The sequence below is a fragment of the Pinus tabuliformis genome, chromosome 5_2 (assembly GCF_031772625.1).
Source record: "Pinus tabuliformis cultivar Carrire ecotype Pingquan chromosome 5_2, CPIR1, whole genome shotgun sequence".
Classification (NCBI taxonomy): Eukaryota; Viridiplantae; Streptophyta; class Pinopsida; order Pinales; family Pinaceae; genus Pinus; species Pinus tabuliformis.
In genome coordinates this window covers 557,622,404-557,766,582 of record NC_142306.1, presented here as the reverse complement: position 1 = coordinate 557,766,582, position 144,179 = coordinate 557,622,404, and the positions used below count along the sequence as shown (strand labels likewise).

Sequence of the window (144,179 nt, the reverse complement as noted above, 5' to 3'; positions counted from 1 at the left end):
AAAGTCTATGGTAGAAGAAATGTATAGGGACTTTAGAAAGAAGAAGGATGAAGATTCATCAGGTTATAAACAAGATAAAGAAGAAGATGAGTCTCATTCCCATGACCACTCGAAAGGAATAGGGAAAGAGGAAAGCTTTCTCACACCTCCTAATAGCCCTGTGCATAATAAGAAAGCATCTTTGATTAAACTAGATGTTAAATTTGATTTGCCTATATATGATGGAGAGCTAAATCCTGAAAATTTGGACAATTGGATTAGAAAAATTGATGTGTATTGCAGGGTACAGAACATAGACTCAGACAAGAATAAGATTCAGCTGGTAAGCCTACGCCTAGGAGGCACTGCCTTGGTTTGGTGGGAAGGCAAAACCCAGGCTGACATGAAAAGACATCGTAAAACCATCTCTGTCTGGAGTGACTTTGTTTCTGCAATTAAGAAGCAGTTCTATCCATTGGCCTACATGAAACAAGCCATGATGAGTTGGAAAACTCTTCGGTAGTTGAAAGGGAAAAGTGTGCAAGGGTACACTCAAGAGTTCAAAAAGAGAGCATTGATGTTGGGTATCTCATTAGACTCACCAGAAACTCTTTTGAAGTACATTGGTGGTCTACACAGCTACATGAGGCATACCATCTTCATGTTTAATCCCGCTAGTATAGATGAGGTATCTGTGCAAGCTACTCATCTAGAAGCTAGAGGAAAGAATGGAAATCCAGAAGTTGGGGTACCATCCCAACCCACTGCAAGCAAGAGTAAGGAGAAAAGAAAGAAGAAGTGGAAAGCAAGGAAGGCTAACACTGCACAAAAAGGCAAAGCTTCATGCACTCACTGTAAAAAGGTGGGGCATGATGATGAGCACTGTTGGATTCTGCATCCAGAGCTGAGACCTAAGAAGTCCAAGGGCAAGAAGAAGAAGACTACTGTAGCTATTCAGAAATTTTTGGGGTCAGACTCGGGAGATGAAACAATCATTGCAGCCACAGGTATAAAAGGTAAGAATTATGAAGCATCTACTAGTAATTCTGTTCAATCTATTATTGATGAAGAACATGAGAGAAAAAGACATGAGCTTTTCCATATTCGAGTTGTTTCCAAATATCAAAAGATTTATAATTTGTTTGATAGTGGCTCGCAAGTAAATTTGATTTCTGAAGCAATTGTAAAGAAATTGGGATTAGAAACTACACCTCACAAGAAACCATACCCATTAGGATGTTTGAATGATAAAGCACAACTACAAGTGACTAGACAGTGCAAACTCAAGTTTTCTTTTAGGTCAGCATTTGTAGATGAGGTTGAGTTAGATATAATTCCTTTGGATATATGTGGAATTTTTTTAGGAAGCCCTTACTTGTATGATAGAAAGGCTATTTTCTATAGAGCTGAGAACAAGTATCTACTTGTTAAAGATGGAATCGAATACTTTGTAAGAGCTCATAAGCTCAAGAATAATTATACTCTCATAAACTCAGGATAGATGAAAAGAATGATAAATTCATGCAATAGTTCTTATTGATGGTTGTAAAGGAAAATAGATATGATAAAACCAATGTATTTGAGGGTTGTAATGCTGATCAACAAGCTGATATAGAAAATATTATTTCAGAGTATGATGTCTTGTTTCAAGAACCTAAAGGTCTGCCATCCAAAAAGGGAATAGTACATGATATTATTTTGCAGCAAGATGTTCCATTGCCTAACATTGGGATGTACAGGTTATCTACTTTAGAGAATGCTGAAATCAAGAAGCAGGTGCAGGAGTTGCTCGAGAAAGAGTTCATCAGGCTTAGAACATCGCCATGTGGGTCACCAATCATTTTGGTGAGAAAGAAAGATGGCTCATGGAGAATGTGCATTGACTACCGAGCATTGAATAAGGTAACAATAAAAAATCGTTATCCCCTTCCTCGCATAGATGATCTTTTAAATCAATTAAAAGAAGTTGTTTATTTCACCCAACTGGATTTGCATAGTGGATACCATCAGGTCAGAGTTGCAGAGCAAGATGCATGGAAGACTGCTTTCAAAACAAAGTAGGGATTGTATGAATGGCTGGTTATGCCTTTTGGCTTAACCAATGCTCTTGCTACTTTCATGAGATTAATGAATGATTATTGTGTATCTGGATGACATTATGATTTTTAGTAAAACTTGGGAAGAACATTTAAAGTATGTTAAGTAGACATTAGATGTTTTGAAAAGAGAAAAATTTTATGTTAAACTATCCAAATGTGAATTTGGAAAAACATCTCTAAACTACTTGGGTCATATAGTAGGGGGAGGTGAATTGAAAATAGATCCCTCTAAAGTGGCAGTCATTGTAAACTGGCCTAAACCCAAGTTTGCTACAGGAGTGAGAAGCTTCTTAGTGGCAGCACAATATTGGAGGAAGTTCATTTCTATTTTTTCCTCAATTGCAGCTCCCTTACATGCTTTAACAGGAATGAACAAGGTGTTTCAGTGGGGAGGCAAACATCAGAAATCCTTCGACACCTTAAAAGAGAAGATTAGTACAACACCTGTACTAGCACTGCCAAATCTGCAAAGACCATTTGAGATCAAAACTGATGCCAGTGATTATGCCATGGGAGCAGTGTTGACACAACATGGTAAACCCATATGTTATCATTCTGAGACTTTTAATCCTGCAGTAGTTAACTATCCTACATATGATAAAGAATTGTATGCATTAGTTCAGAGTGTGAAAAAGTGGAAACATTACTTAATGGGCAAAGAAACAATAATACATACTGATCATTAGCCACTTCAATACCTACACTCCCAAACTAAGTTGCAGCAATCAAAACATTACATATGGATGGGTTTTCTACAACAGTTTCATTTAGTCATTAGATATAAAAAGGGCATACATAACAAGGTTGCAGACATGTTATCTAGACCCATTATAAATGCATCTACCTTACTTAAGCATAATTATGTGCTACATGAAAGCTACATAGAACAATATGCTCAGGATATGGAATTTAAAGATGTATATGCAACTTTGAGTCAAGGCAAAAGAGTAGAAGAATTGGACTATCATGTGAAGGACCGAATCTTATACCATTGTGGGAAACTATGAATTCCACAAACTGAGAGGGTAAAGATAATTAGGGAAGCACACACTTCTCTGATATCAGGTCACTTTGGAGTAGGTAAAACAGTTGCATAGCTGCAAAGTTCTGCTATTGGGAAAAAAATGAATGAGAAAGTTTCTAGATATGTAAGAGGGTGTGCCATGTGTGCCAAAAGCAAGCCCAACAATAGAAAACTAGGCTTGTAAACTCCATTGCCAGTTCCTTCTCACCCTTGGGAAAGCATTTCCATGGATTTTGTTGGAGGAATGCCTAAATCTAGGAAAGGTCATGATTATCTATATGTTGTTATGGATAGGTTCAGCAAAATGTGTATTTTGATACCTTGTAGTAAACAGATTATAGCTAAACAAACTACAAAATTATTATTTGAACATGTATGGCTTCATTTTGGATTACCCACTTCTATTGTATCTGATCGAGACACCTGATTTGTGGGGAAGTTTTGGTCAGGTCTGTAGGAACTGATGGACACCAAATTGAAGAAAAGCACAGCTTTTCATCCACAAACCGATGGCCAGACAGAAGTAGTTAATAGGACAATGATCCAGTTACTGAGAGGATATTGCAGCGAACTCCCTAAGCTTTGGGATGAACACTTGTGTCATGTGCAGCATGCTTACAACAGAGCCAAACACTCTTCTACACAAAGATCTCCTTTTGAGACTTGTTTCGGTTTAACACCAAGGTATCCTTTAGATTTTGTCTTTGGTAAAGATACCATGGTTGATGGACACAATGATGTGGAAAAGGCAACTAGGTTCATTGAACAGATCTAAGAGATCCACCAGGCAATACATGAACAGCTAGAAAAGAGCCAAGCCAAGTACAAGGCTAGGCATGATAAGCATCGGATGGAGCATAGTTTTCAAGTTGGAGACCAATTCTGGCTGTATATCAGCAAGGATAGAAGGCGAGGTGAAGGTAAAAAGCTAAAACCTATCAGGTATGGACCTTTCAGGATACTTGAGAAGATTAGTGAAAATGATTTTTGCCTTGACCTACCAGCTTACATGCACATCTACTTAGTCGTAAATGCAGATTTCTTGAGGTTATTTGAACCTTCAATGATTGAGGACCCTAAAGAGCAGAGTCAATTACCTTCTATTGATGACCTGCTACCTGAATATATAAATGAATTGCAGGAAGACACAATGTTGGATAGGAAGGTAAGGATGACGCGCAGTGGAGAAGTGGAATACCTCGGATTGGGCTCAGAGGCTCAAAGCCAAGTAGTGTGAAGTGGATTGAGATTGGACAAGTGAGAAAGCGATACCCTCACTTGGTCGATGCTTGAAAACCAACTTTTGGTGGTCCAAAAGCTTTTTCAGTGGGAAGGTCGTGATCCGAATTGGATCCATAAAAGACTGTTAAAGAACCATGGCTGTATTAGGTTGGGACAAATCTCTAAAGAATTCCAAAACAACGATCAAAAATACCTTGAACCAGTGGCAGTGGCAGTCAGCGTGGAACGATGAGGACTCTTATCCGCCACTGTCTTCCTGGACTTGCTTTGTGTTTGTTTCTTTGAGGGAGCCGGTGGATCGGTCTTCCTTATCAGTAGTCTGACCTTTTCTTGCATCTCCCTCAGTGTGGGGGGAGCCCCTTTTCTTCTAAGACTGTAATGGTTAGTTTTCTTCCGGGGCTGCTTCTCGGTGTTCGTCTTTTCTATTTTTTGCAAGCACTAATATGTGTTCACCACATGCTGAGAGCTTGATGGCTCATCGGGTGGAACATCTTCATCATTGCACGTGTCTTTTGGTTGCTACTACATATTTCTTCCCCCCCTTGAGTGTACGACTGTAAAAAGTATTTGTTACTCGCTTCTAGCCCGAACAAGAGTTCTCAGGGTGATGTTCTTCATGGAAAGAACAAAATTTCAGGTTTGCACATCGTTCGAGATGGAACACAGGCTTCTGCACAGTTTTTGGAATGAACTGGCTGTTGCTTGCCTGTCTCTGCCTAGGCGGGTGACAACTTGCAAATGTGTCCAATCTACATTGTTTGAGATCAGACATTTTAGTGGACAAGCTCTTGACAAGACGAGTGAGGGTCTCAATGTTGGTTGCTTCCTTGTCTCTACCCTTGCTCATCATTGCTTGGGACTACTTGCTTGCATCCTTGGAGTCCTTCATCGATTGATCATCCTTGATGACTCCAACTACACGCAGGTCTTTCTCAACACTGATAGCCTCTTCATAGTTTTCCAATAGTGTTGGTCTCACAGCTCGCTTGACGAATTGCGCAATGCTGGTTAGCAGTGCGGACGTGTAGTAATCAGTGGTGATGGAGTCATGAGGCTTAGTGTCTACTAGGAACCTATTTAGTATACGCGTAAACCTCTGATTGAAATATTTCACTTTTTCTTTTCCCTCCATCTTGAGGCTTCCCAACTCTTTGAGTAGCATGGCTGGGGCCTTGTCATCAGCGAACTTCATAATGAAAGAAACCCAGTTCTGTATGGAGTTAGGTGGAAGGCTGTGATACCAAGAAGCTACCCAACCATCCAAGGTACATGGAAACAATCTACATGCTACATCGTCATAATGTACCTCAAGGGTCTGAAACTGCAGGTAGAAGTTGTCTAAGTGGTCTTCTGCCTTCACTGTGTTGTCACGGTTGAACTTGATGTTCATTCTCTCTACTCACTTCGGCATATTGTGCAGAACATCTAGGAGAGCCAATGGTCCCTGAGTTACCCATTCAAGATTTGGGTCAGCCATCTCTTTGTCCTCTTCATCCCCTTCCTTTCCTTCAGAGTCTGATGTTTCCGACTCTGAGTTTGTTGGTCCGTCTCCGCCTCTGTTGCCTTCCCCTCTGTCTCCTATATGCAAGCCTGATCCCGAGATCACAAGGGTGCCTTGTTCACTTTGCCAGAGGATAGGATATTTATTTCCTTCTTCGATAGCTTCTCCTAGACCTTCAAGTGTGGCAAGGGTTTCTTCCTCCACTGACGATAGAACAACACTCATGGGAGTGGCCTTTGGCTTACTTGTTGCGCGTGGAAGATGTTGTCTATCTGGGATTAGCTCGACTGCTTTCGCGAACTGGCGAGTGACGGTATGAACGAAGTGAAGGAATTGATCTGAAGTCTCGTGCTCAACACTAGGAGGTGAGGAGTAACCAACCGCTGAGTCGCGTGTAGGTGAGAGAGAGTGTGATTTACTACCTTGACCAGATGTTTGTGAAATGAGTGTGAGGGGAATTTCAACCATGTACAACTGGTTGAACCAGAAATGTTGATGGTGCTGGACCCACCAACATTCAAGGGATCACCCCAGTATGAAGTCCCAACTAGACCTCACATCGTTTGGTGTGGGAGTCCCATCCGGTATGATGGCCTGTTTTCCATTTTCTGAAGGATTTGCCTCAAATCTTGCTTGTCAGCACAGAAGAGTGGTTTGCTATGTCTTTGAGAAGTGAGGTTCGCGTGCCTGGTGAGTGTAAGTGTATTTGTGTCAATGATTATTTCACTATGAGGGGGGAAAGGTGAAGGTGAGTTCCAGGTTGAAAGGGATCAATCCCAACTCATCTCGGAACACATAACACAAAGGACATACACAACTTCCAGTGGAGTAGTCCACTCAGATGCGACAGTCACAAAATACAAGGTAAGATAACACGTACAACACTCATGGATCAGTCTGAGACGAGTGAAATGGTTTTTACATCAAGGTTCATGTGAAAGGCATGTCTGATGTCCGGAAGAGTAGTCAACACGGACAGGACAACATAATAGCATATACAACACATTTCCATTAATATATTATGCATTACAACAAATGAATCATTTCAGATGTAGAAGACATGGTTAAAGAAACATGCATTACAAGTGTTAAAGATTAGTCTTATAACAAATACAATACATGTGTGAAAACCTGCTGGCTTGTTAACAGGCTTTTGAATTAAGTGAAAGTTCCAAGACACATCGTTACACCATACATCACTAACCCCATTAGTGGGGCGTTGGAGCCACTACTTACTCCTCAAGAAAAGGATTACAAACTCTCTTGGCTATGTTGGAGGAGCTGAGGTGAAACTTCCTTTCATGTACAAATGAGGGGGGTATTTATAGCTAAGGATGAAACTGACCCTTGTGGTTGTTCAACTACTCTCATGACCATTCAACTTCCATGAATTTCTGACTTACATGACTCTATGTTCAACAAGTGGGTCTCTTGGACTTCCACGTTACATCACATTGATTGACAACAAGCCCATAGAGTAGATGTGGGCAACATGACTCATGACTTGACTAGAAATGACATGACATGATAATGCTGGTACATTTGTGTTGCTGCTAGAGTGCATGTTGAGCTATAGTGCTGCTGAGTGATGGATGTCTTCATGGTGTATCATAGCTTCACCTCTACATGGTGAAGTGCGCAGAGTCTTCGATGGTCCTTGGTTCACTTGATGAAGCTCTAGCATGTTGTTCCTTGCTTTCATGTTGGAAGGCTTGACAGGCTCACTTGTTCACGAAGGTTCATGTTCATTGCGTTCGTTCACTTCGCATGCTTCGTTCGTTTGTCCGTTGGTGAACCTGTCCATATGCATGTGCTCCCTTCCTTCATATCACTCGTCATCTTTACATGTTTTTTGGTGTATCTGTACCTGCAGTCATGCGTGACGAGACGACATCAAATCCAAAACCTCCTAGTTTACCATGACACATGATTATTCGAATGCAGGTGACCGGGAGAGGCAGTAGGGCTATGATGTGGGATGATGGCTCTAGGAAACTGCTGATGAAAACTACGTAAGAGTCATTGAGGGATGGAGATAGATAATCTGAGTCGATAGTGACTGTCTACAAGGTTTGGATTGGCTGCGAGGAAAAATTGCGCAAATTTTGGGAGGAATAGTCTGGGCTGCTGGAAGGAGAGGTAGGCATGCTTTGTGCATTTTTTAGAATGAACGAGCAGCTAGGGCTGGACAGCAAAATTTGCGCAATTTTCCAGAGGAACGAGTCGGGCTGCATGAAGGGTCAGCAGGCAGGGATTGCACAGTTTTTCTAGGTAACTGCTGGGGTCACTGGTAGGCAGAATTGTGCAATTCCCAGAGAGAACTTCGAGTTGGCTGGTGGGGTCACTGGCAGGCAAACTTGCGCAATTTCCAGAGGGAACTTCCAGTTGGTTGGTGGGGTCACTGGCAGCAGAAACTGTGCAATTCCTGGAGGGAATAGGCAGTCTATTTTTGGGAGCTACTGGCTGGGAAATGCACTAAGGCGGGAAGGCCGACCTGCTGATCATCTCTACGCAATTTCTGAGTTGAGTTAACTTATGGGTAGCAGGAGGCCTGCTCATGAGCACTGCATAATTTCTGAGATGAACAACTAGTTGACTGTCCAGGTGACCATCATGAGTGCTGCTTGAGTTTCTTGCAGGCAACACTGCTTGAAGGAACTAGCTTGGTGCTTTTGTGCTGTTCTAGTTGACAGTTGATCAAGTCGAAAGCAGGATGATGGTCCAGCTGCCAGTGAGGAGTCTGGTCGTCAGAACATTAGAAAAAATGACTAAGTGTGTGAACAATAGAATGATGCATAGGTGATCATATGAACACACACTCGCATGACTTGATGATGATGTAGGTTTTAACCTTGTATAGAAATTACCTTTATATGAATTCTAAAACACAGAAAATAAACAATGCGAGATCATAACACATAAAACACATATACACAGAGATTTTCCCTTGGATCCCAAAATCAGGACTTCTAGATTGATTTTTCATTATGATCCTTTTAATGTTACAATACATATTTATACATGTCGAAGCATCCAATACAATGGACCGAAAACCATCGCGTCCAAAACCATGGACTGAAAACCATCACGTCCAAAACCATGTTCGAAATCATGCAAAAAACCATAGGTAGGTCTGCCCAACCTAATATGGGGTCCAAAAATAAAATTTTCTGAGGAGATGCCCCAGACCCCATAGAGTGGGGTTACCTGCACCCCTCAAACCCCCTATGATCCCCCCCACTACGCAATTGGCGCAACGAAGGGGGGGCTTCGCCCCCATTCTAACCCCTCGATTAACTACATGGGCTAGTCATGGAAAGAATATAACACAACCCAACATTCTCCCACTTGTTGTTTTCTTTCCAGAGGGGGCCACAAGAGAGCTTAGTCATTATCCAGCCCCGCAATGCCCATTGTTTCTCTACACCAAGAGAACTTCTCAGAGCTCACAAATTTTGTTAATGCATCTGCAATATTCTTCAAAGTGTCCACCTTTACCAGCAACACCTTTTTGTCTTCTATCGTATCCTCACAAAGTGATACTGAACATCAATGTGCTTTGTCTTTGAATGATATGCAGGGTTATTTGCCAAGAAAATTGCACTTTGGCTGTCATAGTCTATCCTTATAGCTCCCTATACTAACCCCATACTTTAACACAATCTCTACAACCAAACTGCTTCCTTGCTTGCATGAGTGGCTGCCATGTATTCTGCCTCTGTAGTTGATAGTGCCACTATATATTGTTTCTTACTCATCCAACTAACTGCACCTCCAAATAGGTTAAACACATACCCACTTGTAGATATTCTCTAATCCAGATCTCCAACCTAGTCTGCATCAACAAAGCCACAAATATCCAACACTCCGTCTAATCCTGGCCTTCCTTGGTAGCACAAACCATAACCACTAGTGACACGCAAATACCTGAAAACCCGCTTCATTGTTGTCTAGTGCTCCTTCCATGGTTTTGACATAAACCTGCTCAATACTCCCACTTCATGTGCAATGTTTGGTCTAGTACAGACCATCGCACACATCAGGCTACCGACTTCACTTGCATATGGAACACGAGACATGTCCTCTTCCTCTTCTTGTGTCTTGGGACACTGTTAAGCAAATAACTTTACACCTACAGGAATATGAACCTTCAACGGTTTACTATCCTGCATATTAAACCTTTGCAATATTGTCTCGACATACTTCCTCTGGTTTAACCAAAGGTTACTCTTTTTCTGATCTCTTTTAATTTCCATGCCCAAAATATAGTTTGCAGCACCAAGATCTTTCATGTCGAATTTGGAGGACAAATCGGTCTTCAAATCCTGGATAATTTCTTTGTCATTTCCAACCAGCAACATATCATCCACATACAAGACCAGATAAATAACATGGTCACCAATTAATTTAAAATACACACAGTGATATTCTTTGCTTCTGGTGAAGCCAAGTCCCCTTATAAACGTATCAAATTTCTGATACCACATCCTTGGTGATTGTTTTAACCCATACAGATACTTCTTTAACTTGCATACCAATTATTTCTTACCCTTCACCGCAAAACCTTCAGGTTGCTTCATGTAGATCTCCTCTTCTAGATCCCCGTGAAGAAATGTTGTCTTCACATCCATCCTTGTTACCTCAAAATCAAAAGCAGTAGCAACAGATAAAAGTAATCTAATATAAGTTACCTTGGCAATAGGAGAAAAAATATCACCAAAATCAATTCCCGGCACTTGAGAATAACCTTTTGCTACCAACCGAGCTTTGTATTTATCCACCTTTCCTTCTGCATTTGTCTTCTTCTTGAACACCCATTTGCTACCAATGGGTTTCCTTCCAGCCGGCAACTCCACCAGATCCCAAGCCTCATTTTTGTGCAAAGATGCCATTTCATCAACCATAGCCTCTCTCCAAAGTTTCCATCGTATGAATCTATTGCTTCCTTCACAGTTCTGGGATCATCATCAGTAATAGATAAAGAAAAATTTGAACAGAAAGTAGATGGACTATACCTTTCTGGCTTCCTTCTTTCTTGAACTGATCTTCTCACACCCGGAGTTTGTGACTCTTCATCTTCTGATTCCTCCTCTGCTGTAGAGTTTGATTCTTCCTCCTTTAGCTCCAACTCTATCTTCTCAGGTTCCTTTGGCTGGACTTCATGTTTAATAACATCTTTCACCTATCTGAACACCACATCTTGGCTGTACACAACCTTCCTTGTTACTGGGTTCCAAAGCTTATAACCCTTTAAACCATCCTTATACCCAATAAAGATGCACTTTTCAGATTTACTATCCAACTTGGTTCTTTTCTCCATTGGAACATGTACATATGCATCACATCCAAATACCCTCAGATGTGAAAGAGAAGGTTTCTTACCAATCCATACCTCTTATGGAGTCTTATCTTCCAATGTTGATGAAGGTGATATGTTGACCAGGTAACATGTAGTCTCCACCGCCTCTACCTAGAATTATTGTCCTAACCCGGCACCACTGAGCATGCTTCTTGCCATTTCCATCAACATCTTGTTCATTCTTTCTGCAACTCCATTTTGCTGAGGTGTATATGGAGTAGTATTCTATTGTGCTATACCACACTTCTTACATAATTCTTTAAATTCCTTATTGCAAAACTCTCCACCGTTATCTGTCCTTAGCACCTTTATCTTCTTCTCTGTCTAGTTTTCCACCAGAGCCTTAAATTCTTTAAACCTTTCAAAGACTTCAGATTTCTTCTTAAGGAAATATATCCACGTATTCCTTGAGAAGTCATCTATAAATGATACATAGTACATAGACTTACCTAGTGATGGAACCTTCACAGGTCCAAACACATCACTGTATGCAAGTTCGAATATCTGTTTTGCCCTCTTACCACCAGAGGGGAAACTCACCCGATTCTACTTCCCATATATACAATTTTCATAGAAATCAAAATCCAGAGAGCTATTAGTCATAACTTCTACCATACCTTTACCATGAAGTATTCGAAGGCCCTTCTGTCCAATATGTCCAAGCCTTTGATGCCACAACATGGTCTTCTCTCTAGATACCACTAGATTTTCTGCTCCACTTTCAGGAACCACAGAATTGTTGTGCCCATCAACAACAGCACTACCTTGTGGCTTGTATAGAGTTCCAATTCAAACTCCCCGCATCAATACCAGTGCCCCCCAAACCATCTTGCAGGTATCCTTCTTGAACACTGTTTTTACACCTGCATCATCCAACTTGCTTACAGAAATTAGATTTCTGGCCAATGCAGGAATATGTAGAACACCCGGAAGTGTTCTAACCCTTCCACCTTGCAACTTCAACTTACTTTTCCATGACCAACGATTCTAGCTTTCCTATCATCCCTCAAGAAGACATCACCACCATCATATTTCTCATACTCGCAGAACCACTCTCTATGGGGAGTGAAGTGAAAGGATGCACCTAAGTCAATCAACCATGCCTCATGATCTACATGTGTACTTGAAGAAGCCAAGTACACATCCCCACCTTCATCTGAGGTTGTTTTAGCCTCTACAAAAGGAGCATCATTAGATCCATTTCCTTTATCAGGAGCTTTAGATTTACAATCCCTTTTGTAGTGCCCTTCCTTTCCGCATTAGCACACCTCCTTTACAGGTTTTCCTGGAGATTTAGATCTCCCTCTAGATTTAAATCTCCCACTTGATGACTTATTTTTGTTTCTGTTCCTCGACCATCCTCATACAGACAAGGCATCACCATTCTAGCTCTCCATATGTTTCCATCTCATCTCCTCCGTTAGCAAGGATGAGACTATTTCATCAAACTGCAAGGCCGTTGCATTGCTACCTATTGCAATAACCAGACTATCCCACGAATCTGGTAGAGAACACAACAAACTGATGCACTTATCTTCATCTAAAATTTTAATATCAACAGATAATAACTGACTTACCACAATCTTAAATGCGTTAAGATGTTTTTTCACTGAGTCTCCATCTTTCATCCTCAGGTTATACAACTTTTTTCGTAGGAACAATTTATTCACCAGAGACTTAGATTGGTACAAAGTCCCTAACTTGTCCCACAAAGCCTTTGTCATAGTTTCCCCTGATACATTCAGCAATACTGAATATGAGACACACAATCGTATTGTTCTCTTTGCCTTCCGATCCAACTTCTTCCATTCTTCATCGAACACTCTCGTTGGTTTAATACTCGGATCTACCATGATCCACAAATCTTTATCCACCAACAGATCCTCCATCTTGAGTTTCCACAACTCAAAACTCTGACCATTAAATTTCTCAATCTCTATCTTTCCACTACTCGCCATCTTCTTTCACCACCAGAATCGATCCCGTAGATCTCCCACTGAACAGGGTCTACCACAGGCCTGAGCGAAACCCCTCAGCAACAAAGGTGTCCCCTTGAAGCCAAAATAGCTCTGATACCAAATGTAGGTTTTAACCTTGTACATAAATTACCTGCATACGAATTCTAAAACACAGAAAATAAACAATGCGAGAGCATAACACATAAAACACATATACACAGAGATTTTCCCCTGGATCCCAAAACGGGGACTACCAGATTGATTTTTCATTATGATCCTTTTAATGTTACAATACATATTTATACATGTCGAAGCATCAAATACCATGGACCGAAAACCATCGCATCCAAAACATGGACTGAAAACCATCGCGTCCAAAACCATGTGTGAAATCATGCACAAAACCATAGGTAGGTCCACCCAACCTAATATAGCGTCCAAAAACAAACTTTTCCGGGGTGCTACCCAAAACCCCATAGAGTGGGGTTACCTGCACCCCTCAAACCCCCTGTGATCCCCCCCATTACGTAATCGGCGCAATGAAGGGGGGGCTGCACCCGCATTCTGACCCCCTGGTTAACTACATGGGTTAGTCGTGGAAAGAATATAACATAACCCAATAGATGAAACGATTGAAACATCTAGACACACATGTTCAACATGACTGACTGACGGTTCAAACAAGAAGCGCGACACTCGTGATTGATCATTCATGATTGAGACCACACTTGCGCGACAGTGAATGTGACTACGTGTGTGAGTGCGACAAATACAACAAACACATACGAAGCAAAGACTTTGAGCATAACCAGAACACGGTCGCAAGTATGACTTAGACATCAACATGTAGAGACTTGAGTGCAATAAAAAAGCAAGGCGAATGTAAAGACTCACACAAGATCATCGAGGGAACCCGGGTGTGTGTAGTCATCAAGTGAAACTCTACAAGGAAGGCTCCGAAATTGATGCAGGCCAAAATATTGGAGGGTGGTTGTAGCCACTACAACAAGATCCTTTGTCAAATATCCAAAGCATGTCTCAAACGATGAGCTCTGAGTGGATGAATGTACTGGCCGGTTTTATGCATGTTGCACATAGGGAAGCTACTCTTCCCACAAATTGGGATGCTTGCCACAATAGATTCAAAGTAAATGTATCACTATGCAGTTTAAAACCTCTCTTTATCCATCAGTCTATGATGTAATGTCGTTCTCCTCTTCAGCTTGGTGTCCATCATTCTCGACAAACTCTTCCAAAACTCTCTAAGAAAGTGAGAGTCTCGATTAGACACAATGGATGTGGGCAACCTAAAGTGGGCCCATACAAATTGGAAGAAGAAGAGAATTATGCTCTATAGTGACCTACTTTTTATAAGGCATTAAGACACACATTTTTCTAAATCAATCCACAATGACATAAGAATAGTCATGACCTCTCCTAGACAAAGGAAAAACGCCTACAAAATCCATCGACACACTTTCCCATGGACGAATCGAAACAGGAAGTGGTGTGTAGAGCCCCAATTTTCTACCAGTGGGCTTGCTAACTAAACACAACACACATCCCTTTACATATCGAGTCACAATATTTTTCATATGAGACCAATAACACAACCTCGGCAAATGCCACAAATTTTTCCCTACACCAAAATGACCTGACACAAGAGAGGTATGTGCCTCTCTGATTACATGTATTCACTCATTAGTGGGGATAAAGTTTGCTAAGGTGGTACAACTTTTCCTTCAAATGGTAATTGTCCACCTGTGATCCATGAGTCAAATTTGCCTAAATTTCCTTAAAATAATCGCCATCAACATACTGTTCAACATAGATTCCAAAAGACAAGGAAGCATTTTGAAAAATTATAGATGCATTAATGTAGGGTAGTTCCCTTCTTGTATTTTATTACCAAGGGAAAATTGTTGGATGAATCCCATCCATCTGAAATGACGTGCTTGTTGAAGCTTGGTCTGCAACTAGAGGTACTGCAAGGGCTAGTGATCCGTGTGAATGATGGTCTCCTTGCCAATCAAATAGTGCTTCCACTTCTTCATGCTTTGAACCAAGGCATACAAATCCTTATCATAGGTGGGATAGTTCACAAAAACTTGGGAGAATGTCTCTGAATGGTAACATACAGGTTTCCTTTGCTGCATCAACACTGCTCCCATGGCGTATCCACTGGCATCTGTCTCAATCTCAAAAGTTTGTTGGAGGTCAGGTAAGGCAAAAACTGGTGAGATAGTGATCTTCTCTTTTAGTGTATCAAAGGCCTTATGTTTCTTTCCTCCCCATTGAAAGGTTTGCTTCACACTTTTCAATGCATGTAAGGGGGATGCAATGACAAAGAAGTTGGCAATGAACCTTCTCTAGTATTGTACTACACCCAAAAAGCTATGAACCTCTGTAACATTGGTGGGTTTAGGCCACTTTACAATCACATCAATTTTAGAAGGATCTATTTTTAATTTTCCACCTCCGACAATGTGACCCAAGTAAACCAAAGAGGTCTTACCAAATTCACACTTAGACATTTTGACATATAATTTTTCTTTTTGCAAAACATCAAGCACCTTTTTATCATGACTCGGATGATCCTCCCATTTCCTAATGAAAACAAGAATGTCATCAAGATACACGAGTACAAAACCATCAAGAAAATGTCTGAAAATATCATATATCACCCTCATGAATGTGGTCAGAGCATTGCATAGTCCGAATGGCATCACCAGCCATTCAAACAACCCCTGTTTTGTCTTGAATATAGTCTTCCATACGTCCTGTTCAACAATCCTAACCTGATAATAACCACTGCGCAAGTCTAGTTTTGTGAAATAGACAACATTTTTCAATTGATCTAATAAATCATCAATTTGAGGGAGGGGGTATTGATTCTTCACCGTTATTTTTTTGAGAGCCCTGTAGTCCACACACATCCTCCATGTGCCATCCTTCTTTGGCACCAACATAATGGGTGATCCATATGGAGAAGAACTTGGCCTTATGACCCCTTGGTTCAACAATTCCTGTACCCACTTCTTTATCTCCTCCATCTCAATGGCTGACAACCTATACATGCCAATTTTGAGTAAATGATCATCCTACTACAAGTGAATCTCATGTTGGATATCACGCTTTGGAGGTAACCCAATTGGTTCCTGAAAAATCCCATTATAGTTAGAAACAATTTCATACAATTCATTTTTATGAGTGGGATCACATCCTTGGAAAGCTCCAGATGTCTTTGCATCTTTTACTCTCACAACCATGAGCATGCACCCTTTGCTGGAATTGATAAATCTCTTCATCCGACCTACACTTACAAGACTGGCATTGATTTTGGCATGATGAGATCTAAAAATGTATTCCACCTCATATTTCATGAGATGATACTTGTTTTCATGGAGATATAAACTTGCTTTTCTATCATACAAATACAGACTCCCAAATACAATACCATAGATATCCAAGGGTACAACATCAAGATCAACCTCATCTACTAGTTTGGATTCAATCAAACATATAGCTCTACATTGCTTGGTTACATGTAATTTGGCTTTATCACACACCCAACCAAGAGGGTAGGATTTTAGGTGAGACTTGGTCTCTAACCCTAACTTTCTAACCAAGGATTCTGAAATAAAATTTTCTTGTGAGCCCAGATCAAGCAATGTTTCCACTTTAGTATGTTTCATTATGACTCTAATGTGGAACAATTCAGTCCTCTTTTGTTCATTAACAAGTGACTCATTTGAAGAACTTGTACTTGCATCCAATTTAGATTTTCATTAGCATGAAGAGAAAGAGTACCTTGTATTCCCATTGTTGTGATCTATGTCTCATCACTGGAATTAGATCCAATTTCTTGATGTACGATTGCCACTGTCTTTTGCTTGTTCTTCCCAACAAATCTCTTTTGTTTCAACTCTGGATGCAACTTCCAACAATGTTCATCATCATGGCCTTCCTTCTTGAAATGTGTGCAAGATGGATTTGCTCCTTCCTCCTCCTTGGTTGTAGCTGCCTTCTTGTCCTTTCCCTTGTCGTTTCCTTTTAAATTTCCATTATGAGGTTTGAAAGATGATTTATTTGGTTGCTCTTATTTATCATTCTTTCCCCTACTTTCAAGGTGAATGGCCTTCACACTAACCGCATCAATAGTAGTAGGCTCAAATAACAACAAAGAATGTCTGATGTAACTATGTAAAGCACCAATATACTTTGTTACAGTTTCTAGTCAATTAAGAGAAATTCCCAAGTTTAAATCTTGTTTTCTAAACTCTTCTGTGAATATTTGTACATTTTGACCCTTTCCTTGTCTGAAATATTGCCATTCCATTAAATCCTTTTGTCGATATCTCAAAGGATAAACTGATCTTTTAATGCAGAAAAAATAAAATAAAAATTGGACCAAGAATAAAGGAGATTACGCAAGTCTTTGTTCCCTTTCTGCAACTTTCTTTCCTACCAAACGAGAGCGTTTCCACTCACCTGAAGAGATGCTAATTGGATCTTAGTCTTATCTTCCTCGATATACTAAATTCGGCAATAAATTTAATCCAATTGTTTAGTTTATCTGCATTACATTTTCCATTATATATGGGCAAATAAAACTTTACATCTAGCTTAAAAAATGGCTTCTTAGATGTATTCCTATCATGCATGTTAGAGTGATGAGAAGAAGAAGAAGAAGAACTGTAACTAGAGGATGGAGAGGGTAGTTTAGGAGGCTCTCCTCTTCCACCTTCATGATCTACCAAGGCATGGTCATCTGGTTCTTTCTTCTCAGGTTTGATTGTCTTCTCACATTCTACAAACAACTTATCAACTTTATCTACCATGGTGAAGAAGTTATTGTGATAATTTCACTCTTCCTCAATTTGAACTTCCTCATCTCCCATGTTCTATCTTCATGGTGCACGCCCCACTTCAGTGATTCAAAGGATTTAAGCTTTCCTTCTCCTCTTTGGAGCTTGTTCCTGGTTAGCGTTCACTCATGCAACTCACATCAAGAAGACCTTCTCTAATAATAAACTCGATCTAGATCTTTCTACTTCATTGATGCATACAAAATTGCATATAAAATAACATGTAACCAAGTAACTTAAACACATGAAAAGGAAGCGGAAATCATAAAGCAACCATGAGATCCAAGGCACTCAAACGATTTGATTATGGAGTTCACCCAATGTGGGCTATGTCTCCAGGCCCTACTCAAAGTGAGGAGGCCTCTTTCATTAAATGGTAACAAAAATGAATTGCAATCAACCTTACATAAATGACCCTTATATCTCCAATTTTTATCATGGATGAAAAATGCAAATTTCAAATGTAGAAAAAAACATCACCATTGGATTCATGGCGCGAAATTGTGTCAAATGACTATAAAATTGACCATATTCTGAGCAAGTGACCTCTGGTGCTCCAAGGAATCTTTAAATTCCCTCAAGATTCCTTGCAAAAATATTCTCCGAAGGTTCCTTCATGATCTTTCTCAAATTTCATGCCCGCCTGGGCATAGTTCCAACCTAGTCACACTCCTAGTTCCACCTGCAAATCAAATCTGTCTCAAGGTCCGCCACTCCTCCCCTGCTGACCAATTGAGTGAGGTTTATATATATTTGTGTGGGCGGAGGTACCAACATGAGTCGTTGGCTCGTTGGTGGCAGAGGTGCATGTGTTGGGGACGAGTCGGGTTCAAAACTTGTCGTGCCCCATATATAGTGCAGAAATGTTTGAATACACAATTTTTTTTTTGGTTTTGGCACTTTAATAATCGATGATTACGCTGCCTATTGGTTGGTGTTGTTAAGTTTGGGGCTCCCTGTTGGTAGGTCGAGCCACATGGGTCGGGCAAGTTCGAACCCCGTTGGCCTCCCCCACATGGCGTTGTCATATGGTCGAATGGGCCCGAGTCTCTGGTGGTCCGACCCATAATTATATTATGTGATTTAATCAATGTCGTTGGACCGTTGGGGGGTGGTGGCTCACCGCCCCAATTTTTATATATATTTTTTGTTTATGATAATAACACACAAAAATTCGATGGCGGTTTTTAAGCGTCATTGGGAAAATTGAAGAGGCGACAAATTCTCCTTTTTCGATGGTCGGATTCTGCGTACCATCCCTTCGCCAAATTGTTGCCTCGTTAGTGACTGTCACTTGGCCTAGTTTGAGCAGAACTTTGACCGAATATATCTTGAGCATACAAAGTTGGATTTGAGTTTTGTTTGCATCGTTGAAATCATGGCGATGGGCACTATGATTTGGTTATGGTTTCACTTTAATATGACAATTTTGTTTTTTTTAGCTTTTTCAAGGCCACTTCTATTTCTGGAGCCACTTGGATCACACATGGTTGAGGAGATATGGGTAACGTGGTTGATGTTAATACATTTATGGTTTTTTGAGGATAATTTTATGTTCAATTTCAAGCATATATCCCGATTTGATCAAGTCAGCCTCATTCTCTAAGTCAAAAAAATATATTCTTTCTCTCACTCAAGTTCGGCTTCACATGGATTAAGGGCCCACGTTTTTGGTATAAATAGAGGTCGTGATTTTCCTCTAAAAGACATTTGTCTAAGCTAAGAAGCAATTAACCTTTCAAATGATCTTGGCCCTATGGAGCATAGAATCATCTTAAGGTGGCTCAAGTTTTCTCTTATTCTTTGCATTGTTTTGGTACAGAACTTTTGTTGGTGGCACAATAAATCAAATGACAATTTCTATACATTTTTTTTAGTTCTAGGGCTTTGATCTTGTGGTCTGTTATCACTGACAAAATTTCAAAGAAAAAAGGTAAGGGAAGAGTTAATTGATCATAAACCATTTGTTATAAAAGTGATCACCGCTAGTATTGTTCATTATCCTTCAGGCAGCATTAAAGAGGTTTTATCTTCACACGGATGCATGGACAAGGTCTACAGTACATGAAGAACATGGCACTTCAATACATTTTTGTGTAATCAAAGAAGATCCTTGTGGAGACCAAAATAAAAAAAGGAGTTTTGTTTCCCTGTTTTTACTAGTCAACTTCTAGAAGCGTTTCTGAGCATTTGAAAGCTTATCTCTAAAATTTGAAAGAGGTTTTCATTCCTAAGATACTAAAGTACAAAAACCTCTTTCACTTTCTTCAAATCCATTATGAGCTGGGAGAAACAGGTGACTAAAACTTGCGCTACGAAACTGCTGTAGGTGCAAGTTTTCCACAGGCATATTTCTCAAATACTGTTATGAAAAGAGCAGTCGACTTCCAAGGTGATTAACAAGCAGTTAAAAACTCATCTCTGAAAAGTGAAAGAGGTTTTCATTCCTAATATTCTGAAGTACAAAAACCTCTTCCACTTTCCTCAAATTCATTACGATCTGAGAGAAATTAATGACCAAAGTTGCGCTACGAAACTGTTGTAGGTGCAGTTTTTCATCTCCTGTTTTACACCTGTTTTTCAAAGACTCATTCTGGGCGGTAGAAAATATGTTTCAAAAAACAAAGAGAGGTTTTTGTTCAGCATGGATTGGTCCAAAAAAGCCTCCTTCAGTTTTTCGAAATACATTTTTTATGAGAAGTTATGAGCTCTGTCCCAAGACCTATTTTTCAGCCAGAACAGAGCAAGGGACAGTCTCCTAGTTTCTAGGAATACCAAAAGGATGAGTCATCAAGGGCCAGCTGGAAGGTTATGAACACCATCAAATTCGAATTCATGGAGTTTTAGGTGTCAAATAATGTTTTAAATTTTTAGATAAGGTTGTTGTAATCACAATAAGGAGTTACACTCCTAGTTGTATTAGGTCTCTAGGACTCCTAGTTAGCTATCCTTTGTATTAAATAGTTAGTTTTAAGTGTCAATAGGTGTCAAATTAGGAGGAATTCGAATTCCCCTCATGCTGGAGGAAGGAATCTACATGAACTCTATATATGGGAGAAGAAATAATGTATTAGGGGTTGGAAAATGTTAGAGAAAAAGACTACTTTTGTAAATGCTATGCAGGGATTGATATATACAGAAGCAGTTGGACTTTTCTGAAGCTGAGATTCTTAGTGTACTTCAGTGAGCTTCATCTTTTATCTTTGAAATGCTTTACTTCCATAGTCTTAATTATTATTACTCAGAATTCATGGAGGAACATGCTCCGACTTCCTTTAAGTGTTAAACTATGGTGAATTGAGTTCAGTAATACATGCTTGACTTTACTTCTCAGGATTCATGAAGGATTTTTTATGTTCAGAATATGTGATGTTTTCATTTCCTTAATTCTTACAGTGGTATGGATGTATAATCACTCAGAATTCACTGAATGTGCTCTGACTTCCTGTATACATTTATAAACTGTGTGGTCCCCTATGAGTTTATGTTCTGAATGTTTAAATGTTGAATGCCCTGACTTCCATGTAAGGTTGAGTTCATTGTTATATTGAATGTGTCACTCTTTCATTGAAGTATATACAAGCCTCAGTTTTATAAGAAGAGCTATTTGTTGTCCTTATCTCTGTCACTGACTCCATAGCCCAATGGTAGCAAGTCTCCATCTTCCAATCTACAAACATATAAAATCCAAACCATAGAGTTAGCCATCTATCCATATCTTTAATCAATATCATTAACCCTTTGAGAGAGCCCTCTCAGGCTAAGGAGGCTAAGCCTTAGCTAAAAGATTGGTTTGAAATAATTACACGGAGATAGTCTGATCAGCAGCCTATCAGGGTCCTATTTGGGTGATAACATGGTCTTTATTAAGTTGAAGGGGATTCTCTATCTCTCCATTCTTGTGCATACTTTTGTCTTGAGTTGGTACCACTTCAACCCTATTTTGGCCCTAACTCGCACATGGTTTCAACCTCTGTTTTGGCCCTAATTTGAACTTGGTTCTAGCCTATATTTTGGCCTAAATATTACATTGTTTCATCCCTCATTCCATCCTGTTTTAACCTCTATTCTGCCCCTTGATTTTGTTCCTCCTTCAACCTCTCTTTCTAGACTTAAAATCGTTTCATATCAGCCCCATCTTTTCTCATATCACTCTAATTTTTAGCCCTAATCTTGTTTGGTTCATTCCCTAAACCTCATCTTCATTCAACCCTCAATATCATGGTGATCTAGGCTATATATTATATCCTTTATCGTTGTACATTTGGCCCTCCATACTACCTATTTTCGGTCACATATACCCATTAACTTTGTACATCTATCCCTCCAAATCATGTGCATTCAGCCTTCATATCACTGTGATCTAGCATGTCCTAATATTTTTTACATTCATCCCTCCATAGTGGATTCTAGTCACGTTCTTTATTCTTTACCTCTGTGCTAAATAGGCCCAGATTCAAATACTAAATTCTATAATATTTTGGCCTATGTTGTTGAGCTCTTATTTTGTATCCTTATGCATTTCTTAGCCAGTGATTTGAGCACCAAGAGCTAACTTGAATCACTACAAGTTGAGCATGGAAAAGGTTTAATTCAATACGTGGCATACAATTGATTTGATTTTAAAAAAACCATTTACAATGATCCTTCTAGAGCATTATTCACCTCTGGCATCTTCATGAAGACATTCATGTACTGAAAAAGTTTCAAATAATGAAAAGTGTATTTGAACACAAGGACAAGGTAGCCTTGCATCAAATGTTTTAGTGGGACTACGGCAAAATCATTACACATGTGATATGTTATGAAACCAACTCACAAAAAGTAGAAAAGATAGATCAATGCCTTAGAAATAAGCCTCTTCAAGGGGGAACCTCCTTTATATGACACAAATGAACAATTCTTAGATGATTCAAATGACAAAACCTCCTTTCTATATATAGGAGTCTAATAGGTCACAATATAACCAAAGCTGACCTAACAATAATAATATAAAGGCACAAAAATAACAATAGTGGGATTCTATGGGGCACAATAATAACAATATGGGGACAATAGGGGCACAACAATAACAATAGGGGATACAACGACAATAGTAATGGGGGAATCACTAGTATTATAGGGACCTAACATGCCCCTCTCCTTGAAAAGAGTGTTTTCCTCAATGCTTGAGTAGTTCTGGATGCTTCTGTATAAAATTCTCATCCTCCCATGTGGAATATTCAACGGGTAAGTTCTTCCACTTGATGAGGTACTCTGAAATTGATTGATTTCGTAGCTGTCGAGTTATTTTTTCTTTGACTGCTTCAGGTTCCAATATGATTTTTCCTTCCTCATCAAGTTCTAGAAATATTGTTTGAACTAGAAGCTTGTCACCTATAACCTTCTTTAAGCATGAAACATGGAAAACTAGGTGCTCTTGGGAAGCTATAGGAAGCTCCAATTTGTATGCCATAGTACCTATATTTTGCAACACCTTGTATGGACCATAATAATTTGATGATAATTTATTATCCTTCTTAGATTGCTTGAGGGACATTTTTTATATGGTTGTAGGTGTAGGAATACCCAATCACCTACATCAAAACTTCTTTCACTGTGATGTTGATCTGCCTGCTGTTTCATTCTATTCTGCGCCAAGGTGGGGTTATCCTTTAAGATTTGGAGAACTTGTTGCTGATGCTCGATGTGATCTTCCACTGCTTGAGCCTTAGAATTTTCTCTTAAATATGATGTGATGGATGGTGGATGATATCCATAAAGTGCCATAAATGGGGTCATTTTTGTTGCAGTATGGAAGGAAGTGTTATACCACCATTTAGCCAGAGGAAACCATTTGACCCATTGTGTCTGTTTATCAGATACAAAGCAATGAAGATATCCTTCAAAACATTTGTTTACTATCTCAGTTTTCCCATCAGATTGAGGATGATAATATGAACTATGAGAAAACTGAGTACCAAGACAAGAAAATAATTTTGTCCAAAAATTTCCAGTTAAAATGGGATCTCTGTCGCTTACAATAATCTTTGGGTTTCCATGTAGCTTTTGAATTGTTTCCATAAATGCAATAGAAACTGTACTCACTTTAAATGGATGAGATAATGCACAAAAATGCATACTTGGTAAGTCTGTCAACTACCACCATGATAACACTCTTTTCTTCGGACTTGGGTAAACCTATGATAAAATCCATTGGAACCTCCTCCCAACGTTGGCTTAGAATGGATAAAGGTTGTAATAGTCCCGAGGTCTTAATTGTTTCAACTTTATTTTGTTGGCAAACCAAACATTCCACCACAAACTTTTGAATATCCAATTTAAGGCCATCCCAAAAAAATCCTTCTTAACCCTGTGGTGGGTTCTTAGAAATCCTAAGTGCCCTCCTAAGGGAGAGGTGTGCAATTCCCTAAGAATCTTTTGTTTGAGTTGGGAATTCTTACAAAGGTATAACCGATCCTTGTAGCATAACGAATCATTTTTCCAGCTAAAGGTATCAGATGTACTGGGATCTTTTTGTACCTTTTGAATGAGTTCCCAACTTCCTCGTCATTCTTCCATTCATCCCTTGCTTCGTTTATCCAATCTGGTTGGATAATAGAAATGGCACAAAGAAATGCTTCCACATCCTCATCCTTTCTTGAGAGTTCATCTACCACAACATTTTGCTTCCCTTTTTTGTAGATGATTTCAAAGTCATAACCCAACATACTTGTGACCCATTTTTGCTACTCTTCTGAAGACAATATTTGTTATAAAAATTATTTAAGACTATCATGATCTATTTTTACCTTGAAGTGTCTTCCCATTAGGTAGGGTCGCCATTTCTTAAGTGCATGTAGTATTGCCAACATTTCCTTCTCATAAATAGCTTTGTGTAGATACTTTCCTTTGATTGGACGACTTTCGAAAGCAATGGGTCTTTCTTCTTGCATTAAAAAATCAACAATTCCATTTCGTGAGTCATCACATTCCACAATAAAGGCTTTTGTGAAGTTTGGTGTAGCTAAGACTGGTGCTTGGCACGTTGCCTCTTTAAAATGTTCAAAGGCCTTCGTTGCTTATGGAGTCCATGAAAATGCATCTTTCTTCAATAATGTTGTTAGAGGTGCTGCTATTCTCCCATAATTCTTAACAAACTTGCGATAATACCCTGTCAACTCGAGAAATCCTTGTAGATGCTTTATGTATGTGGGGATTTTCCATTCCTTAATGGTTTTAATTTTACTAGGGTCTACCTTAACACCTTCATGAGATACAATATGACCCAGATATTCCACCTCTTGTACTCCAAAGAAACATTTCGATATTTTTTCATATGATTGTTTCTCCTCCAATAGTTTGAGCACCATGTCAACATGTTGGACATGATCCTTCCAAGACTTGCTGTAGATTAGTATATCATCAAAAAATACTAACACGAATTTTCCAAGGAAGGGTTTGAAAATGGAATTCATCAAACCTTGAAATGTAGAAGGTGCATTAGTAAGGTCAAAAGGCATGACAAAAAATTCATAATGACCCTCATGAGTTCTAAATGTTGTTTTTGGAATGTCTTTAGTCTTCATTCTGATTTGATGATATTCTGAATGAATATCCAACTTGGTGAAGTAAATTGATTCAGGTAATTCATCCAATAATTCATCAATGACAGGAATGAGAAATTTTATCTTTAATAGTGAGCTTGTTGAGCTCCCTATAATTTGGACACATGTGCCATGATCCATCCTTCTTGTGAACCAATACTACTAGAGTAGAGAAAGAACTTTGACTAGGTTGAATTATACCATCCTCTAACATTTCTACAACCATACGTTCAATTTCACTCTTTTGGACATAGGGATATCTATAAGGCCTGATGTTTGGAGGAACACTTCCTAGAAACAAATTAATAGCATGATCATGATCATGAATAGGTGGGAGGCCTTTGGGAGTCTCAAATACCTTGGAATGATTGTCCAAGACTTTTTGGAGATCCGGAGAAATGGATGATTTCGATTTGGGAACCTCTAGTGAACATAATTGTGCAATTATTCCTCATTGTTATTTCTTTAGAAGCTTTGTCATTCCGTTAGAGCTGATTATCTTTCCTGGTTTCCCTGTGATACCCCTTAATTTAACTTCCTTTCCTTCTGAAGCGAATTTCATGAAAAGTTATTGAAAATTAAAAGCTATTTTACCCAAGGATTGTAGCCATTGGACTCCTAGTACAACATCAACACCACCGATTGGAATGGAAAACATTGGGCTATTCAATACATATTCTCCCATGGATAGCTTGATATTATGCCACTTTCCTGAGAAATTTATGGTTCCTCCACTTGCAACCATCACTTGACACTCTGGTGCTGGATATAGGAAGCAATTCAATTCCTTGGCTTTCTTACAATGAATAAATTATGGGTACTTCCCAAATCAGTCAACACTATTACCTTTTTCTTCTTTCTATGCCCTTCTATCTTGATAGTTTGAGGAGTGTTAATTCCAGCCAATGCATTACAAGATATGGTCGGATTCATTTCTTCTTTTTCTATGGTTTTTTCCTGGTGTATATCCTCTTCTTTTGACGTTTCTTGTTCCTTTTCTTCCTCCTCTTCAAAATCTATGTAAAATATTTTTTTTCTCGGCACACTTATGACCTTTAATGTATTTGCTATCACAATTGTAACAAAGCCCTTTTTCTCCTTTTTCCTCCAATTATTGTGGTGTCAACATTGTAGGTTGTGGATGGTTAGAGGCAGCAACACTTCCATCTTTATGATTGTGAGTGGTAGGCTTCCTTGTTGCCATAATTTTGCTTTCCATTTTTCTTGCCAACTTGAATGCCTTCTCCAATGAATCTGGTTCCAAAAGACGAACCTCATGTTGGATGTTATCTTTTAAATTCCCTATGAACACATCAATCCTATGCTCATTTGGAATATATTTTACCCTTATATTCAATTTTTGAAGTCCTCAATGTGCTCAATCATTGAACCCTTTTGTTTGAGATTTATCAATTGGCTAAAAAAAGTGTTGCTTTTCATATCCTCATAATGTGTTATCATTTCATCCATAAAAATAGACCAAGTGACAATTTGTTTACAAGAGCAAAGCCATCAATACCATACAAACTGATTTGGTTCCAAATTTAAAGTTGCAATGCATACCTTTTGTGTGTTTTTCACATTATGGAGATCGAAATATTGCTTCACCTGTAGTATCCATGTTCTGGGATCCTTGCCATCAAACTTCCTCATATCAATCTTTGGAACATGGTGTTTCTTTGATCCAATGTTATAGTCTATGAAATAATGATTAACATTTATTTTGTTCTCATCATGAGTTTAATTTACTACCCTTTCACCATTAGTAAGCATTTCTTGTAGAAACTTTGTCAAATCTGTCTTCAAATTTGTCTTCAAATCTTCCATGCCTTTCTTTAAATCATCTATCTTAGCTTCCATGCCATCCATCTTAGCTTCCACACCGTCCATCTTAGCTTCCACGTCATTCATATTAGCTTCTACACCTTTCTTTAAACCATCAATATTAGCTTCCACGCCATACATCTTAGCTTCTACGCCTTTCTTTAAACCATCCATCTTAGCTTCTGTTACTTTTTGTGCCAGTGAAATTTGTTGCACTTGGTCTCGTAATTTTGATATATCATGTTGCATTTCTTCCTCTTCTTCATGATTCATGATAGAGATTTCAGGTTGCTTACTAGGTGTTTCCATTTTATTTCTTCGGGGCATCAATTACCGATAATAATGCTTCACTATGCCCTTTGAATTCCTTCAAAATAATTTTTCAAACCAAGCTTATGCAAAAATTAAAAAAAAACTACACACCTTTTTTCACTTTGTAGGAGCTTGATATTGAATCTGATGTATCTCTGTAATTTTGGATCTCCAAGGTCTGAAATTTCTTCCTGTGGTAACCCTCTGAGTAATCTTTCTAACCCTGCAAGTCTGATCAAGATTGGATTCTCCAATGAAGAGTTATGCCAAATCTCCCACGATGACCTGAGTATAGACTAGTTCAGTAGAGCGAACTTGTACGACGTTCTGCGGGTCACTGTTTCAACCTTAGGTTCTGAAAATGATACCCAAAAAATCATAGTTCGTCCTATTTCTGTAACTTCTTACAAAAATTCAATCTGATGCACAGAGCGAAAGTTATGATGATTTTCCCAAGGTCACCTGTTTGGAACGTAATTCGGGGGTCTACAAAAACCCTAACTTCTTCAGATTATATCTCTAAAAGTATAGCGATACAAGATCTGAAATTTGGTCCCGAGGTTCAGACCGATTCCATATCAAATGGTTTTTTTTAGATTCTGAAACTTTGTAGCGAAAAAGTGATAGCGAAAATGCCACGATGACCTATTTGGAGTAGCGAAACCCTAGAATCCAAAACTCTGATACCAAATGTTATGAAACCAACTCACAAAAAGATAGAAAAGATAGATCAACGCCTTAGAAATAATCCTCTTCGAGGGGGCAACCTCCTTTAGATTACACAAATGAACAATTCTTAGATGATTCAAATGAAAAAACCTCCTTTCTATATATAGGAGTCTAAGGGATCACAATATAACCGAAGTCGACCTAACAATAATAATATAAAGGCACAAAAATAACAATAGTGGGATTTTGTGGGGCACAATAATAACAATATGGGGACAATAGGGGCACAACAATAACAATAAGGGATACAACGACAATAGTAATGGGGGAATCATTAGTATTATAGGGACCTAACATGTTACATCATCCAACAAGACTTGCAACATATTTCAAATTAGTGTGTTAGCATAATGACCTAAAAGCAGCAGGAAAATATCAATGTGGCAGTATATCAAAGAAAACATCTTTAGGCATACAGTTGAAAAGAACATCTTCAAGAAGACTCTATGCTTGAACACATTAAAGTATGATTTGATTTCAGGAAGCAGCTCAGTGGTTGATTAGACACTTCAGAAATTGATTAAATCTTCAAGTTTGGGACATCATTTGAAGTATATATATCAGTAGAGGATCATTTGAGAAATATTTCATTTATTATATAATTGAATGAACATAGATATGTTGTTAGACTAGTTCGAGAAAATCTACTACTAGGGTTTCATATCATCTTAGAAGAGAGGGATATAAGCCTTATGTTGATAAGTCGTATTTGGTCACAGTGTAAAAGTTTAGGTTGAGTTTGTTGGCGCAAATGACTAAAAGCTCTAGGATTGATCCTTGAGCATAGGCTCATTTGGTCTAGCATCTTATGATCCTAAACTCATCAAGACAAAATTTGGGACAAATTATAATTGGGCATAGGTCATATTGGTGGCATATAGGATTGTGCTCATGGGAAGAAGTCAACAGTGAAAGTAGTGGCAGTTATACAAGATTGTGAGACTAGTGTAGAGACAATGTTGATTGTTGCGATTGTTATTTCGACCCACTACTACTAGGGATATAAACACATTCATTTATATGATGAGAATATTGGTCACATTTTTGAAGCTACAGAGTTGAAGTACACCATTGCCATTGACAACTAGGTTTTGATCATTGAAAACCATAATTTTTTGTATCTATTGATGAATTTGTTCCAGTACTACATAACGACAAAAGTCGACAGACTCATTTTATGTTATTTATTTTACTAAGCACAGGGGGATCCAGTTTGAAAATTGTGAAGTGTGGTCCATAGTGGTGAGTCGAAGGTTGGAGCATTAAAGGAAAGTGGCAACTTGTTGAGTAGGGTGGCAGGGTGGTACAAGGCGATAGATTGGAGTCTCCTTTAGGTTGGATATTGATGACACTTCATGTTGGTAGGGTGGTTCTAGGTCATCTTGAATCCTATGCAGGGTGTCGAAGCATAATTTCAATCAAAGTTGATAAATCCAGGGCATTGGAGCATCCTTCCAGTTGGAGCTAGTAAACTAGGGTGTTGGAGTGTCCTTTCAGTTGTAGCTGATAAATTAGGGGGTTGGAGCCTTATTCTAGTGTAGCTAGAGAATATTGGAAGTTGGATCTTCCCATTGACATAATCTTGAAAATACATATATTAAGAAGCATTTGGTGGTTTTTCTTCGAAAAGGGTTTCCACATAAAAGTATTGTGTCTACTATCTTTGATACCTTGCATTGTTGAATGCTGTTTATTTATGGTTTGATCTGACGCTAGTGATAATTAATTATTTGTAAAGTAAAAATTAATTAATTGAAGATAAATATTGATTCAACCCCCTCTCAATATTTCCAACACAAACCTTTTTTGTGGATCAACAAAATTATTAGTTAATGAATGACAAGAGGACAACTCTTTCAGAATAAATCTAAAGTGTTACAAAATATTGGGACAGTCTTATGACATTCCTTATAATTAGTTATTCAAATCATCCTTGTAATTTATTGTAACAAATGTACCCAACTTATTTCAATTGTCTCAACTATGTTGATATGATTTTCTAACCAATCATGATTGTATCCATTTAAAAAGTAGAATTTCCATTGAAATATTAATCTACAAGAATTTCTTAGGAAGGAAACAACATCACATAATGTTCATAATGACTAAATTGTCTCCAAGTACTAATTCTTCATTGGATATCTGTCTCGAAGTGCATTCATTTATATCTTCTTGTGTTCATTTATATTGAAGCCATGGATAAGGATCATCAATTACATGTTTTATGTTGGCCTTCATAACCATTTGACATCAATGCCAACGCTACTAACATTCTCCCCCTTTGGCATTGATGGAAACACTGATTTGGTCCTCCCCCTTTTGTCCTACGAATCAACTCTCCTTATTTCTCCTTGAGAATTATTTCTCATTACCTCCCCCTTTGACGTCAATGGAAAAGGGATCAGTTTGCAATGAAACTCAACAAAACTCAACACTTGGAAACCTTCTTGTCTTACGTGCACATTTGAATGACCTTCTTGGTTTATTGTTTGACATATATTACTCCATGGACTCTTCTTGCAATTTTCTTCAAATCCTAGAGTTTCTTCAAAATATTTACCACCATCAACAACCAACAATGGTGGTCATACACATGAGAAATAATTTTAACAAATTCTTTGACATGAAAGAGAGGAATTATGACCAACACTAAACATTCATTCATAGTTACTGACATTATTCCCTTTTGACATACCATTAAAAGAGTTTGTTTGAGTTTTGTCCCTATCACTTTTTTTCTTGGCTCCTATCTTATGTGCATATTGTGGATAACCTATGTGTGATAATAAGGATGTTGCATTTTCTCCTGCTATTACTTCACATAATTATTTTAATTTCTTGCTTTACATAATTCTCAATCTTTGCATGTTGAGGAAAAATCTACACACACCACAGAAAGGAAACTACCTTTTGTCGCAGATCACTATTAACAATATCATATATCTCAATTTTCATTGCCCAATCTAGGCCAATCAACATATCATTTGTGGCCTTCTCGACATGAGAGCTCGCTATATTTCTTCTACAATTTTCTTGCTATCAATTTTGCCTAAAACAAACCTTTGTGAAGATAAATTTGGATCTTTCTAAGTTGAAATCCATTGGCATAGAGGCCAAACCCCTAGAGATCTATTCCCTAGATGATCCGATTCACCTAATTGATATTTACTAATATCTCATGTCCACAGTCTATCATAGATCTATGGATTCTTTGTTTTGGAATTCTCTAACTTGGGACTTGTTCCTCTAGCATCCTCTAGCATCCTCTGACTACTCTAGTTTTACTGCTAACACATTCTTTAAGTCTGGCATCCTCAGGTCCTCTACTCTATCATTGAATTATATACGATCTCTGACTTGTAACATTCTCCACATGCTCCAGAATATTGTAATGTTTCATACAATTTGACATATTATTGTAAAATTCCATTGTAATGCCAAGATAACCTATAGTTGCCATAACCCCCTTAATGCATAATGCTCTTTTCCATTACATGTAACTCCTATCGTTATACCATAGGTCTGCTTCAAGTCTAGTGTTACAACAAGTTAAACCATTGATATTCATTTGAAACTTTTGTCATACCATATATTGCTATCTATGTTTGGCATACTACAAGTATGCACCTTGTAACTACTCTAAATTCCCAAACCTCAGTTGAAAGTGATCGATATCAATCAATTCCTCAAATTTCTCCCATCATCAATTCATTTCATATTTGTGTTCTTGGACATTGAGATCCCTCTAGGCTATCATTTTATCAGTAGTGTACTAATGGTTTGTTACTATAATTTTTCTTTATTAGTTCATCAAGAGCATATTCTCCATTTCACATAGGCCAATCACACCCAATCCATTTTTGTTTCATAGCGTTTGGATTTTTGTATCAACTAAATTGTTTCATGTACTGTAAAGATTTTTTAAACATATATAACACTTGAGATGAGGGATCATCAATTGTTTTCTTGAGTTTCTCAAGTCTTCTCTTGAGGATTAGTGTAACTTTGGAATGCATCAAACATTTAGCTTTCAAAAAATCATATTTCTTCTACTTGTTTGAAGTCATTGTCATGTATTATTGACAGATGTTGTGGTTGTCATCCTAGTGAAATAGGTTTAGACCCCCCAATGACTAATGTATTTCTTAGGTGATGCCATAGTCATTATATTCATTTATCTCTCTATATGAATATATAGATGGCATTGTTAATAGCCCTCTCTCTCTCTCTTTCTCTCTCGATATATATATATATATATATATATATATATATATATATATATATATATATATATATCGAGAGAGAGAGAGAGAGAGAGAGAGAGAGAGAGATAGTGGTTGTTGTTGCAATTCATGTGATTCTTCACGTTGAATTTATCAAGTGACCATACATGAATGATGGTTGAGTTTAATATTTTCCAAAGAACCATTGAACAACTAGTGGTTAGAAACTTTTTCTAGGTATATGCTTTTGAATAGCTTGGTCAAGGCATGAGGTTGTTGATTTTTTGGTGTGTGTCCAGAGCCAAGCCTGCTTCTTAAAAGAGTTATTAGTATATATGCCTTTGAAGACCGATGTCTATTGAGATTGGGTTGCCCTTCAAGGCACCATTGAAGTTCATATTAATCATATTTGTCTTTGGAAATTTCATGCTCTTAATGTGCTTCCAATGATCTCTTTGTATAAACATGTAGAAATTGTTGTTGTTGTTACTAATATTCCTCTATTTCTAGATATGTAGAAATTATTTTTATTGTTCCTACGGCTGTAGTTGCTCCCCCTAAGGTTATTCTTTCCTTTTCAATTATTCAATGGTGTTTAGATGCTTCTCTCTGAATTTAGATTAATGATAAGGATAAGGAACTATTCCCAATTTTTTCCTTAGATATTCAAAAGGCTCTCTTGCCAAATCCTTGGTGAATATATCAACTACTTATTCTTTTTTTGATATATACTCCATCTTTACAATTTTCTCAACAACTTTCTCTCTAAGGAATAATACTTGATGGAAATGTGTTTATTTTTAGAGTGAAGGATTGGATTTTGTATATGCTTATTGCACTTGTATTATCACATTTGATAGATATTGCTTCTTTGTACGTTACCTTCATGTTTTGAAAAGTTTGTTTCATCAGAAGTACTTGTGTGCAACAAGTTGGTGTTGTTATGTATTCAACTTCAGCAGTAGATAACGAGATTGTGGTTTTCTTCTTGCTCATCCAAGCAACCAATGGTTCTCCTAAGAAAAATCTACCCCCACATGTACTTTTTCTATCATATATGCACCTTTCCCAATTTGCATCTATGGAAGTTACCAATAAGAAGTATTTTATTTTTGGATGCCATAGTCCATAATCCATTGTGCCTTTTGAATATTTGAATATTTTTTTTTCTTCTAAGAGATGGATTTTCTTTGGAGCTTATTGATATCTTGCCACTAACTCAAGTGCTAGCATTTTGTTTGGTATTGAATTTTTTAGGTATTGTAAGTTTCCAATAATGGATCTATATAGATTTTGATCAATTTCTAGTGATTCATCATCATTTCTTAGCTTGCATCAAACAACCATGGGAGTGGTGACAGAGGAAGGATACTTCATTATAAACTTTTTCAAAATTTCTTTTAAGTATTTCCCTTGAGAGATTGATCCAAAATTAAAAAGTGAAGGTTTCATGAAATAATTTGCAAGCTAGTTCATGTCTTTTAGAAAATGGATTGCGATTGCAAAATCACACAAACTTAAGTAAGTTTTGTAGAATTTTAACTGTTAAAAATGGACAAACATGCAACATCAAACACAAGCAAATTGATAAAGTATTTCATCCATCTTGGGCTACATCTTCGGGTCTGGATTCTAGTGTGATGTATTTATTATATGCTCAAATCATCAACACATCAACATACAAGCTTCATTATGTAAAAATAACACTGTCATCGTGTCTAGAATGCTCAAAAACCCTTTTTTAGGCTCTTCTTGAGCTTAAAAAGGTTAAAAAATGAGCAAGATATTACCCTTTCTCCAATATGGTCTACAAATTGTTCTACAAATTGCCTTGACTTTTTTATCCATTCAAAAAAATTTCTGATGGTTTATTGGTGGTGCCAAAGATTGATTGGGCGGAGGTCATAGGTTCAACTCGCACCTCCTATTGTTATTTGTGTGGTTTTTTTAAATATATTAGAAAAAGTTACCCAGGCCTTCACCCCACCTAAAATTCTTGCCCCTAGTTCCATGCTTTACATAGGGCTTGGGGTCATTGGGACTTGGGCGCGGGCAAGGTGCCACGTGCCTCGCCCTCCGAATGTTAAACTGTCGGTCGTATTACATTACAAAAACCATGGGTTGGGCCAGCCAGGCGTGGCCACCGGCCCACTCTTCCCCCAACCTTAACTTCCACCCATAATAAATACAGAGGGCCCAACTTGTATTAACAAGTCACAATATAGCCCGATCAGTTGGGCAATCAGTTTATTGGTTGGAGGTCACAGGGTCAAACCTCGTAGAGGCTCATACAATGCATAACCAAATTTTATTCAACTTCCCAAGGCCACGTGGTGGCCTCCCATAGAGCCACGTGGCACCCTCTGATTGGCCCACATGGTGGCCTGTGATTGGCCCAAAAACAATCCCATCTGTCAATAGACATTTGGAAGTTGTCCTCACGGGATTTTCCCATCTGCCAATCTGTATAGCTGAGTCCACCTGCTAACATCAATACCATGTCAACGTATGTGCTGCCACGTGGCATCTGTATCTGCACAATCAACCCTTCACTTTGACTTTTTTTTTGTTATTTGCCAAAAACTTCAAAATGTTATAACTTCCTCATACGGTGTTGGACTGAGGCGATTCAAGCATTGTTGGATTTGAGCATATTTTTGATCCCCTGGATCACTCCTCCCCACTGGAAGCTTTTGGACCACCAAAAGTATGCTTTTACTCAGCAAGTGAGGGTACAACTCCCTCACTTTCCCGATCTCTATCCACCTTGCTTTGCTTGGATTGGTACCTTTGAGCCCCACACGAAGATACTCCACATTGCCTCTGCGTGAATTTATTATCCTCCTATCAAGAATAGAATCTTCTCGTAACTCATTTAAATATTCATAAACATAATCTTCTATAGATGGAATATGAAAAATTCTCTTCTTAATCAATGATCATAAGAGACTAATACAATCTCAAATTTTCAACATTCACAACAGAGTAAATTTGCATGTAAGGTGGAAAATCTAATCAGAAAGTGTTGTTACCAATCTTCTCCATGTAGAATTTCCCATTGTAGATCACTAGATAATGCAATATACTAAAGCAAAATACTTGATCTACTTCTGCAAACAAACTTGCAAAAGTATAATCAATTTTGAGCAAGATCAAATAGAACACATATAACAGAGAATGAGAAAGAAATCACACATGAAAACAAAAGAATACTTTGGGGAAAGCCTTAGCTAAAAACCCCGATCTTTGTATTATCATACAAGTGGAAATATGTCCAGATTACACAAAGCTTTAGCTCACAAGCTATCCAGCTCTTAGTACAATCCTACAATACAGCTCATAGACTGAATAGACGCAACATATGCCTTCCCTCAATCCTCCAAGCCTCCTATTTCCTTGCGCAGTTTCTCCTGGGGTCCAATGCTGCCACCTGTGTGAATTTTCCTCTTACACAATTCACCAAGCTCATAAGTAACTGCGCAATCTCCAAGGAATGAATTCCTTCTGCATGCAAGAGATATCCTCAATGGAATATTCCTGCAACTGATAGTACATTGTCCCATCATCTGATCTCAACTGGGTCTCTGACTGAACTGACATGCATGAGTTATTTATGAGAGAATGTTCAGTTATCTGAAGTGTAGCAGTTACATGCATGCATGCATTAACTAACTGAACCCACAATCAGTTCCACAAACTGTTGGAACTAATCTAACTGGACTTAACTTCGATAACTGAGCTAACTAATTACAACTCAAAGTACAACTCATCCTGATCTCCTTGATCAAGGGATAACATCCTCAATGAATGGATAAACTGTTGCATGTCTTCACATAGACTTCATGTTTGATTTCCTACAACTAATTAACTCAAGATGAATTAATTAATTATTTTACAAATACCTGCTAAGATCGAATTCGAATTTTAATTCTCAATTTTAGTTTAGGGACTAACTAAAATTGGAATGTATCCTTAAATTCTATTTATAGCAGTGATATTTTTAGCACTACTATTTTTAGCATTTCTTGTTGCTATTTTCAACACTCCCTCTCAACAAGAAAGGGATTATCAGTCACCCCAATCCTATCTCTTTGGAACTCGAACTTTCATTTTGAAAATGCCTTAGTTAAAATATCTGCATCATGTTCCTCGGTCGAAACATACAACAACAACATGATCCTCTTCACCACATACTCTCGAAGATGATGATACCAGATATCAATGTGCTTGGACCTGTCATGAAATACTGGATTCTCATACAGTTTGATACAACTCTGATTATCGCAGTAAATCACAGTTGGATCCATCCTCTGACCAAACAATCCAACTAGAATCTTTTGCATCCAAATGGCCTCACATGCTGCCTCACTGGAAACCATGTATTCAGCCTCTGCTAAGCTAAGTGCAACTGACCTCTGTTTCCTGCTATGCCAAGAAAACTGCAGTTGAACCAAGGTTGAAGATTCCTCCTGAAGTGCTCTTCCAGTCTGATGGACTCCCTGCCCAATTTGCATCTGTGAAGCCTTGAAGCTTCACTCCCTCTGTCCGTCTATACCACAATCCATACTGAGATGTGCCTCTGAGGTATCTCAACACATGCTTCGCTGCCTTCCAAAATAGCTTGGTAGGCTGAACCATAGCTTGACTCAACTGGTTCACCGCAAAGCATAAGTCTGGCCATGTGTTCACTAGATACATCAGTGAACCCACAAGCTGCTAATAAACAGTTGCAGTTACTACCTCACCTGAAGTAGCATCCTCCTTCCTCCAGTTACCAACTAGAGGAGTTTGCATGGGCTTGCACTTCTCCATGTGGAACTGCTTGAGTATCTCATTGGCATACTTGCCTTGAGACACAAACACTTCCCCATCTTTCTGCCACACTTCCATGCCTAGAAAGTAGTGCATAAGACCCATGTCTTTCATCTCGAATTCTCTTGCAAGGTCCTCCTTGCAAGACTTGATCAACTAATCATCACCTATCAAAATTAGATCATCAACATAAAGAACAATGATTAATGGCTTACCTTCTACCATGATGTGGTAAAGGTTCGCATCTTCTTCACTCTTGGTGAAGCCCAACCCGGTGAAATAGCTGTTGATCCTGGTGTACCAAGCACGAGGTGCTTGCTTCAGCCCATACAAAGCCCTCTTGAGTCGACACACATGTGACTCATGATCGAAGGTCTCAAAACCTTCCAGCTACTCAATGTACACCTCTTCCTCAATCTTCCCATTGAGGAACGCAATCTTCACATCCATCTGATGGATCTTCCAACCCATCTAAGCTGATAGTGCCAACATCGATCTGATAGATGAGTACCTTGCTATAGGAGCAAAAGTCTCATCGTAGTCAATCCCCTTGACCTGTGAGAAACCATGGGCCAAAAACCTTGCCTTATGTTTCTCAACATTGCCATCAGCTGCCTACTTTACCTTGTAAAGCCATCAAGAACTCACCACTGACTTGTCCTGAGGTCTTAGGACAACATCCCAAACATAATTCCGAATGATGGAGTTGTACTCCTGCACCATAGCATCAACCCAGACTGGTTGCTGCACTGCCTCCTCGAATGAAGAAGGTTCAGACTCTACACACTCCCCAACCAGGGCCATGTAATCAATGTACTACTCAGATGACCTCCTCTGTCTGCGCTGAGAAGATGGATGTCCCACATTCTCTCTCGCATCTAGCATCAACCTGTCAACTTCCCTTGAGCCTTTCCGCCCATCTCTGGGAGACTCATCATGAGTGGATGTCTCCACTCCTGGATCCTCTACATGCATGCGGCTGCTCCGCATCAATCTGAGGCTCCTCATCCTTAGGAACTGAAAGTTCCTCCTCTGCATGCAACTTGAGCTCGCTCTCAAGTGATAATCACATGGCTTTCTACTCATAGAACTTCAAATCTCTACGTACCACTATCCTCTGACTGGTAGGCAGGAACACCTGATAGTTGTGGGGTGTATCAGTGTACCCCACAAGTATCCCCAACTCAGCTGTTGGATCTAGCTTCTTCTGGGCATCTTTGGTCACATGGAAATAAACTGATGATCCAAAGATCCTAAAGTGACTCACATTTGGTCGCTTCCCAAAAAAAGGCCTCCATAGGTGTCTTCATTTCGAGTATACGGTGCAGGCTTCTATTTTGCAAGTATACTGCTGTATTGCATGCCTCAGCCCACAAATGAAGTGGTAGGATTTGGTCATGCAACATCGCTCAAGCTGCTCCCACAATCGATCTGTTCTTCCTTTTGGCCACCCCATTCTGTTGTGGGTTATGGGGTGCCGTTAACTCCCATTTAATTCCTTCTGTTGTGCAGAAGTCCTTAAACTGTTGGGAGACATACTCTCCACCATTGTCGCTACACAAGGCCCTTATTTTCTTTCCAGATTCTTTCTCTGCCAAGGCTTTAAACTCACAAAACCTTGAGAAGGTCTAATCCTTCTTCTGCATAAAGTAGATCCAACATCTACGAGAAAAATCATCAATAAAAATAACATAGTACCTTTGTTTAGCGTGGAGGCTATAGAGAATGGTCCACACACATCTGTGTGAACTCGCTCCAGGATTGCTCCAGCTCTACTGTCTTGATCCTAAAAGGAATATTTCGCATACTTACCCAAGGTACAACCTTTGCATGTATCCATCTGCTCCAGTTTTCCCTTGGGAAGTCTGGTAGAAATTTGTTGCATGATCTTCAAGGCTCCATGGTGCAAGTGGCCCAATCTTCTATGCCATAGCTTGCCAACATCTTGGCTCTGCACCAACTCTGCTTTGGAACTCAATGCAGCACAGTCATCTACCTCCAGCTTGTAGAGATTCTTTACTCGAATCCCAATCCTCTTGGTCTGTCCAGTGCCGATATGCCTCAGGAATACCTTTCCTTTACTAAAGACTACATCATAGCCTTTGTCTTCTAGCATAGCGATGGACACAAGATTATTCTTCAGACCTGATACATACTTTACATCAATCAGGGTGAGAGGAGATACATGCTCCCTTTGAAACACAACCATACCTTCACCTAAAACACAGTACTTTCCATCATCACCCATCTCGATCCACATCTGGAAATCCTTCTCCTCCAAGGTACTGAAAATATTCTTGTCGCCGATAATGTGGAATGAACCTCCACTGTCCAGGTACCAAACACATCCCACCATCGATGAAACCATGCATGCTATGAGGGAGAAATCCAATTCAAACTATAAGGCTATTGCCTCACCATCTGATCCCTTCGAGGATCCCTTCTTGGATTTCTTCTGTGGACAATTCATAGCATAATGGCCCACCTCATGACAATGAAAGCATCTCACTTTCGATTTGTCAATCTTCTTCATACCATGGGAAGAACTGGATTTGAAATGGGACACCTTCCCTTTCCCTTTCCTCGCCTTACTCGCTAAGGCTAGACTTTCTTCATCATCTTGTTTTGATGAAGATCCATCTTTGGTGCTTCTTCTTATCTCCTCCTGCATCGGATCCAACCAAAGTCGTTCCCAATCTGGCAGTTTCTCTCTTCCATTTACTGAGTCTTGGCAACTATGCCAGCTCTTAGGAAGACCAAGGAGAGTAAGACTTGCCATGTCATCATCAGCTGTCTTAATCCCTACACTTCCAAGCTCATCCCTACAGGTGGTGAGCTTGTTCAAATATGTAGAGATCATGTCGCCCTTTTCACACTTGATTTTCCGAAGCTTGTCTTTTAGTGCCAGCATCCTCTGATCGTTGTTGTTCTGATATAGATCTTTCAATGTTTTCCACATTGAAAACGATGTCTTATTCCCATGGAGACTCAAGACTATGTGGTCTCGAACTCACTCCAGAAGGATTCTCCTTGCTCTAGCCACACATTTGTTCCATTTCGCCAATTCTTGGGCATTAGCTGTTGCTGGCTTGGGGACTTCTTGATCAATGAATTCCTTCAAACCGTTGTCCTATAATACCACTTCCATGCAATCCTTCCAGGTTATATAATTTGAGTTGCCATCAAGGGCATACTTGAATCTCAAACCGTTGAACGCCATTGGTGAAATTTGAGATGTGATAAGAATTTGAATTCTATAATCAAGAACTTAAAACTTCAAACTTCGAACTTCGAACTTCTTTGTATACTGTTCTCCACTTTGATCACCTTTGCTCCGATGCCATGTAGAATTTCCCACTGTAGATCACCAAATAATGCAATATACTAAAGAAAAATACTTGATCTACTTCTACAAACAAACTTGGGGAAGCTTAATCAATTTTGAGAAAGATCAAATAGAACACATATAACAGAGAATGAGAAAGCAATCACACATGAACACAGAAGAAGACTCTGGGGAAAGCCTCAGCTAAAAACCCTGATCTCTATATTATCATACAAGTGAAAATATGTCAGGATTACACAAAGCTTTAGCTCACAAGCTATCCAGCTCTCACTACAATCCTACAATACAACTCATAGACTGAATAGACACAACATATGCCTTCCCTTAGTCCTCCAAGTCTCCTATTTCCTTGTGCAGTTTCTCCTGGGGTCCAATGCTACCACCTATGTCAATTTTCCTCTCACACAACTCACTAAGCTCAGAAGTAATTGTGCAATCTCCAAGGAATGAATTCCTTCTGCATGCAAGAGATATCCTCAATGGAATATTCCTGCAACTGATAGTACATTGTCCCATCATCTGATCTCAGCTAGGTCTCTGACTGAATTGACATGCATGAGTTATTTATGAGAGAATATTCAGTTATCTGAAGTGCAGCAGTTACATGCATGCATGCATTAACTAACTAAACTCACAATCAGTTCCACAAACTGTTGGAACTAATCTAACTGGACTTAACTCAGATAACTGAGCAAACTAATTACAACTCAAAGTACAACTCATCCTGATCTCCTTAATCAAGGGATAACTTCCTTAATCAAGGGATAACTTCCTCAATCAATGGAGAAACTATTGCATGCCTTCACATAGACTTCATGTTTGATTTCCTACAATTGATTAACTCAAGATGAATTAATTAATTATTTTACAAATAGCTGCTAAGATCAAATTCGAATTTTAATTCTCAATTTTAGTTCAGAGACTAACTAAAATTGGAATGTATGCCAAATGCTATTTATAGCAATGCTAGTTTTAGCACTTCTATTTTTAGCATTTCTTGTTGCTATTTTCAACACTCCAAGATTTTGAAAGGACAATACCTAATTGGCTTGAGCTTTTTACCTTCACCTTGTAATATTTCTTTGTTTATGTACAACCAAATTGGATCTCCCACTTGGAAATCATGATCAACCCGATGCTTATCATGTCTTTATTTGTACTTGGCTTGACTTTTCTCTAGTTTTTCTTGTACCCTTTGATGCAATAATTATATTTTTTCAATGAAATGCTTGACTTTGTCCACGTGACTATGTCCATCTACTGCAATATCTTTACCAAAGATAAAATCCAATGGAGGCTTTGAAAAATAACCAAAACAAGCTTCATATGGAGATACAAGTGTAGATGATGCTTCAAATGATTGTAGGCATGCTGGATGTAATGTAAATTCTCATCCAAAATTTTAGGATTCTTACCGCAATATCCTCGAAGGAGATGCATTATTGTTATGTTCACTACTTTTGTATGGTGGTCAGTTTCTGGATAGAATGTTGTGCTCTTCTTCACCTTTGTGTTCATGAGTTCCCATAAACTTGACCAAAACTTCCCGATATATTGAGAGTCTCGATCAGAAATAATCAAAGTAGGTAATCCAAAATGAACCCATACATTTTGGAAGAACATCTTTGCAGTTTGTTCAGCTATAACATGTTTCTTACAAGGCATCAACACACACATTTTGCTGAAACGATCCAATACAACATATAAATAATCATGACCTTTCCTAGACATTGGTAGTCCCCCAACAAAATCCATAGAAATACTTTCCCAAGGACGAGAAGGGATAGGAAGTGGAGTGTACAAACCCAATTTCCTATTGTTTGGTTTGCTAGTAGCATACATAGAACATCCTTTTACCTATCTTGATACAATTTCATCCATACGAGGCCAATAACAATACCTTTGTATATGAGAAACTATTTTTCCTACACCAAATTGACCAACTGTAAAAACCCTGGTGAAAATTCCATGTAATAAAAGTTAATAAAGGAAGAATAATAACCACAGATTATGGGATGCTTATTCCAAGCTAAATTTTGGGCAAAACGTCCTAGTGTGGGTGTCTATTTGGTTTATTATGGCTAAGGAAATTGGAAAAGGAAATGGCTAAGGAATTTATAAAGGAAAAGTGGCATTTTGGCACATTTATTTATGAAAATAATGGATATTAGGAGCAAAGGAAGGTGAAAGGTCACAGGTTGCATGTGAGGAGGAAAATGAAGAAAATATAGGTCTAATTAATAAAAAGGCTTATGAGGATCACTTGGTACCCTTTTGTTGGTTCAGTTTTGGAGTTCTCTCATTATTCGCTCTCTCTCACTCTTGGACACTTAGAGTTTTCTTGGAGCACTTTGGCATTGGATCAAGAAAGGAAAAGAAGGCAAGAGGATGGAAGGAGCAAGCAAGGAAGAGCAAGATCAAGAAGCTACAACAAGATTCTTTGTAGGTATCGATTTTCATTTGTGGTTTCCTTTATATATTTGGCATGCATGGTGTTACATGTGTGTTCTCAGTTCTCTTTATGTCATTGGCATGGGTTTTACTATGTGTGACAATTTTTTTCAACCTAGCCTTTCCATTTTCAGATAGCCATGGTGTGATGGGGTTCTCATGTTTTGGTTCAACTCGATTGTTGTATGGATTCGAAGCTGAGTGAGGTGGATCTCCAAATAAAAGAACACACAGCTTAGTAACCCTCAAACCGGGCTGGAAGTTGTATTAAAGCCAAATTTTTTGTTGCCTCATTGGGCCAAGGAATCCTCAACTGGTGAATGACGGGATATATGGTAAAGCCTAGAGGTGGGTGCTCTCCATCAGGCCTAGTAATCTTAGGATGGGATATACAATAAATCCTTGAAAGTGGAGTCTTGGTTAGGGCATAGTGATTTGGTGTGGATTGTGGTAAAGCCCAGAGACTCGTGTCTCAGTTATGGCCTAGTGATCCTTGGATTGGACTATGGATTGCGATAAAGCCTAGAGACTAGGAGACATGAAAATTCCTCACGGTGTAGGTGGAGAAATACGATGGCATCCATGCTTGTTTTGGCATAGTGATCTGGTGGAGATCATGGTAAAGCCTATTATTACAAGTTTATTGTTTTGGCCTAGTGATCCGGTGTGGATTTCAATAAAGCCTGGTTTATATTGATGACAGTGAGGTGGTTTACCCTTGGGATGCCCAGGTTGTTCTTTTGGTTTGAGTCCCACATTCATGCTTGGAATATTGCACAGGGGTGATTGGCTGAAGAGATATTTTTCTCAGCCAATCTATGGTCGGGTGGAACGTGGTAGTCCCATACTGGGTTGGCTTTTTCATTCATTAAGAAGAGGTTCTTTCATTGGTATCATATGTGTAAATGTACTTGTTTATATGTGGATTCTATGGTTGTTGTATCCTTAATATTTCTGTTGTTATTATGTTGGTTATAAGAATGTATTATGACAGTGATGATGTATGGCTCTCCTCATGTTTTGATTTGTAAATGAATGAACAATGTATTTATGACCTAATAGATGATACTGCAACTAATGATATAAAGGAACAATGCTCCTTAGAGATTCTCATATAAGTATGAGACCCCTATGCTCAGATATGTTTTTTAAACCTGTAGATTACATATTTGTGACATGCTTGACGAAATATTTGACATGGCTAGTATGGGTCCAATCAAGTCCGTGTTCAAGCAATTACATTTGTATCATTATTTTGTTGTTATATTTCAGTTCTGAAAGTGTCATGGAGTTCTAGGTAGTGACCTAGGCTCTGGGCCTGAAAAAGTGGCACAACAACAGAGTGGCAAGCACATGATTGAGGAGAAAATTCCATAGACACACCCATTCCTTATTGTGGGAGCGACTAGAGCCTCCCAGATGCACCCTTGTCCATATGAAGGGAGCTTCCAAGGGTTTAATGGTATAAAACGCAGTGGGACCCAGGGACTAGTCACGGGGATGACTGGGAAGGCTTATGGGAGTCTTGTAGCACGTATAAAAGTTATGTGTTTTGGGTTTCCGTCGATTCCACTTCCTTAAGGCCACCTAGGAGGTTGTATCCCATTATAGTGGCCTCTCATCACATATTTACCCTTGTTGGATGGTTACTTGGGTAGATGTGGGATGAGGGTGTTACATAGTCGTATTAGAGTAGGTTGCACTCTCTTTGGGTCATATATGATACTACAAAGTGGTATCAAAGCATGGTTCACCCCTTGGACTGTATGGGTGGTGTGTGATGGTCATGCATTCATGTCGATTGCACATGTGTTAATCAACCTTGCGGTCTATATGATTGTTGCATATGCATGGTGTCGGTCATGGTTGTAGTTATGTTGCCATGTGAAAGAGGATGTTTTTGTTGTGAAGTGTGTCATCATGAGTGTATGATTGGTTATGAGTTGATATGTGTGTTAGTGCTTACATGTTGTCAAATGTGCATTGGTATGGTTGTTGTTGTCATGCATGAGGTCATGTTGTGTGGTTAATATTGTTTTGCATTGATGACTCGACTCGAGCTAGAATGATGTTTATGTGTTGATACACATATTTGCTATATGTTTATATGTTGTTATGATTATTTTTGTGCATGTATTATGTTGATTTGGTTGATCTCACATATGAGATATCCTCCCCGAATTATGCTAAGGTACGTTGGTTTATTGTGATTTGGTTTAGCTGATATAGTATGCCTTGCACGAAAGAGATAAAAAATGACTAGAAATATGGTAGAGTACAAAGATTCTCCCTATGAATCTGATGAGAAATGTGGTGTTGGGAACTCTTCTAATTTAGTAGACACATTGAGAAGCTTGAAGCAAGAAATAAGGAGTTGTAAGGCGGACAATGAAAAAATCATGCAAACACAATAGAAACAAGCAGAGGTTAATGTAATACTCCTTCAAAGTTTGTCATAATTGCAACAACAGGGGCCAATTAGGATCAGTCGTGGGTAGGAGGACAGAACTAATGGGGCATATGGCAATAAGTCTCATGATAGTTAGAGGTCGGATAGAGATGACATCGTGAGAGATGGCAGGTTTTTGGATACTCTGGGAGAGGTGATGGACACAAGTTCTACTCTAATTCTGGTTCTGATAGGCATTATGATCATCATCGTTATCATCCTTATATGAGGAGTGACAGGGGATACTTTCTTGATGAATTTAATAAATCAAAGCCACCTACTTTTGATGGAGATTTGAAGAAGCTGGAAGATGCAGAGGTTTGGATACTTGGGATGAAGAAGTTCTTTGAGTTGCATAATTACACAGATAATATGAACGCTGGAGTACCTATCTTTAGCTTGAGATGTAAAGCAGATATCTAGTGGGAATATGTGAAGTGGTTCAGAGACATCAAGATAGAGGATTTGAGATGGCATGAGTTTAAGAGGCTTTTCACGAAGAAGTACTTGTCAAAAAGGTACTACGATGGTAAGGCCAAAGAATTGTATGAACTAAAGATGGGATCAATGAAAGATGAAGAGTACAAGACTAAGTTCCTGAAGCTATTGAGGTATGTATCATATCTTAAATATGAGAAGGCTAAAGTTTAGTGATTTTTCAGTGGTTTTCCTTTAGCATTTAGAGTCGATCAGATTGAGTATGATGAGCCTCCATCACTTGAGGAAGTTATTAGGAAATTTTAAGCATTTCTATGAGTAGTCGAAGCGTAAGAATGAAGCTTAGTAAGGATGGAAAGGGAAAGATAAAGGTAAAGGTAAATGGAAACTGAAAAGAGCAAGGCCTCAAAAATGTAGAAGAGAAAGAGAATATGGTACCTTACAAGAGTTTCAATGTAGCTAGACATGGACATGGATCACAATAGCAACATAGAAGTGATGGTATTGGATGGTTGGAGTGTTGGACATGCGGTAAGTAGCATATCAAGAGAGATTGTCTGTAGAATCAGGGTGATAGGCCTCATATATATAGTGCACAGGAGGCACAAACTATTGGGGATGTTGGTTAGAGCATTCCTCGTGTGTATGCAACACTATATAATAGCTAGGAAGACCATCGGGCATCTATCATTGAGATGGATGGTAAGATTTGTGATCAAGTTTTTTCTGTTTTGATTGACCCTGGATCTAATTATAGTTATGTTAGTCCTAACCTAGTGGATAAGAGTGGTTTGAATAAATAAGTCCATGCAGAGTCTTGGTTAGTGCAGTTGCTTACAGGTACCAAGAAGAGAGTTCATCACTGGCTAAGAGCTTGTACATTTGATTTGAATGGTATAATTTCCTGCCTCAGCACATTTGAATGTATTGCTGTTGGGATCGTACAATATGCTCTTGGGTATGGATTGGTTATATCTTCATAGGACCAAGATGGATTATTATGAAAAATATATTGAGTGCTTGGATGACAATGGGGAGTTAAGAATCTTATAGGGTAAGAGGAAAGCAACATCAGTTAGGATGGTGACAGCTATGCAGGAAAAGCACAGTCATAGAAAAGGGTGTGTGTTATTTGCAGTGCATATTTCTAGCGACAAAGGTAAGGAAGTTGAGGATGCAGATGTTTTGAGCAGGTACCCAGTTCTACAACAGTTTTAGGATGTGTTTCCCATAGAGATTTCAGAGTTTCCACCTCACAGGGAAGTCAAATTTTCTATTGAGTTGGTACCAGGGAAACATCAACATCAAAATCACCATACAGGATGAGCACTCTAGAGTTGGTAGAGTTGAAGTTGTAGTTAAAGGAAATGCTTGATAAGGGATACATTAGGCGAAGTGTATCACCTTGGGGCACACTGGTGTTGTTTGTGAAGAAGAAGGGTGGTACTCTTAGATTATGCATTGACTACAGGCAGTTGAACAAAGTGACCATCAAGAACAGGTATCTTTCACCGAGGATTGATGACTTATTTGATCAGCTGAAGGGAGTAGAAGTGTTCTCGAAGATTGATCTGAGATCTAGAGGAGGACATTTAAGATAAGTTTATGGACCAAGTATGGGCATTATGAGTTTGTTGTAGTTCCATTCAGTTTGACTAATGCTCCAGATGCCTTTATGTGTTTGATGAAGAGGAGGACATTTACAAGGCAACTTTCTGGACCAGGTATGGGCATTATGAGTTTTTTGTAGTTCCATTTGGTTTCACTAATTCTCCAGATTCATTTATGTGTTTGATGAATAATTTGTTTCATCCCTATTTGGAAAAGTTTGTTATTGTGTTCATTGATGACAGATTGGTATATTCTAAAAATGAGGAAGAGCATGTCGAGCATTTGGAAGTAGTGTTGAGGTTGTTGGGAGAGAATCATGTGTATGCTAATCTCAGCAGGTGCAGTTTCTTTTCAGAATGAGGTACATTATTTGGGACATGTTGTCTCCAAGGAGGGCATAATAATGGATATAGAAAAGGTAAGAGCTATCATGGAGTGGGAAACTCCTAGAAATGTAGATGAGGTGAGATCCTTCATGGGATTGGTAGGTTATTATAGGAGGTTCATCAAGAACTTCTCATAGATTTCTTATCCTATTACATCATTGTAGAGGAAAGGTAACAAGTTTGAATGGACAAAGGAATGTGCAACCAATTTTGAGTAGCTTAAGAAGTTGTTGAAACATGCAACAATGTTAAAGATTGCATATCCAGACAAAGAGTTTGTAGTATGTACATATGCTTGCAAGAGAGGACTTGGTGGAGTCCTTATGCAGGATGGACATGTGGTATGCTATGAGTCATGAAAACTAAATGAGCACAATAATAACTGCCCAACACATGATCTTGATTTGGCAGTGATCATACATGCATTAAAGATATGGAGGCACTATCTTCTTGGCGGTAGGTTTGTATTGATGAGCATTATAGTGGTTTGCAACGTCTAATTGACCAATCGAATCTGAATGGAAAGTAGGCTCGGTGGTTGGCCATGATTAGTGAGTTCGACTTTGAGATCATGTACATCAAAGGTAAAGAGAATAAGGTGGCTTAGCATGTAGATGCAGGTAAATCGCATAGCAGTTATGAGATCCTATGGGACATATTTATAAGATAGGATATTGTAGGAAGGTCAGCAGGATGACAGGTATATGGAGATTGTGCATAGGTTGCAGCAGAGTACAAGTACAGGTAAAGGTACATGTAGTGATATGGGTACAAGTACAGGTATAGATGTAGGTGCATGAGATGTGGGCTATTGTCTCACAACAGATGGATTGATTAGATTTATAGACATGATATATGTGCCAGACATCAGTGAGCTCAAGAAGGTGATCTTGCGGGAGTTTTATGCTAAACCATATTCAGGTCACCCAAGCTATCAGAAAGCATTGACTGCGGTGAAGAAGTTTATTTTATTGTTTGAATATGAAGAAGGATGTAGCAGAGTTTGTGGCTAGGTGTTTGGATTGTCAGCAGGTGAAGGAAGAGTGTAAGCATCCAGGTGGACTGACATAGCTGATTGCATTCCAAAGTGAAAATGGGAGGTAATTTCCATGGATTTCATCATAGGTTTTCCCAATACATCTAGATAGCATGATTCCATCATGGTTGTTGTGAATAGGTTGACAAAGGTTGCACACTTAATTCCAGTAAAGACTACGTACTCAGCTAGTGATGTGGAACAGGTTTTCATTAGAGATGTGGTCATATTGCATGATGTTCCAAAGAACATTGTGCCAAACAAGGATGCAAAGTTCACTTCCAAGTTTTGGAAGGATTTATTTGTAGGTTTGGGCACAAATTTTTCCTTTAGTACATCTTATCATCCACAAACAAATGGATAGACTGAGAAGGTCAAAAGGAAATTGGAGGATATGTTGAGGATGAACGTGATGCATCAGAAGCTAAAGTGGGAAGATTATCTTCCACTGGTAGAGTTAGCTTAAAGCAATGGTTATCATGAATCCTTGAGGATGAGTCTGTTTGAGGCATTGCATGGGTGACATTGTAGTACTCCCATCAGTTGGATTGATCCAATTAATTGGGTGTTGATTGGATCGGGAATGTTAGAAGACATGGAGCAAGAAATGAAGGTACTCAATAAGAATATGAAAGCAACATAAGATAGGCAAAAAATTTATGCAGATCGGAACATGTTGTTTAAGGAGTTTCAGGTTGGGGAACATGTGTACTTGCACTTCAAATCGAAGAAGAGCTCCTTGCAAATTGCATCATGTGCCAAGCTGGCACCTCGGTTTTGTGGACCTTTCAATATCCTTGAGAGGATTGGGCCAATAGCCTATTGACTTGCACTTCCTCTGACGGTAAAATTCCATGATGTTTTCCATGTGTCGTTGCTTAAGAAGTATGTTAAAGATGTTGATCATGTGATTGACTAGTTTGTATTGCAAGTGGAGCTAGATGGAGAATTAAAGTCAGAACCTCAGTGTATATTACAGAGAAAGATGCTCATGCTCCGGAACTGAGCAATCGAGCAGGTTAAAGTGCAGTGGAAGCACTTTGGGCCCGATGAAGCTACATGGGGGATGGTAGATCGGATATGGGCTACGTATCCTTCATTCTTTTCCGATTGAGGCAAAGAAGTTTTGCTATGATGTTTGGTATATTTTTTTGCATATGTTTGGGTGATGTTTTGATATATGTATATATGTATATGGATGTAGATACCGCCAAGAGCTATGTTATAAAGCTCTAATAAGCGGTATGGGTGTCAAGTCATTATAATTGTCATGTTGTTACGCTTTCATGTTGGTTTTCTTCTTATGAGGGTGATCATTGTAAATACTACATTGAGTTATGTTATAAAGCTCCATGGGTAGTATGTTTTCTTTTCACTGGTTTTGCAAAGGTATAGGTGTGGTTGAACACCGAGGATAGTGTCCCCTAAGGGGGAGGGTTTTGTAATAGCCCTGGTGAAAATTCCATGTAATAAAAGTTAATAAAGGAAAAATAATAACCACATATTATGGGACACTTATTCAAAGTTGAATGTTGGGAAAAACATCCTAGTGTGGGTGTTCATTTGGCTTATAATGGCTAAGAAAATTGGCAAAGGCAATGACTAAGGAATTTGGAATGGAAAAGTGAAACTTTGGCACATTTATTTATGAAAATAATGGAAATTAGGAGAAAAGGAAGGTGAAATGTCACAAGTTGCATGTGAGGAGGAAAACGAGCGAAAATAATGGAAAATGAAGAAAATAGAGGCCTCATTAATAAAAAGGCTTCTAAGGATCAGTTGGTACCCTTTTGTCAGTTAAGTTTTGGAGTTCTCTCTCACTCTTGGGCACTTAGAGTTTTGTTAGATCACTTTGGCATTGGATCAAGAAAGGCAAAGAAGGCAAGAGGAAGGAAGGAGCAAACAAGTAAGAGTAGGATCAAGCAACTAAAGCAGGATTCTTTGTAGGTATCAATTTGCATTTCTCATTTCCTTGCTAAATTTGGCATGCATGGTGTTGCATGTGTGTTCTTCATTTTATTTATGTCATTGGCATGGGTTTTTCCAGGTATGACAGTGTTTTTCAGCCTAGCCTTTCCATTTCTAGATAGCCAAGGTGTGATGGGGTTCTCATCTTTTTTTTTAGCTAGATTGTTGGATGGATTCAAAGTGGAGTGACGTGGATATCTGAATAAAAGAACACACGGCCTAGTAATCCCTGAACTGGATTGTGGGTTGCAGTCAAGCCATATTTTGTGTTGCCTCAGTGGGCCTCGGAATCCTCGACTGATGGATGGTGGGATATATGATAAAGCCTAATGGTGGGTGCTCTTCATCAGGCCTAGTAATCCTAAGACGGGATATATGGTAAAGCCTGGAGAGTGGAGTCATGGTTAGGGCCTAGTGATCCAGTGTGTATTGTGGTAAATCCCAGAGACTGGTGTCTCGAATATGGCCTAGTGATCCCTAGATCAAACTGTGGATTGTGGTAAAGCCTAGAGACTAGGAGACAGGAAAATTCCTCGCAGTGTAGGTGGAGAAATCCGATGGCATCCATGCTTGTTTTGGACTAGTGATTTGGTGTAGATCATAGTAAATCCTGTTATTACATGATTATTATTTTTTCCTAGTGTTCCAGTGTGGATTGTGGTAAATATTGGTTTCTATTGATGAGGGTGAGGTGGTTTAGCCTTGGGATGTCCTAGTTGGTTCTTTTGGTTTGAGTCCCACATTCATGCTTGGAATATGGCACGAGGGTGATTGGTTGAAGAGAGATTTGGCTCAGCCAATCTATGGTCAGGTGGAATGTGGTATTCACATACCAGGTTGGATTTTGCATTCATTAATAAGAGGTTCTTTTCTTTGGTATCTTATGTGTAAATGTAATGGTCTATATGTGGATTATATGGCTGATGTATCCTTGATATTTCTATTGTTATTATGTTGGTTATAAGCATGTATTATGACAGTGATGATGTATGGCTCTCCTCATGTTTTGATTTGTAAATGAATGAACAATGTATCTATGACCTAATAGATGATAATGCAACTAATGATATAAGGGAACAATGCTTCTTAGCGATTCTCAGATAAGTATGAGACCCCTATGCTCAGATCTGTTGTTTAAACCTGTAGATTACATATTTGTGACATGTTTGACGAAATTCCTGTCATGGCTAGTAGGGGTCTAGTCAAGTCCTTGTTCAAGTAATTTCATTTGTATCATTATTTTTTTGTTATCTTTCAGTTTTGAAAGTGTCATGGAGTTTTGGGCAATGACCTGGGCTCTAGGCCTGAAAAAGTGGCACAAATACCAGAGTCATAGGCATAGGATTGAGGATAAAAGTCCCCAAACACACCCATGCCTTGTTGTGGGAGCGACTGGAGCCTCCCAGATGCACCCTTGTCCATATCAAGGGAGTGTCCAGGGGTTTAATGGTCTAAAAATCAGTGGGACCCAAGGACTAGTCACAGGGATGACTAGGAAGGCTTATAGGAGTCCTGTAGTAGGTACATAAGTTCTATTTTGTGGGTTTCCATCAATTCCACTTTCTTAAGGTCACCTAGGAGGTGAATCCCATTATAGTGGCCTCTCACCACATATTTACCCTGGTCGGACGGTTACTTGGGTAGATGTGGGATGAGGGTGTTAGACCAAAAATAAGAGAAGTATGAGTATACAAAAACTTTTTAAGATGATACAACAACTTGTTATGAGCATGATAATCCAGCTCTTCAACATAATTTCCTTGACTCAAAGTTGCATGAACATCTTTAAAATCGTCATCTTGAGCATATTGTTCAATATAACTTTCATGCGTGATTGAGTTATGCTTAAGAATAGCAGATACATTAACAATAGGCGTTGATAACATATCTGCAACTTTGTTGTAAATACCTTTCTTTTTCCTGATCACCAAATGAAATTGTTGCAGAAATCCCATCCATCAAATGTCTAGCTTGTTGTAGCTTGGTTTGAAATTTTAAATATTGCAAAGGTTTATGGTTGGTACGAATAATCATTTCTTTACCCATCAAATAATGTTTCCATTTCTTCATGCTTTCTACCAAAGCATACAACTATTTATCATAATTTGGATAGTTAATTACTGCATTGGAAAAGGTTTCAGAATGATAGCATATTGGCTTACCATGCTACATCAAAATTTCTCCCATAGCATATTCACTTGCATTGGTTTCAATTTCAAATGGTTGCTTCAGGTGTAGAAGTGATAGAACTGGTGATGTACTGATTTTCTCTTTCAAAATGTCAAATTATTTATGTTGCTAGCCTCCCCACTGAACTACTTGCTTCACACATTTCAAAGCATGTAATGGTACTGCAATGAATGAGAAGTTAGCGATAATTTTTTCCAAGATTGGGTGTTCCCAAAAAGCTCCTAACTTCTGTTACATTGTTGGATTTAGGCCAATTCACAATAATATCAACTTTTGAGGGATCAATCTTCAATTCACCACCTCCCACAATATGACCTATGTAAACCAAAGATTTTTTCTCAAACTCACATTTAGACATCTTCAAATACAACTTTTCCTTTTTCAAGACATCTAGAACTTGGTTTACATGCTTGACATGTTCTTCATGAGTCTTACTGAAAATAAAAATATCATCTAAGTAGAATATGACAAAATCTTCAAGGAATGGTCACAATACATCATTCATAACTCTCATGAACGTGGCAGGTGCATTACAAATCCCAAATGGCATAACTAACCATTCAAACATACCTTGTTTTGTTTTGAAAGAAGTTTTCCAAATGTCAACTTCAACAATCATTATTTGATGATAATCACATCTCAAGTCTAACTTAGTAAAATAAACAACATCCTTTAACCGATCTAAAAAATCATCAATGCGAGGAATAGGATAGTGATTATTTATCATGATCTTGTTCAAAGCTTGAAAATCCACACACATATGCCATGTACCATCTTTCTTTGGAACCAAAACAATAGGAGACACACAAGGAGATGTACTAGGTATGATGACCCCTTTTTCAAGTAGCTCTTGGATTTGATTCTTAATCTTTTCATTCTCCAAAACTAACATTCTATACATGCCAATATTCAGAAGTGGTGCATCCTGTTGCAATTGTATCTCATGTTGGATTCCTCTTTTTGGAGGTAACCCTTCAGGTTCCTAAAACATCTTGTCATAAGTATTAACAACTTCAACCAATTCATGCTTGAGTTTAGAATCACATCCTGAGAAAGCTTCAGATTCAACAGTATCTTTAGCTTTAATCATCAACAACACAAAATTATTACTAGCATTCACAAGCCTTTTCATTTGACCTACACTAACAAGAGATAAGTTCATCTTCTTGCGATGTGCTCTAATAATATATTCGACTCCATATTTGAAAATATGATATTTGTTCTCATGATGCTAAAATATTTATTTTTGGTCATATAAATATGGACTCCCTAAGACAATCCCACAAATATCAAGTGGTACAACATCAAGCTCTACCTCATCTATAAAATTAGCAGTGATGGAAAATTTGAGTTTACATTTTCTTGTCACTTGCAATTTGGCATCATCACATACCCAACCCAAAGGGTAAGGTTTTGTATGAGGTGTATTTTCCAAGTTAAGTTTCTTGACAATTGCTTCAGATATTAGATTGACTTGAGATCCATTATCAAATAATGTATCAAACTTTGTATGTTTTGTAATGACCCTGATATGGAAAATCTCACTTATTTCTTTATCATTTTGAGATTCAATAAGCTTACTAGAAGAACTAGTACTTGTGTTAGAAGCTATACCTTTCATTCCCATGGTTGTGATTTTGGTTTCATCACCTGAATAAGATCCTAGATCTTGTTGAGTTGTAGTACTAGTCTTTTATTTCCCCTCGTTATTGAACTTCCTTGGCCTCAATTCTGAATGTATTTTCCAACAATGGTCTTCGTCGTGGCCATATTTTGAACAATGTTTATAAGTAAGTTTCTCTCCCTCTTTCTTGATGGTAGAATTCTTCTTACCTTTGCCTTTAAATTTTCTGTTTTCTTTGTTTCGAGATTTAAAAGGTTTCTTGCTGGAATCTTGAGGAACATTCTTTCCTATTGATTCTAAATTAGTTTTCTAAACACATACATAATCTAGATTGGTGGGATTAAACATAAGTATAGTATATCTCAAATAACTATGCAATCCACCTATATCTTGGTTTAAATCAACACCCAAGATTCATGCTCTTCTTCTAAATTCTTGTATGTAACTTTGGGCACTCTGACCTTTAGCTTCTCTAAATTTTTCCAATTCATTATTTCTTTTAGCATGTAAGCTAATGGATAAAATTTCCTTCTTAATGCAGCTATAAAATCATTCCAAGAAGAGATAATTTTACCACTTTTCTTCAAGTCTTCTTGAGTTTTGGCCTCCCACCAGATGAAAGTTTCACCTTCCAAGCGAAGAGAAGCAAGTTGGATCTTTGTAACATCATCATCAATCTTTTGAATCCTGCACTAAACTTCAATTTAACAAACCCAATTATCCAAATATTCAGCATTTACTTCTCCGTTATACATTGTTAATTGAAACTTGACATCAAACTTAAGCAAAGGATACTTAGCATGTCCTCTTGGAGATGCAGGAGGGGTAGATCTATATGAAGAAGGAGGTGAAGAAGGAGGTGAAGAATGATGTGATGATGGAGGTGGAGGAGGAGGAGGTGGAGGCTTTCTCCCATTACCACCATCACCTTTTGGTTGATTAGAACTTTCTCCTTGCAACTATGGTGTTTTCTCATTGTACAACACTTTCACCATCTCAATCATATCAAAGAAAGCTTTTCTAAAATCTCTCTCATCCTCAGACATCAATTATTGTCCTTGTCCTTCTTCATGTGCCATGCATTGTGGAGTTTGTGGCCACTTTGAGACAATTTGAGGGTTAGATTCTTCAAGTGCTACTTCTCCTCTTCTAAATTTAGAACTTGTAAGCATTCAAAAACCTTGCAAATTCAGTCAAACCTTCACAAAAACCATGTTCTGATACCAAACTAATCCAAAATTAAAAAGTGAAGGTTTCATGAAATAATTTGAAAGCTAGTTCATGTCTTTTAGGCAATGGATCATGAGTGCAAAAGTACATAAACTTAAGTAATTTATTTTATTTATTTATTTATTTTTATTTTTATTGATTTTTTAATTTTTATTTTATTTTATTTTATTTTATTACTTTTTTATTTTTTTATTTTTTTATTTTTTTCTTCAGAATTTTAATAGTTAAAAATGGAAAACATACAACATCAAACACAAGAAAATTGATAGCGAAGTTCACCCATCTTGAGCTACATCTCTGGGTCCAGCTTCCAGTGTGACCTCTTTATTATATACTCAAATTCTCAATACAAAAGCATACAAGCTTCAATATGAAAAAATAACATCGCCATTGTGTCTAGAATGCTCAAAAACCATTGTTTAGGCTCTTCTTAAGCTCAAAAAGGTTGAAAATGAGCAAGATATGACCCTTTCTCCAATCTAATCTGCAAACTGTTTTGCAAATTTCCTCGGCCCCACTATCTATTCAAAAAAATCTCCTATGGTCTATTGATGGAAGAAAAGAGTGAGTGGGAAGAGTTCACGGGTTCAACCCACACCTCCCATTATTGTTTGTGGGGTTTGTTTTAAAATATATTTAAAATAATCACACGGGCCTCCGCCCCACCCAAAATTCCCACCCTCAGTTCCATGCTTTACATAGTGCCTAGGGTTGTTGGGACTTGGGCAAGTGCATGCTGCCACATGCCTTTCCCTCCAAATTTTACACTGGTAGTCGTATTCCATTACGAAAACCATGGGTCGGGTCGATCGGGCGTACCCACCGGCCCACCCTTCCCCCAAGCCTTAAATTTCACCCATAATAAATAGAAAGGGCCCAAATTGTATTAACAAGTCACAATGTAGCCCGATCGGTTAAGCGGTCAGTTTGTTTGTTTGTGGTCATGGGGTTGAAACCTGTGGAGGTTCATCCGATGCATAACCAAATTTTATTCAACTTCCCATGGCCACATGGTGGCCTATGATTAGCCCAAAAACAATCTCATTTGCCACTTGTCCTCATGGGATTTCCCAACTTGCCAATCCATACAACCCAGTTGCCCTACTGACTTCAGCACCACATCAGTGTACTGACTGCCATGTGGCATTCGTACCTACACAGTCAACACTGTACTTTGACTCTTTTTTTGCCAAAAACTCGAGAACACAATAAATTCCTCATAGGGTGTTTGATTAAGGTAATTCAAGCGTCGGTGGATTCAGAATGGCGAGATATATGATTTGGCGTTGGTTTCGAGAGATTTTGAGCATATATTTTGTCCCCTGAATCAGAGATGAACATACCTTCTGAGTTTTGTATGATTAATAAAACAAGGAAAAAAGAGAGTTATCCAATCATTGGCATTTCAAACTCATACTTCATTTCATTAGAAAGTCATTGGACTAGGGATTTTTTGTTGCTTCCAAATATTATGTCGTCAATAAATACAACCACAATCAAGAGTTCTTCATCATCTGATTTTATGGATAAGTTGTTGTTAGTTTCCCCTCTCTTGAAACCTTAATTTTGATGATATTTTTCAAAATGAGAATATCATGCTCATGGTGGTTTTTTAAGACCATGGAGTGCCTTGTTTAATCTAAAAATATCATATGGATTATGTAGTAGTTGGAACCCTTCAAGATGTTCTATATGGACTTATTATTCAAGCTCTCCATTAGGAAAGCATACTTCACATCCATTTGATATAATTTTAAGTCTTTATGATAGAAAAGGTGCTTTCAAATGGGTTTATGCTTCCTCTACGTCTTCAACATGTTATTCCTCTTCTTCATTGATTGGTTGATAAAAGGGATTGATGAATCATATATGCTTGCTCTTGATAGGTAGTTCCTCATCAACTTTCACATCTATGCAGTCAACTATCCTATGCAACCTTTTATTGTAACATATATACCCTTTTCTTTTTGTAGAGTACCCTAAGAAGATTCCTCCTTCCCTAGCATTAAACTTTCCCAATTTCTCATCATTTTTTTTAATATAACATTTACCACTGAAAAGTTTGAAGTGTTTGTTTGATGTTGATTTTCCATGCCATAACTCATAGTGTGTATTTTCATAGTTAGGCCTGAGATGTGATTTGTTTAGTATGTAGATTGTTTTGTGAATAATTTATGCCCAATAGGTCTATGGTGTGTTTGATTCATGCATCATCGCTTTAGCCATTTCTTGTACTGATCTATTCTACCTTTCAGCAAATCCATTCTACAGGGGGGTGTTCGCAATGGCATATTGTCTCCTTATTCCATGTTCATCACATAAATCTTCAAATTAATTTGATGTAAACTCTCCTCCTTTATCTGATTGTATGCACTTTATCTTACAACTTTTTTATTTCTCTGTCAGCGCTTTGGAGACTTTAAATTTCTCAAATTCCTCTAATGTATCCCTTAGGAAGGCTACCCATTTTATTCTAGACAAATCATCAATCAATAACATGAAGTAACACTCACCTCTAGGTGAATCTATTCTAGAAGGTCCACAACGGTCCATGTGTACTAATTGAAGTGTCCTATTGGTTGAGAGTTGATTTTTAGTCTTGAAAGGATCATAAGCTTGTTTTCCCATTTGACATTACCTGTGAATAAGGTTTTTTGGCTTGGGAATTTTGGGCAGATCTCTTACAACTCCCTTTTTGTTGAGTCAAATGACTTGATCGAAGTTTAGATTCCCTAGCCTTCTATGCCATAGCCATCACTAATCTTGTTTTCCCAAATCGCATTCTTCATTGTCTTCCTCTAGAACATATACCTTGTTTTATATTCTAATTCCCTTGGCCAATATCTTTCATGTTGTGGTTGACCTTATTTCACTTTCATGAGCCCTAAAGATGACATCATAGCCTCTATCGCACATCTAGCTCACACTTAGTAAGTTATGTTTCAGTCCATCCACAAACAGTACATCATGTGCCTTGCCTCTACTATTATTCAATCTTATTGTACATTTTCCCATTATTTTTCCTGCTGAATCATTACCAAAGGTGACATTTCCATATTTATTTTCATTTAGAGACAAGAAATTTCTTTTCATATATCTGGAGCAACCATTATATGCATACCATTGATTGTTTTGGTTTTAAGCATATAGAACAAGACCACACTTACTGGGTTTCTTCTCTTCCTTTTTTTTCCGCATCATGGGTTCCTCTATCCTATGATTACTTTGATACTTTGGTCTGAAGTTTCTAAGTTGACATTCATAATATTTATGTTCAAATTTGTGGCAATAGTAGCATTCATTAACATCAAAAAGTGGGGAAAATTGATTATTGTTCTTGCTTATGTTTATTCTTGCATTCACAAATTTGTTGTTGACTTCATTGCTTATATAGCTTTTTATTTCATTCCTTCTAATATATTCTATGCACTTCACATCCTTGTGACCAAAATTTGTGCACAAATAACAATATCCATATAAGAATTTTTCATACATGGGGACAAATGGTGCTTGTGAATATGGTCTCCTTGGAATATAATAATTTTTTCTTTTGAAGAAATAGGGTTTCTGGTAACTTAATGCCTACTTATCAAGTCTTCTAGTCTGTTTCTATTGAGTAGGATTTTTCATTTGTTGCTCCTGAGTGGGATTTATCTTTTGCTACTGTTGAGATGCATTGTTACCTTGCTATTGCTAAGGTGTTCTATTGACATCCTTATTATTTAGCTGTTGATTGTTTTCATTATTTCTCGTGACAATTTTGATGAAGTTGACAATATTTTTATCCTTTGTCTTCTCCTTATTGGTTTCTCCTTCATAACCCAAACCAACCTTCATAAGAGAACATATTTGAGAATTCAGTATCTAAGCCAACTTTTCACACCCCTTAATGTGGTTGAGGTTCATATTTAACGCAACCTATGTTTTATCTAGCTTATTTCTCAGAGCAACTATTTTTTCTTCCAAGTTCTCACAATCTGTGTCTTTCTCTTTTAATTGTTGTAATAGGATGTCTTCAACTGATGTCACACGGTTCAGGTTTGAGTTCAAGTTCAATAACAATTAAGTTCGATTCGAATTTGAATTTACTGATGAGGTTCGTATGAGGTTCGACATTAAATTCAACTATATCTATATATATATATATATCTATATATATATATATATATATATATATATATATATATATATATATCCTCTGTGTGTGTGTGTGTGTGTGTGTCTATGACATAAAATAATGAAAAATAAAAATCAATCAATAAGCATATATAAGTAATAATTCTGATTAGTAAACATACATGAACAACTTAATCATAATACCATCTAATTATCAATGACATTAGTTAAATATAAACATACACCATAGTATTTTTCAAATGAAAAAAGAAATGACATAATTTTCAATCTTTAAAATTTAAAAGAATGTCTAGAATGTCAAATACTTGCAATCTCTGGAAAAATCATAAAATTAAAACATAATTAGAATTTAAACATACAAACTACAATACAACTATATTGCAAAACCATGGAGAGCATCTTCAAATTTCAAAAAGGATGTCAATAATGTCAAGTAATTATAATCCATAAGAGTGAACCACAATTTCTTCTATCAAATTCATCTTTAGTTTCAACTTGAGGTTTGAATTCAATCAGGTTCAACCTGAGGGTTCATATTTTAGGTTCGACGAACCTAAACAAATCTGAAATATTTTTTGGGAGTTCACCGAATTTCAAACCTCAAGGTTCAAATTTGGTGAACCCTATAGCATTGTCTTCAACCTTTTTGGCCTCTTCTAATTCAACTTTTAACTAGAGAAACTCTTCGAACTTAGGCTCTTCTTTAACATATTTCATTAAAATTTCCTTTTGTTTTATGTTCTTTTGTTTGAGTCTGTCAATTATCTCTCCTTCAAGGTCAACTTTACCTTCTTCTTCTTCACTCAAATCACACTCATTAGGTTTTAAATTTTTTGACTCTAGGGCCATAAGCATAAATTCACTAATTCCTTCTTCATCCTAAGACTCATTTGTATCTTCAAAGGAACTGTTATCTTCTTATGTATAAAAACTTTTCTTTTTAAATCTATTCTCATTCTTCACTCTATTATATTTGTTCTTTTCTTTACCTTTTGACTTATTCTCTTAATTTTTAAATTGACATTTTGAGGCATAATTCCCTACTCTTCCACAATTAAAGAACTTAAAAATGAATTTTTCCTTTATACTTACCAGTCCCTTCTTCAACCTTCTCACAAATTTTGCTTCTTCTTTGTTTGATCTTGAACTTAAGCTTTCTTGGTCTTCTGTGGATTTCTTATCTAATTTAAATGTTCCATCTCCTGATGTATACTTTCATTTTGTAATTCTCATTTCATACGTTGTTAGGGAGCCAAGTAATTGATCCATTGCTAGGGTTTCAATTTTATACATTTACTCAATAGTTAATACTTTAGGATCAAACTTGGAAAGAAGTGATCTCAACACTTTTTGGACTATTGTAGACTCTTTAAATTTTCACCTAGACCCTTCATAACATTAAAAATTTCATCAACTCAAAGAAAGAACTTAACTATGTCTTCATCATCATTCATTCTCAAGGACTCAAACTACATTTTGTAAACTTGTAATTTGGCCAATTTTACTTTACCATCTCCTTCATGAATGTTTTTTAATTTGTCCCACATTTCTCTAGAAGTCTTACAATGCATTACTTTTACAAATTATAACTCAAATATCCCACTAAGGATAGCATTCATGCCTTTGGCATTAAATGAAAATTCAACCTTGTCATCTTTGTTAGCTATTACAGGTGGCTCTTCATAGCCATTCTCCACTGCACCCCAAACATTTGCACCAAGGGACATTAGATATGTCCTCATTCTTACTTTCCAAAAGGTATAATTAGTACCATTAAAAAAAGGAGATTTATTTCTTGAACACCCTTCCTGATTAGCCATTCTTATGAACTAGATATTCCTTCCAGTTATTAGGCTGATATAGAAGGAACTTGCTCTGGAACCAATTGTTGAAAATTTAGTCAATTATTCATAGGGGGCTTGAATCAGTAATTGTGCCTTTTAGCAATGATCAATTTCAAATTATTTTAATAGCCTTTTAACTTGTCTCTTATCAATTAGCATATTTATGTAGGCTTTTAGCAATTAATCATGAATTCAAAGGAAAACACACAAGCAACACATGTAGACACTTGATATAAGTGGAAACCCATAAAAGGAGAAACCACAATTTTTTTGTTGTGATTTAAAGGTAAGCACCCATTCCCTCTTTTACATCAATCTTGTAAACATCAATCTCTCTTTTCTTTTGTGAGCTATAACTTGTTGGAAGCACCCACTCCCACTTATTAAAGGCTCCAGCTTATTATTTTTCATGCTGCTACGTGAAAGGAGACACCAATACCCTCATACATGAAAGTTTAATTTTGTTGGCTTACCTGGTCTTTAATTTTGAATTATTCCTTATATTTGTCTCTATTATGTACTTTGTGTTTGTCCCCTTTACAGTTTTTTATCTCCTCTTCCTCAATTTTGCATCACTTTTGCTCCTCTTCCTCTTTCTCTCTTTGCCACTCAATTCTTGAACTAGTTCTCAAAAAATTCAATTCACTAGACCTAGCTATGCCATCTAAAAATACATATTTTTATATACATAACTCATTGTTTATTTGTATTCCAATGCATGGATTTGAAATTGAAAGGTTGTCTCTTTGTGTTCCACTTGTTCATTTCACATTCTTCCATATTTGAAGATAGAAACAAAATAAATGGTCCTCCAAATATTACAAGAAGATTAATATTAGCCAACTACAATGATTTCATAAGAAAGGCCCAAAGTTTTCTTTATCTGTGCTACAGGGCATGGACATAGATTACCCATTAGTAATCTAGGATATAGACGCTAATTTCCCACTGTCAATATGGGTTGTAAAGGAAGGATGTCCATGATGAAATTGTGTCCATTTCCTAAATTAGGGAAAATTTCGAAGTTCTTCTCCTAGATTTGCAACCATTTGTGTCATAGCATCTTCAAGCACCTCTGTAACACCTTCAACACTAGTCATAGATATCATGGCTTGGATATAATCCCTCTCTACACTTGTTATGGTAGGGAATGACATGTTCATTGCTAAAGATATCCCTAACATCATTCAAACAATATTTGTGGATCAACAACGCTATCAATTAATGAATAAAAAGAGGAAAACTCTTTCAAAATAAGTTTAAAGTGTTACAAAGTGTTGGTACAATCATATGGAATTCCTTAGAATTAGATATTCAAATCAGCCTTAGAAGCTACTATACCCAATTGATTTCAATTGTCTCGACTATGTTGATTTAATTTTCTACTCAACCATGATTGTAGCCATTGATATAACTTGTAGAATTTCCATTGAAATAGGAACCTACAAAAGATTTCTTATGAAGCAAACAACATCAGAAAATTTTCATAATGATTAAATTGTTGCCAAGTCTTGATTCTTCATTGGATCGTCATCCTAAAGTGCATTCATTTATATCTTCTTGTGTTAATTTATATTGAAACCATGGATAAGGATCATCAATTACATGTTTTATGTTGGCCTTCATAACCATTTGACATCGATGCCAACACTACTAATAGTTTTTCATTTGACCCATCGATTATTAGTCTGAGGGACAGATATTATTGCCATGTATCATTGAACCTTCATTTCATTCATACTAAGTAGTTGAGTTGATGTTCAAAGGAATATTTCTTATATGTGTGTTTGGTTCCTGGTATTGCAGTTTTATAAGCAGTGTGAAGCCTATAGGGAGAACCCCTTAATTTGGCCCGTGTTTCTATTCTTTTTATATATTGTAGCATAGACTAATAAGTACAATTGATTTTCAGTTTAACTTTTTCATTTTATGAATAGTGTGTGTGTGGTTAATAAGTTTGATTACCCTTTTTTCATTGATTATATTCTTAGTGTGTTATTCCTTTGTAGAGAAAACAAGTCTTCATTGAAGGTTGAACAATATATTGTGTTTTTCATTATGTTGTATCAACACTTAAATTGATAACAGTGAAATATTTGCATCCTTTGTCATTAAGAAAACTCTATGTTGTCAATATAATGATGAGGGATCACTTTGTGAAGTATTAATGTATGCAATGGATTGATTTCCTTCTCAATATTTGCTTATATGTTTTCAATTGAATTTAAAATTAGTAAGGATAAGTCTCATTGAAGAGTGGAAACAAGATTTGCTTCATAAAGAATTATAAGAAAATTTAGGAGTATCACTCGAGTGAAAGATTGTATTGTATGCCCAACAAAGCATCTCTTTAATTTATCATCTAATGAATAAGATATTTGTAGCATTCTTAGTCTTTGATTCAAGTTATTTGATTTAGAAAAAGTAATATTATTGGAAGTATTAGATCAAAGTTTGAGATTTTTTCTCATAGTTTACACAATCTATTTATGTCTTAAACCCTACACATACAGTGTTACTATCTCACAAGTTTATGTCGTGGATTGATAATTTAATGTCCAAAAGTTAAGTTAATTAAATTAATTGACAATATTTATATTTTAATTAATTTACAATCATTTAGAGATGTTTTCTAGTGGGCACTAACATATATAAAAGAATCATCCTAACATTTCATTCACATTTGATTAATTATGAGTTGTGAGTATATGTTAGAGTATCAAAGTTTAATTGAAAAATTTGTAAGTGATATGTTATTTCACTTCCCTTATATATAAATAACATAACAACAACAAACCTTTAATTATATTTATGCTTTGTCATGGTGTAGAAAACATGTAAGAATAAAGTATGGAGTAGAGCCAACATAAAATTTGCCAATAGATTGTATAATGAATGACTTCAAAATAATGTGTATTGTCTATGAATCCATAGTTACTATGGTACATTTCCAATATATGCACTCATATCTATTATACTAAAAATGTGGATATACTCATTACACTTTATTTCATTGTTTATAGATGGAACATGAAGTGGTATAACAAAATCAAGCCAATCAAGAAAACATTCAAGAAAGAAACCTTAGTACAATATGACCTAAAAGTGATGAAGAAATAAGGGATGCAAGTAGCTCAAGAAATGACAACAATTCGAGTAATTGGTGATGATTAATATAATTGAATATTATAAGTTGTATATTTTTAAACGGTTGTTTATGAAAATTAGATATTTTATTCAATGTAGACATATTGTCCTTATTGGATGGTAACAAGTTACCAATAAGTTGTAACAACTATTTATTGACATTTTGATTATCTCCAAACTTTAAGTTGTCCCATTTTCTATGGAAAAGAGTTCTTGATTCATATACAATAAAATGGGTTCCTTATTCTATTACAATTTCCAATGCCATAAAATATACGTTGTTGATTAATTATATGCATGATTTACATTATTACAATGAGGAGTAATCCACTAGTATAGTTGTTTAAGTGATATAATCAATTAGTGCAATGATTATATCTAAATACAAAAATTAAAATATAAAACTCAATGTCATTATAAAAATATTTGATTTTCTAATGATTAACTAAAATTTTATTAAAAACAAGAAGCTACATTTACACACCTGCAATAAAATTCAACATTAAAACACATCAATCCATTGCACTCATTTGGACATAATAGTGTGGTTCATACATATTTTAGCAACAATGCATTTAAATGATTTGTGTGCACCTATTCTTTCCTTTTTTCCATGTAACAAAACTCCACCCTTCAACTTGTAAGCAAAGGTAAGATATTATTCAAGGCTTAAACAAAGGGCTCAAGGTCGTTCAATAGAAATGCATGAAGCCATTAAAAATATTCCTCATATGAGCTCATCATGTCACTTGCAAGAATTGAACCTAGGTGGGAGACGATAACAATCATTCCTCCCAACCACCAAAAATAACCCCAATTGACATTATGCACCTATGTTATTTACATGAACACATAGTTCTTTATACAAGAATAAACACATCAATAATATATATATATAGGCAGGCGAAATCCATAAACCCATGAGACCCAGAAAATTCACTGCAAGTAAAAATTCGAACCAACTAATGTTCTAATGGTGTTTTTTTCTAGTTCATTTAAGTCTTTAATGTGGATTGGTGTGCCCATAATCAATAAGCACCGACGTGTATTATATATTTTTAAATCTCTAATGTGTATCATATATTTAGAAAGCATTAGGGTGTATCATATATTTAGAAATCACAAGTGTGTATTATATATTTTGAAGCACCGGTGTTTATATCATAGTGCACATCATAATGTAACAATATTGATAACAATTATGGAAATTTTTGCGGTAATATTGCAAGGAGAAATGTTGTAGCTATCATGAGGAGCAGTAATGCTCTTATTACAATTATTAGCACCAATGTGTTTGTATGTATGTTTGTATTTATGTATATATATATATATATATATATATATATATATATATATATATATATATATAAATAGCATTGATTTGAAGTATACATATCACATTTCTTGGGAGTATTTTTGGCAGTATGTTTAGTTTGGGCTCTGTTGTCCGAGTTTTTTTGTGTTTTTTCGGTCTAGTGGATTCAATATTGAAGACAATGTGGATGTTGAAATCCGGTAAAAATAGTGCAAACAATATATATATATATATATATATATATATATATTCTCTCTATATTGTATATATTTATAGAGAGTAAATATATATACATGTATGTTCTGCATTGTCCTTACCAAACTTCAACACCCACATTGTCTTCATCAAAATTGAATCCACTAGATCCAAGAGACCCAAAAAAAACTTGGGCAGCAAACCCTAAACTAAACATATCATCAAAAATACTCTCAAGAAATGTGATTTATATATTTCAAATCAATGTTATATATGTATGTATATACCTAAATACATTAAAAAAATCATGGGTGCTAATAATAATTGTAATAAGAACATCAATGCTCCTCATGATAACTACGACTTGGCTCCTTGTAAAAACAATTTCCATAATTGTTATCAATATTGTTACATTATGAATTGCATTGTGACATAAACACCCGTGCTTCAAAATATAATAATACACACTTGTGCTTTTTAAATATCTAATACACCCTAATGCTTTCTAAATATGATACAGATTGGAGATTTCAAATTATATAATACATTTCGGTGATTATTGATTATGGACACACCAATGCATATTAAAGACTTAAATGCACTCAAAAAAACCTCCATTAGAACACTAGTTGGTTCAAATTTGTACTTGGTGAACATCCATTAAATACTTTGGTAAAACCTTCGGTGTTTTCATTGTAGTAATGTCATTGCTTTATCATTCTAGCGGAATAATCAATCAAGCGAAATTTGAGTGGTGAGATCAACTCCTTCGTCATCTCTAGATTAATGTATGTCTCACCCCTCTCAATGGTTTTAGAGGGATCATTTAATAAAGCTACATTCTCAAGTTCCTTAGAATCCGCATATATAGTTACCCATTGGTGACTCGACCCTCAGTGCTACCACTAAGTGCATTTAATTCATAACGTTATATGTTCACATTATGGAAGTTGTCTTGTTATGGGTTTTGCACTAACATAATATTTGTAAGAAGAATTTTGCTCATATCCATTTAAATGTAGATTTGGGTAAAGGTGGCAATGATCATCCTCCCTATTCTAGGCAGGTAGTAATAAACTTGGTGAAGGTGTTAATAAAATTTGAAAGGGTATTATTAGTCTAATGTTTAAAAGACAAGTGGGCATTATTATTGCCTAAATCAAAACGTACATTAATAATTTTATAAGTCGATTCAAACCAAGATGCTATGGCTTTCTAAAGAGGAGAGTTTTATTTATAAAGTAAGATCCCTTACTAGCAACATGTGTTATGTCCCACTCTAAGATGAAAATGAGAATTAAGAAATCCTTGTCATTCAATTGGATCAACCTTGGGTTTCTCAAGAAAAAACCCTCAAGAGTCAATTATCCACTTTTAACAAGTTTCCAATGATACCCATAATCCATTAAATTTGCATCTCATCCCATGTTTTAGTAAATAGCCATCCTTTTGTAATGCATCATATTCAACATCAAGATTTAGAAACAAATTTGAGGTTTCCTTATCCACTATAAATAATAGGGGCTTCTTACAGAACAAGGTCAAATTATTTAGCATTAACTTAGTCGAAAACTTAATTCTAATTAAGGGATTTTTCTAGATGAAGAAGTATCTTTAAACAAAGTTAACTTACCTCTTCCAAGCACTCCAACTAACTAAAATTATAGAGTTACAAAGGAGGAAGTTGTCCCTCTATTCTTAGATTCTCCATGAAGATAGAGCATTAGACGCAAGGTCAACTCCTTTTGTATATTGTAATCAACTAATACAACCATTTCTCAAATTCTTGTCATCAAAGAAAACCATATATTGTTTAAGAGTGATCTTCTTCTTATCCAACATCTCTGCTTCCATGTTGTTAATAGTATCCAACTCTCCATCTCTAGGGCAATGATTTTCCTAGTGAGTGTTTCCACAAAGATATAGAAGTACCCTCTTAGTGGAATACCAAGATGCATGATCAATTCAATGTCCATTGCTTTCCTACCCTACCTTTGGTAAGTGTATTTTCTGAGCAATTTAAGTGTAATCCATTTCATAGTATTTGTTTCAAACATTTTGTTAAATACATAGTGGGCATCATCTAGGCTATGACACTTGACTAACATATCAATAATTTTGTTGGTCATATTAATTCATGAGCCAAGCATAGTTTTGAAAACATGGATATGTAATATGCCTTATAACTCTACAACTTTCAATATTTCAATATTATGGAATATTGAAAGATAACTACATGGTAGAAACAAGTCATCAAAAAACCTTCTATCCCATCATCCCACACACAGTATGCTTTGAGTGAAAATTACATATCTCTGCTCCACTAACTTCTCGAGAATGTTTAATGTCACCACTTCCAATACCTAACCCATGATTATGGATTTGGGTGAAAACATACCAAAGTCAAGACTTTGACTTGTCATCGAATTTAATCTTTGTTGGAACATGTAATTCCTACTTGTCTCAGTTATGATTCTTGTTATGTAAAGGAGTTTGTTCCTATTAATTACAAGTTGTTTTCTAGATTGGTATGTGATTGAGATATTGTCTCAACCAAGTGATTAGATTTCTTTATGGAAATTTAATATGGTATCAGAGCCCCTGACGAACTACGTCCTTAGGTCCTTGGCCCCTTTTACGTTAAGGGAAATAAAGAATTTTATGAGCATTTTGTTTGTTGTCCATCCTTTGTTACTATTATGTGACTGCAGAATTGAGAGTGGTTGTTGAGGCTCATGGTTGTTGAGGCTCATTGATGAGGGGTGAGATGATTTGTTTTGTGGCAGATGTAGCCTGTTAAGTGGTGCATGGAATTCGTCATTGGCAGGTTGTGATTTGTTGTAAGCGGAGCTGTGGAAAATTGAGCAAAGAGATTTGTCATTCTATACATTAGCGAGAAGGCCACCATTGGCAAGTAGTTATTATTTTTGTTGTTGGGTTTGCGGACCTGTATCACTCCGCTAAACTGAACCTTGGCGCTGTTGTTCGAACTGTGGAATGTAAGTGGAACTGTGGAATGTAAGTGGAACTGTGGAACGCTGCTGAGGAGCTATGGAATGAAAGCGGCGCTGAGGAGATGTGGAACGTTGTCGTGGAATGAAAGCGGAGCTGTGGAGAGCTGTTGTCTTACTCACCAACGGTGCTTTGCTATACCGTCCACTCTTCACCTGCAGGCAAAAAAGAAAAAACAATAGAGGAGAACCTTGGCTTCACAACGTCCGTGTCAATCTGGGTTTTGCCGTGAGAAACCTTTTCTTAAGGATCCAGATCTGATCAGGTCGAATCGACCTGCACTGCTCCATGGACACATTCGATGACTCATGAAAATCCATTGGATCCGATCTTGCATAGGTGCAGAGCCTTAGCCAGATCTCGAGAGAGGTCAAATGCCGAGGACGATTTCCCATTTTAAGCAAAGAGGAATATTGCATTTTCGGCTGCAAAGGCGGATCTGTCTATCCATTTTCTGTAAATTTAACAATGAGAATGACTGGCAATTGGGTTGCATGAATCTTGTTGATTAGATTTTCTAGTGTGAAGATACTTACTGGTTTCGATTCGGCAACCTGCTTTTTGATCTCTGTCTCTGTGCTAATCGGATTGGTGGTGGTGAGGACTGCTCCAATGGAGAGAATAGCAAGGTAAATGCAAGGAATGGCGATGGAATTGGGGGAAATCATGAGCAGCAGGTCACCTTTTCGAACCCCGAGGCCATGCAGTCCGGCAGCGAGGGCTCTCACACTGTGGCGGAGGGCTGGATAAGAGCGCGATATGCCACTAGAGGCGTCGATGAAGGCGATCTGATGCATATCGTGGTGATGATGGGAAAAAATATTAGTAACGTCCAAGTGTTGAGTGGTTGGAGGAAGATCGATGGGATCTCATTTCCTATAATAGATTCCATTGTCTCTACAATTTCAATTTATGGTGGCCTAGTGGTGAAGGCTTCGTTGGACAAGTTGCATTGAGGGTGGCCTAGTGGTGAAGGCTTCGTTGGACAAGTTGCATTGAGGCTGTATAGCCGATGGTGTATAGCCGATGGTGGAGAGCCAATTGTGGTGAATTGAGTGTGGCTTGTGCTTATATTATTTGGTATTGTATTTTTTTTGGTATGGGTAAAGGTAAATTAGTCTTGGAAATTTGTATACATATTGAGATTCACGACCTGAATATGAAGTCATTTTGTTAGAATTCGCGACTATAACTGATGACAGATAAAACATGGAGACAAAAATTGTATACCAAAGTTAAAAATGAAGATGCCAAAGACTCAAAATTACAAAGACGATGATATTCATGTGGGAAAGCAGTGGTGTTCCAACATATAAATGGTATGGTGTATCCAAGATGAGTGGCAAAGGATCCAAATGGGCTTAAAAGTTTGTTTGTGTTTGTGGAATGGACTCTATTATGTTGTAATGTGAATCATATATGTATTAGTAAGCAAGTCTATGTAATGTTTTATAGTGGTCTTTGTAAATTATGTACCTGGTAACTCTTAGAGTTGGAGTGTGAAATGTAAGTTTGATGAGGCATGTGTATATCCATAAAGCTCATGGTAATCTTAAAACCACTTTGTAATTGTAGTTTTGTGGTAAACCAAAAACCACATTGCAGTGTTGGTTTGTGGTAAGCCAGAAACTATGTGTGAGACTGAAGTGGACATGGATTCCTATAGGCATGGTTTAGGGTCAGCTGACAAAACTCTTGGCATGGTTGAGGGTGAGGCGAGAAAACCCTGAGCATCGTTAAGTTGGGTCTAGGGTGAGCCTTGATGGCCGTGTTGAGCCTTCATGGCTGAATTGAGTGCCTTGGTGGTCGAGAACCCTTGTTGGCATGGTTTAGGGTAATCGGATAAAACCCAGAGTATGGTTATGGGTAATCCGATAAAACCCATGATATGATGGAGGGGGAATTTGCAGGTACATGTACATATATGCAATTATAATGACCATGTATGCAAAGGGAATCCTAGTAGACTGGCGGTTGCAGCGGTTGGCACCCATGCATTCCGGTGGATGGTTGTTCCTTTATATGGACATCAACATATTTTTTGTTATGTTTGACCACAACTAGATGTTGCAGATTGAGATCGAGACGAGTAGTCATTAAAGGGGAGTGTTGGAAAATTTAATTCCTACTTGTCTCAGTGGTGATTCTTACTATTAAATGGATTATGTTCCTATTAGTTAGGAGTTGTGTCCTAGATTGGTGTGTGGTTGAGATATTCTCTCAACCAAGTGATTGTGTATCCAAAATAGTTTCCCTATCTTTAAACAACACTTCATATATTTATTTGTAATATTATTTGATTAATGAGAATATAAGTTTCCTTATGGAAATTTAACAATCTCTATTCCAAATCTAACAATTTATTAAGCATCAATTGCATGCATTTTATTTACCTTTAGAATTTCTAGAGTTATATAATGTATAATATGTCTAACATTATCACAATGTTGAAATATTATTATAGGATTATTCAATCAAATCAATTATCTCAATAAATCAATAAGAAAAAAAAATAAAAATAAAAATAAAAATTTGAAATATTATGAATCTCATTGCATATACATTTATTTATAAATCCATGTTTTTTGGTCTATTATAAGTGAATGTGATTATTTCATATATAAAATAAAAATAATAATGTTATTTTATAAAATTAAATTTTTTATTTCATATATATAATAAAAATAATATTGTCATTTTCTAAAATTAAATTTTTACATTTTGAAAGATGTTTTGTAATTTAGTGTAGAGAAAAGGTGTGATATAACTTAACAATAATGTAATATAAATTATTCCAATATAATACCAACTATTATTATTGAGAAAAAGTACGATTAAGACTAATTTTTAGTTAACTTCAAAACATTAAAGAAAATTGATAAATAATTAAACTACATCATTTTTAAATTCTATTCAAAGATCAATTTTCGTTAAAAGTGAAACTATTTTTTATAGTGTAAAAATTTCAAAAAGGGTTTACAATTTCACGAATTTAACACTTTAATGTTCGATATTTTGCATCTAAAGCTAAGACAAATTTACATTAAATTTTAATTGAATTATTTATAATAACCAAAAAAAATAATTATTTGATGGAAAATATTATAAAAACATCTCTATGACAAATAATCATAATTTAAATTTTTCAAAATCATGATTAGTATATATATTTTTATCAAATTTATATAAAACATTTACCTAATCCAATTATAGTGAAAATATTATTTTGGGAGGACACACTAATCCACGAGAAGTAAACGAGTCATTGTTATGTCCCTGCATAGCAATGATATCTATGAGCTATGCTTTTGTATTGCTTTTGTACGTACACAAAATTTACAAAAATTCTATGTAGTTTCAATAGTATACTTTAAGTTTTTATTTTCCCAACAAAATGTTCTGACCACAACTGCCACGTCAGGGCTACAGAGCCCGATGCGTTAGTGGGAGTCCTTCGTATGGTCCTCATCGCTAGAATTTCAACATATAAAACATTGTTGGCTCACAAATTAACGTGGCACAAGATGTCGATGGGTTACAACCCAAGTAGGTGAACCTTAAATGTGATGCCTCTCCAAATCCACCTCCATAGCCTTAGTAGGTGAACCTTGAAATATTTTTTTTTTAAATCATACAAAAAATTGTAGGTGGCAAAGCTTGATGTTTCTTCTATTGAGTTACATTCTTCTCTTAAGGATCTTTGTTTACCTTTGAACCTAGGAGCATATGATTCTCAATTCATCCAAAGCAGGGAGGCTCAGAAATGTTGGATGAACTCGTTTAACAATCGTGAGTTTTCTCAAGTTGTACAAGATTTCAATTACAGGGTTTTTCACGTGGCATCAAAGGGTATTGCTTCAGGGGAAAGGTGAGGTTTCTATGATGCTTTGGGAGTGAATTTGATGTAAAATTGTGCGTTTAGACTATCAAATTCAAGGTCAAGGTTGTTGAACTAGTCACAACCAAGGAATTTCATGTTTCTTTGGGCTCTTTAGTGGCAGAATGGCCATGTGAATGCTTGGAATACCAATTGGAAGCAAAAAGAACAAGCAAAATTTCCAAAACTATCCTAAGGTTATTGTGCCCAGTGGGATTCCTGATGATATAGCGAATAATCAATTTGGGGAGGTTGTTATATCTACCTTAAACACTCAATTTGGAGTCAAAAATTCTCGAGAGCCAGAGACCGCTAACACATGTTGTTGCCTCTAATAAGAAGAAAAATCCTATTGAGATTGTTCGCGCTCCGAACCAAAGTGGAATCCCTTCCAGTTCTATACCACTCAAGTTCTTGTTTTTTCCTTTTGAGGTTTTGGGTAGAATGCTTTTTTCATGAGTGTATTTGGTGTTTTGGTTCTTGCAGAGTACCTCTGATGGTTGGATGGCCTCCTATCTAGAGATTTAGAGAGAATTTGGCTTCACAACCCAAAGCAATCGTGGCCTCCTCTTTCAATCTTCCACCATCTTTGACTATAGATTCAGGGGAAAATAACTCAACACCGTGTTTATCAAAATAAATGTGGATGGTGTGTTTATAGGCTACAAGATTGACTTGAAGTCCTATGACAGTTATGAAAAGCTCTTTTTTGCTCCGGATGAAATGTTCTGAGGTGCCATAAACTGTTATGAAACCAGCTCACAAAAAGATAGAAAAGATAGATCAACGCCTTAGAATTCAGCCTCTTTGAGGGGGCAACCTCCTTTACATTACACAAATGAACAATTCTTGGATGATACAAATGAAAAGACCTCCTTTCTATATATAGGAGTCTAAGGGGTCATAATATAATCAAAGCTGACATAACAATAATAATGTAAGGGTACAATAATAACAATAGTGAGCTTCTATGGGGCACAATAATAACAATATGGGGACTACATGACCACAACAATATAATAAGGGGGTTGTACTAATAACAAATAAGGGGTTACACTAGTAGTATAGGGACCTAACATGCCCATCTCCTTCAAAAAGTGTTGTCCTCAACACTTGAGTAGTTCTTGATGCTTCTGTATAAAATTCTTGTCCTCCCATGTGAAATCTTCAGTAGGTAAGTTCTTCCACTTGATGAGATACTCCGAAATTGATCGATTTCATAGCTATCGGGTTCTTGTTTCTGTGACTGTTCTAGGTTCCAATATGATTTTTCCTTCCTCGTCAAGTTCTAGCAATATTGTTTGAACTGGAATATTCTACAACCTTTGAATGAGTGGCCACACTTCTTCATCCTTCTTCCATTCATCCTTTGCTTCGTTTATCCAATCTGGTTGGATAATAGAAATAGCACAAAATAATGCTTCCACATCCTCATCCTTTCTTGAGAGTGCATCTGAAACAACATTTACTTCCCTTTTTTGTAGATGATTTCAAAGTCATAACCCAACATATTTGTGACCCATCTTTTCTGTTCTTCTAAAGATAAGCTTTGTTCTAAAAAGTATTTAATACTATCATGATCCATTTTTACCTTGAAGTGTCTTCCCATTAGGTAAGGTCTCCATTTCTTAAGCACATGTAGTATTGCCAACATTTCCTCCTCATAAATAGCTTGCTTGAGATGTAGCCATAAAAATACCCAATTGCCTACATCAAAACTTCTTTCACTGCGATGTTGATCTACCTGTTGTTTCATTCGATTTTGCACCAAAGTGGCCTTATCCTTTAAAAGTTGGAGAACTGGATGTTGATGCTCGATGAGATCTTTCACTGCTTGAATCTTTTTCTTCTTGATATGTCCTTCTATATTGAGAGTTTGAGGAATGGTAATCTCTTCCAATGCATTATAAGATATGGTTGGATTCATTTCTTGATGCTCGATGTGATCTTTCACTTCTTGAACATTTTTCTTCTTGATATGGCCTTCTATCTTGATAGTTTGAGGAGTGGTAATTTCGGCCAATGCATTACAAGATATGGTTGGATTCATTTATTGTTTCTCGATGTGATATTTCACTTCTTGAACCTTTTTTCTTCTTGATATGTCCTTCTGTCTTGAGAGTTTCACGAGTGGTAATTCTTTCCAATTATTTACAAGATATGTCAGATTTATTTCTTCTTTCTCTGGGGTTGGTTCCTGATGTATATCCTCTTCTTTTGATGTTTCTTGATCCTTTTCTTCCTCCTCTTCATAATCTATGTAAAATAATTTCTTCTCAGCACACTTATGACCTTTAGTGTATTTGCTATCACAATTGTAACAAAGCAATTTTTCTCCTTTTTATTCCAATTGTTGTGGTGTAAACCTTGTAGGTTGTGGAAGGCTAGGAGAAAAAACAATTGCATAATTATAGTCATGAGTGGTGGGATTCCTTGTTTCCATAATTTCGCTTTCAATTTTTCTTGCCAGCCTGAATGCCTTCTCCAATGAATCAGGTTCCCAAAGACGAACCTCATGTTGAATGTTATCATTTAAAGTCCCTATGAAGACATCAATCCTTTGCTTCTCTGGAATATCATTTACCCTTATATTCAAATTTTGAAAGTCCTGAATGTGCTTTGCCATTGAACCTTTTTGTTTGAGATTTATCAATTGGCTAAAGAAGGTGTTTCTCTTTGTATCCTCATAATGTGCTATCATTTCCTCCATGAAAATTGACCACGTAACAAGTGGTTTACGAGAACAAAGCCCTTTATACCATAAAAATTGATCCAGTTCAAAATATGAAGATGCAATACATACCTTTTGTAACAGTTGCACCTCATGTAGATCAAAATATTGCTCCATCTGTATTATCCAATTTATCGGATCCTTGCCACCAAACTTCCTCATATCGTCTTTTCTTGATTTTAGGATCTCAATATTGAAACGATTGTACCTTTGCAATTTCAGATCTCCAAGTATTGAAATGACGTCCTGAAGTAACCCTCTGCGTCCTCTTTCTAACCCTACAAGAATTATCGTAATTGGATTCCCGAAGAAAGAGTTATGTTCAATATTTCGCGATGACCTAATTATAGACTAGTTCAGTAGAGCGAATTTGTACGACGTGCCACATGTCACTGTTTTGACCTTAGGTTCTGAAACTGATACCCAAAAAAATAAAGTTCGTCTTCTTTCAATCACTTTTTACAAACTTTTAGTTAGATGCTCCAAGCGAGAGTTATGATGATTTTCTGAAGGTGGCTTGTTTGGAATGTAATTCGGGGGTCTTCAAAAACCCTAACTTCCTCAGATTATATCTCTGAAAATATAGCGAGATAGGATATGAAATTCGAAACCAAGGTTCAAACCTATTTCTTCTCGAATGGGTTTTTTTTTGAGCTTCTGAAACATCACATAATATATATATATATATATAGCGAAAATTCCACAATGACCTGTTTGGAGCAGCGAAACCCTAGAATCCAAAGCTTTGATACCAAATGTTAGGAAACCAACTCACAAAAATATAGAAAAGATAGATCAACGCCTTAGAATTTAGCCTCTTTGAGGGGGAAACCTCCTTTACATTACACAAATGAACAATTCTTGGATGATACAAATGACAAGACCTCCTTTCTATATATAGGAGTCTAAGGGGTCATAATATAATTAGAACCGACATAACAATAATAATGTAAGGGTACAATAATAACAACACTGGGCTTCTATGGGGCACAATAATAACAATATGGGGACTACATGGCCACAACAATATAATAAGGGGGTTTTACTAATAACAAATAAGGGGTTACACTAGTAGTATAGGGACCTAACATAAATTATTTGTTTTCTAATCACTCAATCTTAGACTAAAATTATCATAAAATTATTTTGAATCTTTGGCTTGTTCTATTTTCCATCTCAAACATCAGATGCAAGTGCTTTGCCTAAAAATAATTGCAAGTTATGAAAATGCAAGAACAACACTAGAATCTAGGAAGGGTGCTGGGAAAGCTTTCATTACTACCATTTGACATAATGTTGTTATGGGATATTTGCTTTTTGCAAATGGATTGTTGGTGCTTTTTGTTGTTATTAACCTTTTCATGTTGTACTATGGAGATGGCTAGGAGGGTCTTTTGGAATCCATTAATGGTTAAGGTCTTTGAGGTTCTTCCATGGGTCTGTTTGGCAGAGTAAATGGTGGTATTTTAACCAAAGCAGCATATGTAGGTGTTGATCTTGTTGGCAAGGTTGAGAGGAACATTCCTAAAGATGATCCACGCAACCTAGCTGTAAGGTTGGATTTTTTTTTAATTACATTCATACTCTTATGATGAAAACTTTAGTAGTAAGATAACTATGCCTTTTTATTAGCAGTAATATAACTATGCCTTTTTTGTTGAAATGACCTTAAGTCATTCTTGATAATTTCAGTTAACAATGTTGTAGATATCGCTAGAATGGGATCAAATCTATTTGGGTCCTATGCTAAATTTTCCTATGCAGCTTTGGTTGTTGCATTCATATCCTCATTTGGAAACTCTCATGATCTTACTTCCATGTGTTAGCCATTGCTCATTAGTTCAATGGGTATCGTTGATAGCTTAATCACAACTCTATTTGAAACTCACATATTTGAGATCAAGGCCATGAAGGAAATTGAGCCCACATTGAAAAAATAGCTTATTATCTCCACAATAGTGATTATTATTGGCATTTATATATCCTCATCCTTCATTATCTTCGATTTTGGTTCCCAGAAGGTTGTAAAGAACTGGTATGTAATCCTAGGCATTAGTTATTATAACTTGTTATTAGTATAGATAAAATTTTATATTTGTTGTTCTCTTTATTTAATAATTATTTCTAAGGAACTTTTCTTCTATGTTTCTATTGGTTTGTGGGATGCAATTTTTATTGGTTTTGTCACTGAGTACTACACAAGTAATTCTTACAGTTAAGAATTGAGCTCAATGCATAATTCCATCCTTTCTTTGGCATTTTTCATATAAATTGTTGATGACCTATATCATATTTGCATTGTAGCCCCGTCCAAGATGATGTTGATTCATGCAGGACTAGAGAAGTAACTAATGTTATATTTGTGTTGCCTTTGAGATAAAAATATGTTATTATTCCCAAATTTGTTATTGCAGTAAGCATTTAAGTCATTTTTAGTATGGTTGTTAGGTATGGTATTGTAGTAGCTACTTCGAGCATGCTTAACACAATTGCAACTGGATTGTCCATTGACACATATAGACCCATTAGTGATAATACTTATGGAATTGTTGAGATGGTTGGCATGAGTTACAGGATCCGTGAAAGGATAGATGCCCCTAATGAAGTTTTAAACACTATTGCTTCCATTGGTAAGGTGTGATCAATGTATTTCTTCTTACTTGATTGCTTGTGCAAATGTGTTATTTTTATGTCTTTTCCAATCTTATTATGTATGAAGGATCTAAAGTTGAAAATCAATGTCAAAATTTTCAAGGCCTTGTTATTGGATTAGTGGCATTCGTATCACTTGCATTGTTTGGAGCTTTTGTCAATCGTGCTACAATTCAAACTATGGATGTCTCAACACCAAAATTGTTCATTGGTTTAATTTATGGGGCAATGTTAATTTCCTTATTGGTTCTATGCAATGAGAATGAAAAGTTTTGTGTAATTTTTTACAGGATGGTGCATCTGAGCATGCCAAGGCTCTTGGTCCAAAAGAGTTTGATCCCCAAAAGGTTTTTTTCATTGGTGACACCATTAGAGACCCATTAAAGGACACCACTGGACCATCTCTAAACATTTTGATAAAGATCAAGCTTGTTGAGTCACTCATGTTGTGTTTGCACTTTTTTTGAAACCCACAATGGGTTTTTGTTTAAAAATTAGAATCTAGTTGTAGAAATCCTTCTTAAGTTGTGCTAGTCGACATCATTTTTCTCTTTGAGTATGAGAAGAAAAGTCCATACAAAGTGTTATTAGTCTTGGTGGATATTACCAATGGGAGGTTTTATTCATAATGTTAGTTTTTCTAGGTAAATGCCTGAAGGAGGTCGTGGTTATGTTGCTACTATTGGTTCAAATTTTGTATTGTCATTTTTCATGAAATATAAACTATTTTAAATGTTCTATTAATCAGTACTTGGATATGATGTATGCAATTGTTTTGGGTTGAAATGTGATGGACGAAGTTTTGGCAGAAAAAAATACTTTATTTGTTATCAGATGGGTTTGTATCATGTTTGAATCAAGGTAAAATACCAAGAAGTATATGTTCATGTTATCTCTTATATATCATATATACTTTCTATTGCAGATATATGACTATCTATGAGAATTTGTTATATAGTTTTATGTGACAACCACTGTTGTGCATGATATCGTTTCTTGTTTACATGAATATCATTTTTTAATATCATTGATATTAGTTGGGAGGTTGGATATGTACACTAGCAGTTCATATGAAACTGGCAATTATGGTTGTATTAGTATTAAATCTGGTTGTTATTTGATAGAATCATGTTTGATTACTATAATTCCTATAAATTGCAACAGAAGATAGGCACATAAATTTCAAAAAATATTAAATCTCAGTGGTTTTTCCTTTACCCCTTTATATAAAGTGGATTCTCTATTAGTGCTTCTAGGCTAAATATAGTGCTAACATGCATTTGAAAATAAAAATAGATTGCCTCATCCCTCAACTAACCAGGATAGATACAATTTCTATACTATAGTTTGTTTATAGTAACCATCAACAGTAGAGAAATTCTTTAAAAAACCCGCCATTGAAAATCCTCGAGATGGAAATTCCATCTGTCTGTTAAGGACTAGATGATGCTCCATTTGAAAAAGTGTCTAACAGAGAATCAGGGTACCCTCACACCTTGTCCTCAGTAGTTAGATCAATATAGGGTGAAACTCTTTGAAGAGACAAAAACCTTGGACTTGACACTTTGGTAGGAACCACTGAGTCCTCCTACACCTTCTGAATGGACGCACCATGTACAACCTCATTGGGTTTTGTTTGTGGAATGCCTCAAACTTCATAGATGATGTTGCTTTCAAATTTTTGTACATACAATACACAGTCAGCTGAATGACTCCACAAACACACCGAATTCCATTGGCTATCTACAAGAAGATCATAATAATTAGAAGCAAACCCAGTTTGAATACTATCTAGAAATCATGAAAATGCATTGATTAGTTGTAGAGATAACTCATTGCAACAAAGATATCCCTTGTGACCATAGAATAGGATGCCCATACAAGCGTGTTGAGAATGTTAAACAAGGATAGGAGAAATTGCATGTATCCTACACTTTTTGTGTGAATGATGAGACCCTAGACAATCAATTTTTACACAAATGAAAATCTAATCTGTTAAACAACTCTGAAATGTTGTAGTCTAACTAACAAATGAAATTTTCTTTTTCAACTTAATTATATAATTTACAATTTAGGAGCAAGATTGTGATTTTTTGGTTAATAAAGATTATTTTTAATACATAAATAGATTCAAAAATTTGAAATATTTCTAGAAAAATCTACAGATTAAATAGCTTGAAGTTTTATATAACTTGAACTTTTGATTCTCTCTACAACTTAAATAACTTCAAAACTTAAACTTCTTATTCTTAAAAACCTCTACCTAATTTAAAAAAAACAAAAAAACAAACAAATCATTTTTGAGCTAGACAACACTATTTGAAAAGTAATCTTTGCCTCTTGAACCAACTTTTGAACTTATAAAACTTCTTCTATTCTACTTATAATGAAATGTAATGTAGAGAACTTATTAGATTGTATTGTTGAGGAATGTAAATTAGTGCTTACAATTATCGACAAAGGAGACACATACATTGCAATTGAGAGTACCACACAGACAGTTCCAACCATTAATTGCCTTGAAGCAATCATATGTATTACTAAAAGAGTAATTAGTACCACCCCAATGAAGGCCAAGCTCATTATAAAAGTGAAACGCATGGTTTTGAGCTGCAACAATAGTACCATGACATCAGTTTAGATTCTCGACATTCTCATTCTGAAAACTCGGCTGCATTTTGTAGTTTTATTATGTTTATGTATATTTGCATGAAGAAAACTCAGGGGCATTCTATAGTTGTGCTAAGTTGTGAAATTATAAAATCAATAACTACAAATCAAATGTTACAAGCCTTGATCTTAATCACAACTCCGTTTACAAATCAAATGTTACAAGCCTTGATCTTAATCACAACTCTGTTTGCAACTGACATATTTGAGGTCAAGGCCATGGAGGAAATTGAGTCTGCATTGAAAAAATAGCTTATTATCTCCACAATAGTGATGGCTATTGGCATTGTTATTGCATCATCCTTCACTATATTTAATTTTGGTGCCCAGAAGGTTGTAAAGAACCAATATGTAATTCTAGGCATTGGTTATTATAACTTGTTATTGGTATAGCAAAAAGGTTATATTTATTATTCTTTTTATTTAATAATTGTTTCTAAGGAACTTTTATTCTATGTTTCTATTGGTTTGTGGGATGGACTTGCTATTGGTTTTGTCATTGAGTACTACAAAAGTAATGCGTATAGTTAAGAATTGAGCTCAATGCATAATTCCATCCTTTCTTTGACATTTTTTTATATAAATTGTTGATGGCATATCTCGTATTTGCATTGTAGCCCTATCCAATATGATATTGATTCATATGGAACTAGAGACACAACTAATGTTATATTTGTGTCGGATTTGGGGTACAAATATGTTATTATTTCCATATTTTCTATTGCAGTAAGAATTTCTGTCATTTTTAGTATGGTTGTCAGGTATGGTATTGCAGTAGCTGCTTTGGCATGTTTAGCACAATTGCAACTGGATTGGCCATTGATACATATGGAACCATCAGTGACAATGTTGGTGGAATTGTTGAGATGACTGGCATGAGTTACATGATTTGTGAAAGGACAGATTCCCTTGAAGTTGGAAACACTACGACTCCCATTGGCAAGGTGCGATCAATGTATTTCTTCTTACTTGATTGCTTATACAAATGTATGATTTTTATATCTTTTTCCCAATCTTATTATGTATGAAGGATCTGAAGTTGAAAATCAATGTCAAATTTTTCAAGGCTTTGTTATTGGTTCAGTTACATTCATATCACTTGCATTATTTCGATATTTTGTGCTATAATTCGAATTGTGGGTGTCTCGACACCAAAAGTGTTCATAGGTTTAATTTTTGGGAAATGTTTCCTTATTGGTTTTATGCAATGAGAATGTTAAATTTTGTGTAATTTTTGATAGGATGGTGCATCCAAGCATGCCAAGACTCTTGGTTTAAATGGGCCTGACAAGGTTTTTGTAATTGGTGACACTATGGGAGACTTATTGAAGGACACCTCTGGACCATATCTAAACATTTTGATCAAGATTATGGCTACTGAGTCACTGGTGTTTGCACTTTTTTTGCAACCCACGATGGCTTGTTGTTTAAAAATTAGAATCTAGTCGACATCATTTTTCTCATTGAGTATGAGAAGCAAAGCCTGTCCAAAGTGTTATTACTCTTGGTGGATATTACCAATGAAAGGTTTTGTCCATAATTTTATTTTTTCTAGGTAAATTCATGAAGCAGGTCATGGTTCGGTTGCTACTATTGGTTCAAATTTTGTATTGCCATTTTTCATGAAATATAAACTATTTTGAATTTTCCATTAATCAATGCTTGGATATGGTGTATGCAATTATTTTTAGTTGAAATGTGATGGACGGCGTTTTAGTAGAGAAATTGCTTTATTTGTTATTAGATGGGTTTGTATCATGTTTGAATCAAGGTAAAATACCAAGAAGTATATGTTCTTGTTATCTCATATATATCAAATATACTTATTGTTGCGGATAGATGACTATCTACCAAAATTTGTTATATATTTTTATGTGGCAACCATTGTTGTGCATGATATCATTTCTTGTTTACATGAATATCATTTTATTAATACCATTGGTATTAGTTAGGAGGTTGTATATGTACACTAGCAGTTCATAAGGAACTGATAGTTATGGTTTTATTCATATTGAATCAATTTGTTATTTTATAGGAGCATGTTAGATTACTTTAATGCCTATAAATTGCAATGGTAGATAGGCACATAAACTTCAAAATATCTCAAATGTCACTGGTTTGTCCTTTACCCCTTTATATCAAGTGACTTCTCTATCAGTGCTTCTAGGTGAGATATAGTGCTAGTGTTGGAATCAAAGTTTCAATGAGTTTTTTTCCATGTTAGAAGTATTGTAATTTATGTTAAGGTTTAGCACAATGAGAAGCAAATCGTTGAAGTACATAACTAACTTGGAAGAAGATACTACTCTAGGAAATAAAATAAACGAAGTGTTCTCTAATTGTTATAGGTTATTCATGGATTTGAAAATCTATTAGAATTGAATACAAACTCCATTGTTTATAGTTCTTTTGAGTTCATAAAAGAGAAAAAAATTTCGTTTCGTTGTAAATGCCTACACATTCTCCCACCTAATTATTCTTGTAGAATATTTCACATCAAAACTATTGGCTATTTATAACAAAAGCCTTGAATTCTATGTTGGAGATGTCTTTTTGAATTGCCACCCCACTAATGAGCACTTAAATGAAAGCAAAAGAGGTGAACCTCTTACTATATGCTCAAGAATGACTAGGAACTTGTTATGATTTATTAGTCCCTGCCATACAAAAAAAAAATGTTTTTTTCTTGTCAAAGACATTTTACTTTTACTTATCATAAAAAAAATTGTATAATGTTTTAAATGTGTGTATATATATATATATATATATATATATATATATATATATATGTATATATATATATATATATATGTATATATATATATATATATATATATATATATATATATATGTATGTATATATATATATATATATATATGTATATGTATATGTATATGTATATGTATATGTATATATATATATACATATACATATACATATACATATACATATACATATATATATATATATATATATATATATATATATATATATATATATATACATTTAAAATTATTTTTTAATATTAAATTATTTAATTTAAAAATAATTTTTTTGTCTTTGATCGGGATGAGAGTCGATGAACAAGCACTAATGGGATCCATGCCATAGACAAAGAATTTATGAGAAAGGATAGTGGGTTGTTGATTGACGACCATCACACATACTCCTTCAGGTGCAAGGTGGCAGGGCGTGTGATAACAATTAAATGATGGTGTTGTGATTGACGAGACAACACAACTTTAGTGTTATATGTAGCAAATCGAGCTTGGTTAAGTGGTAATGTAACAAGTCCCTCAAAATTTTCTAGGATGGCTATGAAGGTAACTCACTAGGTTTTCCATCCCTTTGTGGACGACATCACCCTTCTCTCAGTAGGAAACTATTGCGGGTATGTTAATTATGTTAGCTTCATGGTGTAGCCCACCTCCTCACACATTTTCCTGGGGTAAACATGAGTTGAGGATCACTATGATAAGACTCAACCTCCTATATGACCTTAAGGAAATGGAATTGACAACTTAAGACCTTACTGACTTCCCTCAAGTGCTACAGGACCTCCAGGAGCAACCCAACCCTTATAGGTGTCCAACCCTTGACATAACTCTCTTTTTCACTAACCTAGAGCCTCAGAGGCTCGATTAAAAAGGCCTCCAAGTGATTGTATCCCTCTAGTAGCACTGATAAGCATGCCTCCATGCGACTGTGGGATTTTCCATCAGTTCTATGCCAGAAACCCTGAATTCCGAGCCACTTTTTCAAAATTAGGACTCAGGCCTCTACCCAAAACCTAGTGAAACTTCCAGAAATGTTAAATGACTTTGAAACAAAGCTTATAAACCAAAACTTGAACCAGAACTTGACCCGACCCCTCCCAACTGGGACTGGAATTTCATCAAACACATGTTAAACATGCAACCTACAAGTCAGGAATGCAAATCTGAACATAAGGATCTGAAAACTTATCCGAGGGTAAATAAGAAGGAACATTGCCTTCTCACATTAGCCATAATAACACTAATTAGCTCTTTCATTCATTAAAAATACGTTCATTAATATAAATGTGATAAGAGCCATACTTATATCTGTCAATTAACCATGCTTATGACCAGCATATAACCAGATAATTAACCATGATAGAACAACCATTGAAGCCGCATAATAAAAAGTACATTTACTCATCAAAACGAGAGGAAATTATCTCTTATTAATCATCTACAAAATCCAACCGAGTTAGGGACTTCCACGTACCACCCGACCATAGATAGGGCTGAACCAAATCTTTCTTTTAGCCCAACGCCCTCGTGCCATATTCCAAGCATGAATGTGGGATCTCATGGGATAAACCAATCCATAAACAACAAAGGGAATACATATGCTAAACCACATCCACCCTCACCATATCGTGATCTCACCTAAACCGGTTTTGAGATCACCAAAACCAAACCGAGCTTGGATGCCTCATAATTCCTTCACCATCCCTTGAGGAATTTTCCTGTCTCTAACCACATGTTGAGGGATTCTCAAAGAAAACCATCTCCACCCCTAACCTTGGGATTTCCTCATACCACCTCACCTAGATCCAAAACCTTCTGGCAATCCAAAGCTCAACCAATAAAGAATCCCATCACACCATAGCTATCCGAAAATTGCAAGGCAAGGTTAAAACCATTGTCAAAACCTGGAAAAATCCATGCCACTGATAGAAAGAAACCAAAAAACACACATGCATGCCAAAACCAGCTAGGAAATCATACATGGAATTTGTTACCTGCAAGTATTCCTATTGAAGCGTCTTGATCCAACCTTTCCTTCCTTGATCCTTACTTCCTTTTTCCTTCCTTGTCCTTCCTTAGCTTTCCTTTTACTTCTTTTTCTTGCTTTATTTTCCTTCCTCTCTTGTTTCTCTTCTCCCCTCTGAGACTAATTCCAAAATTGAACTAAAAAAAGGCTACCAACTGATGCTTTGATGTATTTTTTTTATTGATGCCTCTAATTTCTTCATTTTTCCATTATTTTCCTTCATTTTCCTCCTCACATGCAACTTGTGACCTTTCACCTCATTTTTCTCCTAATTTCCTTTATTTTCATAAAAAAATATGTCAATTAATTCATCTTTTCCTTTCAAAGCCTTTGCCAATTTCCCTTAGCCATAAACACAAGAAGTGATGCCCACTAGGATATTTTTCCCAACATTCAGCTTGGAATAAGTGTCCCATGACCTTGGTCTTATTTTTCCTTTATTAACTTTTATTACATGAAATTTAACCTGAGGTTATTATAAACTCTTCCCCCTTAGGGGAGCACTGCCCTCGGTGTTCTATGACACCTACAACTAGTAAAATCATTGAAAAGGAAAACATATTTCTCATGGAGTTTTATAACTTAGCTCGATGCAGTATTTACAATGAACATCCTGCTCAAAATCAAAACCATCATGACAACATGACAACCATACCACTTATTAGAGCTTTATAACATAACTCATTGCGATATTTACAATAACAACCATACATGAATATGTACATTTACCAAAACTGCCATGCTTCAACCAAAAAACAATGAAGGATACATAGCCCGCATCTGATCATCCATCTCCCATGTAGCTTCATTGGGCCTAAAGTCTCTCCACTGCACTTTAACTTGCTTGATTTCTCTGTTCTTGAGCATGAGTTGCTTCCGCTACAATATGCATTCAGGCTTTGACTATAATTCTCCTTTTGGATGCACCTACAATACAAACCAATCAATAACATGATCAATGTCCTTTACATATCTTTTAAGCACTAAAACATGGAAAACATCATGGACTTTCATTGTTTGAGGCAGTGTAAGTCTATAGGCCACTGGTCCAATCCTCTTAAGCATCTCGAAAGGTCTGCAATACCATGGTGCCAACTTGGCACATGATCCAATCCTCAATGATATCTTCTTGGGATTGATGTGTAAATACACATGCTCCCCAACTTGAAACTCCTTAAATGCCCTATGTTGGTCTGCATAACTCTTCTACCTATCATATGTTGCCTTTAGATTCTTCTTTATAACCTGCATTTCCTATTCCATGTTTGTCAAAATGTCTCATCCTATCAATACCCTATTCACTAGATCACTCCAGATGATGGGAGTATTACAAATCCACCCATGCATTGCCTCAAATAGACTCATCCTCAATGACTCCTAGTAACCATTATTGTAAGAAAACTCAACCAGCGGAAGATACTCTTCCCACTTCCACTGTTGATGCATCACATAATCCTCATCATATCCCCTGGTATCTTGTTGACCCTCTTTTCCTGTCCATCTATCTGCGGATGATAAGCTATATTAAAATCCAACTTTGTCCCCAAACTTACAAACAACTCCTTCCAAAACTTGGAAGTGAACTTAGCATCCTTGTCTGACACATTCTTCTTCCGAACACTATGCAACCTCACTATCTCCCTGATGAAGACCTGTGCCACCTCACTAGTTGAATAAGTAGTCTTTACTGGAATGAAATGAGTTACCTTGCTCAACATGTCAACCACAACCATCATAGAATCATTTTTCCTTGATGTCCTCAGAAGACTTGTAATGAAGTCCATGGAAATGACCTCCCATTTCCATTCTGGAATCAGAATAGGTTGAAGAAATTGACCTGGATGCTTACACTCTACTTTCACCTGTTGATAGTCCAAACATCTAGCCACAAACTTTGTCACTTCCTTCTTCAGTTTTGGCTAATAACATAACTTCTTCATTGTTTTCAACGTCTTGCGGTATCTTGGGTGACCTGAATATGATTTGACATGAAACTACCTCAAGATAAGGTTCTTGAGCCCACTGTCATCCGACACATAGATCTTGTCCCTGAATCTCACCAAGCCATTTGTTGTGAGATAATAGTCCACGTCCTAATCACTTGTACCCTATTGTAACATGTGCCTAATCTCCCTGTACCTATCATCTTGACGTCCTGTCTATAATACCTGATCCTATAAATTTGTCCCATATGAGCTCATGTTGCAACATGATTCATCTGAACTCTCCTGCTGAGAGCATCTGCAACCCCATTCTCCTTACCCTTAAAGTATTTGATCTCAAATTCAAACTCACTGAGGGTGGCCAATCATATAGCTTTCTTGGCATTCAGATTTGGTTGGTTAAATAAGTACCTCAACCCACTGTGGTCGCTTATGAATGTGAAGCTCTTGCCAAGAAGATAGTGTCTCCACATTGTCAATGCATGGATAATAACTACTAACTCAAGATCATGAGTCACATAGTCATGCTCATGCTCATTCAGTTTCCTGGACTCATAGCATACCACTTGTCCCTCCTACATGACTCCACTAAGTCCTCTCTTACAGGCATCTATACACACCACGAACTATTTATCTGGATCTGCAATCTTAAGAATTGGAGAATTTGTCAACAACTTCTTCCTCTACTCAAAACTGGTTGCACATTCCTCTATCCATTCAAATTTCTTACCTTTTCTCTACAAAGATGTAATGTGATATGAAATGCATGAGAAGTTCCCGATGAACCTATTATAGTAACCTTCTAACCCCATGAATTATCTAACTTCATCCAAATTCTTAGGAGCAGCCCACTCCATGATAACCATTATCTTTTCTAGATCTACTACTAAGCCTTCCTTGGAAAAATCATGTCCCAAGTAATGCACCTATGTTTGAAAGAAATTGCACTTGCTAAGCTTGGCATACCATTAATTCTCTCTTAGTAATCTCAACATTGCTGCTAAATGCTCGGCGTGTTCTTCCTCATTCTTGGAATATATCAAGATGTCATCAATGAATACAATAACAAAATTGTCCAGATAAGGACACAACACACTATTCATCAAGCACATAAAAGTACCCAGAGCATTAGTCAAACCAAATGGAACTACAAAAAACTCATAATTCCCATACTTGGTCCTGAAAGAAGTCTTGTATATGTCCTCTTCTTTGATGTGTACTTGATGGTATCCTGATCTCATATCAATATTCGAGAACATTGTTGCTCCCTTCAACTAATCAAACAAGTCATCAATCCTTAGAAATGGGTACCTATTCTTGATTGTCACCTTGTTCAGTGTCCTGTAATCAATGCACAACCTTGGGGTACCATCCTTTTTCTTCACAAACAACATTGGTGCACCCCACGGTGATACAATTGGCCTAATGTATCCCTTATCAATAATTTCCTTCAGCTGCAACTTAAACTCTACCAACTGTGGAGTGCTCATCATGTAAGGTTCCTTTCATGTTGGTGTTGCTCTTGGTACCAACTGAATAGAAAATTCCACTTCCATATGGGGAGGAAACTCTGGAATCTCTGCTAGAAACACATCCTGAAATTGTTGTAATACATGGTACCTCTTGAAGATTTATGCATCCTCAATATGCTTACCTTTGTCACTGGAAATATGGATTGCAAACATTACACACCCTTTCTTGCAACTGCACTTAGCCTGCATAGTTGTGGCCATCCTAACTAATGTAGGCTTCTTCTTTCCATACTAGATTCTATGTTCCCCATTATCATCTAGACACTCAAAAGCCTTATCATAAAAATATAGCTTGGTTCTATGGAGATACAACCAATCCATACCCAAAATCATACTATATGGTCCTAATGGTAGTACAAACAGATGTGTTGTTGTAGGCATACTATTCAGCTCAAATGTGCAATATCTTACCCAATGATTAACTCTCTTCTTAGTACCTGTAGCCAACTTCAATCTCAATAATGGACGTCTGGTGATCTTCCTTCTTTTTGTCCACAATTGCATAAATATGAGGAATCTTATGACCAACATCCCTAATTGTCTACACCTCTTGAGCACTATAGATCTCAAGCCTACCACCCTGGTACAATGGAAAATCCTTCTTGCAATGATCTTTGCCACAAATCCAACACTACAACAGTCCCCTACCATCACCTTTGTTTTGTTTCCCTCCAAGTTGTGACCCATGTCCCTTCTTAACTACATTGAACTTGTTGTAAGGAACCACATTTTCTTTCTCACCTGCATCCTGAGGTATTCCCTACTTTGGTGGCCACCTCCCTTTACTTTTACCATTTCCTTTCAAGTCACGCTTAGGCTCAGATTTTCACTTTGACTTCTCATAGCAATGCTTTAGCTTCCTGATGGCTTCCTCCAATGATATAGGCTCATCAAACTCAATCCGGTCTATATATGTTACTGGAAACCCACTAATGAATCTTTGTATCTTAGCCTTCTCATCCTTGAGATAAGGCACATACCTCAAAAGCTCCAGGAACCTGCTAGTATAATCATCATCTATCATAGAACCCATCTGCAGTTCATAAAATTCCATAGGTATTCATAGCACCTCTTTGATAAGTACTTCTTCTTGAAGAGTCTCTCGAACTCATCCCAAATCAACACTTCTTCTCAAATACCCTTGACATTCTTCACATCTTCCCACCAAATATTTTCTTTCCCTTTGAGACTGAAGGCAGCTATTTTGGTTTTCATGTTCTCTAAATAGTTGTGCAATCTAAAGAATTTATTCATCCCAAGAATCCATGACTCTGCATCTTCTAACTTATTCATCTCTCCATCGAATGTAGGTGGCTTGAATTTCTTGAACTCCTCAGGCAAGTACTCACCCCTGCTATAAGGATGATGGCAGTAATGACTATGATGATGTCTCCTAGATGAGGAACTAGAATTATTCCCATACATATTAGTCTTCCTGTCAGGTGTATCCAGTGATTTTCCACCCATCACTATATCCCCTTTATCCAACATGTATCTAGACCAAGGCCTGCTAACATAGGCTCCATTAGTTTTCTCTTCCTGCTCTTGATTGATCCTCAATCGTCCCTGCCTTTGCAACTCTGACAAGCACTGAAGAATCATTGCATTGAATTTTACTTGCTTCTCTTAAGCCCTTGCAAGTATTTCTTGAACCTCAACCAACCTTTGATTATCTACTTTACAACTTCTTATCTATTCCCTCAAACTCCTCAATGTATCTTCTATACCAGGAGAATTCTCTCCTCCTTGTTGCCCAACTGATATGTAGGGAGAGTCATGGGAACTGTAGCCTACCATTTTTCTCATTGTTTTTTATTTCTCTTCTTCCTACAAGTGTACCATGTCAGATAAACCAAATATAGACCAAATTCAAAACCATACCTAATTGATGTTCCGGGGAGGTTTATCTCATCTGTAAGATCAGTACACATTAGCATGATACATATATAATCATAAGCATATCAATATAACAACATCATACATGACCATACCAATTTTACACCATGACCCCATGCATGACAACCATAACCTTGACAACATCATAATTTACCCAAAGAGAGTGCACCCACTCTGATACCACCCTATAACCTCCATCCTCCCACATTTACCTATTTTCACTGGTTTACCCAAGGTAAACATGAGCTAAGGGTCACTATGATAAGACTAAACCTCCTATATGACCTTAAGGAAATGGATTCGACAACTTAAGACCTTACTAACTTCCCTCATGTGCTATAGGACCTCCAGGTGTCCAACCCATGAGATAAATCTCTTCTTCACTGACCTAGAGCCTCATTCATTCCCTTAACAAGGTCTCCAAGCTAATATATCCTTCCAGTCACACCGATAAGTTTTCCTCCATGTGATAGTGGACTTTCCCCAGTCAGTTCTATGCCAGCGACCCTGAATTTAGAGCCACTTTTTCAGGGTCAAACACATGGTAAACATGCAACCTACAAGTCGTGAATGCAAATCTGAACATAAGGATCTGAAAACTTATCTGAGAGTAAACAATAAGGAACATTTCCTTCTCACATTAGTTGTCATAACACTAGTTAGGTCTTTCATTCATTAACTAGACATTCATTAATGCAAAATGTGATAAGATCCATACTTAGATTTTTCAATTAACCATGCTTATAACCATCATAAAAACAAATAACTAACAATGATAGAACAATAATTAAAGCCACATAATAACAAGTACATTTACTCATCAAAACAAGAGGAACTTAGCTCTTATTAACCACCTACAAAATCCAACCATGTCATGGACTTCGACATATCACCGGACCATAGATTAGGTTGAAACAAATCTTTCTTTCAGCCAATCACCGTCATTCCATATTACAAGCATGAACGTGGGATGTCATGGGATAAACCAATCCATAAACAACCAAGGGAATCTAGAAACTAAACCACCTCCACCCTCAGCATATCGTAATCTCACCTAAATTGGTCCTGAGATCACCAAAACCAAACCGAGCTTGGATGCCTCAGAATTCCTTCACCATCCCTTAAGGAATTTACCTGTTCCACCCACCTGTTGAGGGCCTCCCAGAGAAAACCATCTCCACCCCCAACCCTTCGTATTTTCCTAAGACCACCTCACCTTGATCCAAAACCTTCTGGCAATCCAAATATCAACTGAGAAAGAATCCCATCACACTATGGCTATTCGAAAATGGCAATGCAAGGCTAAAACCGCTGCCAAAACCTGGAAAAATCCATGCCACTGACAAAAAGAAACCAAAATACACACATGCATATGCCATGCATGCCAAAACTAGCTAGGAAATCATACATGCAATCTATTACCTGTAAGTATTCATGTTGAAGTTACCTGATTCAACCTTTATTTGCTTGATCCTTGCTTCATTTTTCCTTCCTTGTCCTTGCTTGCTTTTCTTTCCTCTCTTGGCGCTCTTCTCGTCTCTAAGATTAATTCCAAACAGAACTAACAAAAGACCAATTGATGCTTTGATGTCTTTTTATTATTGATGCCTCTAATTTCTTCATTTTTCCATTATTTTCCTTCACTTTTCTCCTCACATGAAATCTATGAACTTCACCACCCTTTTCTCCTAATTTCCTTTATTTTCATAAATCGACCGTATGCAGTATTGGCAACACGTAAGTTCTATAACCATGTTTCATAATACCAATAGATAATGAAGAAATCACCTTGAACTCGAATAAGTATATGCTCGAGCATAATAGATCAACCCCTTATACCTTTATCTTCTCAGATACAAAATTTATATTTATTTTGTTATTTTCCATTATCTAATGATTCTTCTATTATGGTATTGGTGCTTATTCAATTGAGTAAACTTATCTTAGTGCTTATGCTAGTCCTAGATAATAAGCAAGGTAATCAGGAAATGAACTGCTTCTTTTTACTCTCTTTATCATTGGGGCCCTATCTCCTTGCCTAATTGGGCAAAGCAACTTTGGCTTGGTAATGCGAACAATGATAAATAGGTCACCTCTTTGCCTTTCAAAGCCTTTTCCATTGCCTTTCCCAATTTCCCCTTAGTCATAAACACAACAAGTGATTCACACTAGGATATTTTTCCCAACATTCAACTTGGAATAAGTGTCCCATGACCTTGGTCTTAATTTTCCTTTATTGACTTTCAATACATGAACTTTTAACCTAGGGTTGTTACACATACATGCCCTTACCCCTGATCTTATATGCTATTTGATAATTCGTTGGAGGCGTGTATCTAATATGGTATCTTAGATCGGAAAGGAAACCTTCCAAGAAATATGGAAGGAAAGAATAGTTTGCTTTGATTGTCTATTTGAATATAATCGAATTATCTCTATCTCGTAGGGAATTTTTCATTCTAGGATGTGCATGAATTTTGGGTTTGAATAGTGGAACTCAGTGCACACTTCTTGCATGAGGGTTTTTGTTCTTTATTTAGAATCTTTGATGTACCTGTTGCCTAGCATGAAAAGGGGATTTCTAGGAAAGAAAACCCTCAAAGGGATAACAGTTCTTGTTCCAAGGAAGCTCTGGGAGTTATGGGTTGTTATTAATGGCTTGTTTCGTCGAACCCAATTCTTTGTTGTGGTGAAAATTTTGGTTTCTAGATTATATTCTTATTGTCATGTTATTTTTTATTATTGCATTTCTACAGGCTTGAATCCTTACTGTCTCTGTTAGGACCCTATGCTAGTTCATCTTCCTGAGTACTGGCTTGCATTCAGGATGAGGTCCTTGGTGCTAGCGGTCTTAGCTTTTGATTACTAGTTATTCTATCACCTTTGTGGTTCTCAAAGATACAGTATGGTGTGTCCTTCCTCACGTAGAGACAACTCAGAAAAGGGAGGCTGTGGGCGGAATCGGGGAAGTGGTCAGGGGCGTGGAGGACTCCAGAACCAGCCATGACGGGCTAGGAGATGGGGTCGTAGACCCACCTAAGGCCTAATATGGGAAGTTTCTTAGGCCTACCATGCCAACACTTAACCTCAAATTCATTAATTAATTGTTGGGTGGGAATTTGAGTTAAATCAACAGGCAAGGAGAATCAACTTATACATGGAAGAATGGAGAGATCTAGTTTTGGACCTTGGCCATTCTAGAGGTCATTCCACTCAATTTAAACAGATTGTTTATCTTTATTGGATGATGAAGAACATTCTGTCCAAATCCTTTACAACATATTCTGCAGGAACATCCAAGACTGAAATAGAATTCCAGGAAATCCATAAAGAATTTTAGCTTATTCAAGTTCAGTTTCAACAACAGAATTCACAACTCAGCTGCATAGAGAAGAACTTCCTATGCCTCCCTCATACCGAATTGTCAGGATCCAGTGCAAAAGATCCAATGCCCATTGACTTGTCGTAGAAGTACGAATTGCATAGTTTGATTCCCAATTTTTGTTATGTATAAATGAATTTTCTACATACTTTGAAGTTTTGTATTAGTTATATAGTCACTAGGAGAATGAAAGACAATCAAACATGTATAGCGATGTTAGATAGTCTCAAACTCTTTTGTTTTTTGATGGCTTCTAATGCGGTAAGGTGGCCAACAGACCTGGTTTCCCAGTGGGCAGGTTGAGGCCACTTGACCAAATGGATATGGATGTAAAACCCCATGTTTTTGTTGGAAATGAATAGAAAGGATTTGTCAAGATTTTATATATATGTGTGTGAGAGAGATTTTAAAAATTAATAAATTATTTTATAATTAGTTGTAAAGTTTGATTGAATTAAATACTAATAAATATAACGTTTATTTTTAAAAAATTAATAATAAAATATAGAATTTAACTAAACATATTATTCCTATATTGAATGATGCATATGAGGGAAAATTAACAAGAGCCATGTGGTGGAAATATTAGTGCCTTTGTATTTTCTGCATATAACTTACATGCAGAAAACACATCTATGCAAAAAAACAAATGCAATGACATTGCCACCACGTGACTCTTGTTGACAAATATGAAGTGATTTATGCAAACATGAATATCATTTTATACAAATCCTTTCTAGATACATCCACCTTATGGGGTACACCAACCTTGGATTGAGAAACAAAGTTTGATTGTATTAACTATTAATAAATGTAATGCTTGTTTTTTAAAAATTAATAATAAAATATAAAAATTAAACTAAACACAAAACCCCTATATTGAATGATGAATATGAGAGAAAACTAACAAGAACCATATGGTGGCATTATTAGTGCCTTTGTATTTTCTGCATATAACTTACATGCATAAAATACATCTATAAAAAAACAAATACAATGACATTGCCACCACATAACTCTGGTTAACAAATATGAAATAATGTGAAATACAACAACATTGCCACCACATGAATATCATTTTATACCCATCCTTTATAGACACATCTACACATCCACATTACTGGGTACACCAACCTTAGACTGAGAAGCGAATAAGTCTTCATTAACATATTTGGAGAGATGATTTATGCAAATTCTTTAATGAATTTCAATGTTTGTGTTGGTGGCCAAAACCCCACATGAGCATGGGAGCTACAAACTTCTAGTATTAATGCAACATAAGTCCACTTTATTATGGAGGGAGATAGATTTGATCTACTAAATAAATCTATGTAAAAGTACAAATGCATTTATTTGTGTATATTTATGAGATTTCAAAAATTATTTTTGGAATTCAATCCATTATGTATGTTTTATGTTTCTATGAAATTGGAAAAATATCTATGGAATTTATTTATACATTAGAATGCAAGACTTTACCATTTAATATAATTCATGTTTATTAAATTTTTTATAAGCTTCATGTAAAATATGGAATAGGATCGGTTTATACATTTATAAATGGATAATGGTATGTATACAATACATATTCAACTACTATTTTGGATGACCCATGGCCACCTCAAAGTACTTTAAAAGAATATGAAGTACATTTGTGGTACAAACTGTTATCACTCAGAATTATCCTTAGAAGTTATCAGAAGAAGGAAGCATCTGAGGTAACCACAAACCAATCTTTTAGGCTTAGGCTCTAGCCAACCTAAGTCCAGAGAGGGCTCTCTCTATATAATTTAGCTTTGTTTTTATGGGATTTTAGGCTAGTTCTTAGTGTTCGTTGGGGTTTTGGTTTTGAATTGAAGGTTGGGTGGTGGAATTCTTGGAGTAGATGGATAGAGCTAGGTCTTCAAGCCATTGGGCTATGGAGTCAACAAATGGATAGCATAACTGGATCATATCATTAAAGGGAATGTTCACAGGGCAGGCTAGCAAAGCAAAATGCAAATCTTTAGGCCTAATGGGTGAACTAATTCTAACCAGGGTGAAAGGGCACTTAAGAATCCTTGGACTGGGATCAAAATGAAGAATAGAGGATGATCATGAACAAAGGGAAATTAAGAATCCTTTGTTATAGACCGAAGGAGAAACTACGGAAGCTAAGGAGCAGTTAAGAATTCCCTAGATAAGATAGTTTAAGAGAAAACATTCAGAATGTAAAATAGTCAAGACAGAGTGCATTTAAGCAATTTATGAAATATAATTCCTTGTTATACATTTAGATCTTAGAAATTTACACAAAAGATTATGGAAAAAACATAAGGAAAACAACATTTAACATGGGAGAATACTTATTTGTATTTCACTTTACACAAGAATCCTATAAAATATCTGATCGTTATTCCTTGATCCAGCAAGCAAATCCAGTCATTGATACAATAGAATTTTGATTTGAGAGAAAAATCCTATAGAAATGCCTTGGAATCCACACTACTTACTTCAAAATGTGAAGTATTTATACAAAAATATTTACAAAATATCTCAAAACAACTTCAGACTTAATCTAGGGAATAAAAATATCTTCGTCCATGAAGATAGAGACAGATGTTGAACTGCTTCATGCTATCCCTTTTATTGTGGTGTTGCTGGTTGTTTCAGTTGAGTTTGGAGCCCTTTAATTGGCTAATATTTGTAGCATTTCTATGTTGGAATATTTTTTACTTTCATCTTTAAACTGATACTCTTTGACCCTGCTGCTCTGCTTTTACCTGTTTTAACTAGTTTCCTTCATTTACTATGCAGTAACTTTCTAATGTAAATTTATCATAGTAAATCTGTCATTTTTTCCCACCATTATGCATCAAGTAATTCTACATTCACCATCCTTCTGTAGATTTCATCTGCCTCTATGTATTTTGCAAAATTTGGCTTGGTGAGCAACAAATGTTTCACCTCATGCTTTAGGAAAAATAGGTTCTCCAATGTGTCATATAATACTTTGCCTGTTGGCAGGGCTTTAATGGCTGAAGAACCTGCTTGTTCCTTAGCCAATCTTCTTAGTCTATCTACATAGTCCAGCTGGGTCATGAGTTTGTCATTGATGGCCATAGGACTGGGAAGACCCTTCCCCCTTAAAATCTGAAACTTAGCCATGAACCTATCAATGGCTACCTGCATGTTATGGCATTTCTCTTCTAAGTTATGCATAAGGTTTCTTTTGGAAAGAACCTTCATAATCTCCAGAATGGCCTCAGTCCTATCTTTTATGTTAAGCTCATGGAGCTCATATCTGTTCTTATTGTTTAGAAAGTGGATGAGTCGATTTTCATCCTCTGGTTTATCTCTCAATTCTTCCATCACTTTCTAGATAGCTTCAGTGGCTATCTTCACTAATTTTGTTTGCTCAAATATAACTTGAATTGATGTCCAAATATCATTGACAAAGTCAATGATATTGGCCCAGAGCATTTCTTTAGTTTGTCCTAGTGGTTCTTATAGTGTTAAATCCTTCTCCAGGATTTTGATTCTCTCAGCCATTCTCTGGGCCTTCTGAGTTTCTTCTTTCTACTGGAGTTGGGCAACTTTGCAAACAGTTTCCATACTTGCCACCTTTTCCTTTAGTCTTTTCAGCTCTGTAGCTTGGATAAACATATCTTCCATTGATTTCACAAGTTTTGATGCTTTATCTGTTGGTGTACCTACCGCTGTAGTAGGCTCAGTCGTTATTGGTAATGTTGTGGCAGGTGGAGCAGTGGGTGCCAGTGATGCTACTAGTGTGGAAGGAACTGTTGTAGATATTGTGGGGATGATAGTTCTAGAAGTTGTGGCCAGGTCACTTTGCTTTGACTGAATTAAAGTGTCCAACTCCTTCTCTGTCTCCTTAAGTTGATCATTTAGCTTCAGGACCAAGTCCATCAATTCCTCATGTCTGGTTTGATTCTCTAAGACTTCTAGAGTTTGAGGATGATGCAGCTGGGGTATTTTCAATTACCTCTTAAGTGTAACAATATCATCATTTTTCTTCTTAATCAGTTGTTTTGTAGCTTTTATATCCTTGGGATTGTGTCCCAATTCAATCACTAAGTCCTCTAAGGACTTGATCCTTGTATCCTTGGCCTGTGAGGAGGCCTTCTCTAACTGAAATTGTGTTGATATATTGTTTATGGAGTTCTGTAATTGGTGGGTAGCAATGGCCTTCCCTGTTAATGAGTATATCATCTCCCCTATTTTCTTATGTAGTTTAGTCTGGTCAACGGGATGAATATCCCTTGTCAGTACTTCAAAATCCACCTTTTTGAAATCTGATGTTGTTCTTGGCTGCTGAGTGGTTGGCTTGATGAAACTCATCTGCATTTTCCCCTCTTTGATATCAAAGGCTGACATTAGCCTTGTTTGATTAGTGGGGGTCATCTTTAGATACTATGCATATGTTTGGGCTTTAAGCCTCTCATTCCTAGCCTTGATTTCCTTATATCTTTCCTTAATATCTTGGTCCTTATCTGCAGGCATTCTGAAGGAAGATACCTCAATACTTTGTTGCCTTTCCAACATCTGAGTTTGTGATGTGGAAGGCTCTTGTATGCCTCCAGATGGGGTGGCAGGCCTGCTCCTATTTCCTTTTGTACTAGTGACCTCTGTTGTCTCCTCTATGTATTCCTGTTCAGAGACATGATTCACTCTCTATCTTTTGGCTTGGCTTGTTTCTACATAAGCTTGTGAAGTTGCTCTTGCTGAAGTGGTGGCCCCTTCCCTATTTCTCTTTAGGCTTTTCTCCTCATTTAGAGGAGTCTGTACAACTGGAGGGGTGCTCATGGTTGTCTCTGGTCTGTCTGATTTCTCTGGTATGTCTAATTGGCCTGGCACCTTTGATTTCCTTGGCACCTTTGATTTCCCTGGCACCTCTGATTCCTCAGGAACCTGTAGGAAAGAACCCTCATCAAGTTGTTTTTCCAGATCAATGAGTGCATTCTCTATGTCTATTCTGGTGTTGTCTTGATCAATTAGGGTTCCTTCCACCCATTCTGATTGGTTGGCATATGCTTCAATTTCAGGTATGGGATGGTGGATGAAAGGTCCTAGTTTGACCTTTTGTCTCTTCTTAGTAATGAATTCCAAAGGGTCATATCTCCAAACAAAACTTCTTTAGAATTTCATGCTCTGCAATGTTATGGCCTAAATCTACCTCAAGCTAAGAAAGGCAGGATCTAGGGTAACATCAAACCACGCTTAACCTGGTAGCTAGCCCTACCAAGTCGGGAGAGGGCTCTCTCCTTGTCAATCTCAGGAAAAGATGGCGAATAAAGCTTGAGATGACTGATGTAATGACTGATTTTATGCTAGGTATGTGTACAAAGGTGTTTGAATGAATTTAATTTTTTTTTGTCGGTTCAATTGTGAAAGGCAGATTTGGGTCCGGGGAATGGACACAGTCTTGCAGAGATCTCTATGGGACGAGGTAGGCAAATGGTTTAGCACTTCAAAATTGAGTGATATGGAGAGATTTTAGACTAGTGAGGAGTTGGAGAGGGCATGAAAGTCTCAGGGATCATCTTCAAACAGCTGAAAACATAAATAACTAAACAAAACCCTAGGTAGAGCACTGCAACTCAATGAATTCTACCTTTATCCCTGTTTCATTTAGTTAAGATGAACAGAGAGAGATAATGGCATACATAAAACATATGTAAACTTGCAATTACAAAAGGAAACACAATACCAAATCAAAGTTTCCACAAGAATCCCATAAAGTACTGCAAACCCTGATCTATTCCTTAGTCAAACTGTTGGAATGAGTGTACAATAATGCTCAAAGCATTCACAAGAGTCCAACCTTTCTCAATGACTAAAAAACTACTAGATATAGACATAAAACAACTCATGCTAAGATTTAGGGGTTGATTTAATGAGTTTAGGAGCCGTTTCAACAAGATCTAAACTAAGAACTGAAAAGTAGGCAGTGGAACAACATGCCTCTAAAACCTAGGAAACTTATTCATTCAGTTGCAAACTACTTTTTCATGATGAATCTACCTCTATGAGTGAAAATTTAGAATAATTACATCAAAATCCATCAAGTCAAATTAAATTACATCATGAGTTTCATATTAGAAAGAGAAAAGTCAAACTGTGAGGAAACTAGGCGAAAAACAGAGTTTTTTGGCCAAAATGAGCAAATTTCATCCTATGCGTCGTGCTGATTTCCCTTTGCACCGCGCTATTTTGGATCTGCTTTTGGAGGCCTTCTCGTGCACCAAATTTGCTCCAAGTGGGCTTGTTGGAAAGGTCTTCCTGTCTACTTTCTAGAACAAGTGGAATTTCTGAATTTGGCCTCCATTTTCCCCTCCAAAACTGACTTCTCCCAACACTACTCCCTGTGTGTCCAAAAAGGGGCAGAAAGGTCATTTTTTTAGGTGTTTTTGACCTTTTTGGAAGCTCAAAACCTGTCAAAATTTCTTGGCCATGTGAGGGAATTCATAGTTTTCTATGAAAAATCAAAAAATGCTGAGTTTTCCTCAAAAGGAGGTCTCTAGCAAAAGCACGCGCCAATTAGCGCGGCGCATCAGGCAGAAAAACCTGTTTTTTAGGCCAAAATTTTCAAAATTGCAAAAAGTTTCCCAAATTTCTTGAAATTGGGGCTAAGTGTTCTTCAACAAGTGTTGTGTTGGGCTAAGGAACCCTCAGCCAAGATCTAGAGTCTATCTTGCTCTTTTCTCTTCCTCATGGCTTTCTTAACTTGGCCTTCAAATTCCTGATTCTTGCTTGGCACACCTTGTTTCTCACCAAGTAGTGGCATGCCATGTTTCTCAACATGTTTTTCTCATTGTTGGCCTTCTCCAGCATCCTCTCCAAGTGCAAGTTTGTCCTCTCAAGCTAAGATTCACGATCAGCTTGAATTTCTTGCCCAATTGTGGTCAATTTGATTTTCCTCCTCTTGGCAGCTTACCTTTTTGCCCTTATGTTTTGGAGCTCCATGATGGTTTGCTAATCTTCTAGCTGTTTGTTCCTCTGCTCCAAATAATTAATGATCCACTTGGCTCTTTCCGGGTTGAGAGACAAATGTTGAATGTCATCTTGCTACTCCTGAATGATCTCTTTAAGTTTTGAGCTATGTGAGCCCAAATCAGTGTCCTCATCCTGAATGAGGATGAAATCTGCCTCTTGACCTCCTGAAGGTCCCTCATCATGCAAGGGCTACTTTCCCTTGTCCTGTACCTACTCTGCTAATAGAGGAAACGAGACCCCTTCCACCCTGGGGTGAGATAGTACTCCTTTTGCTGCTACAAACAACCTTCTAGTGCCCTTTTGATATGTAACAAACACTGGCATACTAGTGGTTTGTGTCTCATGAACCTCCTGCTGATGTGAAGGCTCTCCTGCCTCATGAAAAACTGATGGGGGTACTTGAGGATCTGTAAAGACCTCATTTGTAATGAACTTCTCCCGATATTCAGTAAACCAAGCTGATACAAGACCACAATTTTGATTAGTGCAAAGTGATATATGTTGTTATACTGTTGCTGAGGAGGCTTCCTTTGCACTAAGGTGGTCATCTTCTCAATGTTCTGGCAAATGAAATAAGGGAGGTTCTGTTAGTGTCAGTCTTTCCAGCCTTCCTCCAGTGATCAAATATGCTCTTACAAAGTGGTCTCAGAGTGTCAAGGTCAAATTTTGTCATTTCAGTGAATCTTCAAGCAAAATTTGGTCACTAGGCATTAGGTCTAGGGTTTACTCTCACTCTTTTCAAAGTTGCCCAAATGTCAATCTATGTCACTATTCAGCTGATTCTATCATCATTCATAAGGTTTTCATTATCATCTCAGTGTCTAACGAGTCATTGTACACCTTGTTCATGCTTCAGTTGCGCCTAAGCAAGGTCATTTCCCTCTCCTAGGGTTTTGAAAGCTAGTTTCTCTTGAATGGTCAAATCATTAGCAAAAATTATATCCTGATGTTCATACACCTTCCCCTATCCTTAAAATACCTTACCAAATGCTTCCCATCACTGAGATCCCCCAAAATCTTCATTTTTGCACAAACCCTAGTTTCTAGCTACAACCTGGAAATTTTCTAGGTTGGGCCTGTGTTTTGCCCTTTTGGACCCCTTCCCCTCACTCAATCTTTGAGATTCCACTTTCCCCTACTTCCTAACATCCCTCCCTACTCCCCTAAATTTCCTCAAGAATTTAGAAGCCCCCTATCCCCTTCATTTCGCTCCATTTCGACAAAATTCCTTGTTTCACACATCGGGACAAGTCGCACTCAAATGATGTTCCAGAGCAATAAAAGATGAATTTTGGAAAACGGAGAGAGGTTTTTGTCCAGAACATGCCAGAGAAGAAAAACCTCCTTCACTTTTTGCACAGGTGTCATGGTTTTAGAGAAATGGCAAAATTACAATCGCTGGATCCAAGGAGGTTGGCCAAGGCACTAAAAAGGAGAAAAAGGCCCGATCCCCTCCACATCTTGGCCGAGGCTTCCTTGAAGGACCAAGGCACTAAATAGCCTAGCCACAGCACAAATCCCAAGAAATTTTGATCATTTTGGGTAAATTTTGGTTTTTTCAGGCAATTTACAGGTTTTCTCCATTAACGGGTCTCACCCTCCGCGCAACCCTTCATCCTGGCAACTCCATTTTGAAAAAAATCAGCATTTCCAGATTTTTCATGAGAATTTACATATGTTCATCCATGGACAAGAGATTTATGAAGTTTTGGGCCTCCAGAAAGTCAAAAAACAAGCAAAAAATGACTTTCTGCCACATTTTTGAGACACAGAAAGCAGTCTTGGGAGATTGCAATTTTGGAGGGGCAAATGACCACCAAATTCAGAAATTCCAGTTGGGTTGGAAATTAGACTCATAGACCTTTCTAACAAGCCTAATCTTTCTCAATTTGGACACCTGGAAGTGCCCCTAAAGTGGTCCCAAAGGCGTGCGACCCGTCAGGCAGAGGCGCGCGACCCGTTAGGCAAATTTCTCCAACTTTCACTGTACAGCTCAGAAAAACGCAGTTTGACCCTGTTTGACTTTTTGGGGTGGATTATTATGCTCTTAGATGTAATTAATGTACTTTTATGACACTTTTACACTTATGTACCTCTTCTAGAAGATTCATTCATGAAAAAGGTGAAAATTAAATGAATGAATTGGTTTCCTTGCTTATAGAGGCAAGTTGTTTTGATTGCCTAGTTTGTAGTTCTTAGTTTAGAAGTGGTTGAAACAGCTCCTAGGATAGTGAGCTCGACCCATGGAGGCAGGGAAAGAGGTTAGATGATCTATATTATGTACTTTCTTGCTCATTTTCATGGTTGGACTCTTGAGGGATAAGCTATCATTGTATTATTCAGTGTATCTCTGCAATTTTTGGCTAAGGAAGACCACGGTTTTGCATTCCTTTTGGGATTCTTGTGGTTACATGTATTGATGGTGTGTTTCTCTATGTACTTGTAAGTGTGTTATGTGAATCATTGCCTTTCTTTTCCTTCTGCACATTAAACAAAGGAAGTGTTAAAGTAGAATTCATGACTGTCATGCTCTGCTTTTAAGTTTGTTTAATTTCAATGTTTTCTGTTGTTTAAGGAGAATTCAAAGTTATTGTTTTCTCTCCTTAGCTCCTCACCTATCTTTCTCATCCATTCACCTCAATCTAAGGCATCAATACTGTCTCCTATCTCGCCCCAAAGAACCCCCTGCAGAAACTATGTCCAATCCCCACACCCAAAATTGCCATCTCCTCAATTTTCCACCAAAAACCCTAAAAACCCCAAATCAACCCTTTTGATCAGTTTACTAGGCTAAAATCAGTGTTACCCTATTTGTCATCTCACCCATTGAAAATCTTTATCGAGATAGATCAGAGAGAGCCCTCTCCTGCCCCGTAGGGCTAGCTACAAGGCTAAGTGGTTTGATGTTGCCTTGAGGTTTACCTTTCTCAGCCTGAGGTGAAATTTCAAGCGCTAACATATTGGCGACCATACTGGGGAGAACAAAATTGTTTGTGGATTGATGTGTTTGTCTCATAAGTCTTAGACGGAGCCTGAAGTTATGCCAGGTAGCCTTCGAAACGCTTTTGCTTTGCATAAGCGGAAGTAGATAAACGTTGCTTCAGTCAATCTCCGTGAGCTTGCGAATACAACACTTCATTTGAATTTTACCCCAGTACATGTATCAAGTTCAGATCTGATTGTTGATAGTGGACAATGATCAGACACTGATAAGGCTGAAATCATTCACTGGCGACACCTTCACTCAAAAATCCAGAGATCAATGCTTCATGGTGACTTCACTGCAGAGAGATCAGTAGCTTTGAGCTTTTCAAGATGGATCGGATTGCAAGAAGATACGCTCCCCTGAGCCGAGATCACATTCCAGGTTTTCCGAATAAAATTCCGAAGGTAGATTGGTCAAGGAATCTGCCTATATTTAATGATGATGGTAAGAAGGATGCTGCTTTACATCTAGTTAGATTTCATATGCATATTCGCAAGTTGAAGGTGGATTTTCCTGAAGATTGCTTAATGAAGATATCCTTGGCCACTCTGGAAGGTGCAGCCCAATCTTGGTATGAAAGTTTTCCGCCTGCTTATATTTACTGTTTAAAGGATTTTCATGCTATGTTCATTGAACGATATAAGGATTCTTATCCATCATTAAATTTAGTTCATGACTGTTGCAAACATGCTTCAACTTTTATTGAAAGCCTTGAGAAATATTATGAAGATGATAATTTTATGGACGTTGAGATTATGGAGGCTCTGTATGAGAATCCATTTCAGCAGCACACAGAAATCTTAGAGGATACTTGTCAAGGTCAGCAAGCTGAAGATTTCCATATGGTTGAAAATGAGGAAGGAGCAAATGTTGTTTCAGATCTATCCATAGAAGAAGACATCATGCAGGTAACGCAGGAAAGTAATGTTCCAATCTCAGAAAGTGATGATGATAAATCAGATCGGGAGATAAATTGTGATGAGGCAAAACATGTTGTTCCTGATCTCATAAAAGAGAGTTGTATTGTCGTGGCTGCCTCAAATGAAGAAAATGGAGTAGTAGACTGTTGTTGGGAAAAGTATCCAATATGGAATGACCCTATCCCACTCTAAGGGTGATAGTACCTCAGCAACAATCGAAGCAAAGCTATCTAAGGTTTCTTCTTTATGAAAGTAAAATAGGGGAGAAAGAGATCCACTAACCGATGTCTTTCGCTAATGGTTGATCCAATCTTCTCTCCTTGCTGCTTGCTCCCAGCTCCTTGCTCTTTCACTGGCCCAGCTACACCAAGATCCTGCAAAATGGCAAGAGAGGGAAACTACAAGAAGCATACATTCATAATTGATTCAAGGATTAGAATAAATCAAATACACAAGTATAACAATACACCATTGAGACACATGCATATAGAAGAACCTCAAATGCTTTATTAATGGAAGAAGTAAAGTTCAGGAAGTGATACAACCATAAAAGGCCCAATCCAGCATCACCTCCCAGCAGAAAGAAATCTCCTCTTCACCTCCTTCAAAGCAAATCACCCAATAGTTCTAAACTCAAACCAACAACACTTCCTTACATTCACCAGATTCCAGCCCCCTTAGACCTCATGAGAGAGCTCTATATATAGGAGTTTTGGAGAAAGGATGAGTCAGCTTGAGGTTGGCATGAAGCTGACTAGTGTCCTCTCCCACTTCAGTTATTCTTCAGTTCTTGAGTCCACTTGGAGGTTCTTGCTTCCACTTGGAGATCTAGACCCTCTTACTCATCACCAGTCGAATTCCTTGATCCAAGTGTCATTTTGGAAGCTTCCTGGGCATTGACACCTTGAGGAATGACTGTGCCACATGTCCCAACTCACCCAGCGCAGGTAGCCTTCTTTGCAGTTGACATTCAGCGCAGGTAGACAGTGGAGCAGTTGACATTCAGCGCAGATGCTCAGTGGAGCAGTTGACATGATCCAGAATTAGCTTGTTTTTGAGTGTTTTCAGGTGGAGAACTGCTATTCAGTGCTGTGGTTTGCTGACCTTGTTCCTCTAGGGGTAGGAACAACATGTTTAGGGACTTTGGATCCCTTAGATTATGGACATTTCATGCTTCATGCTGTAAGGCACAAAAATGTCTATAACAGTTGCCCCCTAAAGTATGAGGTCGTTTATCGGGTGAAATGCTTTATCAGGAGGATCCGAAGTTCATTCAATCGCTGAGAGGTGACCTGTAATAAAATACAATACAATACATTATTTTTCATTCTGCTTTCATGATCTAGCTGAGGCAGGCATTCCCATGCTCAGCTTTATAAATTCATTTTGGTACATAGAACAGACGATTGTCTGATGGTAGACTAATAATTCTCTGCTGAAATTATCATCCTTTGAGTAGGATGATCATCTGCTGCAATGATGTACATGTCAAATGTCTTTATATTTCCTGAATATATATCGCAGCCCGGATGGATGAAACTAGATCCGGGGTCTTCAAACTCGTTCGATCTTCACTCTAAGTAAAAGTCGATCCATGTGAGAATTGCGCTGAAGTCGAACATGGAAAGACATCGCTTGATTACCGGTCAATGATGTAAACCGTTAACAAGCGCGAGAGGAATCACCGATAATGATAATGACCCTCAAGGTACTACAGTACAATTCACGTGGTGTGAATAAAGGACTTGGCGTCGAACACCACGCAAAATCTTCTGGTCGAAGGTCATTGATGTATACCTGTCGCTCGAAGTGAGAAACTTTCCATTGAGGCATGCAAGCTTCAAAGTACTGAGGGGGGTGTTCCTAGATCAACTTCTTGGATAATGAGCTGAAGTCAACAAGAAGCGATCCGTCAAAGGAGGGCCTTAATGAATCCCACATCAGTGACATGGAACGGAGCTAATGATTTTAATGGAGGTAAAAACAATCTGTGACATATGATTCAGGGTGGCGATCATGGGTGGATGAAGGATAATGTATGGCAGTGGATGGGACACGGTTGACTCTTTCTGAACAACATCTCTTGAACATATAACGACACTGATGTGATGGATCGGTAGCATTACCCCAAATGTGGATGGTTTGGCGAGACCATGGTGATGAGACCGGTGAATGAAACAACCCAACCCGATGTGATACGGAGGAAAAGTGTCATGTTCAAGAGCGACTTGCTACCATTAAAGCTTTGAGGTTCTCCCAATTTTTCCCCAGTCATTTCTGACCAGTACCTCTTTATTTTTGTCAAGCTTGAGGAGGATAACATATGCTTGTTCTATAACCTGCCCTTCGAGCAAGCCCATCGCTATGTTTTAACGACCCTAGCGATAGGGAAACTCGTTCTCGTCTAAAGACAAGTTTGTCGTTATTTAATCATTTTAACGAGTCTAACGACAAGGAAAACTCGGTCCTTTTCATTTTTAGAGAGTCTAAAAAGGTACATAAAGTTAACTCCAAAATTCCTTTTTCGTCATCTAATCCCTCAAGTCCGAAAAAGTATAAAACAATACAAAAGGGATGAGTTTTCGATAACTTTAACGAGCCAAATAAAACAAGCGCTCGACCTTTTTGTGCAATAATCCCTCAGGTCCAAAAAGATTAAAATCTAGAGGAGGTATAGATCTTCCGGTCACTTTAACGAGCTGGAAGGCCAAAACTCGGCAAACTTTTCATATTTTACGAGTCAGTTGAAAAGAGCTTAAAGCAGACTCGTCTTTTGAGGAACGAGTGATAAACAAGGATAGCAACTGATTCCAGGTACAGGTTGGAATTTTCCAATCACGGCAGTGTCACAAGGATGGCTAGGTGAAATCACTCTTCGCAGCTGTTCCTCAAAATGGGTAAACAATCATATGGAGGTGAACGATCGACCAAATGAAAGTGGAGGTGGCAGGTGCAAAACACGACCAAGGCTTTTTATGGCTGATAAATTTACGATCAAAGTGGTTATTTACCGGGATAGGTTCATTTTTTATTTAAAAATGAGCTTAAACTCTGGAGGAAACATTGCTCACTGCTTTTATTTATTTTTTAACGAGCATGAAGACCGCGTTAAAACTGCTCGGATCTTGCGTTTATTTTTTAACGAGCATGAACTTTATGCTAAAACTGCTCGATTAATTTTGCATGCCCCCAGCATAATAATGCAAACGAGGCGCATGCCCCCTAGACTTCAGGGGTTCGTTTCATTTTTTAAATGAGGTTGACATAGTAAAAGAAATATCCTCATGACTCCTTGTTTCATTTTTAACGAGGTTGACACGAGATAAGAACCATCCTCGGAGCCCACTGTATTTACAGTATTTCTATTAGGGCGATGATCCATGCCGACAAAATATTTAGGAATCTTCCGAATCCATTAGATACAGAAGATTTCATTTTGTAGGTTTCCACCGTGGCCACTCCTGCCAGATTACTTGGAGGCGGTAGGGCGAAAGTACCCATTAAGGTAGGGTCTTTTAGGAGGCCTACTCCAATATTTTGAAGCGAATGATCGCTTCCATGGATCATTGGAATGCTTCCTGTAACTTGTGAACTGTCGGGGAGGAAAGTTTGTTGGTCGACGACTGTAATTCTTCCTTGAAAGGGAAATGCAATCTTCCTGAAGTAGGTCGACACAACTGCGGCCATGGCATATATCCAGGGCCTTCCAAGTAGGATGTTGTAATCGAGGTTTCCATCAATTACTTCAACATCAATTCCTACTGTTTTTCCCCCTAGTTCAACTTGCAAGTTAATTAAAATCCCATATGGAGTGTATGATCGTCCATCAAATGCTTTTAACGTAGTTGATGATTTCGACAAGGGTGGTGAGCCTAAATTTTTCCAACAACTCATCGACATAAGACATGTAGATGCCCCCTCATCAATAATTGTTCGATGAACAGTTTTGTTGAGGGCTTTCACTTGAATAAGGAAAGCTAGTTGAGCTGGTAACTGAGGGTCATATCCTTTATGATCAAAGGCCACAAGATTGGAATCCATTGGGCCAATCCCACCTATTGCTGATAATAAAGCTTACTCTTGGGAGGGGCAATTTTGCGGTACCTCAAGTGTCGACATAGCAGACGACGATTGAGCCAGGTCCTCTATTATATTATAATTTTGTGCTATTTTGGCATGAGGATTAAATGTCGATTTGTGTACTACTCCCTTTGGCGACTTTATCATTGGTTCAGGAATGTTGGGTGGCACAACTTTGGTTAAAGTTGTCGTCGAACTACTAGGTCGTTCATTAGCCTTGTTATTCGACAGCCGTGGATTCCCGTAATCTTTATTCCTTGTCAAAGCATCATTTTGCTGCTTCGAGACAGACAACATAAGCACTTGAGACGGGGAAGCATTTCCACTATCAACCATATTTTGACCCGGGTTGGGAAATGGATCAGTTAACACAGCTGAGGTTTGGGAACTTTTAAAGAACCTCTTTAATTCAGCTTTGAGTGGACATTTCTTTGTCCAGTGATCCTCCTCGTCACATATTTGACATGGAAAATTTTGTTTTCCTTTCCCAGGAGGGTTTGAAGAATTTTTTCCAGGAGATGACTCACCCTGTTTTTTCTTCTTCCCTTTGTTTTTCTTCTTCTTGCTTCCTGGTTGATTGGTTTCTTTGTCCTTATCTGTTGATACGGCATTTACTTCCGAAGCAAGAATTTCTTCTTTTGCATTTTGATCTAAATTCTTATGGGCCTTCTTTGACGAAGCCTTTATCGATTTCATGTTTGCCGTGCCAATCACGCCATCACCGGCATGAGAGTCACTATTTGATTTAGGAGGAGGAGGAATTGAAAATTCTAGTCTAGGGGCGTCGGGTATTTTGTCGTAGAGCGTGCCGGACAGGGTATAAACTAAGTCCAAATACTGTGCACGAGCGATAACTTGCTCCTCTGTTACGACTCCCCCCTTGGCCACATCTTCCGTTATAGCGGGAAGTAACGACTTTATAAACCATTCAGCTAACAGCTGATCGGGAACGTATGTTTTCACCATCCTACAACGACGATGCCACTCATGTATATGATCAGATATATGGGTGGCAGTTGTCTGCTTGAAGTTGGTTAATATTTCAGTCCCCGTTTCATACCTTATTGGTAATTGAAAATGGGTTAAGAAAGTCGTGGCTAAGGAGCTGAAATTGTCGAAAGAGGCTCTAGGTAACTCAATATACCATTTAGCCGCTGGACCTGTCAATGTCCTCTGAAAAAGGTGAAGCCTTATCGAATCGTCGTTTAGGGTGTTCGACGAACACCACAGATGAAAAGTCATCACGTGATTCGATGGGTCTTCACCTGGATTTCCATTGAATTTAGGAATGTCAGATGGAAGTTTATGAGGAATCGCTGGCCACCAAGGGGCATAAGCAATCGGATCGTTGGTTAACCGGTGTAAATCGGGTAACTCTAAAGTTTCCACGAATGGTAATTGTTGATTCAGGTTAGGCGAAGCATAACCAGGGTACGATGGAATCGCTTGAGCAGTGGGCCTTTGCATACCAGCATAATGTAATTGATGTTGGTATGACTGATATGGTTGGTGGACTTGACCACTGTAAAGTGGTTGGTTTTGACCGTTTTGGATATACGGTTGTCCACTGTTCGCAAAGATCTGCTGCTCAGAACCTTGGTATACTTGCTGGAATTGTGGTTGTTGGTATTGCACTAGCCATGGTTGTGAAGCCATGTTCTGTTGTGCTATGCTAACCGTTGGACCAAGGTGTGGGGTAATTGTACCCGTTTGTACCTGTGTCGCCCCACTAGTTGGCGATTGTGGTTGTGACCCATGGTCAAGTGGCTGTTTCATTACAACCTGAGAAATTTTAGGTTGACATGCAACAGGTATCGCTTGAACTTGTGACACAGTTACAATAGCCGGTGTGGTTGGGATGTTCGTCATAGGTACACACTGTTGCATAGAATATACAACCCTTGGTTGTTGAGGTAGCATAGGTACCCAACTACTTGATGCAATTCCAGTATAACCTGAATACTGTTGAGAACTGCCATATGGATATCCTCCCGGAGGAGGTAATGAAAGGGCATACTGCCCCCCATACGGTAGCAATCCGGAACTCAGAGGGATTGTTTGTCCTTGAGGACTGGATGGCCCAAATTGACCTCCATGAGGATCAATCTGTCGAGTCTCAACGTAAGAGTTACCGGATATTACCCCGGATGAACAAACTGGAACAGACCATACTGTCGAAATAGTCCCTTGGTGGACTCCTTCTAGCGGTTGTGCGCTAGTTGGGACAGATGGTATGCCGACAAACATTGTCGGAGTGACGGCTGGGGCTTCTGCTGTCACTGTGTCATTTGACACAGTCCTAGGTGATGACGGTTGTTCAGACATTTTAAGTCTATCCAATAGATTGCCTAGCGATTCTACGAGAACCTCCACTTGTGGTGGATTAACTTCTGATGAAGGAAATAGAGTGACCCCGACTCCAAAATGGGTTGGAGTACTTGCTTGCGGATCTTCTGCAATTTCCTCTATCGCAATCAAACCCGGTGGAAGAGGAATACCGTCAGGTCCGTAAAATATTTCCGGTGCCGAAGAAGTGGTTGTTTCGACAGCGACAGTTGTTTGAGGAACAAAACTCTCTGGACCGGTTACAGATGGAACTGGTTCAGTTATACAAGTATTTGCCCCCAGACTAGGATCAGTATTACTGTCCTTCTGTGGCTGTTGAACTTCTTCTATAGAGGCAGGGTTTCCAGAAATGTTTGGAGTAACCGGAACCTCAGATGTAGTTGGAACACTTGTTCTAACTCTTATAGGAGATTTCGAACCGGTTAAACGAGTTCGCTTTGTCCGTACTGTTTTCGATTCCGGAGACAAAGACGGTTGACTCGTAAGCCTCCGCAAACGACGGGGTTTCAATTTACTTTCTTCCACGATTGCGGATTACTCGATCAACCAAAATATTAAAAGGGGAAATTTGTGTTTCCGAATTGAATGAATTTTATTAGACGCTTTTAGACACAACTTGCTTTTTTAGTTTTAAAGAGTCGAGAAAAAGCTAAAGATGACTCTAGTCTCCTTCGATGTTTTAACGAGCCCGAAGTGACAAATGCTCGGATGGACTTCTTCTGTTATAGAGTTTGAAAAAGGCCAAAAGAAACTGCTCTGGAGATCTAGGCAGAGGGTGTGCCAAACTTTTCGCAAAACCACAGAATACGTTTTACGGTACGGGTGGTCGATCTTCGTGAATGCTGTGTTCACTGCATTGCGATCAGTAGGGCGGCCAACACGACTTCCTAAGGATAAAAGCTTTGTTCCTATAGGGGTCTCCCAATATATACGCGACGGTACGTGGGAGCGCAAGTCCGTATTAGTGCCACCGACTCTCAGGAGGAATCACCCACCTTCTTCGAGATCAACAGTCACTACGTTTAACGACACCGGAACACGTCTCTAGCTTAGACCTCTATGTGTTTGCGTTATGTTTCAAAGCTTTATTAGGTTCATTCAATATATTTTAAGTTGATATTTTTAAAGTTTTCCTTTCAAGGTTCACCACGAGATTTATGATACAACTCCTAAATGCAGTCTAAAGATGATAAACAAGCTTTTTCAATCTTTTCAACTTATGAAAATCTTAACTACTGAGGGAAAAGAAAGACATCATCTTTTCACACAGATCATAGAGCACACACTAATGCACTTTTTCCTAAATCAACATGCAAACTTATCAAATGCAAAATGCACAATGCAGGTATTTCTTTTCTCTTTCTTAATGTTGATGTACTACAAAAAGAAAGCTGTTGTATAACTTTGAATTCAATTTCAAGTGAAAGCAAACAAGCTTTTGTCCAAAATCAAAAGACACCTTAAGATTTACTTGTTTCAACACTAGAAATACATAAATTCAAACCATATGACGAAAGAAAAAGCTCAATCAGCTATGAACAACAAACAAACTAACTCTTAAGATCAGAATGACACTTATCACAGGTCTAGATCTAAGAGGCCACATCAAGACTAGTTCACTTTCGTTATGGGAAACTGCAAATGATGTAAGAAATACACAAAGAACAAATACTGTTTCTTTATAAAACCGAGGCGGAATAGTGGCAAAGAAAAGTGGTTTCAGATAGGTACATTGACTGATAACAGGCTGCAAAAACAGGGATGAAAACAGGGCAATAGAAAGCAGAGAACCCCAGTTGCACAAGGCCACACTGGTTCAGCGCAGTTAGAACACTGTCAGTTTGACATTCAGCGCAGGTAGCCCCTTCGGGACCTGCGATGAAATGTAGACTGCTTTCACAGTGCCTGCAATGAAGAGAGAAACTCTCGTTTTTCTCAGGTTCTGGGTCACAGATTGCTCAAAAATCAACTGTTTTTGGCCAAATCAAAGCTATCAATCAAGTACACACTAAAGGATGAAAAGGAGGATGAAAAGCTATCACTAAGAGCTATTCAGAGTCCTTGTGGATCAGCTCTTCAAATCATAAACATGCCCAGAAACTGAGCTAGAGTAGATGCCCTCTACTTTGCATTTGAAAGATCCAAATGCAGTTCGATTCGGTACTCCCTGTGTTTAGGAAATGAATAGCAAAAACACAAACAACCAACAAGATACGATTCCCCAGCGGAGTCGCCAATTTGTTGTTGGGAAAAGTATCCAATATGGAATGACCCTATCCCACTCTAAGGGTGATAGTACCTCAGCAACAATCGAAGCAAAGCTATCTAAGGTTTCTTCTTTATGAAAGTAAAATAGGGGAGAAAGAGATCCACTAACCGATGTCTTTCGCTAATGGTTGATCCAATCTTCTCTCCTTGCTGCTTGCTCCCAGCTCCTTGCTCTTTCACTGGCCCAGCTACACCAAGATCCTGCAAAATGGCAAGAGAGGGAAACTACAAGAAGCATACATTCATAATTGATTCAAGGATTAGAATAAATCAAATACACAAGTATAACAATACACCATTGAGACACATGCATATAGAAGAACCTCAAATGCTCTATTAATGGAAGAAGTAAAGTTCAGGAAGTGATACAACCATAAAAGGCCCAATCCAGCATCACCTCCCAGCAGAAAGAAATCTCCTCTTCACCTCCTTCAAAGCAAATCACCAAATAGTTCTAAACTCAAACCAACAGCACTTCCTTACATTCACCAGATTCCAGCCCCCTTAGACCTCATGAGAGAGCTCTATATATAGGAGTTTTGGAGAAAGGATGAGTCAGCTTGAGGCTGGCATGAAGCTGACTAGTGTCCTCTCCCACTTCAGTTATTCTTCAGTTCTTGAGTCCACTTGGAGGTTCTTGCTTCCACTTGGAGATCTAGACCCTCTTACTCATCACCAGTCGAATTCCTTGATCCAAGTGTCATTTTGGAAGCTTCTTGGGCATTGACACCTTGAGGAATGACTGTGCCACATGTCCCAACTCACCCAGCGCAGGTAGCCTTCTTTGCAGTTGACATTCAGCGCATGTAGACAGTGGAGCAGTTGACATTCAGCGCAGATGCTCAGTGGAGCAGTTGACATGATCCAGAATTAGCTTGTTTTTGAGTGTTTTCAGGTGGAGAACTGCTATTCAGTGCTGTGGTTTGCTGACCTTGTTCCTCTAGGGGTAGGAACAACATGTTTAGGGACTTTGGATCCCTTAGATTATGGAAATTTCATGCTTCATGCTGTAAGGCACAAAAATGTCTATAACATAGACCTTAATGCTCGCATCTCACCAGCACTAGATCTTCATGAGGAGGTAGTTCATTGCCTCTGTGAAAAACAAGACAAGATCTTCGTTCAAGTAAGTAAAAGGGTTTCTCTGGATGAATCTATGATAGCTGATAGAAATGTTAGTGTTGGGTTTCACGAAACATCTGAAATTTCTTTTCTCATGATTGAAGAATGTAATGATAATCCAACTGTCATATCATATGAAGATGACTTACCATATATTCAAACTACAAAAGATCAGACCATTCAGGATTGCATTTCAAATTCTTCCTCATATGTTTCATGTTTTGAAATGTTATTTCAAGAGGAGATCTGCTCATCTACTTGTTCAGAATTTTTTGAGGACCAGGAACATACTCTTTCCGAAGCACATGATGAAGGCATATCAGAATTTGAAGCAAAGGATACCTTCTTCTTTCAACAAGAGGTAAATCTTCATGTTTCCAGGATCCAATGGCAGATCTCTTGCAGTCAACAATGAAGGTGATTATTACAGTATTCAGTGATGAAGGAGAATATGGTCAACTATGTCTTTGGATGCCCAGTGATAGGTTTGTATTGTTGACCAGAAGATCTGATCAAAAGAATCAGTCAAGAAGGCATCTGCTTGATTGGTTGCATAGGCATTTTGATATAGTTTGATTGTATATTGTCTTGTAAGAAACACAGGTGGTTGTCATCATGATTTCAAATCTTGATGGACTGCTGCCCTTCAATAAGCTTTGTAAGTTCTTGTTTTAGTTAAGTCAGTCATGAGTCATTTGTGAGTCAGTTCTCAGTCATGTAGGTTTCATAATTGAGTCGGTTTGAATCAAGTTTCAGTCAATAAATGAGTCAAGGTCTTGTATTGTTTGTCAAATAATGACTCCATTGCCCAATGATTGAAAGGCACTGGTCTGCTCTCCCAGAGGTCTGCGGTTCTTGGCACCTCCAAGGAGCTACCATCCCCATTGGAGCCAATGTTAGTGTCAGTCTTTCCAGCCTTCCTCCAGTGATCAAATATGCTCTTACAAAGTGGTCTCAGAGTGTCAAGGTCAAATTTTGTCATTTCAGTGAATCTTCAAGCAAAATTTGGTCACTAGGCATTAGGTCTAGGGTTTGCTCTCACTCTTTTCAAAGTTGCCCAAATGTCAATCTATGTCACTATTCAGCTGAGTCTATCATCATTCATAGGGTTTTCATTATCATCTCAGTGTCTAATGAGTCATTGTACACCTTGTTCATGCTTCAGTTGCGCCTAGGCAGGGTCATTTCCCTCTCCTAGGGTTTTGAAAGCTAGTTTCTCTTGAATGGTCAAATCATTAGCAAAACTTGTATCCTGATGTTCACACACCTTCCGCTATCCTTAAAATACCTTACCAAATGCTTCCCATCACTGAGATCCCCCAAAATCCTCATTTTTGCACAAACCCTAGTTTCTAGCTACAACCTGGAAATTTTCTAGGTTGGGCCTGTGTTTTGCCCTTTTGGACCCCTTCCCCTCACTCAATCTCTTAGATTCCACTTTCCCCTGCTTCCTAACATCCCTCCCTACTCCCCTAAATTTCCTCAAGAATTTAGAAGCCCCCTATCCCCTTCATTTCGCTCCATTTCGACAAAATTCCTTGTTTCACACATCGGGACAAGTCGCACTCAAATGATGTTCCAGAGCACTAAAAGATGAATTTTGGAAAACTGAGAGCGGTTTTTTTCCATAACATGCCAAAAAAGAAAAACCTCCTTCAATTTTTTCACAGGTGTCATGGTTTTAGAGAAATGTCAAAATTACAATCGTCGGATCCAAGGAGGTTGGCCAAGGCACTAAAAAGGAGAAAAAGGCCCGATCCCCTCCACATCTTGGCCGAGGCTTCCTTGAAGGACCAAGGCACTAAATAGCCTAGCCACAACACAAATCCCAAGAAATTTTGAGCATTTGGGTAAATTTTGGTTTTTTCAGGCAATTTACAGGTTTTCTCCATTAACGGGTCTCACCCCCCGCGCGACCCTTCATCCCGGCAACTCCATTTTGCAAAAACTTAGAATTTCCAGATTTTTCATGAGAAGTTACATATGCTCATCCATGGACAAGGGATTTTATGAAGTTTTGGGCCTCCATAAAGTCAAAAAACAAGCAAAAAATGACTTTCTGCCACATTTTTGAGACACAGAAAGCAGTCTTGGGAGATTGAAATTTTGGAGGGACAAATGACCACCAAATTCATAAATTCCAGTTAGGTTGGAAAGTAGACTCATAGACCTTTCCAACTAGCCTACGCTTGCTCAATTTGGACACCTGGAAGTGCCCCAAAAGTGGTCCCAAAGGCGCGCAACCCGTCAGGCAGAGGGGCGTGACCTGTCAGGCAAATTTCTCCAAATTTCACTGTACAGCTCAGAAAAACGCAGTTTGACCCTGTTTGACTTTTTGGGGTGGATTATTATGCTATTTGATGTAATTAATGTACTTTTATGACACTTTTACACTTATGTACCTCTTCTAGAAGATTCATTCATGAAAAAGGTGAAAATTAAATGAATGAATTAGTTTCCTAGCTTATAGAGGCAAGTTGTTTTGACTGCCTAGTTTGTAGTTCTTAGTTTAGAAGTGGTTGAAACAACTCCTAGGATAGTGAGCTCGACCCATGGAGGCAGGGAAAGAGGTTAGATGATCTATATTATGTACTTTCTTGCTCATTTTCATGGTTGGACTCTTGAGGGATAAGCTATCATTGTATTATTCAGTGTATCTCTGCAATTTTTGGCTAAGGAAGACCAGGGTTTTGCAGTCCTTTTTGGGATTCTTGTGGTTACATGTATTGATGGTGTGTTTCTCTATGTACTTGTAAGTGTTTTATGTGAATCATTTCCTTTCTTTTCCTTCTGCACATTAAACAAATGAAGTGTTAAAGTAGAATTCATGACTGTCATGCTCTGCTTTTAATTTTTTTTAATTTCAATGTTTTCTGCTGTTTAAGGAGAATTCAAAGTTATTGTTTGCTCTCCTTAGATCCTCACCTGTCTTTCTCATCCATTCACCTCAATCTAAGGCATCAATACCGTCTCCTATCTCGCCCCAAAGAACCCCCTGCAGAAACTGTGTCCAATCCCCACACCCAAAATTGCCATCTCCTCAATTTGCCACCAAAAACCCTAAAAACCCCAAATCAACCCTTTTGATCAGTTTACTAGCCTAAAATCAGTGTTACCCTATTGGTCATCTCACCCATTGAAATTTTTTATCGAGATTGACCGGAGAGAGCCCTCCCCTGCCCCGTAGGGCTAGCTACGAGGCTAAGTGGTTTGATGTTGCCTTGAGGTTTACCTTTCTCAGCCTGAGGTGAAATTTCAAGTGCTAACAGGTTCATCATCCTCACCCTAGTAAAGTGCATCAACAATCTGATATGATAGGCGTACAGAAGAGAAAATCTGCCCTCACAACTGAAATATATAATTATGAGTTTCATCAAGGGAGCATATGTGTCCTGTAGATACTTGAAAGGAAAAACTCTACTGACATGTCTCTGAAAACCAACCTTGATGTAAGGCTCATAATGCTCTCTCTCTACCAGTTTCCTCTTATTCCACTGCTCACCTACATTTGTAATACGATTGCTTGAGCAATAGTCTCTAGTGTCAAGGTGAATTTCACACCTACCAAAGTGACTTGGCCATTATGAAGATGGAGCACAAACAATCTGGCCAGCTCATGGTGGTACTTGACTTTATCCACCATCTGACAGAATTGATAACAAGATTGGTGTTGAAAACATGTAACAGCAAGAGGACAGGCCAACAGTTCGGCAAGTGAAGTAGGCTCCTCCCGGTTATGTTTTCCACTCTTATGAGGCCTCCTTGGTGCATGCATTTCTCTAGAAGAATCACTGACTGTTTCCTCATTTTTGTCATAGGAAGAATCTGACTCCATGTTTGCCAATTTTTGAGTTTTCCTAGATGAGTATGAAGAGATTTTATGGTGTCAATAGGTTTTGGCTGCCAAAGATATCAATGTATGAGGGACTATGGATGGAATGTGTATCAGGGGTTTGGGAATGTTGCTAATAGGTTTTTGGGGGATTGAAAGGGTTTAGGGAATAATATTTAGGCTTTGGGATAGTGATTAGGGTTTGGGGATATTTGACTAGGGTTTGGGATAGTGGGATTAGGGATTTAGGGTTAATAGTTTAGGGATATGGGGAATATGGAATAGGGAATATGAATGAAAAGGGAGGGAGAAAATGAAGTGGGGGAGTGAGGTAGTAAGGGAGTAAAGGAGTGAAAATGTTTAGGAGTGGAGTTTAGCAAAAAAATATGCAAAATGTAAACCCTATGCAGTGGTTTTTGTAACAAGCAATACAAGGAGGTAGGGTTTCATTTTTTCCCATTAAATCATCATAAACACCAAGATAAACTCATTGATTGGCCATGAAGGAATGTTAACTTACTTGGACAATTGAGGATTTAGCAATTTTGTGAGTTTGGAAGAGGCTATGAGTGAAATTGGGCCTTGCAGTCCTGTGCGCTGCGCCACCTCACAGGTGCACTGCACTTTCTCAATGCGCCACGCCAGTTATAAAATTACACTGCAGATCGTTGCCCAATGCGTCGTGCTAGATGAGTGCACTGCACTCCAACCCCAGTGCGCCGCGCCAGTGAGAATGCCAAACTTGCTGCGAATTTTGCCTCCTTTGCTTCAACATGATTGTTCAATTGATCACTCTTTCTCCCTTGGACACAAATGTACTTTTTAAACATGAAAAATATTTTATATACATATAGTTTTGATTTTTCATTTACAAAAACCCACTCTTCTAATGTTTGATTTTGACTAGCTTTTAAAACTCTGTTTTTTGGGCAGTTTGCTTTATTTTTTGCCTTTGATGGACTGAATGCTTTCACTTTTTGTTTGCTTTGCAGGTGGTGGAGTTGCAAACGCTTGGCAAGTTGACCAGGGCTACCTTTGAAGTTATTACAAATAGAAAAAATGAAATTACATCAAATTTGTACATGAAAGCATAAAAAACTATGTTTTTCCTCAAAACAGGGTTTTGAGGAAAAATCAGTCACTAAGCATTATTGAGAATTTTGAAGACCTTATTGACAAAACCCTAGACCTAATGAGACCTAAAACCCTAAAAATGACTTTTGCATATTTAAATACAAAAAATGACTGCAGATGATCTAGATGTATGAAAATGGGCGAGCAAGTAAATTACATGAGGGAAAATGTATGATATGCCACTACCATCAAATGATCCATGACCCTAATGGAATGCAGCTGATCGGGTGAGACTCCTAACATGCAATGCAATAAGAGAATTTGATCATTGATGGAGGGATGAAGATACCAATACTAACATGCAATATCAAATCTGCTTCATGGCCTGCCTCCCTAGAGTTGCATATGAAGGGGCCTAGTTGGTCTTTTATTTTGAAGTTGGCCTTCTTCTTGGCATTGACAAAGTTTGTTTCATCTGCACTGATAATCTGCCTGTAGTACTCTAAAGCAAATAACCTCATTGGGAGGTATCTTGGGAGCTTGTATGGTGCCAGCATGCAACCATAAATTATGATTTCAGTATGGTTTTGGTACAGGTACCAATCACCTACCTTGGACTGTTTTGAAAATTGTAGGACCCTTTTTATGTTTGAATTGATTCTTGGAGGAGGGCTTCCTATCAACATTGTCACAATTGGATGCACAAATAGGTCAATGAAGTCAGCATATGAATATGGGGACTAATATTTATGGATTAATGGAGTCCAGAAAATGACTAATCTAGGGTGACCTTTTGTGTCAAGCTTCTGAAGAGTGAATGGGAACTTACCTGACGGATAATATAGGAAAAGATGGTACAAAACAAAGGACTATTTGAAGACTCTCTCATTGCTCATTCTAAGAAACTGGTCATGCATCCTATTAGCTATAAATTTGGCATAATCATATATAACAGCAGGAGGTTGCCCTAGAGTGTAGATGGACATGAAAGCTAGGATAATTTCATCAATATATTCGCTGGTGGTATAACCTAGGACACTAGATATCATGGCTATAATGTCCTGACCCAATGGGGAAAAAATGGCAGTTACATATGGAGGGGGATCCTTTGGGATATGTCTTTCTTCTCTGATGAAGGTTTGGAACATCTCAGCCAATTTTGCAGTGGTAAGCTTGGGGAACTGGTCTAATAAGCTCCCAATTGAAATAGGAGTCAGTTTTTGCCCTAGTTGGAGTTGTAGAATTTCATTTATAGACTCAATAGTGATGGTAAAAGGTATGGTCTGTCTTAGGGACATGACTGCTCTTTGACTAGGAATATAATTGGCATGACAATAGTGGACAATTTCTGGGAAAATGTGGACTTCTGGGAACTGGTACTTGGGCAAATTGGACCTCCAAAGACCAATTTCATCAGCGTGGTTCAAGTATCTATCCCTACTTTGATAGTGTACTTTGAGCGGGGATTCTTGGACAAAGGTGTCCTTTATCTGAAAATCTTTATCAGCTAGTTGGAGGTGGTCCAGGTCTAGATGGGGAGTGGTAACAGGTCTTACATCCATGGAAATTTGGGCAGCCATTCTCAGTTCTTGTGGATTTGAGTATGGGGGGTGATTTACAGTGTTTTTAGGGCAATGGTGTTCAACACAGAGTAGGTTTGAGTTCTTTGAGTTTCTTCAATTAATTTTTATCTTAACTAAGAATACTCAGTAATTGGTTTTGAAATTGACAGGGTTTTTCGGTGAATTGTGGCTTAAATACCTGGAATTGAGGTAAAATGGCTCTGAACAGGGTGGCTGGCAACTGCAAATGGTCGAAAGGGCTCTGTGTAGGCTGGAAAGCTAACTGGGTGCTTTGTGGCGCCTTTGGAGTGCAATTGGACATGGGTTGACAGCTTCGACGTTCGCAGGTGTGTGCATGCGTTTCAGAGGTTTACAGTTGAAATTCCAATGAAAACAAATGATTTGGGGTTTTTTTGGCTTTATGCGCAAAAGTCAGTTTTGGCGGGTACGAGGTGAACAATGGCCATTTTGTCATGTAGCGGCCGGGTGGTAAACAGTTTCTATCACACCACTTATGGGTGTTGGGTGGTTTTCGGGAGGGACCACCCGATTCCACTCATCGATTGACATATAGCATCAGAGGATGGTGGACAAACCACTTTATCAGGCCGATATCGTTCGGCGAATGGGTTGGCCTGATACAGTTAAGGGCCATCGGATGTGGAGGGAAGCGATCGCATAGTGATCGAGCAGGGAAGATACACGGAGGCTAGTGGGGGGCCCGGTGGGCACTTAAGTGCAGCGGTATCGGGGTTAATGATGGCTTAAAGAGTGATTAGGCCATCGGGGTAATTAGTGGAGGTTTTAATATTTTTATGGATAAGGGGTAATACTATAGTTTATAACTAAACTAATGGGTGGGTTTATTTTATATAGAGGAGTTAAATATATACGTGATAGTGGGTTTTCGGGAATTAATATGTAGAAGTTAGTAATTAATATGAATAGGCGAAAAAGGGACAAAACACACTAAGAAAATGCTTTTTCATGATTTAAAAGCTTTTCACATATTAACATTAATACTTAAGGTAATGTGTTTTTGTGGGTTTTTTGGGAAAAGGGGTTTTTCATGGGGGTGATTAATTTCCCTAGGAAAATAGTGTTTTAACCTTAGGAAAAGGGGTTTTATTAGGGAAATGAGGGGGAATGAATTTTTAAGAGGGGAATTTAGTACTTGATCTCCATAAATCATTGAGCCAAGGGTTCGGTCCCTCCAAAAGTCAGAGAAATGCTCTAAGACTCTATGACTTAAATGTTTTAAGTACTTTGAACTTTATTTATGGGAAATTAGTTAAATAAAAGGTGAAATGAATGGAGGAAGTTAATTAATTGACTTTGAAATCCATTTACATGCTTGATTGTTCATTCATATCTAGAACATATGATGGAAGATGATAAATGTGCTTTTGTCTAATCAATCATCATACTTTTGCAACCTTTCTCCTACTTACCCTTCTACTCATCCTACCATTTTTTTCTTCACTTTATTAGGGTGCATTTGAGCTAGCAAACCCTTATCAAATATTTTTCTTTTTCTTTACAATAGAAAACTAACTAAATCTAACCTTATTACATCCAAGGGCTCAAATTAAACAGTTGAGCTCCTTTTATTTACTCTACCTATCTAATTATCTGCTAAGATTACATTGTTTGGCGAGATTTTTATTCTCTATCTATAGACATGAAATTAAAAGCATGAAATAGTCAATTTTAAACATTTTGAATATCATGGATTGTGGCAAGGATTGCAAACTGCACACAATCATTTATTATGCACAAAAAGTAAATAGTAGTGGCATTTTGGCTTGCTCACTTTCCTAGTCCTTTTTCTTTTCTTGAGGTTCATATTTTTAAATCCTTTTTGACCTAATTTATTCTTTTTATCCTTTGATTATTCTTTTAGGACATACCCTCTTTACATTTTTTAATTTTTCAATATGGAAAACATTTGCAGAAAGCAAAGGTATGTACATATTACAGGTTTAATCTTAGTCATTCAAAATTATGACTCCTATTGGTATAGGAACCTAACACAAAATATATTTCAAACTTGGTATTTTTAAACAATTCCATTATTTCATAAAAGGTTCCCACAAATTCATAATAGCATGATTTAATTTAATTTATTTATTATTTATAATATTATTTCACCATTTTAATATTTAGTGAAAAATTAGCTATTTATACCTAAAACTTCTAGAATAATAGCAGGTGACTTTCAATTAACAAAGATGCATCACTATCTTATTTTTACTTTAAATAATTTGAAAAACACACTAAAGCAAGAGGAATTAATAGGTTGAGTAACATGACATTTTTCATTAAGTCCCCTAAAGTTAAAGTTAAGGGTATATGTTAAGAATTTTCTTCAAAATATAATAGTAAAATTTGTAAAATGTGAAAAGAGAATTATCATCAAAAGTCTAATAGTTATGTTGGGAGGCTTGGTGGTGGAGGAACAATTCAACCATTAACTGAGGGGTAACATAATAGTTTATGTGTTGATCGATATTGCATAGTGATTAATATTAAGATTGTGTTTCAACATTTCAAAGAATATTGAGTTTTGGTTATGTAATTTTGGAAGCATTTTTAATTTTCAACATTTTTTGGGGGATTGTCTAGTTTTTAAATTACTAAAATTTGCATTATTTGTAATAAATAATAGTTAGATATTTTGGATAAGGAGAGATATTTTATGTTGGTATGAGTGTTTAATAGTTTATCGTTAGCATGGATTTATAGACTCATAAAAATATTGGTGGGCATCTTTAAGATTTTTAGCTTAGATGTAATTCACTTGGAACTTGTATTTAATTTTACCCATTGATTTTTTTTTATTATGAAGGTGAAATTCCACTTTAAAGGAGAATACTAGACCATAAACAACAAAGCAGGGTCTTTCACAAAGAACATGAATGAATTATTTGGGATTGCCTTGGTAGTAAACATATTACTGCTTAGGGATTTTTCTAAATTAACAAGTGTCTTTAAACACAATTGATATATTTTGGCAATTACTAAAACTAGAGAAATTTTTGAGGTTATAGAGGAGGAGCTTGCCCTTTTGTTCTTAGAGCCTCCATGGAGAGAAAGCACAAGGCTTTAGGTCAAATCCTTATGTATGTTATAATCAACAAATAAAACCATCTTTCAAATGTTTTTAGCAAATATCAACCTCAGTTGTTCAAGTGTGATTTTCTCACTATCAATAGCCAAGGTGATGATTTTCCTAATAAAAGTTTTCACAAAAATATATATACGCCCTCATAGGGAAGACCAAGATACATGGTGAGCATCCTCTCTTGCATGACCTCTAACATACATATCAATCACCTTATTAATCATACTCATTCAAAAGCCAAACCTAGTTTTGACAATGTGAGTGTGTAATATTGTCAACAATTTTCCAATGTTGTGTCAATCTAATCCATGTAATGTTGAAATTTAACTACACGATAGAAATAGGTCCTGTAGGGACCTATTGTGGCCACCAACAACCCCCCTCCTTATTTAGTATTAGCAATAACACTAGATAAGTGGGGACCCTTAGTAAAAAATTCAAAAAATTCAATTAAGGCTCATGTATTTTACTCCTTAAGAAAACATTGCATCGCGCGAAGAATGATAGGACATTTCCTTATGAGTAAAAAAGATAAACTGCGAGAGTGCAACACAAATTCCATCGCATCGCATGCATTAAGAAACACTCACATTGGAAAACCTTAAAAAATCATCGATAATATCGCATATCGCATGAAAACACATAAACATTTAACAATTGTAATGATTTGCTATTTTGCGATAGCGCGATACTGTGATCCGCGATCTTGCGATAGCGCAATCGATCAACCTTGCGATAACACAACATAATGAAATTTGCGGTAATGCGATACTGCGATGCGAATCGCAGAAACATTCCATCACAGACTTTCCCCGGCTCAACATTCAAGAAAAGCTTCCCATAAACCAAGAACTGGATACACGCTTTAATGATAATTAATGAATTATACGACAGTTGTTAATGAAAGACGGTTTTGTGTTGTTCGAAGAGTCAGGTTACGTCAGGTGGCATGTTTTTGTACATCTGTAGAGCTTAAAGCTTTCTTGTCAATTTTTATTATCATTACTCTCTCCTCATGTGTGAACTGCAGGAATGAAAAAACAGAAGTAACACAAAGCAATGTGCAGGAAGCCATCAAGGAAAAGGGTAAAGCTCCAATGCTCAGAGACAGAGAAAAGATGCCCTCATAAACAGATACCGCATGCAACAAAGCCGCAGATTCATAGAACGCTGCTGAGCTATCCATTACAGATATTTCATTCACAGTCGTGGTTGAATGAGTAATTGAACAATGTTGATATCAATAGGCGGTTTAACGCTCAAGGTCAGAAGCTCACAAAAGCAGTATTTTTACAAATTTTGAAGCTTATATCCAGTGAAGGAAAAGGCACTAAAGGCGAAAATCACATCAGAGAGGCCCGGATCAAAGAACGAAGGCAGTTTCCGATGCGCGATTAGCGCCTAGAAAATTGCTCAAAAAGTAAAGCCTCTAACTGCTTAGTCACTTGTAAGCCCGGAAAACGCAAGAAAGTAATGGTAAAGAACAAACTGGAAACATAAAGCTGAAAGAAAAGGCAGAAGCAATTCGAGGATTAACCAAGTGGAACTTGGATTATTACTGGGCATACACAGTAAATCCACATAGCCAGAGAATGACTCTCGAGTATATCATCGATTTTTCTAAAAAGATGGTGCCAGCTCTTACCATTTCTATTTGCTTAGCTCAACCAAAAGCGGAAGACAGTCAGCCGACTCTACCCAAGCTAATATTGAATGTTCGCAACATTAAGGAGCAAATGCAGAAATAGTTAGATATTAGATTTAATTTTTAGAAATAGTTTTGCTTAGAAAAATGGCGGTCATTTAAACCGTATCCTGAATCTATGTAATTAAGTTATTTAGTTAGTAGTCTTTAAACCCTTCTCATGCATTTAGAGAAGGGTCCAGAAATTTATCAAAAACTTGTCCTTAGAACATGCACTTTTGCACCCTCAGAGGAGGTTTTGGTGAATGAATGGATCAAGATTTGTTGATGTTTGCATTTGATATCTGCTACTGATGTTGCACTTCTATACTCTTAGTGGATGTTAGAGCAAGGAGAGATAAATCATTGTTGCTTGAAGCTTATGAGTAGAACTAGTCATAAATGGTACTTTTATCTCTTGACCATTTCTGCTTATATGTTAAAGTGATATACAGTTTTTAGTTGTTTATGTATTATTGCATGAATTCCTGAGTTATCATTTGGCACTTTTGTACGGTGATAGCTATTTATTTATGCTTAATGTATGAATAGCTCATTATGCGATATGCTTTTTACAACTGTTTTGTCTAACTTTTTATGTGAAGTGGTTCATCTTGATTGATTTCCTTTCTTATAATCGTTGAATGATATTTATTACCAGTTGTTATTTGAAATCTCTTTAGATCGCATAATAGAAGAATTACATACCGGGTTAGTATAGATTTAGATGTGCTGTTTATTAGATTACAATAGCATAAAATTAGATTAAAGTTTGAATTAGAATATCTTAGATAGGAACTATTAGATCAGCAACATCAAATTCTACATACACACACTCATAGATTGGGAAACTGGTCCCATTATCCCCAATCGGACTCGCTATACCAAACGGATAAGGAGCTGCCAACCAAGGTCCGGACCGGGAGGGTATCCCCCTTGTTGTCGACCCAATTTTCGGGGCTTCAACATATTTGGCGCTAGAAGGAGGGCCTGAACTATGAATGGCAAGAAAATCCAAATCTTAATACCATTCTGAGAGTAAATCGCCCTCATCATCTCCCCCGACTTCTCCATTACATTTAAATCCAGAGTCAAAAGTCGCTCAAGTATCAACCACTGCTACACACCCTGATATTTCAGAATAATATACCGTTGAACTTCCTGAAGTCGAATCCCTGATTCACAAACTTCAACGATTTTTCATTTCTCCTCAGAGGTCTGATAAATCTCAAGGCAGCGTGACTTCGCAGTACAACCCTGCTCATCCCCTAACTAGGCTAAAGAATGAAAAGTTTGGCGTCCAACCAACCGAATTACCTCTTCCCACCAGGAAAAGAGCGAGGAAATCACTTAAAGAGTCTGACAGTGAGACTCTTTCGTCAACATCGTCCATCTCAACTACTTCACCGCGAAGTCAACCATCCACACCTCCACTCCAGAGCATCGTCCATATGTCCACTGGAACCCCCACAACCCTGCTTCAATCATCTACAATCGTAGTATCCTCATCTTCCCAGCCACAGGGATCATCTTCCGCACTTTCCTCTGTTAGCAGTTCAACAATGGCCCAGTCTCCATGGAATAACCCTGGGGCAGTCTTAATGCCTGCACCCTTGAGTCAAATACCAGCCCATCCTAAGAAATGGTTGCCTAAATTCAATCCTGAGGTAGGCATGATAGCAGAAGAGCACATAAACAACTTCATGCTTTCCATTAATCTCAATGGGGTTACTAATGAAGATGTTGTTGTTCGGCTTTTTCCTTATACACTGCAAGGAACAGCCGGGTCATGGTACTTTTCATTACCCTCCGGATCCATCACAAGTTGGGACATCTTCCAGGAGCAATTCCTAACCAATTTTGGTGATGATAGGTCTACGACAACGTTAATCAATGACCTATCCAATCTTAAAGCCAAAACTAGAGAGCCTATCAAGGATTTCAATTTACGTTTCAACAAAATTCCTACTGCTTCCCAGCCCCGCGAAGAAGTACGATGTGAATGGTATATCACCGCTCTGCCATCGAACATAGCAATCTTCATGGACATGGCCAATAAAACAACCTTAGCTAAGAACATGAAAGAAGCAATAACAGTAGAGAAACGAATAATAGCACTGTAAAAGAAATCCGCGATAGAGGAACGTAAATCCAAAAAAGTCACCTTCAAGGAAGACTCCAAGAAGAAACAAGCAAAAGATCCATTTGATTTGGAAGGATTGTAGAAAGTTCTAAAAACCATGTCCAATGAAATGGTCGACATAAAAAAGCAATCAGCAGAAACTTCTTCAAAAAAGCCCTACAGAGCTTTTAAAAGAGGTCCTTCAACGGATTCAAAGCCACCCAACGCCATTTCAAATGTTGAATCCTAGGAAGAGGAAGAGGAAATTGCCACTGAAGGGCAGACTGATGACGAAGAAGTTGTGGAATTACAAGGAATGTGGGATTTCATCCTCCCACAAGAAGAAGATCAAGAAGTATTTCCAGTTAGCACACGAAGCAAAAATCAGCTTGATCCTCCCCAAACTACCCCTAAGCCGAAGAGTGCAAGCTCTACAATAAAGGATAAAGTCGCAACAAAGAAAACGATATCTAAAGTGACTCAAACTAGCCCATTCCAAACAGATGAAATGACTCCATCTAAAACACTGATAGTGTGTCAGATGAAATGGAGTACAATATTATTGAAGACATGAAAAAGACTAAGGCTAACATCACCCTTTACGAACTGAGCAAGTTGAAACATCAACATAAGATTATGATGAAAGAATTATATGCCGTGCCAGTTGCACCTTTGCCTGCCGTTGTACTTTCTCAAGCTTCCCATAACATGGGAAGACCTCCAACTAACGCAATCAATAAGATTGATCCAAATGACATCGCCCTAATTGGAGGAAGATCAAGATCTCACACTCCCCCGTTTCTCCTTACTTATGATATCTTCAATAAAATTGTGCACAATTGTTTGGTAGATTCTGGTGCTTCATCGAATATTTTACCCAAATCTATATGTGCCAAGTTAAATGTTCAACCACAGAAATCTGCAGTGCGCATAGTTCAGCTAGATCGATCTCAAGTCGAAGTGATTGGTGAACTAAATCAAGTAACCATAAGGTTGTCATCCAACCCGAAGGTATGTCAGGTTATTGACATTCTAGTTGCCGATATCCCAGAATTCTATGGCTTAATTCTTAGCAGGGATTGGTCAGAAAAACTCCATGGATACTTCGCAACCGACTGGTCGCACATGTGGCTGCCCTACAACGGTAAACCGAATCAAATAAAAGTTGAACGAGAGCTACACCAGAAGTACATAGTAACGGAGTTAGAGGGAGAAAATGAACCAGTAGTGTATAACAGCAACAATATTGGCAATTACTCGGTAGATTCTTTCCTTGGAAATTTCAATGCTCATGCATCACCCTATTTAGAACACTCTGTTTTGTCCCAAGTCGAAAATTTTTCTCGAACTGATAGTTCGAAATGTATCAATTTTTTAGATAAACCTGTAAATAAATCTTTGTTTTGGAAATTATTTTTTGATGGTTCTATATCTAACAAAGGAGAAGGAGCAGGATGCGTTCTGATTAGTCCAGAAGGAGATAAAATCATGCTCACATGCAGACTCGAATTCGATTGCACAAACAATACAACTGAATATGAGGCTTTGGTTCAAGGCCTGTACAAAGCAATCGGGTTAGATGTCAAGTATCTTCAAGTTTTTGGAGACTCTGAGATTGTGGTTAAACAGGTACGTAACACTATACATTTCTTATCAGGTCATTTAAAACATTATCAATCCTTAGTACAAGATCTTACTGAGCATTTCATAGTATTTAATATTTCTTCAATCCCCATACTCCAAAACGCAAGTGCAGACCTTTTGGCTAACGTAGCTTCTAAGCTTATTCCGTCCGAAGATTTTAGTCCAAATAGATTCTCAATAGAATTAATCTTTATACCATCCATTCCTGACAACATCACAAATTGGAGAGTATTCAATGATGATCCTGATATCGTAAATTTCCTCACATCTGAAGGATCCTACTCCAATCAAATAATTGACGAATACCAGCACGATCGACAATTGCAACAAAATAGCACTAATAATGTTATACCTAAGTCGGTGGTCAAGTTAGAAGACTTGTACGATTTGAAAGATCGGTTTAAGAGGTCTACCAATTCAAAACTCCAAAGTTCAACCTTGAACTACGAATTAGTAAACCTAGGGACCGATGCTAAACCACAAAGCATTAATCTAGGCCTCGGCCTAGCCGCTGAAGAGAAACTAGCGTATATTCGTCTTTTGAGACAATATAAAAATGTTTTTGCCTAGAATTATGATGAGCTGAAAACATACGACACTTCCATCATCCAACATACTATTCCCATGATCGATAATGAAAAACCTGTCCAACAAAATCTGAGAAAGATCCACCCCAATTTAGAAAATCAGATAAAAACTGAGCTCAATAAGTTATTGAAAGCCAGAATAATCTTTCCCGTCAGAAATTCCAAATGGGTCTCCAATATGGTACTTGTTAGAAAGAAAAACAGAGATATTAGGATTTGCATTGACTTTCGGAACCTTAACAAAGCCTATCAAAAAGATAATTTTCCTCTACCACCTATGGAACAGATACTACAGGCAGTGGCGGGCTCAGAATTAATGTCTTTCTTGGATGGATTTTCAGGGTACAATCAAGTTTTGGTACATCCTGATGATCAATTGAAGACCACATTCAGAACTAAATGGGGCACATACGCATATCGAAAGATGCCATTTGGTTTGATTAATGCTGGTGCCACATTTCAGAGAGCCATGGACATCACATTCAAAGGTTTAGTCAATAAATCTGTAGTAATTTATTTGGATGATATAACAGTGTACTCGAAGAAGTGAAGCAACCATCTCAAAGACCTGAAACAAATCTTTCAACGATGTTTAAGGTATGGAATTTCACTTAACCTAAAGAATTTTTTTTTCGCGCTAAGTGAAGGGAAACTTCTAGGATTCATAGTGTCAAAATCCGGTATTCACATTGATCCCGACAGAATCAAAGAAATTTCTGAAATATCCCTACCTCATAACAAAAAAGCCATGCAATCTTTCCTTAGTCAGATCAACTTTGTAAAGAGATTCGTTCCAAATTTTTCACGAATCGTGTCTCCTTTGCAAACCATGATTAAAAAGAATTCAAATTTTAAATGGGGTCAAGATGAACATGAAGCATTCAACCTGATCAAACAAGCTATTATTAATGCTCCATCTTTAGCAACTCCGAATTTTTCAGAGCCTTTTATTTTATACACATTTGCCTCAGACAAGTCATATGCTGCGATTCTAACTCAAGCAAATCAAGAAAAATCGGAAGCTCCAATTGCGTTTTTAGCTCAAATTTACAGGGTGCTGAACTAAATTATTCAGAGGTGGAGAAACAGGCTTATGCTGTTTTCAAAGCAGTCAAATACTTCAGACCTTTTTTACTTAAAACCCATACTAAGATTATAGTACCATTTCCAGCGGTAAGGAATCTTCTAGTACAGAAGGATGTGGGTGAGAAAAGGGCCAATTGGGTTACTGCCTTACAGGAATATGACATTGAGATCAAACCAGCAAACATTGTAAGAGGTCAAGGCTTCTGCAAATGCTGGCTGGAGCATCACAAATTTCTGAAATTCCATCTGAAGAGGTACAAATGTGTGAGGTAATCCTAAACGATGCAGAATCATTATATGCTGATATCATTTTTTATCATAAGAACGGGTATGCTCCTTCACACCTTGATCATACTAAGAAAAGAGCTCTAAGGTTGAAATCTAAACAATATCAGCTCATAAATGATATTCTTTTTAGAAAAAATTATGATTCTGTTCTTCTTAGGTGTCTTGAGAAAGCTGAAGCTGAAAAAGTTTTGCAGGAACTCCACGATGGGCCGGCAATCGGACATTATGCTGGAGATGCTACTGCACATAAAATATTATGCGCAGGATATTACTGGCCCACGCTGTTTAAAGACTTGCACAGTTACGTGAGAAGATGTCAAGTCTGCCAAACTACTGCTGGAAGACAAAATAAGCTGTCCCTGCCCCTACAGCCGGTAAACATAGAGCAACCTTTCAGTCAGTGGGGCTTGGACATAATAGGTGAGATCGTTCCTCACTCTTCTAAGCAGCATAGATACATCCTCACAACAACAGATTATTTTACTAAGTGGGTAGAAGTAGTTCCACTCAAGACGGCTAATTCTGAAAATATCATTGAGTTCATAGATCAATTTATAATCACCAGGTTTGTATTGCCATCTGCTTTAATGTTTGATAATGCATCATACTTTTCTGGAAATGCAATGACTGAATTCGCACTTAAAAGAGGATTCAAACTTAAATATTCAGCTAATTACTACCCACAAGGTAATGGGCTAGTTGAGTCAACAAATAAAAACCTAATCAGGATTATTAAAAGAACAATTGATCAAAATCATAAAAATTGGAACAAGGCTTTGATATATTCTTTATGGGCAGATCGGATAACGCAAAAAGCTTCTATCGGCACTTCTCCCTTTAATTTAGTTTATGGGAAAGAAGTGGTTCTTCCGAATCACTTAGCAATTCCCTCTTTGTCTTTAGTACAATACATTGATGAAGTACCCACTTCCTCCTTACAGCTAAGACAAATGGAAATAATTGAATTAGAAGAACAACAAGAACAAGCTAGGAAAACGCATGCTCATCATCAAGCACTAGTAAAATCCTCTTTTGATTCAAACATAATGACCAGAAAAGATTTTCAGATGGGATATTTAGTTTTAAAGTGGGACAAGGCTCATGAAGAAAAGGGCAAACATACAAAATTACAAAGGATGTGGCTTGGTCCTTTTCAGATTGTAGAAGTCATAGGTCCATCAACGTTTGTGTTACAGGATTTAGCAAGTAAGAGGGATCCTTTGCCTGTTAATGGACAAATTCTCAAGAAATATTTTCCATAGAAGATTATTCTTCTATTTTTGTAGAATAGTTGTTTTTCTTTTTCATAATAAAACCAGTTGTGAATGGTTACAGTAGGCATTTACGAAAAAGACACCAATTCTCTTTCAGATTTTGAACTTTTCGCTTGTATAAATAGCAAATCTTTTGGAAAACTGATCTTTATTATTGATAGATACAGTCAAAAACTTTAGCTTAGATATGATACTAGTTTCAACTTCAAAAAATTTGATGAAAGCAACCTTTAGTGAAGAAATTGTTTTATCTCAGTACAATGAAAGGTATCAATAACAAAATAAAGATTCTCTGTAGAACAGTTGTTTCCAAAAACTCTATTATTGTTATCCAGAGCTATCTTAAGGAAACAATGACTTCCTCCCTGCTAAGGAAATCGCAACTTTCAGAGGAATAACCCAAGGATACACTTTATCTTGAAGAATGAGAGGTCTCATCACGAGCCGGCTTATCATTATCACAGATATTATAACTTGCTAACTTTGCCAATATTGTACACCACAACAGGGCAATGACCCAAGATTGTTGCAATCAAAAGACAAGGGGTCTCATCACGAGCCAGCTTGTTTAGCAAAGTTATAAATCAAGTGAATGACTATGTCATAATTTGGCTACCAAACCAAGACATTGTTCTTTAAGAATAAAAAGAAAATCAAAGAAATAAGTGTGGATATGGATTTTTCTTTGAAAGTTGTAGGCCACCTCAAGTAGGATACAGGATCATTGCTGGGTAACAGGTAACCCTGCCGAGGCTATAAACGCCTGCTGGCAGCAGAGGCTCTACCTACGACAAATGAGCATATTTAAAATTGGTTTACAGAGGAGACTTTGTTTTATCTTTACAAGACCAAGTAATGGTTGATTTAAATACAAGGACTAGCCTGAGGAAGCAAATAATCAAAGTAGAAAAAGGTTGAAACAAAATATCATTGACGGTTTAAAGCGTAATTTACTTTATCTTTCCATAATAAAGTTTAATTTTCTGAAAAATTTTCTGTTTTGGAAGTTTTAAAAATTCAATAGAGAAGAAAAGATAACTGCTTCTTCCAAGTGAATCGCCAATTGTTGTGGCCACCAACAACCCCCCTCCTTATTTAGTATTAGCAATAACACTAGATAAGTGGGGACCCTTAGTAAAAAATTCAAAAAATTCAATTAAGGCTCATGTATTTTACTCCTTAAGAAAACATCGCATCGCGCGAAGAATGATAGGACATTTCCTTATGAGTAAAAATGATAAACTGCGAGAGTGCGACGCGAATTCCATCACATCGCATGCATTAAGAAACACTCACATTGGAAAACCTTAAAAAATCACCAATATCCGATATGCGATATCGCATATCGCATATCGCAATGTCGCATGAAAAACACATAACCATTTAACAATTATAACGATCTGCTATTTTGCGATAGCGCGATACTGTGATCTGCGATCTTGCGATAGCGCAATCGTTCAACCTTGCGATAACACATCATAATGAAATTTGTGGTAATGCGATACTGCGATGCTACGATGCGAATCACATAAACATTCCATCACAAATTTTCCCCGGCTCAACATTCAAGAAAAGCTTCCCATAAACCAAGAACTGGATACATGCTTTAATGATAATTAATGAATTATACGATAGTTGTTAATGAAAGATGGTTCTGTGTTGTTCGAAGAGTCAGGTTACGTCAGGTGGCATGTTTTTGTACATTCGTAGAGCTTAAACCTTTCTGTCGATTTTTATTATCATTACTCTCTCCTCATGTGTGAACTGCAGGAACGAAAAAACAGAAGTAACCCAAAGCAATGTGCAGGAAGCCATGAAGGAAAAGGGTAAAGCTCCAATGCTCAGAGACAGAGAAAAGATGCCCTCATAAATGGATACCACATGCAATAGAGCCACAGATTCACAAAACGCTTCTGAGCTATCCATTACAGATCTTTCATTCACAGCCGTGGCTGAATGAGTAATTGAACAATGCTGATATCAACAGGCAGTTTAACGCTCAAGGTCAGAAGCTCACGAAAGCAGTATTTTTACAAATTTTGAAGCTTATACCCGGTGAAGGAAAAGGTGCTAAAGGCGAAAAACGCATCAGAGAGGCCCGGATCAAAGAATGGAGGCAGTTTTCGATGCGCGATTAGCGCCTAGAAAATTGCTCAAAAAGCAAAGCCTCTAACTGCTCAGTCACTTGTAAGCCCGGAAAACGCAAGAAAGTAATGGTAAAGAACAAATTGGAAACATAAAGCTAAAATAAAAGGCAGAAGCAATTCGAGGATTAACTAAGTGGAACTTGGATTATTACTGGGCATACACAGTAAATCCACATAGCCAGAGAATGACTCTCGAGTATATCATCGATTTTGCTGAAAAGATGGTGCCAGCTCTTACCATTTCTGTTTTCTTAGCTCAACCAAAAGCGGAAGACAGTCAGCCGACTCTACCCAGGCTAATATTGAATGCTCGCAACATTAAGGATCAAATGCAGAAATAGTCAGATATTAGATTTAATTTTTAGAAATGTTTTGCTTAGAAAAAGGGCGGTCATTTAAACCGTATCTTGAATCTATGTAATTAAGTTATTTATTTAGTAGTATTTAAACCCTTCTCATGCATTTAGAGAAGGGTCCAGAAATTTATCAAAAACTTGTCCTCAGAACATGCACTTTTGCACCCTCAGAGGAGGTTTTGGTGAATGAATGGATCAAGATTTGTTGATGTTTGAATTTGATATCTGCTACTGATGTTGCACTTCTGTACTCTTAGTGGATGTTAGAGCAAGGAGAGATAAATCATTGTTTCTTGAAGCTTATGAGTAGGACTAGTCATAAATGGTACTTTTATCTCTTGACCATTTTTGCTTATATGTTAAAGTGATATACAATTTTTAGTTGTTTATGTATTATTGCATGAATTCCTGAGTTATCATTTGGCACTTTTGTAAGGTTGTAGCTATTTATTTATGCTTAATGTATGAATAGCTCATTATGCGATATGCTTTTCACAATTGTTTCGGTTAACTTTTTATGCGAAGTGGTTCATCTTGATTGATTTCCTTTCTTATAATCACTGAATGATCTTTATTACCAGTTGTTATTTGAAATCTCTTTAGATCGCATAATAGAAGAATTACATCCCGGGTTAGTATAGATTTAGATGTGTTGTTTATTAGATTACAATAGCATAAAATTAGATTAAAGTTTGAATTAGAATATCTTTGATAGGAACTGTTAGATCAGCAACATCAAATTCTACACACACACACACACTCATAGATTGGGAAATTGGTCCCATTATCCCCAGTCGGACTCGCTATACCAAACGGATAAGGAGCTTCCAACCAAGGTCCGGATCAGGCAGGTATCCCCCTTGTTGTCGACCCGATTTTCGGGGCTTCAACAGGACCTTCTACACCATCATCCCACACTTTATGCTTTAGGTGATAGTTACATTTCTCTACTCCATAAGCTTCCTAAGCATATTGTCTACCACAACTTCCAACACTTATCTAACTATTGTGAGTTTGGGTGGTTGAACAATCCAAAGTCTATGGACCTTGACTCATCATTGAATTTGGCCTTTATTTTAATTCTAGAAAACATGAAAACATACAACTACATGCATTTTATTTGTAGTTAAAAATCATTTTACCTTCGAGAAAGGTGCCAACGATACTTGGCACTAATCATTTGAAAGATTGTTGTCTATGTCAGACCTACTTTTCAAAATTATGTTCAGAAATGAATATCAATTCTAACCCTTTCATAAAACTGTGAATTTATTAAATCAATTACTTTGAAGTCCAAAAATAAAAAGGCTCTTACCTAGTTGAATGAAAATGCCAATTATGTAGAAGTGGCCTCCTTCTCCATTTTCTTCCCTATTTAGATTTAAACCTAATTGAGTGTAGCATATATCAACTATAAACATATGAGTTGCATTTTGACACAACGTTGTAATTATAAAGTGGATGGGAGGTGTTCATGATTTATATAGGACCAAATATGGGATGGGACTTTTGCTAACACATATTTGCTCACGTAATATGGTTGAATCCCTGTTCAAATCATGTTGGAAACTATAAAATTGAAAATAGCGAGCATGTGACCAATCTCGTGGATTCAATTCTCTCACAACAAGATGGAAATACACTCAACCCCTCCAATTACCACCACGATTAGTTTTGATAGCACTATTTCTTATCTAAAGCTCCCTCTAGATATCCCTGATTGTTTCTTGTTTTCTATTTTTATTATGGCCCCTATCTCTCCCATTAGGGAAAATCCCTTGCTAAATATACCAAGGCGAAAAGTGTCATTTATGTTTTCATTGCTACCTTCTAGCATTTAATTCTATCCACCATTCAAGATTCTCTTAATGCCATAGAAGAAGATGTCAAATTTGAAAGAGCATGTAGATAAGACAAGGACGTTGACTAGCTGAGAAAGGATTTTGTTCCAGATTTGGGAAACAATCACACAAGAGACACCAAATTTCTCAAAGCACACTAAAACTTTTTTAGCTCATGTTTTTCTTGCTTAAGAGTCAAATCAACAAGAATTTAGGTAGCAGTTAAAGAATATGGAGAAGAAAAATCAACTTTTTATCACTCTCCACTCCTAGTTGGTACAAAAAAATGTAGGGGTACTATCATCTAAACTAACGGGTTGCTCAAAAAGAAATCATGTTGTGCTTCATTCTACCAGGGACGTACAAGAGAAACATTCTTACCCCTAACTTCGAGTTCTCCATATAAATATTTTATCTATGTTTTTATCAAATTCTAAGTTTTTTGTGTCTGAGTTATTTTATCCAGCATTATGTTAAAGTGGGTATTGTTTCCTATGTGGTAGAGAAACTCAATTTCCTCAGTAAGTTTCAAGTATTCCTCTATGCCTTCAATGCTTGGTATGGCTTGGATTCCAAATGGGAAAGTCAAATTTGTTTTTGTTATTTTGTGAAATATTTGATCAAGGAGGTATTTTGAGCTCATTTCTTAACATTCACATGCTAGTCAACATTTCAAGCAAACCAACCTTACAGCCTCTCTATTTCTCTATAATTATATATTTTATGATTCAAATACAATAAACTAGAACAAATTACTCAAAAAAATTTAAGCTACTTACCTCAATTAATCATTTCAATAATAAAAATTATTATTACTATTATTATAAATTATCATAAATTTGTAATTATCATTAAACCTATTATATAAACAATTTTCCATACATTACAATGTGTGTGTATATATATATATATCTATATCTATATATATATATATATATCTATATATATATATATATATATATATATATATATATATATATATATGTATTAACATTGTCATATTCTTTATAATTTAATAATATTTCTTTTATTTTTCAGTTGACGGGCTGGAATCTTTTGCCAACAGTCAAGGGGATCTCCTCGGTGTAGGTTCCCAACTAGAACCTGCACCATTTGTGATAGGGATCCCTTCCGGTATGTAGGCCCGACTGTCGTTCAGTTTTGTAGAGTTTGCTTCGGACGAAGGTGAAATGTGGACTTAATTGAAAGCATGAACCTCAATAAATACAAGGAAATAATTGACAAATATCCTATGTCGCATAAACCATGAATAGCCAAACCATAAACAACATAAACCTTATGTAAAGTTACTGTTAGCAGGCTTTAGATAAGACTCATGTATTCCAAGATAACATGCTTAACAATTATAAATCAGTTCACAACGATCAAACATTTATGAGTATATGTAACTGTGCAGTCAAAACAGATTATACCAATACCAAAGAAATAGGTCACCGACACGAGTATAGAGTTAGAAAATCAAATACCATTCATACGAAGCAACACAAAGTTTGGAGTATGAGACAACATGTGAGTAGACCGCAAATCAAATAGCTTTCAAGAACATTCGATCCATAAAGTGAAGAAAATACTCATGGCATTAGCACATAAAACATTTGAAGAATCCAATAGTGGAAACATACAATCACTCCTTGCATATATTAAAAGGACATAAATTCTCTCAAGCAATGTATATCTCCAAAAGAGTCCTCCGCCAAAAGTTCCTTACAAATGAGGCATGAGGGTATATTTATAGGGTAAGAGTGACTCTTGGCCTACCCTTGACTCTTGGACTACCTCATAACCTTTCGTATTCACAACATGAATTTTGGCATTCTACATGACCTTTCATATTCACAAGGTGTTCTATGCTATTGTATAAAAAACGTCACAAAAATTACTATCAATCTAATTTACTAATTTAATACTGGCAAGTTCTGGAATGTAAAGCCCAAGCTGTACCATAAAATACGTGCACCACGGGTTGTATTCTACTGCAATGGGAGTAATCTGTGGCTAGTCTTCATCATGGTAGTGCAGGAACTTGAGTGCATCTGGGATGAGGGTGTTCCGTTTGACATGCACTTGATTATTCAAGGTTACCAGTTTGGTGTAGAGCCTCACTGGTTCTACCACATAATGTGTGATATTTTCTCTGGTGATTGGGATGTCCTTTGTACGGGTTGCTTGTTTATATGTCTCTACGAATGCTTGTACTTCCTTGGTGATCTCATCCTGCTTCCTCACTTGTTATACTTCTCCTATCGAGGGAACTCCATGTAATTGGATCACTAATTCCAAGCCGCTAAACAGATGCCTATAGGATGCCAGTACCCTCTCCACATCTTTGGCTAATTTGTCTTTGGACTGAACTTTGATGCAGAGTTGGACCTTAGTATTTTGCATGGTGATCCAATCTTTCTTAGGGACCACCGTTGGTGCTCCAGGGTACTTGACAGACCATTCATGTATCCTATCCAAAGCAGTCATAGCCTCTTTAAGCATGGCGACTCTTTCTTTTGTGTGTGCTTGGATGGCCATGATGGGGGCTACCGTGTGGTGTAGTTTAGACATCTCATCGTAGACTATTGCCATGTCTTCACCCAAAGTCTCTATTTCGGCCTCAATTGCTGCTTGGAATTCTGCTACGCTTGTGTGTACTAAGTAGAGTGTTGTGTTCTCTTCCTCCATATTATTTTTCTCTTGTTCTGCCATGGTGGACCTTTGTTCGGATGCATAAAGCCTATTTTGCAAATCTGTGATCTATTTTATCATCTTGGCCACATTGTGTTCCATGGCAGCAGCAAAAGCCATCACGGCCGAGGTGATCATTTTAGGGTTTGTTGTAATGTTAGGCATGATATCTTTGTTCGTGGTTATTGACAAGGGCTCGACTGAGTTCCTACTGCAATATTTCTTCCTTTCTTGTACGATCTTAAGGTTTATTTCATCAAAAGTGAGTTTAGTAAGATCTAGGACCTCCTCGTCTTGATCCTCCGACATACCCAACTCTTGGAGTGGAAGGTGTCTGCCAATGAGGGGAGTAGTAGGGGGTACATCAAATGGAGGAAGCTCGCTCTGTCTCGTGCCTAGGTTAGTTGTTTTGCTACTATCCCCTTGTTCACTTTCCTCGGCTTCCTTTTCCTTATCCCTTCTAAGCTCTTCTTCCCGTTGCCTTTTTTCTCCCTCTGCTAATGTTCGCTGCCTCTAGCTCATCTTCCATGTTCTTCAACTCTTGTTCCAACCTCTTGTTCTCTTCCTACCTTCTCTCCTCAACTTCTTCTTCCCATTTTTCTGCTCTTCCTCTTCCTGCTTTCTTCTCTCCTCTTCCTGCTTTCTCTTCTTTGCCTCTTCTTACGCACTCCTTTCTTCTTCCCATTGCTTTTCCCACAACTATTTCTCCTTTTCTTGCTCTTCCTGTGTTCTCCTTTTCTCGCTCTAGCTCTGGTTGCTGGAATCTAGAGGTTGTTTGCTCTCTAGCTCCCTTTGCCTCTTGAGCTCTCACTTCTTTCTTGCCAAGATGGAATTTATTTTTTCTAGTGTAGCATCCTCCTCCTCGTTGTCACTCACGGGGTCTTCAACCTCTTTCCCTTTGCACTGCTTAGATTCCTCGGTGCTTGTTGGTGCTTCATGCTGCTTTTTCTTTATGGTGAAAGCTCTTTCTTTGAGGATTATGTCTTCTTGGGAATTTTCTTGGGGCTCATCCTTTGTGGCCTGTTGTTCGCTTGGGTTGAGTTTCCTTGTAGCATTATACCAGTTTCTAACCCCGTCTTCAATATCCTTTTTGGTATGAGAATACGACCAACTGAATTTTTCCTTTTTGCAATGGGCAACCACTACTTTCTCCGGATCATAAGTTCGGTAGTTGAGTGTTACGAAATGGCTTCCCTTCAATGCCTCGGCCTTTGCCTCCACCTGTTTGAAATTTTCTACCACGTATGCCCCGATGGTGAGAGGGAAGGCAGGCCAGGGTTTCTTTTTGCCTTTGTTCAATATCTTTGAAAACCCTTGCGTCATTTGATAGCAGACCTCTCGCAGGAGCGTCTTGTCTATGGAAAACCTGGGTAGGGCATGCAGAGGCTTATGGGTACCGAACACTCTAATGAACGTTCCTTCCTTAATGGGAAACCAATGCACTACCTTGACAAGTGTCTTCATAGCCCTCTTAGACATGCATGGTGGTTCTTCCCCAAATAGTAGCTGGTACAATGGGCTGATGAAAGTTTCAAAGATTATATCTAGCATGCCTTTGTAACCTGTGTCCCAAAAAACTTGGTAATGGTTGTGCACAGAGTTGGATGCCAACGATTCCTAGTTGCAGCTATAGATTTTGAAGTAGCACCTCGAGTAAATAACATCGAGGAGGTATGATGACATATAGAATTTTGGAGGTTGTTCCAGTTGTGGGATCTTGGTAGTCATTATGTTTATTTTCAAGGACGATCACAGGATGTTTTCCCAATTAAAAATGTTTCCTCAGGTGGCAATGATGTACATGAGGGTAACCTAGGTGCCATAGAAAATGTCATAGTCTGGCTTGCCATACAACCGACACATCATTGCAGCAATTAACTGATATACTTTTCACAATCCCTCTGTCTTGTAAGCCTGATCTGTCCTGACTCAAAACTTTGAAGGGTCTTGCCACCATTCCCTTAGGATGTCCTTTGTTGGAGTTGAGAACCCGACGAACCACCTGGTATTGAAAACCTCTTGTTTTTCAGGGAGTCTGTAGTAGGCGCTGATGTCTACTAGGGATATAGTGGCTATGGGTGCCCCATCATGGCCCCTAATCGTCTAGGACTCTGTGTCTGTGCATTGCAAGATCCATTCAATGGTTTCCGAGCAAGGGAAGACTGGGGGTGCATTAATACTTTGTGTAACCTCGACCTTTAGATGTGGAGGTACACTTGAAAATCCTCTTGTGTCTCAGGGATGTCTGGCTTTGCAAACGCTTCTTAGATGTCATACCAAGAGAGCCTTGTGGTTTTGTTGATGTTGCAGGCAATGTCCATGAAGATAGGTGGCTCCTCTTCTGGGTCGGCCTCCCATGACCCACTTCCCGAGGCCTCGTGAGCATATTTAGTGGTAGGGGATCCATCTCATATTCAAAAGAAGAAATGGATATGCACTCTAGATTTACGTCACCTAGCATGTCAAAAACATAGTCCAACAATGAGAGAGATGACATGAATATCAAATAAAACTATGAAAACAAAAGGTTGCAGTAGGTGAAAGGCAAGTCACAAGGAAGACAAGTCGTAAGGTCGCAGGCTAAGGAATGCGACTAAGCTACTTGCACCATTAGCCACAGCTTGCCCAGGCTCACAAAGTCACAGGATAAGGAGACTGGTCACAAGTCACAACCCAATGGGGTCACTAGGTTTTGAGGTCGCAAAGTAACAAGGAAAAGGATATTGCGGCTTCAAGACGCGTGACTTAGGCTACGAGGATCAGG

At 37.5% G+C, this 144,179-nt stretch overlaps 3 pseudogenes; 2 read left to right on the top strand and 1 right to left on the bottom strand.

Moving 5' to 3' along the window:
• Positions 1-73,869: 73,869 nt before the first annotated feature.
• LOC149160185 (auxin-responsive protein IAA7-like) lies at positions 73,870-74,567 on the top strand (annotated as a pseudogene).
• Positions 74,568-77,690: 3,123 nt separating this feature from the next.
• LOC149160184 (pyrophosphate-energized vacuolar membrane proton pump 1-like) lies at positions 77,691-79,435 on the top strand (annotated as a pseudogene).
• Positions 79,436-80,644: 1,209 nt separating this feature from the next.
• Positions 80,645-141,436, bottom strand: LOC149160183 (bidirectional sugar transporter SWEET15-like; annotated as a pseudogene).
• Between the last annotated feature and the right edge of the window lie 2,743 nt (positions 141,437-144,179).